The sequence below is a fragment of the Camelus dromedarius genome, chromosome 14, assembly GCF_036321535.1.
Source record: "Camelus dromedarius isolate mCamDro1 chromosome 14, mCamDro1.pat, whole genome shotgun sequence".
NCBI lineage: Eukaryota > Metazoa > Chordata > Mammalia > Artiodactyla > Camelidae > Camelus > Camelus dromedarius.
This window is the reverse complement of record NC_087449.1, coordinates 48,866,042-48,994,451: the sequence shown is the minus strand read 5'-3', so window position 1 is coordinate 48,994,451 and position 128,410 is coordinate 48,866,042. Positions and strand designations below refer to the sequence as shown.

The following is a 128,410-nucleotide window of genomic DNA, read 5'->3' as shown; positions in this document are numbered from 1 at the left end:
AATGGGAGGCCCCTGGAAGGTTTTGGGCAGAGGAAACAAAATTTGTCCCTTCCCCCTGCTTCCCTCCTCCTTGGAATGCTTCTTAGAGACTATGTCTTCCTCATTTTTACATTGTCAGGGCCTGGCATGAGTTGGCATCAGATAATGTTTACTGAATAAATGACCAAGTCAAGCTCTCCTGGCTCAAGCCTTGACTGAGTGGCTCTGATTGGGTCATTTGGGCTGCTAAGGAATCTCTGGGCAGCTCAGGATGAGAGTCCTCTGGGCTACACTAAGACATTTGCATGCTCTAGTGTTCCCCATACATAATTCATAATAGCAACCCATGAAGCATAATACTTACATGTTTGCTAAAATGAAAACATCTTCTTTTGGGGTTTTTCAATTTCAAAACTCTGGCTAAGTTCATTGAAGCAGTATTTCTTCCTATTTATGTGTGTGTTCATGGGTTGCTGCCACCTTGCAGGTGCCCCAAGCTGGACTGTCTGCCTATTGGGTCACCCAGTGCTAGATAGCATGCCTGGCCAACTGTCCCCTTGGTGATGTGGTCTTAGCTCTTGAGCTCAGGATTGCAAGAAACACCAAGGTTGCTACAGTGGCCCAGGCCTAGCTGAGGACGAGCAGCCCCATATTAGCATGTGGGCAGCTTCTCAAGGCTGTACCTGGTGTGACAGCTGCTCAGTGCTGGTAATATTCCCGTGGGTCACCAAGGCTTGTCCCTACCCATCCCTGACCTTCTGGAAACTATAAAAAGTGATCAAGGCCCTGAGAGATTCTCAGAAGGAGAATCTAAGGCTCAGAGAGGTTATTTAACTTGCCCAAGGTCGCTCAGCAAGGTGAGGACGGAGTTGTGGTTTGAGCACAAGGCTGGCCTCTAAAGCAAACGTCACTCCCTTCCTGAGGGTGGGTGGGCTGGGCTGGGATGGTGAAGAACGCCAAGGAGCATAGCCTACCTGCCCATATCTGGATCCACAGAGCTGACAAGAACAAACGGTGGAGCTTGAGGTGAGCCCTGCCTTCCCTACCACCTCTTTCACTGCCCAGCTAGGCTCTAGGCCTCTAAGTTCAATGCTCCCCCAAGCCCTTCTCTGGGGCCTAGACATGGACCCTCATCTCAAAAGTCCCCATGTGGATTCCAGCACATGGGCACAGTGCTGGGCAACTGGAAAGGGTCCTAGAAGCTTGAGCCAGCACAGCCATGGGCCTCTGGGTCTCAGGACTTGCCCTTACTTTTCTCCCACAGTGGCTACTTCAGTTTCTGTCCTTCCTTCCATTGCTCAACCCGCAACCACACCTGCAGGCCAGTTTGAACCCTGCAGGGAATTAGACTCAGTCCCTGCCTGGGAGGAATAGGGATCTCCCTTCCTGTTTTCCTAGCAGAAGACAGGGCTCAGGAAACTCAGACGAAGTAGATCAGTGATTCTTAGGGGGAATGGGAAGCTCTGTGGCTCAGGGCAAGGCCTCTACATGCAGGCTAGTTTTCTCCAGCTGACCCCAGGCTGAGCTCTGCCTCTGCTGGGTTCCTGTACTGCCCCACCCCCGACTCCACCATGGGTGGGAAGTGACAAATGAGCTTGAGGAAGTGGAGTGGGGGGGTCGACGATCGATGGCATTAACATGTTGCCCAAATTAAATATTGACTTTCTCAGTTGACTCTAGGGATGCCTGGATTGATGGCTGAGGCTGTGCTGTGCCACCGCAGGGGATGGGGACATACCAGCCTGGAGCAGGCCCAGTGGGGAGCACAGGCTTGTGGGGAGAGCTCACTCATGCTCCTGCCTGGTCAAAAGGAACAGGGACAGGGGCTGCAGAAAGCCCAGGACACCAGGTCTGTTTCTTTGTCTTGCACCTGGGAGCTCCCCATGGAGTCCAGATTTCCCTTCTCCCAGAAGATCTTGGAGGGAAGGTTTTGTTGAATGCCCACCCCAACCTCCCCCACCCCCTTTCAGGAACCGTGGCTGGCCTGCAGCCCAACAAATGAATAGAATCAATCTTTGTGATGATATCCATTACCAGGTCTCAGGACCCTGCCTCCCAGGATGGTAGGGCTGGTTATTTTTGGTCTGTCATTATGTAGGATCTTGGGGAAGGGGAAAGGACAGCCTCTCCATTCTTGGAAACATTCCATCATCCTCTCCAGCTAATTCACCTTCAGAGCCAATAGTGGGCCCTGAGCTTTCTCTCCCTCTTTTCATAGCTCTACTTCAAGAACTGTCTATCCTGTCTGAATTTCCTCACCTCCCAGTCACTCTACCACCTGCTCCAATACGGCTTCTGGCCATGCCAGGGACTCTAGCCCAGCCCTTCTCCTGACTTCTAGTCCTATATATCTAACCCCCTGCTTCCTACTTGAAATTCCCTCTTGACTATCTCCAAGGTATTGCAAGGTTAACACGCTCAAGGTGAAAGTTATGATTGTCCCCCTCCAAAGCTGGTCCTCTTCATGGCCTTTGGATTCAATGGCATAGTCATCCATTCAGGTGCAGAAGATGGAAGCCCAAAAGTCATCCTTGGCTCCTTCCCTTACCATCCATACCAGGGGCTGACAATTCCACTGCTGCATACATGTAGATTCCATGCCCCTTACATAGCAACCCCCTAATTAAAGTTTCCTTTGTATGGGTGGTCTCCTCACTGATCTCTCTGCATCCCTCACTCTTCAATAACCACTCCCATCCACCCAGAGCAATCCTGCTAAATCTGATCATACCACCCCCTGCCCAACACCCTTCTTGGCTCCCCACTAGTCTGAAATGCCAAAACCCTTATTGGAACCTCTCCTGCCCTGGATACTTAGCACATGTTTTGAGGGCCTGAAAGGGTAGGAGTGTTCTTGGAAGAGTGCAGGGAGGAATAATGGGGGGTAATGGGGACTGGCCCTAAAAAGCCTCAACTGTGGGACCCCATGAGCTGCCAGGGTGGGCAAGAGGAAACCTCAAGAGAAATCAGAGAGACAGAAGTTGGCAGCATCCTGCACTCAGGTTCTCCCTCAGGCCACCTGGGCCACCTAATTTCCTTTTAATTGGTGTCTAATAGAAGTGAATTAAACCCAGTTGAGTTTTAATGTGTCTGTTCAAGTGCCAGTCCTAACCTGCCTCCCTCCTCCCAGGTCTGGGGCTGCAGGTGGGAGGCAGGAAGACAGGCTGTGGGGCTGGTTGTAGGGGTGAGGGGAGGGGGGCACACCCTTCCCCCAGCCCTGCTGAGGTAGCCCTGATACCAATCCACAGGTCTCCTCAGGACCTTCTCCTGTTTCCCCAACACCCCTCCCCTGCCCACCTGTGTCCCCTGAATACCTGGATTCCAGGAACATTGACTTAGGACCTACTTGGTGCTGGCACTGTGCCAGGAACATTCCTTACATCACCTCCTTGAACCCTCACTATGTCCCAGCGAGGCAGGCAGTACTCGTACCTCCTTTTCACAGAGGTCACTGAATTGACTTGTCAAAGGTCACCACATTTGTTCTGTCTAGAGCTGTGCTGTCCAATATGATAGCCACTAGCTATACGCGGTTACCTCAGAATGTGGCCATACTGAATTGAGATGTGCTGTACATGTAAAACATGCTAGATTTCAGAGACTTAGTATGGAAAAAGAATGTAAACTATCCGGCTGGTAATTTCCATATTGATTATATGTTGAAATTGATAATATTTTTGATGTGGTGGGTTAAATATATTATTCAAATGAATTTCACCTTTTTTTTTACTTTTAAAAAATAGCTACTAGAAAAATTTAAATTACATAGGTAATTATAATTGCATTATATTTTGTTGGACATTCCCCAGGGTCTAGTCTTATGAAAGTAGGGATGGTCTTATGAAAGTCAGATGATCACCCATGATCTTACCACAGCCCAGAAAGCAAGGAAAGGCTGCAGGTCTACTTGGGTGAGCTTCTCAGGCTGACCCCTTATCTCTTGGGAGGGTGACGGGTCCCTTTCAGCACCTGGGACAGCATCCAGGGCTGGCTTCCCACTTGGGGTCTAAGACAGCACCAAGGGCCAGGAAAGTGTAACTGGGGAAAGGGGTGGATACCACCTACAAAATTCTCCCCAGGAATAATCTCAAGTCACGTTCTGGATACCCCAGGAGGAAGGCTGGGTAAGAATTATAGTTATCCCCATTTTGCAGATGAGGAAACCAACATTCGGAGGGATTTGTGCATTCCATCTGTTCACCCAGTAAAGTCACTGATGCCTGCTCCACATGGAAACCTCGGCTGAATACACAAACCCAAATAGATGATAGCCATTCTGTGTGAGTAGTGTGAGAGTGAAAGTGTGTACCAGGGCTGCGGGAGCCCAGAGAGTGCTGACTACTGAGGCAGGGCGTTCAGAGGCAGCTTCACAGAGGGGGCCACTGGGTCTGGATCAGAAGGGGAATTTGCCAGCATGAGCAGATGGAAATTCCAGGCAGGAGGAATGCCATGTGCAAACGCACGGAGGTGAGAGATATGGGCCAGGAGAGGTAGGCAAGGGCCACATCACCAAGGGCCTTGCATTCTAGGCTAATTCTAGGGTCCTTGGAAGCCTTCTGAGCAGGGAGGGCAGTGGCCTGGACAGATCTGCATTTGGAAAGATCACACCTGGGCTAGGAGGCAGAGAAAATAAGTAGGACAATGAGATAAGAAATTCAAGTCCAGGAAAGACATGACAGGTTGTTAGATATTAGCCCACATGAAAGGGCTATCAGGCCTACAGATAAGGAAGCCCACATCAGACAGGGCCCAGTGACCTGTCTGAGGAGACACGGCAGGTCAGTGCCTAGGGGAGTGGGGACTGAGGGCAGAGAGGAGGATAGCCCTCCACCCAGGAAAACTCTGCCCCGACCATGGAAGTGGTGAATCTCAGAGCCCCCGGGAGCCTCTGCTGCAGCTGCGGTTGCTGCTGGAGCAGAATCAACAAGGTGAATACTAAACCTCCTCCTCAAACCAGATGCAAAGCAAGAAACTACAAGAGGGGAGGAAAATGTACAATCATGGCTCAGCCCAAAAGATCCCTGTGATGGCCATGGAGCCCAGGGCCAGGAAGGAGGGAGGCAGGAACACAAGAAAAGCACTCAGAAGGCTTTAGGTGGTGCCTCAGAAAAAGGCCTGGCCCAGGATGTGGGGTGGGGTCGGCTGGCACTAGGTCAGGGATGGGGGCTTTGTTTGTGTGAGCCTATTGGCCTTCTGGGAACAGGCCCCCCTCTTTTCGAGACCTACTCCCCCCCTTCCCCTGAGGTTCTCAAGGGGGCTGCCAATCACAGCACCCCACCCCCTGGGGCCAATAAGACCCCTTCCTTGGGGATTTTCTGATTGCAGTTCAAGAGAAAGTTTCTTTCCCTCTGGGGGCAGAGTTGAGTGATAGGAGCTGGGAGAAGGAAGCCTGGGGGGCTCAGTGGAGTGAGGAAGCTTTCCTAAAAGAATGGAGCTGACACAGAAGCTAGAAGGGATGGGAGATCTGGCCGCATCCTGACCCTGGCTCTCATCACTCAAGGCCAGCCACCCACCCACTGCCCACTGCCCACCGCATCCTTGCTGCAGCTTGCAACTCCTAAGTGAACAAAGTTTCCTTCTGCCTGAGCTGGCAGGTACTGGGATTCTGCCACCTCACGCCACAAGTTCCAATATAGCCACTTCCAAGCCATGGGAGTTTGGGAAAGTCATGTCCCTTTCTGAGCCTTGATTTCCACATCTGTAAAATGGGAAAGTCACAATACCTACCTCAAGGATTCAAGTGAGGTGGTGCATGAGTGAGCACTTCATACCCATAAGTGCTGGGGCTGCCCAAAGGGAGGGAAGCCCAGGCAATTAGCGATCACCTGCGGTTGGGGCTGGGGGGTCTGCTCCCTCCCCTGACTAGGCCCACAGCTGGCAGGACTCAGAGAAGACTGAGGGAGCCTGTACCACCACAGCCACCACTCCTCCAGCCCCTCCAGGAGGCCATTAGCTGTGATACCACCCTCCTCACCCCAGCAGCCAGTCCCTCTTCCTTCTTTCCCATCTGGGCTCCTAACAGCACCTAACCCCTCCCTCTGACATGTTGGCCACCCCTAGAGACAATCAGCTCTCTGAGAGCCTGCATCTGGGTCTCAGAGTACCTGGGGGCGAGGTGCCCTGAGGTGCCCAAGCTGCTAAATGACCAAGCCGAGAGCAGCACCTGTGGCCTCTGCTCCTGTGGCTGCCTGACCACAGAAGGGCCACAGCAAGATGTTTCCACACTGATCCTACACACTCTCTTCCCGGATTTCCAGGAACTGAGCAGGGTCCACTTATCCTGGCATGTAAAGGCTATGCCCTAGCAATCGCCCTCTGGCACCAAACCAGCCTGGCCCCTCCACCTCACACCTACCCTGAGCCCTGGAACCTGGGACTCCCCCGCCACCCAGCTCCTGCTGCTCCCTTGCAGCCAGGATGGTCAGATCCCCAGAGGCTGAGCTTAAGACTCCAGTCCTACCAGGGGGCTACTGATGAAGGTGAAGTCCCAGTCCTGCCTCTGACTGTGGCCTGGAGCAAGTCACTTCCCATCTCTGGCCTCATTTTCTCATCCACAAAATAGGCCACCTTTCCAGCAAGGTTTTTGTGAGGGGTCTGGGGCTGAGTGTGAGGAGCTCCTAGCACAGAGCACAGCAAGAGACAGAGTGCCACAGACAATAGCTAACACTTAAAGAGCTTCCTCTGTGCAGGCACACCATGGGCGCTTTACATGAGTTAATTTGTTTCATCCTCCCAACAGCCCTATGAGGTAGGTCTATTACCATCCCCATTTCACAGATGGAGAAACTGAAGTCACTAAGCTCTGCCTGAGCTCCAGCACAGACAGTCTAGCCTTTAGGTCCCAGTGAAAGGCAGCCACTGGGGAAGGCCAGCTTCAAGGGGCCCCACCCCACATTCCCAATCTGCTTACCCCAGGCCCCAATAGGGGAAGGGATGGTCCAGGGTCACCAAGTGAGTCAAGAGCAAAGATGAGGTCAGAGCCCAGGCTGCCCTCTCCCAGTCAGGGTCAGCCTGACCCCCTCCCAATTTGACGAGACCAAGAGACAGGAACCAAGGAGACAGAGGAACAAAGTCAGGGTCCCAGGGCTAAGCCTTCCCCTGGGGGAAGCAAACAGCTCAGCAGCAAAATCCACAGAGTGAAGTTTATTCCCAACAAAGTTCCCCTCCCCCCTCCCCAGCCCGGGACAGGGACAGACAGGCTGGGGGCAAAGATGGGGCTCCAGGGGCTGAGGGGCCTCTGAGAAACAGGGAAGGGCCCTGGCCCCCTGGCCTCGCCGTGTGTGTCTGGCCACCCCCAGCCTGGCTGAGTCCACTGTGCCTCCCTGCCCAGCCCTCGGGAGAGGGGAGGGGGCGCTGGCTCCTGGGTAGTTCCAAAGTGGAGTGTGAAAATAGAGAGATATATATATTTATACGCAGTGGGCAGTCCGGCGTGGCACTCACACCTCTGTCTGGAAGTCGCCATCCGGCGGTTCTGTGGGCTCCCAGGCTGCTGCCCGATGTAGGGCCAGCCGTTCTCGAGGCTTAGGGGGCAGCGAGCCCAGCGTCATAGACTTGAAGGTGCTCCAGCTCTGATGTCGCCGCTGCTGGGACAAGCCTGGACGCTCCCCTGGGCTGGGCTTCTCCTGTGGGGGAGAGCGGGAAAGGCCCGTGGAGATGGGCCAAAACCCTCTCACCCATTGTACAGAAGAACAAACTGAAGAGGCCCAGGGAAGGCCAGTGATGCCCAAAGTTACTGAGAAATCAGGTGCCAAAGTGAGGTTCAAATCCAGATCTACCTGGCTCCCGGGTTGGGTTCCTGACCCCTGTGCTCAGAGTGGCCCCCAGAGACCGTGTCTCCTTTCTGCCCACCCTCCTCAAGATCCTGGTGGAGCCCCCACCAATACCCCATCATCTCCTGAAAACCCAAGACTGTTGCTTATGCCATAGGCAGGCCCTTGGTGAGGCAGGCTGAGGTTGCCCAGGCTGGAGAGGAGGGCAGGGATGGAGGGAGCACCTTGCAGCCCACCTCACCCCCGACCCGGCCCGAGGGACTTACGCTGGACACGCTCCGTTCAGCCGCCCCACCCGAGGACACACTCCACCGCTTCTCCCTCTGCAACGGGGGCCACGGGTCAGGGTCTGACCCCAGGGGCCACTGCACCAGGTTGGGCCCTGAGCTTCGGGCAGGAGCAATTACAAGAGGGGCCCTCACCTTGGCCGTGGACTGGCTATGGTAGCGGTCGAAAGTGTGGAATTTCTGGTTGAGCTCGTGGTAGAGTTCTGAGTGCCGTTTTCGGGTATGCATCACCTTCTGGGAGCCACAGGGCGTCAGCATGGGGCACTCAGCATCCTGGGTCCCCACACCCCCGCCTGCTGCTGGCCCTTCTGAGCCAAGGCCTGACTCTCTCTTCACCCCAGAGCTACAGGCTGGGCTTGGGCAGTGAGGGGGATGTCATGGGGTTAGGCTCTGCACTGAGGCTTGGGCTAATTTTAGAAGGGGACTCTCCAGGGACAGACAGTTCCCCCCACCCACCCCACACACACAATCCAACACACACGTACACTGTAGCCCTTACCTCAAAGTCCAGATCTGAATACCGTAACTTCTTTCGCTGGGAAGGAGCAACAAGGAGGCAGTGAAGGAGAAGAAAGCTTTTTACCATGTGCAGGTGCTTTAGAGACAGGAAATCTCTGGCACCCCAGGGTCTGTCCACTGCACCTTCCCCCAGTCCAGGCCCAGGAGTTAGGAATCCTTAAAGGGCAGCCCATGAAGTTGAGGAAACAGGTTAAGGCTGGGAGACAAGGTGCTGAGGCACTCCCTGCCACAGGTCTGTAGCTCGGGCCCCAGGCCCACGCTCCCTGCTGCCCCTGCAGTGCACACGGCCTGAGGCAGACACCCACTGAGGGGCACATGTGTAGACGAGCAACTGCACATGGGTCAGAAGTCACAGTGCAGACTTCCAACATGACAGGGACACAGATCCCCAAACGGAATCACAGAGCAGACCCTCTTTCCTCTGCGCCCTGGATTCCACCCCTCTGTCCTGCCCTATCTTGCTCCATCCTCTCTGCCACCAACAGGCTGCTCCTCTCTCCCCAGAAACCTCCACTTGTCCTGCAAGTACAGGACTCAGGGTTACAGAAACCTTCCTTTGACCCCACCTTGTCCCTTTTCCTGCCAAACTGGGCCCTGACTCCCTAGCCTCCCTCCCACATATCCCTCTCCTGCCTCTCAGGGGCTCAAGACCAACTTCAAGGCCCAGATGGGGACCTATGTAGCCTCTGGTGCTGCTCAAGAAGGAGGCCTTAAAGTCTTAGTATGTCAGTGTGGGAGCATTCATGGGACCAAGGCCAACTTTCCCAGGCTACCCAGGGGGAAGCTGAGGTCTAGGGAGGAGAAGGGATTTGGCCCAAGGTTCTCAAGGATGCTGCTAAAACCACCATCTAGATCACCCAAGGCATGCTCACCACCACTGGCATCCGTGACACCCCTCTCCCGGTCATCGCACCTCCCCACCTGCTCTTTCTCCGCCACCCACCTGGCTACTCCAACTCAAGGCCCTCTGTGCTCTGCCCTGGGCCCTCCCCTGCGCTTCACCATGAACGTACACGTGTCCTCCTTGTTGCCATGTACCACTTTCTGGAGGCAGCAGGACACCACTCCCTGCCCTGATGCCGACAGGAACTATATACACGGCTGTGTCCAACTTAATCAACTCGAAATTCCCCCTCCCAAACCCACTCCTCCGCTCCTGCCCCACTGCAGTTGCCCACACCAGAATTCTAGACGTCATCCTTGACCCCTCAAGATGCTGCCACGTTTACTGCGACCTCCCACACAAGGAGCCCAGCACTAACCCCTCCCCAGTGATCCAAACACAGGCAGGTGTCCACAGAACAAAACCTGCCATGACGCTAGGCACTCCCCTCCCCAATGCCCCTGTCGAGCTTTCTTTGTTATGCCTTCCTGTTTTTGCCATCTGCAGCAGGAGCAGGCACCAAATGTTCAAGAAACATTTTGGGAGAAAAACTAAACTTGCAAACCTAGCTGCTAACTTAGTTTTCTCTGGGTTGAGGATGGGGAGCAGGTTTTTGAGGCCGAACATAAGCAGCCAATGGTGTCTGAGCTGTGGCTCCTGCCCCTTTGCTCATCCACAGCCTCCTCATCCCTCCAAAGAAAGTTCTAGAACATTCTAAAGTTCTACAGTGGCCACTACCACCTGCTTGTTGCCAGTAATTCCCTTGCAGGGAGCAGGCCTGAAGAGGCCAGAGAGAAGGTGGGGCAGCCACAGAAAACACACAGGCAGGGACAGAGCGGCTTACACTTCTCAGGAAGAGAGGGGCAATTACCACAGGCCTACGGGCAGTGCCTGAGGCTGCTTTCAGGGATGGTAACACCAGCAATCCCTAATTATCTAGCACTTTCTACCTGCTCCACACAGAGAAAATGTTCCATTTCAATTAGACCTTGCAGCAACTCTATCAAGAGGCTGCTATGTTATCCCCACTTTACAAATGAGGAAACGGGGGCTCAGAGACGAAGATGAAGAGGGATCACCTGGGTCTCGGGGTAGAGTACACTCCAGATCTCATTGCTGATCAGCAGCACCCAGATCCGAACTCAGGTCTGGGAGACTCAAAGGCCCAGGCACTAAGCCCCTACGACGTGGCCTCCCCAACAGTACAGCACCTGGCCAGGAAGCCACAGGCCCCTTAAAGGAGGGCCCATCTTAACCAGTCACCCCAGAGCAGGCACTAAAGCAAATGTGAGTGCTTCGAGAAGTGCACCCTCAGCATGTGAAGTCCAAGCCCGTGTGAAGAGCTCAGAGAAACCAGGGTTCCGCTGGAACTGCCTTGAGCACAAACCGAGGCGAAACACAACGTGAATACACTCCCTGGGACATAGAGGTCGTTGCCGGCTGTCCCTTCCCAGCTGCTGCCTGCGACTCATACACAGTCACAGGCACAGGGGGGCAGGCCTCCCACCCCAACCCCGTGCCCTACAGCCCCTCACCTCCAGGGAGCCCAGCTTCATGGTGGAGCCGGGCACAGTGCGGGGCATGGTCCGGCTGCGCTCCCCTGGCTCGGGCACTTGGCGGGCGCTGGGCGTTGGCGGTGGCGGTTGAAAGGTCATCCCGTAGGGGTTCTGTAGAGACCCGTAGGCAGGACCCAGCCCCATGCTCGAGTGGTCCACAGACAGGAAGCTGGGGTAGGCTTCAGTGTGGGCCAGTGCCTTGGCGGCCCGCCGGGGGGTGCCCTCGGGCCGGGCCCGCGGGGGATCTTCGCCTCCTCCGCCCCCACCGCCGGGCTGCAGGCTCAGAGTCCTCCGGGGCAGCACCATGTAGTCCCCCTCAGAGCCGGGCTCGGTTGGCCGCAGCCATGTGAGGTCCAGCTGCCGCAGGCCGCCCTCCCCACACATGTACACGGGGTTGGCCTCCTGAGGGGGTGGCGGTTCCCCAAGCCCCGGTGAGGCTGCCATGGGCACCAGAATGTTCCCAGGCAGTGGTGAGAAGCTGAGGCTGCCCTCAGGACCCATGAGGCAGGACTTGGGCTCCTCGTCCTCGTCCAGGGACAGGCGGGACAGTGTGCCCGTGATGGTGGACGGGTTGCAAGTGTTGACCTCCTTGAATAGCACTGGGGGCAGGAGTGGAGGGAGGTAAGTCCTGGGGAGGAGTCGTCCCCAGATGCCCTTGCCCAGGCTGGCAGGTACCAAGCCCCTGAGCCTGGGCAGTAGGGGAACTGAGTCCTGGAGTGATGGCTGCATGGCTAACACAGGCGTTAAGAAGATGACTAACCCAGAGGCCCACAGCCAGGCAGGAACTAGGATGAAGCCAAGGCCCAGCTCCCACAGTGCCCAGGGGCAGGTCCTGACCTCTGACCCTATGGCCCCAAGGCTGTCAAAAGGGCCCGGCTCCTCCCCACTCCCTGGGCAGCTCCTCCCCAGGAGACAGAACTTGAAGAAGACTCTGGACAGAATCAGGGAAATGACAGAATAATATGACAGCCGCTTTGTGCCAGGCACTGTGCTAGGCACTTGATGCCTCCTAATTCATTAAGGGTCCCACCCACCATGGGAGGAGGACAGATTTCCCTCCTTTACAGCTGTCTTAACTGAGGCTCAAGGTGTATGCTGTTTGCCCAAAGTCACACAGTGAGTGATGTTCACAGCCTTGAATCCAACTCAGGGCTCCCTGGTTCTAAAGCTGGACCCCACAGCCAGATCCCTGTCAGGGCCTCAGGGGGTGGGGCTGGGGGTTCTCCCTTCTTGCCCAGCTCTGGGGCCCATCTCCACTCTGCCCTGGCACACTCACCTGTCTGACAAGCCAGATCCACATCCTTTTCAAAGTCTGACTATAGGCAGAGAGGGAGAGAACAGATGGGCGGAGAGAACAGATGGGCAGAGAGAAGATCCATGTATCAGGGTGGGGGACCTGGACCCCACCCTACCCACCCAGAGGTTCTGCCCCTGGCACACTGCCCAACAGAGCAGAGGAGCCCCAGACATGGTCTCCTCCAGCCCTACCTGACTGGAGGGAAAATGAGTTGGGGAAGGACTTGCTCAAGGTCATCCAGCTATCAGTGGCTTAGCTGGAACCAAACCTAGTCTCTGTCTCCTCCCTGCCATGGATGAGGAAGGTAAGGGGCTGTGGGCAGGGGGCCAGGGGTGGCACTCAGAACCCACTTGTGCCTTACCCAGGCCTCCTCACTCACCAGGATCTGGAGCTGCCCGTTCTTACATGAGTCGGGGGAGTCTTCACTCTCATCGGCCCGGCACACACCCATCTGGCACTTCACCACGTCCTGGACCTGGGGGGGGGTCTTTCTGCCTCAAGGCCCCTGGCACGGTTGGCAGTGCCTCCCATCCCCGGCACCCAGGCAGGTGTGGAAGGAAAACACATCCAGCTTAGGGGATGGGGGAAGGGGCCCCAGGAGGTTGAGGACAAGGCCAAGCTGGCGGCTTGGTTGGAGCCTCAATCCTCCCTGTCTTTACCATGGGGAGAAGCAAGAGGCTGGAGTGGTCAGGGGTGCATGGGGTAGGAGAGGCCCAGCCCACCTCTCGGCGTAAGAAGCAGTGCACAGCCGTGATGACAAAGCCCTGTGCGGAGTTGAAGACAGCGAAGAGGGCCTGGAAGAGGACCGAACGGCGGTCCGTCATGGCCAGGACAGCAGACATCCAGGTGAGTGCCAGCAGGGGTAGCACCACACAGGAGCTCCAGAGCGAGGCCCTGGGGACGGCAGTGGAGGATCTATCAGCAGAGGGTCCATCAGGGTGACACTCCAATGCACAAGCTGGGCTGAGCCAGGGCCTGCACTCAGCCTGGGGCCCTTAAGTTACCCTACTACAGGCAGGGCCCCCAACTACATGACCTTGGTATCACCCCGGAAGCAGAAAAACAGAACAAAGACAGAGCAAGCGGAGACCCTGGGGGGACCAGGAGAGGTGGGAGGGAAAGACACTGACAGTGGAACTGAGCCATTGGCAGCGGCAGCATCAGGGGACAGAGATGGAGAAGGTGGAAAGAAATAGTGCGAGAGAAGAAGAGGGAGACAGATGCAGATGCTGTGAGTTTCAGCCCCAGTGTGCACAGAATCGCAGGTCTGGACCGCATCCCTAGAGACTCTAGGAGGGGAGGAGAGGAAGAGGGACACAGAAAGACAACAGACATGGTGAGAGAGGAGATGAGACAGGCAGAGACACATGGGAAGATTAAACAGGCAGAGCGCAGAGAGAACGGAGGACATCACAACACATATCTTTGGGGAGAAGATGGGGCCTGGGGTGGCTGAGGCTCCTCCCCCTCAGTTCCCCAAGGAGGAGGTGCCAGGCTCCCAGGGGCTGCTCAGAGCCTTGGGCAGAAAGATCAGAGCTGAGGCTAGGGGTCAAAGCCACGGTCAGGGCCAAACCCACACATCCCCTGCCTCCATGGCAAGGGAGGGCAGAGAAAAAAAAGCAGAGGGGCCCTGGCATCCGGGCACCAGTGCCAGCCTAGTAACAAGCTACAAGGCACAGTTGGGCAGTCTTGCCCTACTGGGCCAGGTGCCACACCCAGCCTGCTCTGTCTCATGAACAGGCCCAGTGGGAGAGCCAGGCAGGGGTGGGAACAGCTCCGGACAAGGCAGAGAGATGGGCAGGTGGCCAAGACTTGCCCCAGGAAGAGTGGTTCGGGGATGTTCAGCCGGGCAGGAGGCGGGCACACTGGTCTCCACTGCCCCCGGGGGCAGAGCCAAGACTAAAAAGTGGGCCTAATCACAGTCATGAGAGCTCCCATTGATTAACCACCAATTCTCTGCCAGGCACGACACGGAATACTTTACATACATTAGTCACACTGTGACCAAAACAACACCAATAAACAGGCATAGGGATTATTATCCCAATTTACAGATGAGGACACTGGAGGGTGCCCAGCTGGGCAGACAGAGACAGAGCTGGGATGCAAATCCAACTTGGCTGCCTCCGAAGCCCAAGGTTTTAACTGCCAGTTCTGAGAGAGTGGGTAAGAGAGGCAGACGGCAGCCCAAGCGAGAGGGAGCTTTCTACCACGTGGAGCTTCCCAAAGATGGCGCTAGCCACTTTCAGAGGCAGTGAGCTCCCTAACCCTGGAGGTGTGCAAACACGAAGCTTGACCCCTCATTGGTCAGGGAGGCTCAGATGGACTTCCAGCCCTGCGTGGGAGGTTGGGCCTGAACCCCTTGTGGATTCCTTCATTCACTCTACTTTTGTGCGGCTGGGATTTTCAGAGTCTCAGCTGCCAGGGGACGCCTCTGTGAAATAATTCCCTACCTCCAAGTTTCTCTGTCCTCCAACTGATTGTGAGATTCAATGCCTCTGAAATTCTAAGTCTCAGATTCTATGACAGATGATAAGACTCTATTATTCACTCATTCTAACATTCTTAGCTTCTGATTGTCTTATTCTAAGATTCTATCATTCTAATTCTAAGGTTCCATGGGCTCAAAAATTCTAAGGGCCGAAGCTTCTATAAGCCTCTGAAGGTTGGGGGTGTAAAAAGGAGTGTGTGGCTGTGCCTGGATAAATGTAAGCAGGGGGCGGGGGGTGGGGAGCAAGGGGTGGGCACAGGAATCTAGCATTTCCCAAGAGGCACAGACATTCACTCCCTGAGGCCCCTCTGCCACCATGTGTCAAGCCCTTGAGAGTATGTGGCAGTTGCCGGGCAAGGCAAGCTTTCCAGGGCACTGGACTGATTCCCTCCTCCCCCCACCATGGGCACTGCCCCCCATTCTTTTGCCCCCGCCCACCCCCCTTCCCCCCGGGGGCACAATGGGGGCACAACTAACATGGCGTTCCTGGCCGAGGCTGAGCTGAGCAGGGGGCTGGGGACCGCTCCGCACGCTGAGCAGGGGAGGAGCAGGCTGGCCCAGGGGCACCGCTCCGACCTCGGGGGCGGCACAGACATGGGAGAAGGGGGGAAACACATGGGAAGTGGGAAAAGATGGGGCAGTGTGAGCCCCAAATGGGGTGGGAGGGGGAGGGCAGATGAGAGAGAGAGAGGTGGGTTAGGGTGGGCGAGGGGCTACAGCTGAGCACGCCAGGTGCCCACCTTGCCTGCACCCTTGATGCACAAGGTCAGGGAGCCCCGGTCACATCATCAAGCCCTGAGTCTCCAAGAGTGGCCGTGGCCCTCCCTCCCTACATCGTTTCCCGTGAGGCCAAGTCACAGGGACCCCCCCCTCCCCTTACCCGGCCCTCTGCTTCTTGGACTTGTCTGAGATGCCATCACGAGCCATGAGCTTATTGAAGACGATGATTCCGATAAGCATGTTGACCTGGGGGCCCAGTGAAGTGGGAAGGAAAGACAGGATCACCAGGTGCCCTCCTGGCAGGGAAGGCTCCAGGTAGAGGAGGTAGACTGCCTGGGGCCATGCCCATCCCAGGACACCAAAGGGGCACATACCAGGACAATGACAGCCGCAGGGCCCACAAAGGCATAAAGCAGGCCACCCTCCAGAGAGAGCCAGCAGCTGGGGTGGGGGGAAAGAAGGGGCATCAGACACCCAGTGTCTCGCTCCCACCCTCAAACACCATCCCTCAATGCTCCCTGAGCTGCCAAGGCACATCACTCACGGGTCCGGGAACCAGACAAGGTGAGAGTGAGCCCCTGGCTCCCGCTAAGCCTTGGCCTCCCCTCTAACAGAGGCCCTGGGGCTACCATGGGCCTTGAACAGGGCCAATCCCTGAGCTTACCAGGCCTGGATTCTCCAATCCCAACACATCCTTTTACAGTCAGGGAAACTGAGGCTCAGAGACCCAGGACAATTTGCCCAAAGTCCCACGGCAGGCATGGGACAGGATTGCAGCCTGAGAGCCCTAGCAGGTCCATGAATCCCCGCTGCCCAACCCGGGAGGCCCACGTACTAGCTGGATGTACCGTATCCTTTGGTGCGGGTAAAGCCGACGGACACGGCCACCACCAGGGCAGGCAGACCTGGGGGAGCGGGGAGCCAGAGTAAGATGGCCGCCTGTCCTCAAGGTCCTTCATCCTCCCAGACCCCCAGCCCAGCTGAGCCCTGAGCCCAGAGCTCAGGGCCAGGGCCAAAGCTGAACCTCTCTTGCTGCCCCTGTCCCCAAGGCCCAGTGACAGGGTCCAGCATGGGCCCTGCTCACCCCAGCCCAGGCAGAGGAAGCGCTTGCGGACGAGGCGGGTGCGCATCCGTCCAATGACAGCCAGGTAGGACTGCCAGGCCTCGGTGAGCACCCAGCAAAAGGAAGAGAGGAAGAAGAAGTGCAGAAAGGCGGCCGTCATGGTGCACACACCCTGCAGGGAGAGGGAAAGGCAAGGGGGTGGCCCTGAGCAGCTGCCAAAGTGGGAGGCGTCGGGCTTCCCACGCCTGCTGCCGGGCGCTGCCACGGCCGCCCACCCGAGCTCCGCCCCCCACAGAGCCCTGCCAGGCACCCCCGTCTTCCTGCACCCACACACAGCACGACACAGGCCCGGTGACACGCACACGGCACTCGGCATCCGGAAGGCGGGCGGGCAGACAGCCCACGCACAGACGGGGCTGGCAGGGAGGGGGACAAATAGGAGCACCTGCCACGTCATGGCCGGGCAGGCCCCATGCCTGGCTCCAGCAGGGCTGGCGCTGTACAGAGAAAGCCAAGGGGGCATGAGGGATGGCCAGCACAGACCAGAAGCAGGCAGGTGGCACAAGAGGCTTCACCTGGGCTCCCATGTGCCTGCCAGCACCACCGACACATGCGCACACGGGTGTTCGGCTCACGTACACGTTCATAGATGTACACAGACATCCGTCTCTGGTGTCCACACCACCCCCGACTCCAACTTCCTCATGTATGCTCCCACACACACCCTCACCCAGCACACGTCTTGAGTGTCTACACACATCTGGCACTTAAGTTCATACACTCGAACACACACACCATTACCTGCAAACACTCTACCTTGATCCCCTACACCTGTTTTCACACCCCAGCACCCCTGTGAGCCTGCACCTGCCTTGCTTAGCACCCGCGACTGGCCCACGAGAATCAGGATGTTGGATGCCAGGATGGACAGGCAAAAGTTCAGTAAGATGATAGAGCGTTCAGATTTTATGAACCTGGGAGGGCATGGGGGCAGAGACAGAGGAGCTAGCTGCCCTGCCCAACCTGGGGTGGTAGGCCACCTCCCGCCCCACCCTGCCCTGCCCCGCCCCGCATCCCCCCTACCTCCAGAAGGCAGCATAGATGGCGAGGAGGGTGAGCAGCGCCATGCAGGACACAGCACAGCCAATCACAAGGGGGACCGAGGGGGAACCCGCCAGCTCCAGGGTCTAGGGTCAAGGAGCAGACAGTCAGATGGGTCAGTGGGACAGGGTAGCTGCAGGGGGGCCCTGGCCCTCCCCACTTCCTGCCTGGGACAGACTGGCACCTGCCCCGTGTCATACCCATGCACAGTAGGGGACTCCCCATTGCATTCACACGTGCACGGAGCAGATCTAGTCACATATGTGGATGCATATTTATGCTGTTACCCGCTCTTCCAGACACACACACGTGTGTACATGCATGCAATCACCCACCACCATACACCCCTGGGCGTGTGTCATCTCTGTGAGCATCCCAGGGCCACATCCTTGTGCAATCTCACCAGTACACCTACTTAAACACCATGTGGGATCACTCAGGTCCCCGCCAACACCATCCCAGATGACTGCTGGCAACTTAGGAGCATCCTCTCTCGCCCAGTCCAGGCCCTTTCCTCCCACTCACCAGGTCCTTGGGTGGCTGGGCCAGCACAGCAAAGGTGGACAGGTGCTGGCACTGGCAGCGGGTGTGGGCTGCCTGGGTCTCCAGGGTCTGGCAGCTCTCGGTGTCCCAGTCCCCTGAGCTGGCGTCTCTTGGGTGGGGGAGAGGTGGAGTGAGCCTCAGCCCAGCTTTGCAGCCCCAGTCCCAGCCCCAGTACTGGCCACTGCTCAAGGACAGGTGAAACTCAGGGCAGGGCCACATCCAAGAGGCAGGCAGTGGGACTCCAGGATTTGCCCTTGATCCCTTTGGGGAAGGATGGTACCAAGGAACCCCCGCCACTGGCCTTCCAGGCAGGACATCCCCTCCTGAGGGAGGAGTCCCAGGGCTGCACCCTTCCCCACAGAGAGCCCCTACCCAACTCACGCTCTGGAGTAGTCCCAGCTGGCACAGTGGGGATCCGTGGTGCCCTGGGAAGCAGAAGACATGAGTGCAGGGTGGGGTGGGGAGCTGACCACCCCCGACCACCACCCATCCTGCCATGGTAGCCTCACACAGGTCAGAGGTTCAGCCTGCTCTCAGGAAAAACCACCTCCCCATCAGACAGGCCTTTGGCTGCCCTTGCTGGGTCCACCCAGGGTCCCTGCCTGGGCCCCCACTCACGTTGATGATGTACGAGAGCTCCACTGTGATGAGGGGTTCAGCTGGTGGCTGGGTGGGGGGCCGCACAGTCACTGTCATCACCCTGGATGTAACGGCCAATGGGGGCCTGGGGGACAGGTGCTGAGGTCAGTTCCTGCCAGCAGGTACCCAGACCCAGTCGGGAACCCTGAAGGTGCTTTGGATCAGGGGCAGGAGACTACAAGGGGGCCAAGGCCAGGGGAAGGCTGAGTTCAGTGGGGCCGAGGACTTTGGGTGAGGTCTGGAGCTCAGTCCAATACCCCCTGGACCCCCTCTAAAGCCTCTAGGAGCTGCATGGATATCTCAGAGAAGCACCTGTGTCCAGAGCCCGGCAAGGGGTCCCCAAGGCTGCAGGAGGCTATAGAGGGATCGCTCCATGGCCAACACAGGCTCAGCCCTCCTTCTCTCACCTGGACCCTCAACAGCCCCATCTGCCCCTCCCAGGTGCTTACCTGGGGGGCGGCAGGATGAGGCCGAGGGTGCGGTAGAGCACAGCACCAATTACAAAGTAGGAGGAGGACTCATCAGGGTCCACCGGGAGGAGGCGCTGGTGGGAGTGGCCTGGGCCAGGGGGCACGGTTCCTGGGCCTCTTCCCCTGCTAGGGCTGCCTGCTGCCCCAGATGAGGCTGGCTTCCCTGGGGAGGAAAGGCTGAGCACTTCCTTGGGGAGGAAGAGGCGGTCCTCTGAGTGCCGCACCCAGTCCTTCATGCCCCGGCGGCCCCGCATGGGGAATGTGATGTCGCTGGACACAGCCGAGATGGGCTCTCGCTGAATGCTGATCACTGCAACGGAGAGACAGATATGGAGGGGAAGGTCACCGGGGAAGAGACAGATGTGGGGGAGACAGACAGCAGGAAGGCAGATGCAGACACCAAGGATAGTGCAAACACAGAGGTAGGGGGGACACATATACACAGAAACAACACAGAAATGGAGGACAGGAAGAAACATGGAGAGAGGAGTACAAATAGGGAGTTAAATGATGGAAAGGCAGGGCCCAGAGAAACAGAGAGAAAAAGGCAGAACTCCCAGAAACCACCCCTCCCCGATGGCAGACTAGGTTCGGCCATATCCAGCATCCCCTCCCCTGCCTGTCTCCCTGTACCCAGGTTGTCTGTAACAATCAGAGAGCTCTGGAAGGCCTTGAGAGCATCGCCCACCAGGTGAATGAAGTCCTCCACGACCCGGAGCAGGTGCACAGAGCCAGGAGACACCTGGAGACAGAAAGGGTGTAAGAGTCCAAGGTAGGGGTGGGTCATGGGAGAAGAAGCCTGGAAACCCAGCCCCTCACCTGCTGAGCATCATCCCACTTGTCCTTGTTCTCTGCGTCCACCATGAAGCTCACCACCTGGAAGAAGCGCTGAGGAGAGAGCAGTGGGTGTCAGGGAGTCCCAGCCTCAGGGATAGTAGCTTCCCTGCCACAGCCACACTTGCCGCCCCCAGCAGACTCTGCCATAGGGGCCCGGCCTCCCTCTTCAGTCTAGGGCTTCTGAACCCTCAGCCCTCCTTCCTCTTTGTGGGGCAGAGTGGTACCTGCACGTCATCAGCCGAGGGCACATAGGTGGCCCTCTTGAAGGTGTCGGTGACATTCCTCAGAATGTCCACGGAGAAAAGCAGGTCCCCACTGTAGTAGGTGCGCCGGGCCAGCAGCTCCTGCAGACTGCGCACCACTTGTGACATGCCCTCGCCTGCCAGCATGCGCTGCCCCTTGGCCAGGTGCTCCCGAAGCTGCAGGGGACAGATGGGCCCCTGTCACTGGAGTGTCAAGAACTGTGACCAGCCCCTGGCCCATCCCACTCCAGTCCACCCACTGCTTGAATCCAGGGGGAAAGGTCAAATAGAGATGCTCTGTGGGGAGACAGAGTCTAAGAAAGAGACACATAAAGAGAGAGAATCCCCAAAGATACTTCAAAAAAGACTGAAATAGAAATAGAGAAGGATGGAGCTCAGATGTACATATAAAAGATGCTAACCACAGTTCAGGGACAAGGCACCTCCCTAATCCAGAGGTGTCCTTGCACTCTGGAGTGTAACTCTCTCTCTTTCTCTCTCTCTCAAATACAAGCCCCAAGCACACAACAAATACCAATTACAGTCAGACAAGTACATACAGGCCACATTCGCTAACAACATTCTTACCCCATGGCAGGCCCTGGACTGGGCACTGGGGACACAAAAACAATTTCAACTTTGTCCCTGCCTTCAAGGAGCTCCCAGTCTAACAGGACACATTTTGATGAGCACTCATAACACCTAATGACTGAGAAGCTGAGGGGGCTGTAGGAACACAAAGGTAGGCACCAGGGATAAGGGAAGACACTTGAGAGTCAGGCATTGAGGGATAAGTAGAAGTTTACCAGACAAGGAGAGGCACAGCCAGCCGGAAGTGGGCACAGCATATGTATGCCAAGGTACGTAGGCATGAGCAGAATCAACTCCCTCCACCCCCACCAAAGTCTAGGACAGATCCTGCATCGCCCCAGCCCAGCAGGGCGCACTCACTGACAGATACAAGTAGCGGTACTCGTGGGAGATGCAGCGGGCAAAGCTGGGCAGCCCCCAGTAGGCCACGCCCTGGGCACTGAGGAGACAGCGGCGGCTGGCAGACCCTGCCAGGGGACAGGACAGAGGATTGAGTGTGGGGGCCGAGCTCTCACCCACTTCACTCCACACTTCAGGATGGAGGCTCAAAGAGGCTGGGGACTCAGGTGGCAAGAACAGCAGCGGTGGGGGCCTGTGGGGAGGGCCACCCAGCCCTCACCTGAGGCATTGGGGGGGCACTTGTTGTAGATGATCTCGCCAGCAGCTGCCTTCTTCCACGTCATCAGCATCACGTACTCGTCCCTGCACATCTCGTGGAAGGCTGTGGGTACAGCGGAGGGGCTCAGCCAGGCCCACACGCTTGTCCCCCAAGCCCCAGAGTCTGGCGGGCAGTACCTGGACACCTCTTCTCACTGCAGGGCTTCACCTCCTCTCCGGTGCCCTCACAGGGGTAGCCCTGAGCGCCTGTGGCCTGGCACATGCGGAAGCGGCGCTGCCAGCCTGTGTCACACGTCTTGGAGCACAGGCTCCACGCGTTCCACGGGCCCCACTTGCCATCTGTGGCTACAGAGAGTGGAGAGGGGACGTGAGTGGCCCCAGGCACCTCCCCCCACCCAGGGCTAGGGCTGCCACCTGCCACCCCTGCGCCACGCACTCACCAGGGCACTCAAGGTTGCCGCACTCTCGGGTGTCAGTGAGGGCCCCCGTACATGTGGCCCAGGCTGGGCCCGCCACACTGCACTTCCGACTGCGTTGCTGGGTCCCATTGGCACAGGACGTGGAGCACGGGCCCCAGGGACCCCATTCTAGCCACTGGCCTTCCACTGCATGGGGAGACACAAGCAGGGTTGGCCGTTGAGCAAGGGGTGTGGGGACAGGTAGGGGCAGAGCACCGCAGGGAGATGATAGAGCCTCCTAGGTATTCAGACTTTGAATGGGGCCAGGCCTACTGGAGAGGGGTGGATGAAGGGGGGCTGGGTGAGCTGGTGGTGGCTGGGCCTGGGCCTGCCTGCCTGACACCAGCTCCAGGAACGCAGGACCCCTCTCCAGACAACACCAAGGCTCACGCTCTCTTTTGGCTAGGTGCAATGGGCCCCAGGCTATCTTCTGATCTTTGTCCACACTTAAGCCCAGCTTTGTGTCCCCTCACAGCCCAGCTGGCCATGAGCACCAAAGTGCTATGAACAGCAACAGTGGCTCAGGGCTCAGGGGAAGGGGCACTGGCAAGCAGCTCCCTTCTGATGGGGTCACAGGGTGCCAACTCCAAGTAAGGGCTGGGCCACATCACCTCCCACGCTGGCAGGTAGACTTTGCCAGTCTCCCCATGCTTGGTCAAAGTTTATGGCCCCACCCCCAGGGGCAGGGCACTGGACCTGACTTCCTCCCCTCTCCCGACCCCCACCCGACTGAGCAGCGCCCGCCTGGAAGCCCACGGGTGCTACTGACCCGGGCAGGCGGCCATACTGCAGAGCTTAGTCTGCAGCTCGGGACCCTCGCAGGCCTTTCCGCCGTGCTGGGGGGGCACGCAGGTCCGCATCCGGCTCCGGGACCCCCGCCCGCAGCTGCGGGAGCACAGGCTCCAGGACCCCCACTCCTCCCACACGCCGTGCACTGCAAGGAAGCACGTGGGCGGTGGTTGGGCTGCACCTTAGCCCCGCCCACTGCCATCCGCCCACCAATCAGGAGCTCCGGCAGCTCTGCCACCACTCCTCATTGGCTCTGCCCTGGGCCTCAGGACTCCGCCCTTTGGGCCAGAGGTTAAAGACACAGACTTCTAGTCCCAACTCACACTGGGTGCCACCTGTGGACACCAGAAGGGGAGACTAGAATCAACCCAGGAGGGGAGCCAGGGTTCCTCCTCTCCTGGGGACACAGGAAAGCCCGGGAAAGGACTCAAATCTACCCCACCTCACCCCCCAACTCCTCCCTGTCCCCAGACCTAGAGCAAGAATCCAACATGGCAGGCCTGGGGCAACAGAATGCCCCTCCCGACCCCAAGCGCATGGACATACAAATAGACATGGACCTCTACATAGACACTGACACAAAGAGCTCACATTCTAGAACATAGCTTTGCCCCAGCCCTTTGCAAGCTCCTGGCACACACCCAGTTGCCAAGACCCCTTCCCAGGTAGCCCTACTCTAAGTTCCCAGCCAGGAGCTGGTCTGGCCTAGGCACTACTTCACTCCCTTGCAAGGAGCAGGACCCGCTGAAGCTGCCGCACCCTCCTGGCGAATAGGCTGTCCCCGCAGGCACATGCGCATTCTCAACAACTCCATGCCAAACTGAGGAAGGCTTCAGGGTCTAGGGGAGGCTCCCTGAGGAGTGGGATGGGGAATCAGATGAAGGAGGGGATGGTCAGGAAAAGTTTCATTTTTTTTAAGTGACATCTACCTTAGATTTTTCAAGGACAGGCTGAACTTTAATAGCCAAGGTGGAGGCAGGGCAGGGATAGGATGAGAATAAGCAAGTGCAGGGAGGTGGGAGGTGCAAGAGGGGCTGGTGTAGCCAGAGCACAGGGAACATGGAGGGCGGTGAGGGTAAAAAGACGAGCCTTGATTACCACAACGTAGGCATCAGGGGAGTGATATGTCCAGAACCAAGCCAGCTAGCGCGGGCCCTGGTCTGATTCATCTGTGTCCCCAGTGCCCTGTGTGGGGCTAGGCACAGTCAAGTTTGCTGAATGAAAGGAGGAGGCAACCAACCATCTGTGGAAGATGAACTTGCCCGAGTCCCAGGCAGGACCTGACCCTGCAGGCAGACCAGACGGGGAGGACGGGCATACCTGGGCAGGTGGCCGAATTGTTGCAGGGCCGGGTCTCCCGCAGGGGCCCGCTGCACAGGGTCCCATAGGGGGAGGACACGCAGGAGCGGGTCCGCACCTGCAGGCCCTGCCCACACGTCAAGGAACACACGCTCCACGGGGACCACTCCTCAGCTGCCGGGTCGCCTACAAGAGAGGGACAGCGTCGGCGGCAGGGGGCATCTCCCAAGCCCTCAGTCTCATGGACATCCTCCTACCCTGACCCCAAGTGACAAGCTCTTCAGGAGGCAACCCCGCCCTGCCCACAGGCCTCACGTGGCAGAGAGACACGAATGAGCTCCAGGACGTAGACACAGACGGGCACACGCCAAGCACACATGCCACCAGACATCACATAGTCGGGCCCCCGCCACAGAGGAAGAGGCGGGCCCGAGTTACCTGTCTGCGCCATGTATAGCCCAGGCTCATCTGCAGACCTCGGCCACTGGGTTTTCACCTTCGGTTCCTCTTCCGGCTCCTCACCTGGAACATGGAGGTGGTGGCAGGGGCTCAGCAGAGGCCAGCTCTGTCCTACCAGTGTGGCGCAGAGAGGGCAGCCTTGCTCGCCCTCAGCCTGTGGGTCTGGAACAAACTGCAGGACATGCTGAGAGAGCATCATGTCCTGCCCCCTGCCCTACCACCACCATTTTACAGATAAGGAAACTGAGGCTCAGAAGGCCACACACAGGGCTCACCCTCGGCCTCACGACAATCTTTTCCTCTTGCCTCAGCCAGACTGGGGGAGACTGGAGAGGAATGGCAACTCCTATTAATGAGTTCTGGAAGGCTTCTGTGCCAAGTGGTGTCCACACCTATCACCTCTAACCCTCCCCTGGGAAATAAGAGACCATTCCCCTCCATTTAAAGATGAGAAAACTGAAAACCAGAGAGGTGAAGTGACTTGTCCAAGATCACACAGCTTGGTTAGCCTGAAGTCCAGGCTCTTTTCCCTCACAGGGATGACTCCTAGGACTGACAAACAGCCAAGCTGGGCAGCAGTGGCCACCCCGAAAGCCTGCCTCTGGGACACGATTCATGCCAAGTCAGGGGCTGGGCCTGGGATATGGATTCCGGATTCTGCTTCCCAAGCAGCACTGGACTATGACCTGGAGGCACAGGTCAAAACTCCACTGAGACACAAGGGCCTAGGGCAGGTGCTCACATCCAGCAGACTCTACTCCCCATGGCCCTGTGGCCGGATCTGCTGCTGCTGCCTTGGCCCCTGCCTCACCGGGCTCTTGGCCGCCCTGATTATGATGTCTGGTCTAAGCCTTGGAAGCACCACCAGCCCTGGAGGAGGGGCTGGGAGCTCCCATTCTCCTCCTGCTCAGACATGAGCTCATCTGGGCCCTCTCCCCCAGGCTGGGTAGTGGCGATGGAGGCAGACATCAGTCCAGAGGAGAAACTCCCAGCCCAGGTAGAGGCTGCTGGGCAGGTGGGACCAGAACAGCATTTTGGGACAGGGCTCAGCCCATGCTGCTTTCAGACTAGAAGGTACTCCTCTCCCCGACCCCTAGGCTCTCTCCCATTTCTGAAAGCCAGGCCAGCACTGAACAGGAACTCTGTGTTTGAAGGAATCCAGCCTATCCTCTTCCTGGCCCCTGCCGCCCAGTCTAGGCTCTGCGTCTGAGAGAAAGCTCTTCTTGACTAGGATGAAGAGTGACCACTCTGAGCAAACCTGCTGTCCAGGGGGGCCCTGAGCTGCCCTTCAGCCCAGCTTCTGTCTCATCCATTCCTGAGGCCTCCCTCCACTTCAGCCACCAGTCCCAGGACCTGATCTTCATCATACTCAAAACTTCTCCACCATCTCTGAAACCTAGGCTCCCTCCCCCCAACCCCAGACAGCTTCAGTGTCAGGCAACCCTGGTCCCAACTGGGGTGTGGACAGCTGTGTGACCTTGGGCCAGTGTCTTTGCCTCTCTGATCCTGTTTTCTGACCTCTGTAGACCAATACTCAGAAAACCCGATACCCTGAGGGCTGACTTGAGGATTCCCTGACTAGAAGCCATGAAGCCCTCAGTGCCCTGCTTGGATGTGGGGATGCTCAGAAGGCAGTAACTATCTGGCTTCTTTTCACTATCTCCCCTCCCCTCACCACCTGCACCCCTTCTGCACCCTCACATGCCATCACCCTTCAGTCCCCTGGGCCCCCTCCCTTTGAACAGCATGTGCCATCCCCCTTCCCCTTGGCCTCACTTTGGGCCCTACCTGTATCAGGACCACAGAGTTGCTGGTGCCACACCTGGCAGCTCCTGAACCCCCTCAACCCAGCCCTTCTACCACACCCGCTCAGCCAGTCCCCAGCCCCAGAGCCCTATGACAAACCGCCTTCTCCACGTCCACACCCAGGCTGCTGAAGAAATCTACAGCTGTGCCCACTGGCACCACCATAGATTCAGGGCCGCACATCCGTTGGGTGCATGGGGCCAGATCTTGCCTTCTCCCCTCAAGCCCATCTCTGCCTACTCCCTCTCTGTGAGGAGCTCCTTTACAGAGAAAGCGGAGGCCATGGCATGGGAGCCCCCCAACTTCTCGCCCCACCTCCCCTACCCCACACTTTCCTGTAGCCCTTCTCCTCAGAAGGGCCAGCCCCTCAGCCTGGTCCTGCATCTGAGCCCTCCTGCCTTCTCAGGAGACCTCCATCCATCATCCTTTCTCCCCTCAGTGCTTTGTCAGCATTCTCCTCTCCTCAGGCAGCCTGTGAACAAATCTGGGCCTCTTCTGGTCTGGAGGGGCACTCTCCCTTGACCCTCCTGCCTTCTCTGGCTACTGCCCTCAGCTTCTCTTCACCAACCCTCAGTGGTCCACAGCTGGCACTCCCATTTCTTACCTGCCACTCACGTCCCAGCTCAAATGGTCACTTCGCCTGGTAATCCACTGCAGTCTGGCTTCTGACCACATCTTTCTGCTGAAACTGCTCTTGACAGAGTCATCAGTGCCCTCCTTGTTGCTAAATCCTAGGGACACTTTGCAGGCCTCGTCCTGCTTGACCCCTCAGCAGCACTAGGCCCTGCGGACTCTCCGGCCTTGAAACCCTCCCCTCCCTGGCTCTCTTGGTTTCCTCCTACCTCTCTGGCTCCTCTGTCCCCCGCCTCCTTGACTGTCTATCCTCCTGCTGCTTCCCCGATCTGGTATCCACACTTTATCCTGTTTTCACAGTATAACACCCTCTCCCTTAGGCTTCACTAATCCCCCCTGAATGGCTGCTCCCAAGTCATTGTCCCCAGGCCCATGCCCCATGCTTTACTCTTCTGTATAGCTTCCTGCCTCCTGAACAGGTCCCCTGACGGAAGCCCTCAAACTCAGCATGTCCAAAATAGGGTCATCATCTCTCAAATCGTCTTGTTCCCCACCTTCTTTGCCTGGAAAACTCCTAGTTAACCTTCAAACCCCACTTCAAATGACCTCTTGTATATAAGTCTTCCTTATCCCTCACTCCCCTAGCAGAGTTGGCTACCCGTTCTGGTATGTACCCTCTAACCACAGATGAGTCCATCTTCTGAGTGTCTGAACTTCCCCTCACCCAAGAGCCCTTTTTGAAGGAAAGCTGTGTGTGAACCATTTCCCTGACCATGGTGGACACAGGCACAGAATCTGGCTGGGAGAAACATCAATAAACACCAATGATCACACTGCTCCTAGCTTCCCCCTACCCCTTGGGGGTCACTAGAGTATCAGCTCTGCCCTGCAGCCCTCCACCTAGACCATCCCCAAGTCTGACACCAATTTATTAAACATGCTGGAGATGCCATTGGACTTGTTGCATATCTAGCCAGGAGTCTTCTCATCCAGCTTCTTTTTGGCATCTTGGCCATTACTACTGTCTGTGGCACCCCACACTCCATCCCCCAGCCTGGCATTCAGTAACCCCATCAAACACGGCCGTGGGAGAGACCAGCCTGACTTGCTAGTCGTGGACCCACATTGCTTCCTGTGATACCCACGCCCTCTACTTTTGCTGGCCAGCCCCACAATATCACCAGAGGTGGTGTCAGTGGTTTCTAGAATCCACCCCATGTCCCAGGTCCAGCTCTCGAGTCCTCTTCTAGCCTCCTGGGCTGGGCCAGAGAGGGGAAGGGACAAGCCCAAGGCCACGTAGCTGGGGCCTGCACTGACTACCCTCCCTTCCTCCCAACCCTGCCTCCCTCAGAGGAGAGACCAGCAATGTATTTGCCCACCGGTGAAAGACAGTTCTCCCTGGGGGGACGACGACACCTGAGACCAGAGACGTCACCTACTGAGACAAACAATTACTCAGCATACACCACGTGCAGGCCCCAGGCAGCTCTGGGCCCAGAGCAGCGGGACTGTGAGAGGAAGCTAGGCCAAGAGGACAAGGAAGGGTCCAGGAAGGGGTGTAAGCACCCCCAGGTCCCAAGCGTCCTGCCCAGTGAGCACCGTAAGCTGACTGGATGAGGGGTTCTGATGCTCACAGTCCTACAAGCCACCAGCCTTCCCACCTGGCTGCTGCCTGGGACCCGCTTCCCCACTCAGCCCTGGATGATCTCTTAATTGTTCTGTTTTGTTTTGTTTTGAAGAAGGTAACATTTCATACACAAATCCCACATGCCAGTCACTGCGTGCTCCACATTGCCTCATTTAATCCCCCCTAGGATGGGCTCTCCCATTTCACTAATGAGGTACAGGTTCCAAGGGCTTATCCTGGAGAAAGGCCAATGTAGGATTCGAACCCTGGCCTGCCTGATTCCGAAGACTGTGCTCTTTCCACTGAACTGTGCCACTTCTGACAAAATGCAGCTCAACTGCGACCTCCTCACAGATGCCTTTCCTATTTCCCACGGGATCTCAAGTTACTCCCTTGCCCACCAAAGCCCCCCAATACTTGCCTCTATTATCCTGTTTTCTCACCACTCTCCCATTGTTCCTTTGCACATCTACTCCCCCCTCTTCCCCAGGTAAGACTGATTCTCTGCAGCCTCCAAAGTGATCCCCTGGGGCCCAGCTCCAGCCACATACGCTCTGCTGAGGAAACTTCAGTGGCTCCCCACTGCTACAGCCACAGCGTAAACCTCTGAGCCTGGCATGCCCTAGCCCCTGCTGACCTGTTCAGTCCTGGTTCCCTCTCCCAACCAGGCAGCCAAGCACACTGGGAGGCCACGTGGGCCAATGGGAAGGACACAGATCTGAGAGCCAGACAGATGTTGTTTTGATTTCCAAGTCTGTACAGTCTTGCTGTGTGTCCTTGGGCAAGTCGCCTCACCTCTCTGAGTTTCAAAATGTCCAACTGAAAATAGAGATGACGCTTCCTACCACAGGTTCATCATGAGAATAAAAGATGAGAGATATGGTCCACCTGGAGCATAATAAGTTCTCAATGAAAAGGGGCTGCCACCCCTGTCATTATCCACTGAACATGCAAATGCTTTCTTCCCGCCACTCATCTGCTAATGGTGTCCCCTCCTCCTGGAATGCCCTTCCTCAGCCTCAATCTGCCTGCCAAAATCTTCTAGACGTCAAGTGCCACCCCCTCCAGGAAGCCTCCCTAGGCTGACTGCACAGAGGTTTGGGTGTGTGGGTTCCTTCTCCTGCTGCAGCTGTGAGTCTCCTGGGCTCATCCCTCTCCTGGGTCCTGAGGGAGGGTCTCAGTCTCCCTTGACCTTCTAGCACAGATGGCCCCACTCTGAGCAGCCAGACACAAGATGGGCATTTAGCAAACATGGGCCAAATATCCCTGAGGGTTCCTCCACCCCAACCACACAGGGCCTCTAGTCTCACCCCTGGCACTGGGTGGGCACAGGCGCTCCGCCAACTGAGCAGAACTGCACACACCTGCTATGCCATGCTCTGCAGAACCTGCCCCCTAAACTCTACACAGTCCAGCCCCCTCAGCCTCCTTTGTCGTGAATGTGTTAAAAATAACCACGATAATCATCACTTCCACGGAGAGAGAGCAGTGCAATTTACAAAGCAGTCCTCCCTTCCTTGGTCCCTCTGCGTCCTCCCTAATGCGGGCCCCAGAGCCCCAAGCATCAAACGATCCCCTTGAAACACTTCTGTCATGTCCCTCCTTGGCTCTCACCCTCAGTAGTGCGTTAGGATCCCAGTGGGACAGGGGCAGAGGAAGGTGGCTCTTGTAAATTCCAGGCTCTACCTCTGCAGTCCAAATCAACTAGGTACCCCCAGCTAGGATGCCAGTCCCCCTCTGATGACTTCCTCCCAGAGCTACTGGCCTATCTGCCCAGCCTCCCAACAGAGCTAGCTGGGTCCCTGCCACCTCCAACATGTGGCCAGGAGCTCCTAGAGAGCAGGGACCACATCTGACTCATCCTGCCTCCCCCACGATGCCAACTTCTCGCTGTCTGAAAGCCCTTGGCCAACAGGGTGAGGTCCCAGCGTTTGGGGGCAGCAGTCAGAGCCTCGGGCCCATCTCCCACCTCTGGGGCTACTTTCTAGTAGACGTCAGTCTGCTACAGCTCCCTGCACCCAGCATGTTCACACTCTATGCCCCAGCACAGGCTGTTTCCTCTACCTAGAAAGCCCTTCCCCTTGCACCAGGAAATGATCTGGGGAGGCTCACAAACGTGCCATGAAACAACACTAGGCCGTGGTCTGAGGAAGTGATCCCCTTTCCAGGTCTCTCTTTAATAGAGTGACTATTTGCCAGTCTGCCTGTGATAGTGCAGTTTGCGCCTGCCACCTTGATGTAATTATAATCTCGAAAATGTTCTGGTTCAGATGATAAAGTATATGGCCACCTTCCTTTTAATCCTTCCAAATGCATGAGAAAGAAGGTTTCTGTGCAGTCTGAGACTTTAACATACCCCCATCACGTGCTAACTTCTCTTTCTAACAGGAGAGATGAGCTTCTAGCTAGAATTTAATAATATCACTGTTTTCAGTGTGGTTGTTTTTCTGGTTATCGTCTATTTCAGACAAGTGAAACTCTTTTTCCATTGACGATATGAAATTTCTTTTTAATACGTACAATTTAAAAAGCAATTTGCTTTAAAGAAAAGATTCACAGGCTAGTGAATTCCTATTTACTCCTCAAAACCCAACTCAGAATCACCTTCTTTGTGGTTTAATCCCTCACTCTTCCTCCTCCCTTGACATCTGGCTTATGCACATCATACCTATCACATGAAATTATGACAACACACAACTATTTATTAGGGATTTACCACGTGCCAGGTACAGTGCCAAGCACTTACCCACCTTCTTTTGCTTAATCCTCATCATTACTCTGCAGAAGAGCTCTGCTATCCCCCTTTTATAGGTGATGAAATTGGGGGGAGCAAACTTGCCCATGGTCACATAGCTAGTCAGTGGTGGTGTCAGGGATTGAACCCAGGGCTGGACTTCAGCCTGTGGCCTTGACCACCACTGTACACTAGTGGTCACTCTCTCCGACCAGACAGCAGAAGGTGTGTCTGATTCACCTCAGATCTCATTCACTCGGAGCCGGTCCAAGGCCTGGCACCAGCTCCACTCTGATAAAGACATGAAGACATGTGTGATGGATGGGATGGGACTCGATCCCCACTCAGATGTCTGGGGGAGTCTGTGCCCCACTCACTCTCCATCCTGTGATGGAGCACACAGATTTCTGGCAGCATAGATATGGGCTGGAAGGATCTTCCAGGAAATGTACCACATGAGCTAGGTCTCCCCACGACCCCACTCAGAGAGGCCTTGCCTCCCCAATGTCTGAGTCCCATACAGGCAGATAGGGCTCTGCTTCCTGCCCCAGACCAAGCTGGCCAGAGGAAGCTGGCAGGGCCTGGGCAAGGAAGAGAAAGCCAATCTAGGACTGGGTTGAGCAGGTGAGAGGCAGCTTCCTAAAGGAGACAGGACTTGAGCTATGCTTGGAAGGATGGGGCAAAGGATAAACTGGGGTGAAGGGCATTCCAGGTGAGGGAAACAGCCCAAGCAAAGGCAGGGAAGCCAGAAAGCAGGGGGTTCCGGGGCCAGTGATGAGCCCGGGTTGAGAGAGTAAGAGAGAATCAGAGAGAAAGCAGGTAGCAGCTGGGTCAGGGGTGGGGCTGAAATGCCAGGCCCAGGAGTCTGGGCCACAGTGGAGAGTCACTGGGGGCTGAATCAGGGGAGTGACACCCAGAGAGATCAGGAGGAACCACTGGGCCAGCGCCTTGTCCAAGTCATGCAGCCGCAGTGGCAGAGGAGGGATCTGAACCCACTCTTGCCTCCCAGGCCTGACACTCAGGGGACCCCAGACTCAACTGGTGGTCAGGCCTCCCAAATGTAGCCTAGATGACAGGGAGGGTGGCTAAGCAGCAACCAGCCAAGGGTGGGACAGTGCCCCTGAGGAGGACGCAGGGAGTGTGGCAAAGGGGGAAGGAGGCTGTAAGAGTGAAAGACTTTCTCCCAGGTGTCACCCCACACAGCCACATCTCAGGACCAGAGGGTCGGTGGGCAGGAACTGCAGGTTGGCAACCAGCCCCCAGGAGCGGGGCTCTGCAGCTGATCCCACTTCCACAACTACCCCCCTACCCCGGCCTCAGCCAGCCTCCGTGCCCGTCCTCCATCGAGCTCTTTCCTGCCTGCCTTCCCTTTCTTCCTCTCCCCCCACTTAACAGATTGCAGCAGCAAGATGGCACAAATTTATGGCTCAACTCACCAAAAATAACAAGAGATCTATCAAAAGCAGTTTGTGTGAAATTAACAGGGGCCTGTACCCTCTTGTCAAACACACTCAGCTCTGAGGCGGGCCAGGGCACTCTGCTCCCAGCCTCACCACTCTGCCCCCAGCCTCACCACTCTGCCAGTACCAACCCAGCTCCACCCTGCCTGGCCTTGCCATTGGTCCTACCCAGGATGTCCCAGAGGTGAGCCTGACTCCGCTGTCCCAGTGCCTGGCAGAGGGGCTGGGACAAGGGCCTCACTCTTCCTGTTCACCACCATCCCACCAATCTTGTTCTCAATCTGGCAGCTCCATGTGCCAGCCAGTTCTCCTGCAGCTGGTACATGTGTCCAACTGGCCCAGTGGGGAGGAGGTAGAGGGAAGCATGGAGGTGAGGCCCAGGGTTTGGCCAAGGTGGTGCTGCCACCAGGCAAAGTGTTCAGGCCCTGATGATGCCACTGGCCCTCAGATGCCACGCGCTGCGTGGAACAAACTGAGTTGTGTGCCTGTCAACTCTTGCCCCTGAGAGGCTGGGCAGAGGGAAGAAGTGGCAAAGAGGAAAAGCCTCTTGCCTGCCACAGGAGAGGAAGGGCTGTGCCAGCCCAGTTCTGGGCACCAGTGCACCCTGTGAGCCCACTTGTGATGCCACATCACCCCACAATGCCCCACAAGAGCCCTCCCTGCAGGCAACCCCATGGAGCAGCCAGGAAACATGCCAAGCAGGACAAGGGGCATGAGCTGGGAGCCCAGGGCTTCCTGCTCAGAGAAGATACCAGGCCCCATGGCCAGGGACAACCGGCATCCAATGTCCACCCACCCTCAGTCCCAGAGGCCCCTGCAGAGGCTCTGATGACAGTGGGACGATGGTGCCCTTCCTGTCACCAGCCCCCTCTGACCCCTAAAGACACCCCGGCTCCCAACCAACTCCTGCTTCCGGCTTCAGCCAAGCCCAGCTGGCTGCTCCTGGCTCTGTGCTCCACATGGCAGCCTGCCCAGATGGTGCCCGCCCAGGAGGGCAGAGCCTTGCTCCATCCACTGCAGACCACTGGGCCGATGGACTGCAGGGAAAGCCAGACAAAAGAACCAGCCCTCTGCCGAGCACAATGGGGAAGGCCCCCACAGAGTGACAGGCAGTTGTGGCCAGGCAGGAAGAACCATAAACCACCTGATATACGCCTGGCACTCTCCACCGATGTTCGACAAAGAAGCAAAATTCAATTTCTTCCTGCAGGCACTAAATCCCAGGCCAGCCTCCAGGGCCCGTACCCTGCCCACGGCCTGGCTGTCACTCGGACAGCTTCATCGACCGCTGTTAGAGGCCAAGCTGGCCTAGAGGAGAAGCCAGAGCAAGGCCACTGGGCAGTTGCCATGGGTGGGCAAGATGCCAGATGTCTCATGGGGGAGACCAAGAAGCTCTTCCCCCAAAGCATTGGGAGAAGCCACTGGCATGATAAACACCCCTTCTAATTAAATCAGGGGTGTCTTCCCATTTTACAGATGAAAAAACTGATATATTAAAAAAAAGGATCTACTCAAGGTAACAAAGGCAGCTCCCAACTCCCAAGAGGCATGGGAACAGATCATATGCCTCCAATACCCCAGCAGCCCTCACACAATATCCCCTGTAAACACTCTGTCAGACCCAGATGCCCCTTCTGACTTCCATTCCCGTGTGACAACCTCATGATGGTAGGCCAGCACCTAGTATCCCAAATGGAGAAACTGAAGCCCAGAGAGGGGCAGGAACTCCCTGTTAGTACCAGAGCTAGAAACCAGATCCCAGATCTGCCTCCCTACCACCCCTATGTCCTAGGCCCACTGGCCAGTCCCTGGCCCAGCCCTATTCAGCAGGCATGTAGGACCCAGTTGAGGGCGTTGGAGTCTTGAAGCTGCAGGAAGGAGGGTCGGCAGAAGGTGGCCATGGCTGAGGGAGCTGGGGTGGGAGCAGGAGCAGGCAGGACTCAAGGGCTCGGAGAGCTTTCGCCCAGTCAGCAGGAAGCTCTAGCAGCTGGCAGCCTTGGTCCCAGAAGAAGACGTGGGTCCAGAGTGGGGACACAGGGGACACTGGGAGCTGAGCCAGGCCAGCCCTCTAAAGCAGCCTTGAAGCTCAGGCCTCTTCACCCAGGCACATTCTTCTGCGCCTCCCTCTGCCCTGACCCTGGGGCCATAGCCAAAAATCACTGACCCGTGTGGGCAGAAGACATCCCTGCTCCCTGCCTCCTCCAGCCTCCAGGCAAACTTGTCAATTGCAGTGCCAGGGCCTGCCACAGTCATTCCCAGCTTTGGGCCTTTGTAAATACTGCTCCCTCTGCCTGGATTGCCCTCACCACTCCTTTGGTTTGGTTCACTTCCACTTGTCCTTCTGATCTCTGCTCCTGTATTACTTCCTTCCCTGACTGTCCAGTTAGGGGTCCCCTCCCTGGCTTTACCATGCTGCATTGTCTGATCTATGCCCCTATTCATCCACTCAAGACTGCAAACCCTTCACAAGAGTGAGATCTAACCCCAATCCACTTTGGCGACCCCAACACCTGGACCAGGCTGGACCCAGAGGAGACATGGGTGGACAACTACCTGAACGCCCCAGGACCCGCCAAGATGGGCACCATCAGCCCTCTGGACACACCTACCAGTCCCAGGCCCTGCTCATACTCACCATATCTCATCTCTGTTGTGAACAGGTCATTGCTGCTCCCCGAGTGCAAATCGGCCTCAGCAGGTGGGGCTGGGCCCCCAGGCACCAGTGCATTGGACAGGGTGTGGGCAGCAGGAGGACCTGGAGGCGTGGTGGTAGCAGGGCCAGCCCCCGCCTCCCCAGGGCAGCTGCAGCCTGGCTGGGCGAAGCCACAGGCCCTGCCAGCAGCACGGCCGCACTCCTCGCTCCAACGGCAGAGCACGCCGCAGGTGAACTGGCTAGAGTTGTTGTTGTTGATGAGCAAGACCTCAACAAAGCGGAAGGCCAGGGCAGCGGGCGCCAGCAGGCGTGGGGCCTCCGAGGGCTCGGCTGACAGGCACAGCTGCACGAAGTTCTTGTCGAAGTGCAGGAAGGTAAAGGGACCCGAGCCGCCGCACAGCTCCAACCCCGCTGCCTCCTCCTCTTCCTCCGGCCGCCCCAGCTCTGACTCTGCCTGGGTCACTGCTTCTTCGGGGCTGGGCCGGAGGCAGGTAAAGTTGACCAGGTAGTGGTCCAGGGGCAGCAAGCGGGGGGCAAAGTGGGCGCACACCTGCTCCTGGCGGTTGAAGCGCAGATAGAGGGAGTACTTGGTCGGGTCTGGGTTCTCCAGGGTCCAGGAGCAGCCCGAGGCGATGGTAGGAAAGAGGTCCTGCAGTGAGAAGGCCCCGTAGAGCACGCCCGAGGCCAGGGCGGAGCAGGCGCTGGGGGCAGGGTCGAAGGCGGCGGCCAGGTGCAGGGACAGAATCACAGATAGTAAGAGGGGACAGGCTGGGGTCATCCTATGTCCCTTGCCCTGTGGAGAGAGACAGTGGTCAGTGGCCCCAAGCACAGCCAACATGGGCTCTGAATCTCCTGTGGCTAGCCGCAGGTCACGGGCCCGTGGTTAAGACCGCGATAAGTCACCCAGGTCCACCAGTGTGATCTTAGACAAGGGACTTGACCTCCCTGAGCCTCAATTTCCTTTCTTGTTAAATGAAGGCACTCAGGAGAGTGTCTGGAATCTTGTAAGCTCTTAAAAGACACATCAGTTGTGATTATTATTCTGTGGTTCCTCTGTCAGTCCCATCAACTGCAAACATCTCGGCCTGACGTTCAGATCCAGCCCCATCCCCACCACCCAACTTGTATTCTCCAGAGCTGTTGCTCTCAGTCGCCATGTGTCGTGATCAGCTGCAAGGCATGTCACACATAACCCAGCAGTAATTGTCAAAGCAGCGATGTTTGACGATGATTTGCTTTTTTATAAATCAGAGCAATTCAAGTTATTCCCGGAACAATGTCATTCTCACTCACTTGCTTAACTGAGTGGGAGAGAAAGGGGAGGAGTTACCGCCTGCGTGTGCCAGGGACTGCGCCCAACCTGAACCACGCCCACAGGAGGGCATCGTGAGTATGAACGTGATGATTATTGCTGCTGTGGTTTTCCTGGTGGAAACGAGGGGGTCAGACATCTGCAAAATGGGTGCGGCTGTTCCCCTCTAACCCTCTTCTACTCCCACCATGGGATTATCCTCCAAGGCCTGGCTCAGGGCCTGCAATGCCCCCGGGGAGGCTACCAAGCCATCTCCCTGCTCTTAGTTCCCACAGCCCCCACAGCAGGAAAGTCTGCATCACCCAATTGTGATCTCTATCCCTTGCTATCTCCCTAGGGCTAGCTCAGTCATCTCATGAGTCTTCAAGCTCCTAAGATTGGAGATCAGAGTCTATTGATTTCTACCTGCCCCCAAAGCACTGAGCTGAGCTCCCAGCAGGTGTGAATGTACGCCAGGTATGGGAGGGCAACTGGGACCCAAGCCCTATGCTGACGGACACACAAGGCAGTCAGGCCAGAGTGGACACGGAATGGGGGAGGGGGGACTGCAGGTGCCCTCCCACCCACCTGGCCAGGGCAGAGCCACTTCCCATAGCCTGCACATCCTCCACCCCAGCTGCCCAGAGAGCAGAGTTCTGCGCCTGGGCTGGTTCAGCCCCACTTCCAGCCCTGCCCCCAGGAGTGCCTGCCTCTTCCATGTCCAAAGCATCACTCACAGCACTGGACGGGTCCCTAGAGCCTCGTTGTTCCATATTAAAGAAGAAAAGATGAGGCTCCAAGAGGGGAAGCAAGCTGCCCAAGATCACCCCAGAGAAACCAAGCTAGGACTGGAGTCCAGGACCTGAGGCCCCAGCCCGCTTTCTCCATCTTCCACCCATAGCCTTCTGCACTGTCCCCTTCCTTGCTACTCAGGCTTCAGACCAGATGGACAAGCTATTAGCTCTGGGAACTGAATCACAAACAGAGGATAATTCTCAGGTGTGGTGAGATTGTCCCAAGACACAGCTCCCCTGAAGCCAGGGACCCAGGGGACAGGTTTCCCATGGCTGTTCAGGAATCTAAATAGTGGCTGGAGGTCGGGGGACAGGAAATGAGAACCCCAGAACTCCAATCCCGTTGTAGCATCCAGGGAGTTCCTCACTGTCCCAGATCCCACATGCTGCCACTCTGAGCCAGGCCTAACCCCAATTACAGATGCGCACTTGCCCCTTCTGGGCCACAGTGGGGTGCGAGGGTAGGCTCAAGGCAGGCCCACTTTCTGGGGAGAAGCCACCCCACCCCATCCTCCAAAGACCCGCCTGGAATTTATTCAGCAGAAACCGGGATGGGGTGTCTCCACTGCCCACCCTCCCAGAGCTGAAAAAGGGACCAGACCCCTGGCCTGCCCCACCCCACATCCTCCCTGTCCCAAACCATTCAGCCTGCCCAACCTGGTGTGGCACCAGCGAAGCCAGCCACTGATGATGAGTGACATCCAATCCCCCCGCTGCCCCCAGTTATTTTTAAGCAGGCTGAAAAATTCAGGCCATGGCTGTAGCTCAGCGGAGGGGAGGTGGGGGCTCATTAAAAGTGGCCTCACCTCCCTCACTTAAGAGCAGGCAGGGACTCTCCAAGCACAAACACACCAACACGTGTGGGCTTGGATATTCCTGGGCCCTGCACACATGCATACAGAAGCATGGATGCACAGATGCGTGTGTAGCCAGGTGTCCTGCATGTGAAGAGATACACATGCACACAGACATGCACAGAGATCGGTGTAAACCACAGGTGAGTAAATTCAATGCACACAGAGTGCACATACTCATGTGTACAAGGCTGTCAAGTGCCAGACACTCGTACACACGCGCACAAGTGCAAACGTACTCTCTAGTGTGAGCACACACTGGTGTTTGGTTCTTTGAAGCTCAGCATATGACAGCCAAGTATCAGGCAGGATCTCACCCATTGCTCCTTCCTCTGTATTCCTGAAACTGAGGGCTCAGGCTCCCAGCCCCACCTCCTGAGTTTCCACTGCTCCCTACTCTATCGCTCCAACCCATCAAGACGCATTAGGTCCACATCCTTCAGAGCCACAACCTGACTTATTCAGGACTGAGCCACCTCTAAATTCTATCCAAGTCCCCTCTTCCATTCAGTCTCCTTCAGACATCCCCTTCACACCAATTCTGGTATTTCACCTTGGGTATGTGTGAACCTCATTGTTCTTCCTGTGACATAAGATGTTTTAGGGACTCCCTTTTAGATCACTATCCATCCACAAAATAAGGCAAAGAGCCCAATTCCAGGTGGTCAGAGAGCACCTCCTTGGGAAGGGACCTGGAAGGATCCCTGCTTCACAGGAAGTTCAAGTGGTTACTAGCAGTGAGTAGCCTCCATGAGCCTCAGTTTCCCCCTCTGTGGAGAGGTGACACAATCCCTGCCCTCAGGATTACAAATACCTTCCCATTCAGCCTCCTGGTGAGCTCCCAGCACAGGGCCTGGCACAGGGAGAGCCCTCACACCATCCTCTCCCCCTTCTTCTCAGAACTTCACAGTCTCTCCTCTTTCCTGCTGCGGTGGAGGGTGCTGCCTCTGAAGGCTCTTTGGGTTAAACCTCAGGGTAGCTTTGCTACCTGCAAGCCCAGGAAGACCACAAACCCCTCCAGGCACAGAGCTGGACAGGAGGGGTATGGAGCTCAGCTCTGAGGAAGAACCTCAGTCAGGAGGTTGATGCGGAGGATAATCAGAAGGCCGCCTCCCTCAGGACCTCTCTGGGATGAGACAGGTGACAAGCTGCTTGGAGTAATCTCAGGGTCTCAGGGATCCCCTCCTCCAGCCATGCGCTCCCTTCACCGCATGCCCCCTGCCCCTGGCAAATCTGAGAATCCCACCCTCTGCCCAAGCACACTGGGGACCACTTCATCCCAGACCCCACAGGCCTGGGGTTCCTTTCTGCACCAACGAGGGAATCCGAGGCTTTCTAGCAGCTGGAAAGGCCAAGACAAGACTGGGATGGGAGGGAGCATGGGTCGTCAAGCGGTGGGGAGGGGCACTTCAGGGCAAGAGCTGGGTCTCCGGGGACCGCAGAGAATGACCCCATCCTCCTGGCAGGCTGGAAGCAGGGGCACTGGGCGGCCTAGAGCCAGGAGCCTGGCATTCAGACTGGGGAGGGGCCGCGGCTGGGGGAGGGGGCGCGGCGGTGAGCACATCCGTCGCGTTTATCCACCTGGCAGCTCCAATTCGCCCACCCGTCACTCACCCTCTGCCTCCTGGGCTCTCGCTGTGCGGTCAAGCCCAGGCCAATGCACGGCCAGGGACCCCCCACGCGGGGCCTCCGGGTCCCCTGCCCTAGCACCAGCCGTGGGGGCAGGGTCCTCAAGGATCCCCCTCTGCTGGAGCTCTGGCACCCAAGAGGGCGCACACCCTCCATCCGGCCTCTGGAGCTGGTGGGCTGGCCCGAGGGGTGGGGGCCACCCTCCCACCACAAGGAGCAGGACGAGGGGCGGCCCCCAGCCCCCGGGGGCGGTGCCGCGCGGGTGGCGGGGGGAGGGGGCGGTGACTCAGCCGCCCTCCGCCCGCCTCCCCGGAACTTTGCAGCAGCTGGAGCCGCCGTTGCTACAGGAACCGAAAGCTTTTGTTCCCCAATGTCAGGGCTGCCCCGGCTGGCAGGAGGCTGGGAGGCTGGGAGGCTACTATTCCCGAGTGGGGCCCAGGCCCAGCGACACCGCCCAGAGGACTCCCAGCTTGGCAGAAAGTCACAGATTCAGGCCCCCCTCTCCTCCTTGTCCTCCAAAGCGAGGTTTCTTCAAACTCTTGGGGCCCTCTGGTCAGATCACCCCCTAATTCTGACTTGGAGCACTAATTGCCCTAGAAAGTTCCTGATGGCATCTCTCCTGTGAGGAGGTAGAGGCTCCCTTGTGCCCCATGTGATCCTCTGTGACTGAGTTTCCATGTAGGCCCCCCTAAAAGGGAGTCTACCTTTGGGGACTTGACTTGGGTTCCTCCACCTCCCTAGCCTCTACACTTGAACCAGGACCTCAGAGGCCTTGGCCTTTCACCGATGATCCTCTGGCCAGAGCTGATCCCAGAGGAGTCTAGTGGGGTGTTGAGACCCATATGGGCCTGTCTATCTTATAGCTTTATTATCCTGGAGGTTGGAGTGATGTCACTAAAACCCATTCTGCACTTCTACCCTGGGATTAGGAGTGGAGTGGAAAGGGGCCTGACGTTGGCCTTGAGAAACAGCCCAACACACCTATCACTGTTAAGCATTACTAGGTGCCAGACACTATACAATCTAGTATCATTTCTCCCAGAAGTGATGTAAGGCTATTACCACTGACCCATTTTATAGAGGGCCAACTAAGGCTCAAAAAGGTTCTGTAGCTTGCCCAGGTCACAGAGCTTTTGAACCCAGGTCATCCAACCAAAAGCCGAGTCCCTAGCTACTTACTCAGCTCCATGACCTGGGGGTTGGGAGGGAGGGAAGATGACAAGAGACAAGCTGGGAACTCACTTTGGGTTATACAAATGCCTATCACACACACATCCCAGTCTGGACCTATCCCTTCCTGAAGAGTGATGGGGGGAGGAGGGGAGGAGAAGGAAAAGAGAAGGCAGAAAAGGGAAGAAGAGGGGGAATTCTCTCTGCCAATCTTAGTCCAGGGAAGATCCTCCCTTATGCCCCCACACCACCACCAGGGCATCCCCTGCACAAAGTCCACACTGACCCTCCCCCATGTGGCTCAGGGGATGATCCCTAGGTTCCTGCTCTGTCCCAGGGCCAGGTGGACTCCCTCACTGCCTACTCCAAGCCCAAGCCAGACAGAGCCCACCTTTGCCCCCAGCCTCCACCTAGTGTGTACTGCCCTGGCGGAGACAAATAGAGGCTCCCTGGGGACACCCACCGAAGCCCAAACAAGCCCAGATAGACCATCTCAAATCCAGGGGTCAGTCCTGCTGGTCTGTGCCCGATAGCTCAAAGGGCTCCTGAATTGCTGCTGGGTTAAACTCTCCATCCCACCCCACATCCCATCCCCAGAGCATATGGCCAGACAACCAGGAACTGTTCTGGCACTGTTAGCACGAGAGGGCACCCGGCCTCGCCCACCAACCTCCTCTCCCCAGGGACTTCCCAGCGCCAGTCCCGCAGCCACCGCTGCTGCTCCGGGTGCGCTGCGGAAACCTGGAGCTGCCCGCCGGAGGAAAAGGGGCGGCGGGTCCAGGGCTGCGGGCAGGGGGCGCCAGAGGACACCCAGGGGCCCGGCCAGCAGCTGGTGAGGCGGGCAAGCGGGCAGCATCTCTCGGCCCGGGAGCCCCTCCCCCCGCAGGCACCAGACCCTTCGCCCGCTCTGCACCCGCCGTGGCGCGGAGGACTTCCCTCGGACGGAGCTGACTGCGGGAGTGGCCGCCAACTCCACCACCTACAACCCGCCCCCCCCCAAAAAAATGCTTGCCCCCGGAGCTGCGGGAGGGTGCGTTTGGTGCCCGGCTCCATGCCCCGGGGGTGGGAGGAGAAGGATGGGGGATGGATAGAGAGACTCCGACCAAAGATGGACAAGGGAACCAAGGATGCGGGGCCCGTAGAGATCTCTGATGGAGAGGAAGGGGCTCGGAGCAGACATGGGGGACACGGCCCCAAGTCCAGGCAGAGGGGGAGGGGACTTGCAGCAGAGATTGGCGAGGGATAGCGGGACACCGGGCAGATATGGGGGAGGGGGCAATCAGGACAGAAGTAAGAGGGGAAGCATGGTCGGGGAACCGGCGCAGGGTAAAGGCAGTAACTATGGGCAGACATGGATGGGGACAGAAAGGACTCCGTGCAGAAATGAAGTGGAGGGGAGGAGCAGGGTCCGGCATCCAGACGAGGATGGGGGAGGATTCAAGGGAGAGACACAGTCGAGCTGCAGGTTGGAGAGAGGGGCTCTAATCAAGAATGGGGGCGCACCCCGGGATCCAGGCTTAGATGGGGAGAGACTCGAGACAGCGATGGAGGTAGGTCTGGGTCAGGACCGGGGGAGGGCGAGGGGCTTTGGCAGAGATGGGGAAGGGGAAGGGAGGCAGAAAAAGGACTCACAAGAGATGAGGGGGACCTTGGCCCCAGGCTTGTAAGTTCCCAAAGAGATAGGAGTGGGTAGATACCGAACGAACTCAGTTCGGGCGGGGGAGAATTCAGCAGAGGTAGGCGAGGGGAGCGCCCCCAGTCTGGACTGGTGCGGAAACTCGGGACCGCGCCGGGGTCTGGGGCCAAGCACTCACCTGGGCGCCGTCAGCAGCAGGAGCGGGGGCCGGCGCTGGCGGAGGCGGCCACGGGGCGCAAGTTTGCCATCCCTAAGGCGGGGGCTTGGCCGGGCGCGGGGCAGCTCGCTGCAGCCGCGCGGAGGGCCGAAGCTCCCGCTCCGGGAAGCGGCGGGTGCAGAAAAGGCTCCGCGGAGCAGCGCGGGGCGGGCGGGCGCCGGGCCGGGCGCGGGCTCCTGCCGCCGCCTCTTCGCCACGCCGCCCCCCACCCCCCGCTCCCTGCTCCCCCGCCCCGAGCACCGCCCGCGCCGCGCGCCGCCTCCTATTCGCGGGCGGCGGCCGCAGCCCCGGGCTCTAAAAGCCGACGCCGCATCCTCCTCTGTCTCCAAATGCCGCCGCCGCCGCCGAACCGGGTTCCTCCGGCCGCTCCGGCCGCTGCCCGCAGCGCGCGCCGGGCCGAGTGACGGCCGAGGGGGGACGCGGCGCCTGCGCGGGCCGGGCCCGGGAGGGGGCGCGCGCCGGGCCGGGCGCGAGGAGCCGCGGGAGAAGGGGCGGGGGGCGGGGGCGATGCGCGCCGCCTCCTGTTAAAGGGGGAGCAGCGCCAGCCGAGCCAAGCACACCCTCCCCCTCCCCGCCCTGGGCCCCAGGCGCCGGCGCGGGAGAAGCCCCGGGTAAGCCCCCGCCCCGCCTTCGGCTTCCTGGACCGCAGGATGAAGCGATCCGCGGCACCCCTCCAGCGATACCCCAGGCTGAAGGCATCTCGCTCAGCCAGGGTCTCCCCGGCCCTGAGGGCTGAAGCATTTGCCCCCTCCCCCATGTGCACTGCAAATTGCATATCCCCGTGCATGCAGGTGCCACTCGTGTGCGCTGAACTTTGCATATGCTTATGCATACAGGTGCCCTATGTGTGCACTGCATTGTTGCCTGGCTCTGTGCATGCAACTGCTACACACATGAACAGTGCGATAACATGTGCTCAGGTCCTGAATGCATGTTGCTTGTTCCTGTGGGTAGGAATGCTATATGTGTGCAAGCTTACAAGTGCCACATATGTGCTGAATGCTGTGCGTCACTTGTATGTGGGAGCCACAAATGTACACTGCAGTGTGGTATGTTTGGTGCATACTCTCGTGTAAACTCAGCAACGTTGCATATCCCTAGGCACGAGGATGCTACACGTGTGCAGTGTGTTACATGTTTTCCTGAGTGCCTGTCTAGTCCCACAAGTGCCTTTCCCTGTGCCAGGGGCGCCCCCATGTTGCATCTGTTTGTGTAGAAGCGGCAGAGAGGTAGAGACCCGCCCTCTCCCCATCCGGCGGTGCGCCCAGGGACGGTTGGGTGGGGCCAGAGCCCACATGGTAAAGGCGGTATTCAGGGCGATGCCCATCGTTCAGGGCCCTGGTCGGGAGGCTTGTGGCCTGGGCATGTTGCCACCAGGAAGGTGGGCAGTCCAGGGACGCACCACTTCTGCCAAAGACAAGTGGGTTAATCAGACGGCTATGGTCCGAGGAGGAGCCAGCAGGGGGCAGCTTTGCAGTGAGGGTGGGATGGTTTCAGGAACTCTACTTTTTGAAGGTTTTTCTGACCAGGAGGGAGCCAAATCTGGGGAGCAAAGCCCCCAGTCCAACCAATCCCACTCCCATCTCTCCACTGAAGCCCCTTGAGTTGTGTCTCCCTGGAGACAGGGCAGGATAAGACGCAAGGCTCCCCAGGGGCAGTACCAGAAAAAAAGCCCCCTGTTCCTCCCTTCTATCTTTCCCCTCTCCAGCAGTCTCAGTGACATTTGTCGTGAGTGATTGTGGGAGATTATCGACTTTAATGGAAGGAGGTAATAAGGGGTGATGAAGGAATCTCACCCGTCACCTTAAGGGAATTTATGAGACTATGAGGCAGGGAGGAGGGCTGGCACCTTTCCTTTCCCAGCTGGAGCCCAAGGAGGCCTATGCCTTGGGCCTAGCACTGTTAGGCACTCTTGAATTCTTACTGGGCACCCTCAAGCACACCCCTGCCAGGGCTCAGCCACTGCTGTGAAAGCCAAGTCAGGTGGGCCTTACCATCTGCATGGTGTATTGAGAGCCACCCCAAGGGCAGTGCGAGATCCCAGGCCTCCTTCCTTAGGCATTGTGAGGGGCAGTGGGATTGCTGGGATTGAGGTCTTAAGGAGATGGGCAAAGGTGGGGAGAGAGGTCAGGACATGAGTGGTCGGGACATGGGATACCCACAAGGATGGAAAGACAGGCCCTCAGAAGCCTCCAGGACCCTGTCCTCCACGGTCCAGCCCCTTCCACTCCTTACAGGGAGCCTGCCTTCCTCTCTATGAATATTCATAACATCAACATACTAGAGACCCAGCATCCAAAGAAAGGTCTCTTGCAGATGTGATACAGCTGGATCCCTGAGGTCCTCCCCCTCCCTGCAGGATCCAGCTGGGTGCAGGGTAATGGGAGGGCTGGCTCCGGTTAGACAGCAAGGTTTTGTCTGTTTTCTCTGTTCCCTGATAGCCCCCAGACTTCTTTCTTTCAGCCACAAAAATGTGTGCCCTAGAAAAGACAGGTGGTCAGACAGAGTAAGGGACTGACAGAGATGGTACCCCATACCTGGGAGCTCCCTGGGGCAGGGTGGGGAGATCAGCAAGGCAGGAGGGGCTGTGGGAGCTGGGTGGAGAGAGCAGGCCTTCCCAGGGGTTGTGCAGAAGCAGGCTATATATTAGGGCGAACCTCTGGAAGGCTCTCCCCGAGGTGCCTCCCTGCACCAGGGTTTCCCCACCTCCTTTCCCAGGAGCCCCTGCCCTTCCAGACTCACTCTGCTGATAATGCCGCCCAGGAGGGCTTGGAGTAATTACAAATCGTTTCCATATTCAAATCCAGCTGGTTGAAGAGAAATTACTTCTCTGACAGCCCAGGCGGGGGTGGGAAGAACAAGTCTTAGCCCCAGGAGAGGCCTCCAGGGAGCCTGGGGCAAAACCTGGGCAAGGCAAGGGGCACCAGCCAGAACTTAAGTGCAGAGGGTTTGTGCAGAGTAAAGAAACATCTCCTGCCGGCCTCCACCCCACAGACTGGACAAGGACAATGACTCCAGCCCTTGAGTCCCCTCGGGGCCCCTTCTGGGACCGCTGATGAGATGGAAGGGACCAATCCTACCATGATGTCAGGCTCTCTAACCGCTCTCATACTGCCAAGCTAGGGGACCTCAAGAAAGTCCCTTCAGCTTTCTGAACCTCTGTTTCCTTATCTGTGAAATGGTATAAATGATCTCACCTAGGCCCCAGTAGGATAACAGAGATTAGCAAGAGCTATGCCCCTGAGAAGGGCCTTTTACAAATAGTTATTTTATTACCAATTAATTCATGTTTTTGTCAACAGTAAGCACCAACAGTGGCCCAGTCGGAAGGCAGCACAGCCCTTAGAGGGGCAGCACAGGAGAAGCTAGTGGGTTGAGGAGGGGAGCAGCCCCAGCCTTACCCGCTTGGCCTCAGCCCTGCCTCCCGCTGGGCCAGCCACCGCTATGCTTCATTGCCCTTTAAACAGATGAGAAAATGTTCTTCTTCCCTTCCCAATGATTTATTTGGCCCAGAGCCTGGACAGGTTTCTTTCCAGCCAGTGGGACCTAGGAGCACCCTTCCCTCAGCCCCTGCCCTTTAGCCACCCAGCCAGGCACCTACAGCAACCCATAGCTCTGGATACCAAGTCTCCTTCCAGCCCCCCACTCCTACCTCAGACACATATCAGAAGTTCATAACATTTCCCCAAAGATACTCAAATCCATGTGACAATCTTCCACCAGGGTCTGCCCTAGAGCTCATACGACAAATGCCTCAGTGCTCTGGATGTCACTGATCCTGGTGGGATATCCTGAAAAGATGGACTGGCCGGCCTGCTCTGCCTGCAGGAAGGCCTGCATGTCTAGCTTCCATCCTTCCTGCTGCAGATGCCAAATGTGTAAGGAGCCTGTGGCCACCCAGGCTGGGTGTTTGTCATTTTCTTGGTGCAATGGATTAGGGGGAAAAGGGAGGATTAATGGCTCCCTTGCTAAATCTTCCCAGAAGGTCAATGCCTGGTTTGTGTACAGCCCTCGGGGCAGTGCCTGCATTCTCTGGCCCCTGGGACAGAGGATAGAGAAGAACTTTAGGGTTCTTCTGAGAAGGGCCTTTTACAAATAATTATTTTATTACTAATTAATTAGTATTTTTGTCAACAGTAACGTGGGTGATCTTCATACACGTCATACTGGAGGGTGTCCACAGAGCCTGGCACCAACAAGGTGCCTTCACTCACTTCTTCAGCAAACATCTATTGAGTGTTTACTATGTTCTAGGCACTGCGATCCAGGCCATGAGAAAGTCCCAAGGCTTCTACTTCCCAAAATATCCCAAATCTATTCACTTTTCACATCCCTACTGCCAATACCAGGGTCCAAGGCAGCAACATCTGGCACCTGGACTCTCCCTTATTTAATCTCCAGGCTCTCACTGCTACTTCCCCATCCCAATCCATTCTTCTGGAGCCCACTGAGCTATCTTTTTAACATGTAAATCAGAGCACCCTTTCTTCAGGCCTCCAATGGCTTCCCACTGCACTTAGCACCATGACCTTCCAGGCCCTGCAGGACCTGGCCCTTACCAGCCTCTCCAGAGCCAGCTCCACTACCCCACCCCACCCCCACACTATGCTCATCTCTTTGCTATTCTTGGAAAACTCCAAACTCATCTTCCCGCAGCACTTCCAGTGGCTGACTCCTTCTCATCCGGAAAATCTCAGTTCCAATATCACCTCTTCTAGGAGGCCTCCCCTGATGACACTTCTAAAGCAGCCCTACCCCAACCAACCCCCTGCTCCAGTCGCTGCATCCCATGGCCTTGTTGTGTTTTCTTCCTAGCACTCATTACCCTGAAACAGGTTGTCTATTTCCATGTACGTTAATTGTTTCCCCTACTGGACTATGAGTTCTGTAAATGCAGGGACTTTGTCTATCCATTCACCATTGGATCCCCTGGCACGAAGCACGATGTACACAGTAGGTATTCAATAACTGTTTGTTGAGTGAAATGAATGGTGACAGGACAAGCACAGACCCTGCCCTCACAGAGCTTCCAGTCTGTGATCCTCAATCAATGTCTGTCCAATAAAACAGTGTTCTAGGTTTCCCATGTGATGAACCAGGAAGAGTTCAGGCCCTGGGATCACACAGATCTGGACTTCTGCCTCTGTTCCTCCCTGGTTGTGTGACCTTGGACAAGTCATTTATGTTCTCCAAACCTCAGTTTTCTCTTCTGTAAAATGGAAATGGTCCCAACCTAGCAGAGCTGATGTGAGTCACATGAGGTGATAAAGACGAAGTGCCTCACACAATGCCAGACACAGAGAGCTGTCGTCTGCATGAATGTGAGCCCCTTTCAGACATACCAGGGGCTGTGGGCTGTTCCAGGTCCTGGGGACAGGGAGATGACTCAGAATGGGGCCTTGACCTTGAGGCCTTCCCAGTGTCCCCTCCCCCACCCCATACCAGCTGGGTTCTAATCTGCTGAGATTACTGAAGTGAAGGAGGCAGCCAGAGCCAAGGTGTGCCTGGGACAGTGTGCGTGTATGTTCCCTTCAGAGAAACTGGTTCCGGATCCACTTCTCTTATTTGGAAGCACCTCTTCCTTTTCTGCCATCCTGGTCTGTGTAAACACACATGCACATACACAGATGCATATCTACACACTTACACAGTCACTGGCCCACAGACATATGTACACTTGCCTGGGGTACACAGGCATATAATGAACCACACATACCCAACCCCAGAACATAACACCCTCCATTTTTCTGGTGCAGCAGGGACCTGTCTGGCTCATCTATCAGTCCTGTTGCCTCTTGCTCTAGGCTGAGGTCAGACACAATCCCTCCGGGTTGACAGGGGGCAGCCCAAGCACTCCTCCTGGAAAATTCTCCCTGAGGTCTAATCCCACACTCCCCTGTGCCCTGCTGTGGGCCTTAAGGGCAAGGTGCCCCAGCAACTACTTCAGACACCCAGAAATGACAGCACCATACCCCGTATCCATACATGCAGGCTGGTGGACAGGCAGGGGTGGAGATGCCTGAGAAGAGTGGACCCCAGCTTCCTGCCCCAGGGTGGGGGTGGGCGAGAATCCCTCAGGGGCATTGGCAGGCATGGGGCATACTGGTAGTTGGAGGGTCATTGAGTTCCCACCATCTGAGATGCTCCAGGTTTTCTCGCCATCCCCGAGGGGAGCTCTGTGGCACCTGAATCCTGCTGTACTGGGCTTGTGCCAAGCTGGACACACAAGCAGGGCAAGCAGGGGGTCCAGAAGGACCAGCCCATCCCATGGAACCCCTCTGTGGGCCTAACACTGCAGTGGCTATTTTTAACTTATTGTCACAATTAGCCCCTAGAACAACCCGTCAAATGGGTATGGTTACCCCAATTTCATAGATGAGGACACTGTGGCTTAGAGAGAGGCAGGGATCAACCCTGGGCCTCCCCTCAGTCCCTAAGGCCCTGCCTTCATCCTGCTTCGTCCTTGTCCTCCTTGCATCTCCCTAGAGGACAGACCAAGCACCAACTACGGAAGATAATTTATTTCAGGATTAGAATTGATCTTCCAGAGAAGCCCAACTCCCTCAGGGTGAGAGATCTGAGGGGGTCCAACTCCCAGGGCCTGGTCCCTGAAAGGAGAGGCTGAAGCTGGACACGTAGATCTGGGGGAGGCCACCAGAGTCACAGAGGATGTTGGGAAGGACATGGCAGAGGACCGCTGACACCTACACACTTCCCTGGCAGGCATGACTGCAGTCCCCACTGATGCCACCATGCACAGACACACCCCAGGAGAACACCCCTTTTGCTGGAACATACACCACCTTGGGCTGGCAGTAAAGCAATCACTGCCGGGTGAGGGGCTGGGCCTGTCTCAGGGCCAACCCCGGCAGCTCTGACCTCTGGGGGTCTCAGGCTTGCAGGCAAGGCCTGTGGCTGGGGTAGGGGATGGTGGGGAGGAAGAGGAGGAGGGAGAAGGCTCCTGAGTTGCTATTGGAGGGAAGAGGCCCTGGGGTGCATAGCTGAGCCAGTGTTCTGCATGTCAGAGTGGGAGTGAGTGGGGCTGAGCTCCGGTACACGTGTGGGTGGTTGTGTGCGTCACTGCGTGGGGAGAAGAGTCTGTGTGTGTATACGGTGTGACTGTGTGCAGATTTTGTGTGTGTCTGCCTAGGCCTTGTGCGTCAGAGGCATTGGCCTGGCTCTGGGGATCTCTGCTGTGTGTGTATATGTGTTCACGTGTATTTGTATGCAGGGTGCGTAGCGTTTTGGTGCACTGATTTTTCTGTGTGGGTATACGTACGGTATCGAATGCACACGGGTGTGTGACACTGGGGTTTGTGTATCTACTCAGTGTCTGGATGAAGGTGGGGAACATTGATAGGGCAGTGTTTGGAGTTGGAGTTTGTGTGTGACCAGGGTATGTGGTGTTTCTTTGTGTTCAGAGTGTGTTTGAGCCTGTGTATGTGTGTGTATAGGGGAAAGTGTTTTCAGGCCTATGTGTGTCTGTGCCTTAGGGTGGCATGTGAGTCAGGGTGTGTGAAATTTGCAGGCCTGTGTGTGTCCATGTAGTGGTGTTTGTCCCAAGTCTGTGCCAGCCTGTGGTGTGTGTTTCTGTGTGTGCTTGAGGCTGTTGGCAGGCCTTCAATTCCCCAGGGGGCCTGTGTGTGTGTGTGATACTATTTGGTGTGTGTCTGTGGGCGGTTGTGGGCCTAGGTGTTATATATAGTGTCTAGATGAGGGATGTGGATTAGTGTGTTGTGTGTGTCTACAGATCTGTACTCCTGACATAGTGATTCTTATCTTTGGAGATTTTTTGAACTCCTTCTTTCCAGGAAGCCCCCAGGGACACACACACTCCCAGGCTGAAATCCTGGTGTGCTCCCACTCCCAACCAACTTGGTCACCTCTGCACCTGCCTTTTGGAGGAAGGGGCCCTTCTGAGGGAACCCAGAAACTGCCGGCTACCGGGTCAAGGTCACCTAGCTAAAGAAGCAGGGGCTCCTTCTCCTCCGGTGCCCCGCACCCCTCTGCTCACTCCCGCCGAGGCTGCCATGTGCCCCGCGCCCCGCCCAGGTCTCCCCTGAAATGAATCTTAATTTCCGCTCCGGGATGGGCGGCGGTAACGAGTCCAGAGCCAGCGGCTGCGGCGGCGGAGGCTGGGGTGCCGGATCGCATGGTCCCAGAGCAGCGTGAAGCAGCGCGGATTTGAATTTCAAAGGCAGCTGGGACCCAAGTGCGTCTGCGTTGTGTGGTTGAGTGTGCGGTGCTGGTGTGCCCGCTAACGCTCGCCTGCGTGGGTGGCGTGTGTTTGGGTGGACGTGCTTTGTGACTGGGCCTCTGTGGGGCCCAGGCGAGCCCGGCATGGGCTGCGAGCGAGTGGCGGGGAGCCCCAGTGTCGGGGTCTCCATCATTGCGTGAGCGTACACTAAAGCGTGTCGCGTGTCTGTGCGCGCTGTGGGCAAGGGCTGTCCTCTGCGAGTGTGTGTTTCCAGGACCAGTCCGCCAAAGCGTGTCTGTGTGTGTCCGTGTTCCCGGTCCTGCGTGTGTCTGTGAATGTGCCAGTGTGTCTGGGTGCTCGCTGGCTGTGTCACTGAGGGTGTGTCAGTGTGTGTGCGCACACATGTGGACGAGCGTTTGCCCCGTGAGCCTGGGTGGGGAGGTGGTGTTTGTAGGAAGGTGTCTGTTGGTGTGTGCCGCGTCCAGACCCTTCGAGAGGCTGCGATCGTGTCTGTGCGTTTGTGCGCTTGAGTGTCTGTGTCATTGTGTCTCCGCCGGTGTTGGCGCCCGTGAATGTCAGTGTGTCTGTGCGAGGGTGCAGGAGTGGCTGTCCGTGAGAGCGCCCTGTGTGTCCTCCGCGCCGCCGCTGGGCTTCTCTGGGCGTGCGCAGGAGGCTGAGGGAAGGGCCCTCTGCTCACAGAGACCCCGGGTCGCCGCCAGCCCCAGTCAAGCCCCGCCCCTCTGCTCCCCGGGCCCGCCGGCCCGGCTCGCTGACCCACGGGCACTCAATGGGCTCTTGGAGGCAATGGCCGGGGAGGATGAGCGGTTAGCCCGAAGGGCGTTTCACGCTTGCGCTCTTCTGAGGGCGTGGGGGCAGCTCATCTGTCTTGGGCAATGGACCTGCACGGCTATGAGATCTTCACCGACCTGTGGCACTGGAGACTCAAGCTAGAGCGCAGGAAGGACCGCCGGACTGTCACCGCCTGGGTCCCGAGGCGGTGCATGCTCCTAACAGGCACATGCGCACATGAGCCCTAACTCAGGCAAATCTGGGTACATTCCCAAGCAGGCCTAACACAGACAGCAGTGTGCAACAGGCCTCTGACACGAGGCTCAGAGGGCAGGCCTGCTGGTGCAAACCCAGAGACAGGCAAGTCTGTGTGTACATTTCACTCACTTGAACAACCTCAACCCTCCCTGGGTTTTAGACCCTGTGGGGTGAAGAGGGCTGATGCTCAGGAGTCCTAGAGAAGAAGGGCTGCCTGAATCACTCCATGTTCCCGTCACTCTGTCGGGCCCTACGTTGGGCCCTGATGGTGAGGGTTCACCCTGCATCCTATCTTCCAGAAGCCGCAGGGAAGAAGGGCTGTAAAGACCCTAAATCTAGTTACTCCTGGTCATTCCCATAATGTGTGGTTCCATAGCCAGAGGCAGGCAAGAGCCAGAGGCTGCCTCCTCATGGGGACCCTCCAGGGGCCTGACTGGGCACAGGGAGGTGATGTCAAGATGCCCAAAGGACAAAAAAGGAGAACTAGAGATGAGATGATGGTTTCAGGTTCTCCTTCCCTGACAGATGGGGGGCATTTTGAGGAGGCTGACTCCTCTCAGTAAGGCTCAGCAAGGCGCCTGGCACCAAGCTCCAAAAACACTATTGACCAAGTGAGGAAAAGAAATAAATGAATCAGAGGAAGCAGAGGACCACCTAAGGGCGGAGGGAGCCTTATAAATAAGCAAAAATAGTATATCCAGGCCCTGTGCATGGCTTTGTGCCTGTGTGTGCAGGCATGCACATGGTTATGTTTGGGGGAGGATGTGTGAAGCTGGAGGTTTGACTGGAAATACATCACTGAGGGCCTTGTAAGCTAAACTAGAAGTAGGATTTATTCTGAAAGCAACAGAGATCTAAGGAGGATGTTGGACAGGAAAGAATCATAGTCAAGTCTGTTTAAGGAAAGACAGCAGGGCAACTGGAAAGTGGATTTGAGGAGTAAGGACTGGAGAAGGTGACTGGTTAGAGGTTAGAGGCTCATTCCATCATTCATTCATTCAATAAATATTTATTGAGAGCTTACCTGGCACTGAGGCTGGCACTGAGCGGGTTAAATGGATACAATCTAGAACCTCAAGGAACTTCTAGAACCTGACCACATACTGTTGTGCTTATGTGGAGTTTCTCTTCTCCTGGGGGAGTGGGGGCAGACACAAAAGCATAAATACATGGAATGTGAGTGTTGGTAAGTACAAAGAAGGAAAATAGTATCGGGTGAGGGGATAAGAGAGATAGAGGAAAATGGGGGTGACCTGCGGTAAGGAAGTCAGGGAAGGAGCTTTGGGAAGGTGACAACTGAGCTGAGACCTGAAGGATGTGACGTATATTTGGAGGAAGAGCTGTCCAAATACGGGGAATTGCAAGTGCAAAGGCCCCGAGGGGGAGCATGCCATTTACTCAGGTGGGGAAAGATTGTGAGAAGTCGATGATTTCTATTTTGGACACGCTGCATCAAGGTGCCTTCAGGACATCCGGGGACAGTGACCAGGAAACAGGAGAGATTTGGGTAAAGATAGGGATTAGAGAAAATGGAACCTTGGGAGCTGATACAGTAAAAGAGATTAAGGACAGACTGCAGGGAGGAGAATGGGGAGCAACCTGAGGTGTGAGAGTCAATTTTGGGGAGACTGGTTGCCAGGGATGGACAGTGGGGGATAGGGGGCCATGACTAAAATGGCATCCCCACAATGTCCTGGTACTAGCCTCCCCTCCTCCCAACCCTGCCTGGTACTCCTCAATTTACCAAACTACCCTGCTACCTGGGAGAGAGCCAAAGAAACAGGCTAGATTGTTGATAGGAGCCCCTTTCAACATGAACTTCTACGGTCCCCTGGGGTCCCTCTGCTCTCTCCTGGCCATGAGAGTCAACCTGTCCACTTTTAGTGCTTCCTTCTTCTCTCTGGATGCTGAATCCTCAAGCAACTCTGCCGCCCTCTTAGGTTTATCAGTCCTGGGGAGTAGGGGAGCCCAGACTGAGAGTCTGGTGGGTCACAGACTTCCTAGGTGGCCTCTCAGCCTCAGTTTCCCCTTGCGTTGGGATTTGGATTGACCCTCCAGCCCTAACACGATTAGAATCTCTGCGGCTCTTCCATCACATTTCAGATGGTTTCAGTGGTGTGCTGGTAACTGTTCAACTGGCTCTGGGTAGGGAGTAGGGAGGCGTAACCATGATTTGCAGCATTTGCCAATTTCCGTGGTGTAAATCCTCCCATGATGGCCAATTTCAATGACCAACATGAAGTCAACTGGTTGGCAAAATTCCTAAACATTTAACAATGGGCTCTCATAAGCTGGCATGAACTGGTTTCAGCATCTTTGCCAGACCATCTTTTCCAGAGAGATGGAGATTCTGCAGTCTCTACCTTTCCTTGTCTCAGTCCTAATGTCAGTCCAGGGCCTCCTCTCTCAGACACATTTCCCCAGCCTCCTAGACCCTCCCTGCTCCAGTGGCCCCCCACTGCCTCTGGCTCCCTAGGCTCCCCAATAAGGGGTCCAACTAATTACATTAGGATTTCATGCCAATTAGCAAACAATTACACGGGCAAATTGGTGCCTAATTTGGAGCAATAACGACAACTCCATTGGCCGACAAGAGGTAGCTGCAGACAAGACTGCTCACCCAGCCTGGCCCCGTCAGAATGCCCCGCAGAGTGGGAGCCAGCTCTCTACCCTGAACTGAGCCAAAGCCTACAGTTCTCCTTTAAGGATCTTTGAGTTGCTGTTTATGCCGATGACATGGTCTGCCCAGGTCTTTGCTAAGTGAAGGGTATAGAGGAAGGGAGGGAAGATGGGTTATGGGGACAGAGGGGAACAGAGGCAGACAGGACCTCCTTCAATGAGGAGGTGGGGAGGATTTGGGGAGGCAGGGAAGGGGGAAGAGTTAGGAAGGGGACAGTAATGAACATGAACAAAGACTTAGATGCTGGAATGGGTCATGTGAGCTCATGGCTAATGGAGAAACCAGCTGGGTCAGAGCACTGGGTGGTGGGGGAGATGAGGCCGCAGAGCTAGGTAGGGCCAGGCCAGGAATGCCACTCCAGGGAATTGAAACATTCTCCTGGGGCCTCGGGAGCCACTGGAAGCTCAGGTTGGGAGGAGGAGACTGTGCTGAGACTCCCTTGGGTATCTGACCTTGGACCACCAGCAACCACCCATCTCACCTACAGCTGCTAGGGGGTCCCATCTGATGTCCCCTCTTAACATCTCTGGAACCCACTGCCCTCCAGGACCACGGACACTGTAGCAGTAGCTGCCAGTCCTATCCCTCATCCCCTGTCCATATTTTCTCTAAGTGATCACCCAAAGGAATAAATCCCACCATATTCCTCCTTTACTTAAACCCTCAATGGCTCCCCAGTGCTCTCAGGATAAAGTTCAGATTCCCTACCTCAGCGTTCACTGCCTTTTACCATCTGACCCCTGCAGACCTCCCAGATTTCCCTCTCTTCCTGCCTCCACATCCACCTTGCATCCCAGGATCTAGACCTGATTTCCTGATCATGCCAGGCTCTCTCTTACCCTCTTACCTCCCAGCCATTGACCATGCTGTTCACTTTGCCTGGATTGCCCTTCCAACACCCCTTTCTTGCTACCAAATGCATCTTTCCAGGCCCCCTCCTCTACCTCCCAGATTCCTCCAGGAAGCACCAATTCTCTCCTCTGGGCCCCCTCTGTAACCTCATCCTCCTTCTGTGACACTGTAAACTCTGTTTCAGAGCTGTTGATTTCAGCATCTGCCTGTCCCACTGGACTTGGAGCTGCTCATGAGCAGATCCTGGAGCTGATTTAAAGAAGGCAAATAAAGAAGACAAAGGGATGGGATAAAAACATGTTTCCCTGAGGCTGGTGGGAAAACTGAGGCAGGGACCCAGAGAGATATTCATGAATCTGGTGATGCTTCACTTAGAAAGGAAAGCTGAGTCAGCTTTCAGCCCTCCCGTCTGCTACAGCCAAGCGCTGTCCCCATCCCTCCAGGTTTTTTTCCTGAACACCCTTACAAAGCCTGGAGTACCTCACTTCAACCCACTCTTACACAGGTGTTTTCACCTCTGCTTTCAACAAATGAGATAAAAAAATCCCTTACTAAGCCAAGGATACCCACCCCCCCAAAATAAAGGCAGCTCTCAGGAGGGCAATGGCACAGCAAGCTGAACTGCAGTGTGAAGGACTATGGGCAGACTCAAGGAGGAACCTCCTTACCATCAAGGCTCAGCCCCTAAAGTGATCCCTAAAGGGATGACAAAGGGAAAATGTCTGTGTTTGGGGAGGGGGGATGTTGGCCTATCTAAGGGAGACCCAACAGAGGTTAGCAATGAAACACAAACCTTCCGAGAAGCAAGGGGATGACCTGGCTGTCTTCCCTGAGAGCTTGGCTCTCACTTGGGGGGTTGCCACTCCATCTCAAGGCCCATCACTCACGTTAATTACTGAGAAAAAGCCGATTTCTCCTCATTTCCAGACTCCAAGTGACAGTATCATTAGGCTGGTAATGTTCAGAGAAATTGTGCATGTCTGTCTTGGAACATGTCCTGCGCCAGAATGGGTGAGGGTTCCCCGAGCCAGGGCTTGTGTCTAAGATACTCCTTGTGGCAGAGGGCCAATCTCAGGAAGAGATGCTGGGCCACCAGGGCAGAGGTGCTCTCCCTCTCTGGTGATGGTGATTAAACCACACCAGGCAATGATATAGGTAACAGCCCACAATGCACAAACCCTGCCGGATGTGAACAGAACCAGCAATTCCCCTCTCAGACTTACACAAGAACACAAACCAGGGGGTCTCAGCTGGACTTGAACTCAGGCCTGACTGCTGCCGCGGCCCTTCCCAGTCTTGCCCAGACTGTTTGGTCTGAGCTCCCTGCCCACCTCTGGATCAAGAGGCATCTGGGTACCATCTTGTCTCTGAGAAGGAAGTTAGCTGTACCTGCACATTCCTTCCTCCCTTGGCAAAGCCAACTCCCTGAACGTGAACATGAGCAGAACTCAAATACTATCCACTGCTCACAGGCCTTTGTATGCCTCTTCATATACTTCATCATGTTTAATACTCACACAAACCCACTTAATGTATGCGGAAACTGAGGCCCAGGAAGGCGAAGTAAGTTGTCCAAGTTCAATCCTCTGATCTAAGCTTGACTCCAGGTCTGTCCAATGTCAAAGCTTAGGCTGAAGACACTGTCTTCAATTCAATCCATCCAGTACTCTGGGAACACCTCCTCTGTCCCTGCTCCTGCTACAGAGAATTGGACCCAAACAGCCTCTGCCCTAGGAGCTGAGGTTGGTAAGGGAGAGGCAGGATGTAAAAATATAATTATAGCTCTGTGTGATCTGTGCATGACACAAAAGAGGAGATACAATAGGTTTATCCTCACCAGTAATCAAAGACATGCAAATTAAAACAATACAATGCAGTTTTACCTAATGAAATTAATACAGCTTTTTTTTTTTTTTTAAAGACAGCACCATTGTTGATGAGAACTGAAATCCAGGGCACTCTCAGACTGCACTGATGGAAGGACAGAGTCCATCGGGCTGTGGTGTCAAGAGCTTTTAAAACAGACAGACCCCTTGGTCCTGTTAATCTACTTTTAGGAACTCAATCCAAGAAATAACCAAAGACATTGAAAAAGAACCACACATAAGGATGCTTATTACCATTATTTATAACTGTGAAAAATCACAACCAACATAAATGTCAAGCAATAGAAGGTTGGTTAAATAAATTATGATATATCCATATATAAGAGTATTATGCAACCATTAAAAGTCATGTTCTTGAAGAATTTTTAATAACCTGGGAAAAAGCTCACTATATAATGATAAGTAAAACAAAGCAGGAGAAGAAACTACACATATAGGATATTCTTAATTTTATAAAGAAAATAATTCATTTAAAGAAAATCTGCAAGGAAATAAACAGAGTTAATCTGAGAGGATTATGGGTGATTTTTTATTTCAATAATACTTTTCTGTTTCTTCTAAATCTTCTACAAAATGTGAGAGGAGGGGACATCATTAGAAATATGTACAGAATGTGTGAGCACTGGGGGGCAGCTCAGGATGTCATGAAAACAGAAAGGCTCCTTAACCCAGCCTGGGGGCAGTCAGGGAAGGCTTCCTGCTGGAGGTGATGCCTGTGCTGAGTCTCAGGATGAGTAAGTTTTATCCAAAGGAGGGAGGATTGGTTCTAGGCTGGGAAACATGATGTGCAAAGGCACAGAGGCAAGAGGGATCCTGACCTCTTCTGGAAACTCTTAGTAGCTTGTGTAGCTCAGTGAAGGGGCAATAGATAAACCCAGTCAGTGAGCACAGACTAGACTGGGGAAGGCCTACAAGACCAGGTTGAGGAGCTGGCGCTTTGCCCTGAGAATAAAGTGGATGGTCTGAAGCAGGGGATGTAACATAACAAAATCTGAGTTGTGTTTTAGAAAGATCTTCATTGTGGCCACAGAGTCTACAGAGGGGATGGAGCATGGGAGATAGGGTGAGGTAAGGTGTAGCACCTGGGAACTCAAGAGAGCCATTCAGAGTCTGTTGCATCATCTGAGTGAGAGAGAGGGTTGGCCTGAGCTAGGTGGTGGTGGCGAAGAGGAAGAGAGGAGGGGCAAGCTGGAGCAGTGATTATGAGGAGATTTGACAGGACTTGGAGATTAATTGGAGAGGAGAGGCAGGGCGGGGGAGGGGAGGCTCTGCCTCTGACAGTGACTTGTAGCACACACATACACATGCATGTACTCAGAGATTTAGGAGTGGATTTCTCCCCCATTTCCCCCCAAGGGGCAGATTTGAAGCTTATTTGATATTTGTCTGCAGACCTTAGAAGAAGCTGACCGTGGTATGGTCACCACTCCCCACCTCTGGCTCACGCTGGGAGCCCCTGTGCCTGTGTGCTCCCGGCCTGCTGCACCCCCTCCGGAAAGTGGGGGTGGTCAGGGTTAAGGAGAAGCCCATGGGGAGGAGGCAGGGGGCCATGGGCAGGGGCAGGCACCGAAAGGCCAAGGCCAGGACTTCCCTCAGGACCCAGTTACACACCGCTGCACACAGGGGCCTGGATCCCTGGAGAGAGAGCACAGTTGCCTGCAGGGATACTGAGAGAGATGCACGGAGACACAGCCTGACGTAGGCTGTCAGACACGGGTCCTGTCGCACACACAGCCACACACCCACAGTCAGACAGCCTCCAACAGAGTCAGCCCTAGATGGGTCTCACGCTCAGGCTATTGTGCTCAGCTGCAGCCCCCACGGGCCTCCCGGCTATTCCATCCCCAGCCCCACACCCCCTCCTCCCTCCCCAGGAGGATGGGACAGAGGGGCCAGCATAGGGGACTGGCAAAAACACCAGCAGCCAAACGGGGCAGCCGGGAGGGAGGGCCTCTGAGAAGGCGTTGCCAAGGCAACAGGCTCCTGCAGAACCAACCAGGGGCTTAGATTCTCGACTCTTATTTTTAGAAGTTGGGTCTGGGCTGGTTGGACCTGCTGGCAGGCCAGGGTCCCCTCAGGCACTGCCACCAGCCTTGGTCCTGCCCCTGGGGGGATTTAGGTGGGCACTGCTCAGGCCAAGACCTCCACATGCTCCCAGCCTCCTTTGCCAGGGAGATGCCCTGGACAGGATCTTCTCCCTTCTGTCTTCACACAGACCCATGTCCTTCCACCAGCACTCTCCTTTAACCTCCAGGCCCCAGGAATGGGCACACAGCCCACCCTCGTACTGCAGCCTGTTGATGTCTGTGGCTTGATTTATGGTCAGTCGGGGGATGGAGGAGGTAGGCCAGATGTGTGTGGTGGCACCTGTGAGGCTTGTGTCTGACCTAGTGCATATGCGTGTACATCTTAGGGGCGACTCTCACCTTCAACTCTGTGTGCCCGTGTGTATGTGTGTGTGTGAATTCTCTCTTCTCCAGGTCAACCAGAGTTCTTCCTCTCTCCCAGCCCTACTCACCACCCCGCCCCTAACTGCCACCCCTGCCTGGATCTTCTAGAAGTGGGGAGAGGGCAGAGCTCTCAGCTGGAAACATGATGGAGGGCCTGGGCCTTGGTGTCCCCTCTTGTCCAGACCCTCCTTGTGTCTGAGCATATAGCCCCCTAAGAGAGGCATTAGAGTGGTAACGGGAGTGACCAGACAGACCCAGGTGGACAGAAACCGGAGGCGGGGAGCTTGGGGAAGCTCGAGTGAGCTGACTTTATGGTGACTCCTCCAGCTGCTGGGGATTTCTCTGTTAATCTGGAACTGCTCCGTTTGCATCTCATTTGCCTATATTTGCATAACAAGGGCCTGGCTGGCACCAGAGATTGAAATTCCTAGCTTGGGTAATTATGGGAAAAAGCCTCTGGAGACCTGGCAGGAATCCTGGGGCCAGGGAAACAGAGGCAGGGAGCTGGATGTGTTGATGTTTCCAGTCCCCATTCAATCCCAGGAGCCTCCACTCCTTCCCTAATCCCTGCTGCAGGAGGGGCAGGGGTGTCAATGGAAATTGGGTGGGAGGAGCCATACCATTGAGAATTAAGTCATCCTTGAGAGCTCTGCAGCCAGATGGAGCAGGGCACAGAGGATTCTCAGGGTAGGAAGGACCTGAATTTGGTTGGGGCAGAGCTGGGGTTGGAAGTAGGGGATGGGGAAGTAGAACTCAGCAACATCAGCCCCTCCTGTGAGTCACCTGTCCCCCTGGGCCCCCTCAGTCTGTTAAAAGCTGACTCAAGCTGGAAAGCCTGGGATCATATCCTGGATCTGCCACTTACTAGCCCCAATACTCTCAGACCTAGACAACAGAAGCCCTTACCCTGGGCCCCTCACTTTAGATGACCCCCCTGTGGCCCTCTTCTGCACGGGGTGAAGAACTGGAAGGTCCACAGGCCCACAGGGTTGTAACCCACCTTGAACTGTAGCCCCCTTCTAGACCAGACCCCAACCCAGGACCCCAGAATTCTCTCCCCAGACAGCCCTAAGCCAGTTGCCAGGGCCTGGTAGCCTCTTTCCATCGCCTTTCTCCTCAAGCCTGACAGCTGGAAGAAGCGAGGCTATTTGCCAGGAGTGAAGCAGGCAGGGACCGGAGTGTCAGGGTGTCAACAGACATGCACACAAGGCCCCTCCTGCTGCTGCGGGGAGCCCAGGGATGGAGGAGGAGGGGAACTGGTGGAGCGCTAGAGACCTTTTGTATTCTCACCCTAGGCTCTTTAGACACTTGGGGTGGCTCTGACAAGCTGTTTGACCTTGGGAAATTACTTAACCTCCCTGTGCCCCCCAGGTCAGGTTAATAATAGTAACTGCCTCATAGAGTTGTTCTGAGGATGAACTGAGTTAATTCATGTAACGCGCTTAGAAAGATGCCTGGCACAGAGTAGGAGCCTGTAAGTGTTCGCTATTGTTATCTATTACCCTGGGACTTGGCTTTTTTCCCTCCAGCTGCAGAAGCAGCACCTTTTCTTTCACTTTGAGAGACTGAAGAAGTAGGAGATGGGAATCCCTCTTCCTTTCCCCGCTCTCCTCCCTCAGAGCCCAGATCCCCCCTTTTCTTCCTCCCCAGCTACTGCACCCCTAGGATACCAGGAGGGCAGCCAGGTCATCAGACTGAGAGTAATGATCTGTTTAATGTCCTTACTGGTTGAATAAATGAATGAGTGAATGAACAAATAAACAAATGACAAAGATTGAATGAATAAAAGTCAAACAGAAGGCTGCGTTTACTGACAGAAGGAAAGCCTGACAGGCAGATATTTTGGCTTTGGGGGCCCTCAGATCTGTTTCCTGTCTGCTTTCACTAGACGATGGGAGGCAGAGAAGGGGCTGAGGGGCCTGGCCAGGTTCTCTGTAAGGTCAGTCCTCTCTCTAGTGAGTAGTTCACACCCGGGCCTGGAGAGGGGGTGTCTGGCAGTGGGTGCTAAGGTGGGGTGCCAGACACTGCCTGTATCCAGGTGTTCTGTGTCCTGTGGAAGTCTGAGGGTGTGTGGGTGGCTCAGAAGCTTCTCCCTGCTCAAAAATGAGAGGCCCTGGGGAAGGGCACATCCAGGTCTCGGTGGGGGGGGTGTTGGTGAGCTTCATTACCCCCTTATTTACACCCGTGCCCCCCTCTGGCAGAGCCAGGCCTCAGTGCACCCGCCTGTCAGCTGGCAGGTTAGCGGTGATGAAGAACTCTCCTGAGGCCTGGCGGCCTCTGCCATCTGGTCAGGCTAGTGATGGGGGAAGTAGGGGGACCTGTGGCAGGACGCCCCTTTGGGCCCTCGGGCTTGGCACTAAGCTCATCTCAGAGAGTGATGGGTGTGCGGGCCTGTGGGAGTGCAGGTGTGTGTGGGCATCACTGCGTGTGTGATTTTCTGTGTGCACGGGGACTGTGCACGGGCAGCTAGGTCTGGGGGCAACAGTTGAGTAGGATTTTATGTGTTTATATTCACGACTCTCTATGTTTGTGTCTGCATGACTGTATCCTGGTGGTCTGGGGTTTCTGTGTGTGATGGTGTTATGTCCCAGACTGTGGACTGAGTGCATGAGTCTTGGTTCTGGAGGTTTTCCATGGTGGGGGCAGGAGTGGGAAGGGCTCAGGCCCTGGAGTTGTGGCCCTGAGAGGAAGATGTCCATTCTCAGGGAACTCCTGGCTTGCTTTTCAATCAGAAGGCATTAACCTCTGAGTCCATTCCTTTAGAAACTGTTCTCATTTCTCTCCCTCTACCTGAGTGAGGCCCAATGGTGCTGAGTCCCACTAGAGGGGCTGGAGCCCTGCAAGGGAAACCAAGCCCCCCACAAAGAGTCCTAGAGGATGCTTGATTGTCCTTGAGACCCGGCACCTGGAGGTGGGCCCTGGGATCATCAGAACTCACAGGCTTTCTGGGAAGCATCCCATAGAGAATTCCCGCAGAACCTGCTCCAACACAGAGATAGGACACACATACAGCCTCTCTGAGGTACAGTCACACAGTTACCCAGACAAGGGCACTGGCAGTGCATCGCATGTGAAATCAGAAACCCTCGTGTGTAGTCACAGATCTGCTGGACACAGGCACATACACCCATGCACACATCATGACATGCAAACACACACAGGCACACATGTATAGACACTTGTGTGCTTACACACAGGAATGGGCCCATACATTGCTAAAATACACTCCTGCAAGGACACAAACGCTTAGAGTTACATGCACGCAGACATGCTTATGGACATGTTCACAAGCATGTTCTATTCCTTCCCGCCTTCACTTCAGTGCTCCCAGTCCAAGACCCTTCTGCAGCTCTCACCCACTATGGATGACCCTTTGCAAGGTCGGCATCAAAGTAGGGCAGATGCCAGATGCATCCAGGACCCTGGGTATGGAGCTATGTGTCTACATATGGATATGGGAGTGTCACTGTGTATCTGCTAGTCTGTGTGGCTCTAGCTCTGTGTAAAACAGAGAAGTGTCTCTTTGTGGCACTGCATGTATTTTCCTGTGTACATCTGTGTGTACTTCTGGCAAGACCAATGTGTAGCCCTGTGTACCCATTGGTGTGAAAGTGAGTGTGGGTGACAGTAAGGCATTTGTGCATCTGTGTGACTGTGTTGGTGGACTGTCTCTCCAAGCACATCTGTATATGTATGTCTATGTGCCTGTTTGCATATATGTGCATTTCTCATGTGTATGTGGCCCTGTGGTCAGGAATCCACAGGCTAGCTGGGCTGACTCCCCTCTCGGCAGAGGCTGCAGCCTGGGGTGGGGCCCAGTGAGACTGGACTGAATCCCTCAGCCATTGACAGTCGTATTTACAGAGCTCCGAGTAGGACGTAATTGCTTCTATTAATCTTTCTCCGGTTGTTAATTGCTCACTTATCGGGTTGTGTATTATGCCGACTGTTGCTCTTAATTCGCCTCCATAGCTGCAGGTGTTTGCTGCCTTATTAACTGTTAATCGGCGCAGCTAGGGATGGAGACTTAATTGGCCCCTAGAGTGGGACACAAGCAGGCCAGCCGGGCACTGCCAGGCTCTCAGCTTGTCCCTAGAACCCTCACCTGTGAAGCACAGGTGGCTACTAGGGAAGGATTTGGCCCACTGCCATCCTCCAGCAGACAGCAGTCCTGCATACAGTGACAGAGTGACAACTGCAAGGTGTGGCCCCCACGTAATTCTACCTCCTCCAGAAAGCCAACGAACCAACCAGAATCCAGCTTTTATAGACCCTCTTCATCACCAACAGCCTTCCTCTACCCAGGATAGGAGCCAATCTCGTTTATCTTAATTATCTGAACCTAATCGAGAACTAAGAGACCAACACAGAGTGGAAAGTGATTCTCCTTCTTTAACACCTGCTCTGCCTCCCCTCTGGCCCTAACAGTCAAGGCTGTTAAGGTTACAGAGACACTGGGAGAATGCAGGGCAAGAAAGAGCTTCTGCCAGAGCAGGAAGGTAAAGTTAGACCCAGAAAGGACCTCCCAGCAGATGGAGGTCTGCTGCTCCATCCCAGCCATGTCAAGGGGCCCTTCTCAGCCTTTGCTGTCACAGCTCTAACAGGAACTCACTTCCTCCGTGGCACTGCTATGTTGCTGCAGTAGTGAGAAGGTTCTCCATACTGAGCTGACTTCTGCCTCCCCCACCCCAAGTCATAGCAGAGGAGTCCCAGTTGTCCACAATGGGGATATCGAGGACCAGAAAGAGCAAAGGAGTGGCCCCAGGGTTCCCCAGTCCTCTCTGACAACAGCTCCGATATGCGGCTCTTCAAGTAAAGTTTCTGCCCTCAGTCCCCTGCTGGGCTGACCTCCATCCCAGACATCTCAGTCCTGGAGGGTACTTTCTTGGTCACCACCTCCTTAGCTCTGGTTCTTAAGCTTCTCAACCTTAGCTGCCACTGCTGTAGCCACCTCAGAACTTCTGAGACAGCAGTGCAAGGTTTCTGGAAACAGTTGACTCCATAGAGAGACAAGAATGTAAGGGTGCACATAGTGGTGGTGAAGGGAGGGAGGGTCCATGTTTCATCACCCTGGCCTCCAGCCTCCAAGAAGGACAAACAGGCAAACCACTAGTCCTCATCCTCTGCCTCGAATCCAGTCTGCCCTGACATCTGGAAGTTCTTCCTGGTGTTTCATTGTCCTGTCCTGAGCAGCAAAGGAAGCCAATTTGCTTTGGTCGGAGTCTGAGAGGAGCTGGGCTCCATGGAGGGAGGGAGTGGGCTACCATTGAGTGCCTATTGTATGCCAGAAGCAGCAAGAAGTGAATGTAAAAGTGGCATCTCATTGAACCCTCACATAACCTGATGAGTTAGGGATTAGTATCTCTATTCACAGAGAAGGAAACTGAACCATAGAGAGGGCAACTAAACTTGCCCAAAGCCACACAGACAGAAAAGGGCAGAACTGGGATTCCAACCAGGGCTGGCATTGCCTGGTGGAACTGGTTGGGTGTCTTTGGTCAGGGGTACCTGGACAGATTAATGTAAATTGCGCTGTAAGGTGACTGGGGGTCTGGGAACCAATGGTCACTATTATAGTTCACCCACCTACCCCAAATCTAGGAACCTTAATAAGCAAAACACTCACGCATGCGCGGCCCACGTGCCCATCAGGCAGGATGAGAGAGAAGCAAACGCAACTGTCCAGGGATAGTTGCCAAACAGTTCCGGCCCCGCCTCTATGTTAATGACATGCAGATACATGTAAATTTGCACACGCAACAGCTCAAATCTTTGGGAGCAATGGGGTGGCATAGGAGCGGTTGCTATGGAAACCCAAAAGCGACCGCCCCTCTCCTAACCTCACCAGCAAGCCCATAGACACGTGCACAAAGACCCAGGTTTCCTCGCTCCAGAGCACAGAGGATCACGGAGTCGCGGAGGGTGTGACCGGAAGGACCCTCAGAGACAGCATCCTGCCCGAGGGAAGCTGAGGCCCAGAGAAAATCGCGGGGAGAGCAGAGTAGCCGGGTGCCTTCCATTAAAACCGAGGGAAGCTAGGTGGCCTTTCGGGTCCTTGGCGACTCCTACTCGGGCCTGGCAACGTGAGCCCCGCCCAGCGTTGCTTAGCAACGTCCCCGAACCCTAGTAACCTCGGTCACGCCCCCGGCAACAGTTCAACTAATCCGCTCTCCTGGCCTCTGCCAAAAGAAATCCAAGGGGCTTGTGGACTAGGGCCAAAAGGTGGATGGAGGTCATGTCCAGCTCCCAGGCTCGAAGCCGACTGAGGATTTCGAGGTTCACCTATCCAAGCCCACCCCCCGGCCGAGGTGCTAGAGGGCCACCTTATCACCCCCATTTACAGAGAGTAAAACTGACGCTCCGAAAGGAAGTCCCGGCCCATAGTACAGAGCTTCTTCCTTGAGTGCTCGGTAAGGCAGCAAACGCTCTCCTATCTCCCTAGGAGGGAGCCTTGGGCCTGGAGTTAGGGGGCGCACCGCCGTCCCCCCTACTGCCCTGTGTTAAGAAAATGACCCCAGTTGCTGCCGACTCAGAATTGAGCCGTAGGTTGCATGATAATTTGAGTAATTTGCATATAGCTCTGAGCCTTCACAATCCCCTTGGAGCAGGAATGTTCCGGAAGGAGCCCCGCCCCCTCTCCGGTTCACCTGTTCTGTCCCTTCTCCCTGTCCCATCCCCGGCACCCCACCCCCGCACCCGCTTCCAATCCCTACGGCTAAATTCCCACACTTCGTCCCGCCCCTAGTTTGGCCTCTGGTCCTGCCGGCCCCGACCTCCATCCCAAGGCTGAGGGCCCCCTCTGCTGTCGGCCGCGGGTAGGGCAGTAGCAGAGATCATGGGGCAGAGACGGGGAACTCCAAACAACTCTTGTCCCAAACTTCCCAGCCCTGGGAGAGGCTGGTACACCGGTAGACTTTGAGAAGGGGTAGGAAGGGGTATACCCCTTCAGGCCGGGGCGGCGGTTGGGGGTGAAGTTCGGGACGTGCCAGAAGTTCTCTCCTCCAATCCAGGCCCTGCTTCTGGGCCCTGGGTTAGGCAGCCAGGAGGTAGGTAGTTCCCCCGGCAGTGCCTAGACTCAGCTCTCCGGAGGCACACATACAGATGCCTTACAACTGTAGCTGCTGTTAGGAGCTCACTCCAGGCCCCAGGCAAGGCAGCCCCATTCTGTCCAAACACCAGCCTCCAACCCCACCCTGAATATCCACCCAACCCAGGCCAAGACCCTTGGCTTTCTCTGGTATCAGTCCATGGGCGCTCACAAGAGGAACAGAGAGGAGTCATCCTATATGGACCTCCCAACTTTCTCAGCAGCCCCACACACGGACATGCAATCAGACACACACACATGCTAACAGGCACACACACACACATAGAGACTCCCATATACACATAGAGACGCCCAGATACACACAGACACAGAGACATGTAGGGATTATGATGGTAATCTCTGACTATCCAGAGTGAAAATTTTTGGTCACTGAAAAATATAAAAACCACTGCAATCTGCTCCCCTTAACAATCTCTAAGAGTCTGCTCCTTCAAAAGCCTCATTTCTCTTCCCCTCTACCCCTCCTCAAAAAGCCACATTTCTCTCTCTCCCCAGCCTAGTGCTGCCTTCTTCCACTCACTTCAAAATACTTACAAAATACTTCCAGACCCCAGCATGGCAACAGCTGTGCCCTCAGGCACAATGATGGTTCAGGACCTCAGACAAGCATCTGGCAAGGCTGCCCCTCCATGCCCAGCACTTTAGCTCTGCTATATCTGTGCACAGAAACTCACAGACACACTGGTTACCTCTACCCCTACCTGGCCAGGCCCAGGGTCCCTCCTGTCCAACCAGCAGATACAGTCTCAACTTTGCCAAATTCTTTATTAAACTGAAAATCAACACCAAACAAACCGCAGAACAGGAAACTCAAACAACTGACTCTCTCCTTCCTCTGCCCCTGTGGCTCTCCCTGGAACAGCTTAGGGTTCAGCACTGCTGAGGGAATTAAAGCCCCTCTGCTGGTGGGCAATGAAGGTCAGGTCTCTCCAACTGGGGGTTCCAAAGAGGAGTCAGGGGCTGGGCCAGGGGGCTCTGGAGCTGCCGGGGCTGGCAAAGGAGGCCAAGGGTCCCAGGGACTGCATGCAGGAGGTGGGACAGAGGGTTGGGGAAGTTGCTCCTGGCCCAGGGACCTCAGTGAGGCTTGGAGCTGATGGCTCATGGCTACCAGGGATTCAAGATGCTGCAGGAGGGCTTGCTGGGGACAGGAGGCCCTGTGGAGGTGCTGACCATGGCTGCCCAGTGCTGCTGAATAGGGATGCCAGGACTGCCACCACCCTGGTTTGGGGGGCCACTGCCCTTGCCCAGGACCCTGCCAGGACTCAGACTCTCCCCACAGTCTCCCTCTGCCTCTGGGGGGCCTCTGCCAAGCACAAGTTCCCCTTGGAGCCAGGCTGCCTTTGTCCCGGCTCTGCTTCAGGGGATCCCTTGGGGGAGGGGAGCCTTTCAGGGCCACATCTGGCCCCGAGTCTTCTGGCTGGGAGCATCTCATCTCCACTTTTCTGTTGAAGGAGACCATTTTGTGAACCTTCCCCCACAAAGGGCTGGACTCTACTGTGGCTGGAAGCCCTGCCTTGGGGAGCAGCACGGCCAGCAACAGGCTTGAGTGAGTGGCTTCCAGGCCTGGAGGAAGAGAGAGGAAGAGAGGGGAAGAGACCAATGACCTGGGAGGAGAGAATGCCTAGCCCCCAGAAGTTGCATTCTGGCTGGGGCAAGAGGTCTGGAGGTTAGGCCCCAGGAAGAGCTTTCCAGCAGTGAGATGGTGCCCATGAGATGCTGGGGAAAGTAAGTGGGAGGGAGAGCCTGACTCCAAAGATTTGCTCTCACAATGTGGGAAAGGGTTCAACTGGCTGAGGGCGGGCATGGATGGTTTGACCTTGACTGTATGCTTCAGAGTCTACTACTTTGTCCCCAGGACATGCAGCCCAGAAAGGTCAAGTTCTCTGCTTAGGAACAGGTACAGTCCACCCCTTGACCCCCAACTCCACCCCCTACCCATGCTTTCCTGGAGCCACGCCCCAGAGGCTATCCATGCACAAAAGTCAGCTTGGCCCAGGATAGCTGTGGTGAAAACATCCCTCTTTCCTCTTTTATTTAGATCTTGCTTTCAGCCAGTTGTTTGTGGGTCCTGCCTCTGTCCTGCTGTGCTTGGGTCAAATGTGGCTATTTCGTGAGTTTCTCTCCAGGGTGCCTGATTGGAGAGGCTGTATGTGTGGTGGTCAGGCACCCAGCTTCTGCTATTGACTGGCTCTGTGACTCTAGACAAGTCACTTGCTTTCTCCCTACCACCGTTTCCTCATTTACGAAATGAAGAAATGAATACTATCATTCTGATGGGGTTGTTTTGAGGACTATATCAATTAATATCAATAAAGCTTTCAGAGCACTGTCTAGCAAGTAGTAAGCAATATCCAAATGTGGGCTATTCTTGTTTGTGTTGTCATGTTTGCCTGTCTCAGCTCCCTTCTGAGATGTGCCCATCTCCAAGGAGATGGGTGACTGTGTCACCAAGTGAGGGGAGGCAGTGTCTGGGACGGGCATGGGGCACTCACCTGGGCCTCCAAGAGGTCGCAGCCTTGTGGGCAGGGGCTGGAAGGCAGGCAGGGGCAGCAGGACCACCCCAACCTGTTCCACAGCTGCCAGGCCATGGCGCTGCTTGTTGTTGAGGTAGGAGTAGAGCAGGTGGAAGTTCTGGGTGTCCCGGGCACCGTGTGGGCACAGTCTGACCGCACAGGCATCCTGCAATTGCAGGAAGGAGAGCAGGTTTAGGAACAGTCACTCTTTGCTCCTGTGAACACCCCTGGTCTCATCTGAACCTCTGAGAACCCTGTGAGGAAGAGCGTCCCCATTTTCCAGAGGTGGAAACAGAAGGCCTGGCCCAGGGTCACCCTGTGAGTCTGTAGTCACAGTGGAATTTGGACCTGGATATTTTAAACCAGACCTCTGCTCCAGAGCTGGAGCAGAAGAGAGCTGAGGGGTAGGGGAGGGGTTACCTTGGCCCGGGCTGGGCAGATGCTGGCCAGAAAGTCCCAGACAGCGTTGGGGGGGATGCAGACTGCAGAGCGGATCACTGGGGGCAGGGCCTGGGGGCAGGCAGGATGGCCAGTCAGCCTCCCAGCTTCCCACCTGCCCAGGGCTGACTCGGTACCAGCTACCCAGAAGCCACAGCCTGTGGCCAAGAGGATGGGCAGGAAGTATACCAGGAAGCCCTAACTGCCCCTGGAGACCTACAGCCCGTCCTGGCCAATCCTCTACAACTTTAAGCCCCTCACTCCCTCCTCTAAACCCTGCCCACCCTCACCCAATGCTTCAGCTGATCATTCACTCAACAATGATTCCTAAAACCCTCCTCTGGGTCAAGAGGCACCAGACCCCTTCTCCTGGTTCCTTCTTGCTTTATGCCTTGGGCTACAGGGAGTCCTTTGCCCATGTGTCTCTGCAGGAGTGGGGCTGGCATCTCATTTGCCCCTGTGCCTAGCACAGGGCCAGGAACAGAGAGGGTGCCAATGACTTGTTTCAGAATGAGTGAGTGAGTGGATGAATGAATGAATGAATGAATGAACAGATAAGGGTGCAAGTAGTTGACTAGGCTGGCCAGTGTGCAAGGGAATCCCTTGACAAGCACGGCAGGAACACCTGGATGAGCTGACAGCTGTGTCCCGAGACCAGCTGGGCCTTGACCCGGAACTGCTTGATGGAGAACATGTCCAGAGACCCTTCCCAGGGCAAATGGCTGGGCAGGGCCTCTGTAGGCCCAGCAGGCATCTGGGGCCTAGAAGAAGGGATAGAAAGACAGGGCTAGGCACAACTCAAGTCATCAGGGCCTCCCCTAGCAGCTCCCTAGTTTTCAGAGAAGGTCCTGTATCCCCAGAGTGGCCTTAGGATGGCCTTACTCAGTGGAGACCAGCAGGCAAGGATGATTAGTTCCATTGCACAGACGGGGAAACTGAGGCCCATACAAGTGGTAAGATTTGCCCTAGGCCATATGGAAAAGCCCAGGCTGTGTCTGCTGCCCCAGCAAGTGGCTTCCCCTACCCACCCTGCTGGGCTGCCCACCTTCCTGGCCCCTGCCCCACACCTGTCCTGGGGCTCCGTGGGAGGCTTCTCCCTGGTCTGGGGCATCTCTGGAGAGGACATAGGGCCTAGGATTGGGACTCTCTGGAAGGCATTGTCCCCCATCCTCCCAGTGGCTTTGAAGGAGCCTGGCATCTTACACGAGGGCTTCCAGTCTGCAAAGAGCAGAGGCAGAAGCTGACATGGAGTGGGTAGCAGCTAGGCTGAAGCCAGCCCAGGGCATTAGAAATAGGGTTGAAACTGGGTTCTTTTAGAGATGACCTGGGACACAGGTACCCCTACCCTGCCACCTTCTCCCCAGTCCAGGAATCCCTGTGGCCCCTGAGCCCCCACATTCAGCCTTGGTCTGCCCACCACCCCTGCACCCCTCCAATGTCTCTCTCCCACCCATGCAGACGTGGCAGCTGGGGTCTAGGAAGTGGTGCTGCTCTGTGGTGTCCTTGTGCTGCTCCGCGGTGTCCTTCGCCATGGCAGGCAGGGCCAGTGCGCTGCGGTCGGTAGACACCATGGGTCCCTGAGGCACAGGAGGAGAGAGGGGTGGGCTGGGAAGGTGGCTGCAGAAGTCAGCAGCCCTCCATGAGTAGGGAGCCTCGTGGATGTAGTTTTACTTTTCTAAATAATATATTCTTTTATTACAAAAGTACCGTGAACTTGTTACAGAAAATTTGGAAAATACAGCCAATTTGAAAAAATTTTTTTAAATCACCCCTGTCCCACCACTTAGAACAACTATGGATTTTCTGGGTATTCAGTATATAGTCATTTTTCTATACATTTTGCCTGTGAACCACAGCAGAACCGTAGCACCTGCCACGTGACATCGTCCCTGTAGACACTGCACTGATGAGCGGACTAGAGTGTATGCATCACCTCTGTTTCTAAACAGTCGGGTCATTGCCCGGCTTTCACTATTACTAACAGTACTGAGGACATCCTTGTGCCGACAGTATTTCCTCAAACTTTCAATTACCTCCTTAGGACGGAGTTCTCAGAAGCAGATGACAGAAATGGGGAGAATGAACATTTTCAAGACTCCTGATGCCCATTGCCAAATCTCCCTTTTCCCTCATAATAGAAACAGCTCTAAACACAAACAGACATTGCTTGAGGAAGATCTGAAACGATTTTGAAAACTCTACTCTTGCCCTTAAAACCACCTCAAGAGTAGAGCCAAAGAACAGGTTTTGGAGTCGGACAGGGACAGCCTGGGTTCCAGTCTCCCCTACGGCCAAGTGGCCTTGAGCAAATGGCTTCAGCTTCCTCACCCAGGAAACTGACATCACCTACCTCCCAGGGCACTGTGAGGTCTGAATGAGGCATTGTTTGTGAAAGAGGCACGTAGTAGGTGTTCAACAGGAGTAAAGATTGCTATTCTGAGTTATTTCCCCTCCCCTACTCTGCACCTCACCCCCTTTCCTCTCTCTCTGGCTCCTCCTTCTACATTTACATTCGGTTTATTCTGGGAAAACAGATGGGCGTGGGTTGGGGAGGGGCCACACCCCCTCAGGGCTCCTCTCTGCACAGCCAGCAGTTCTGGTTGTTGGCCTGGATACTGGTTGGGGAGGAGCAGGGATTTCCATCGGTCATATCACTGCATTTCCCCAGCGAACATAGATCAAGGGACCTGCCCCACACTCCCCCACCCTGGACACAGCTGATTAGACCATGGTGAACATCTGACCCACGGAGCACCCAACCAAAGCCAGAGCAGCCCTCTTCTGAGAGTGACTGAAGTGAGCCACTGGGGTGCTCTGATTGGCTGCAGGAGGCTGAGCAGATGGGTTCATGATTCAAGGGCTGCTGAGCCACCTTTTCAGACCATGTGGAAGATGGAGGAGCCAAGGGAGAGGAAGGAGCAGGATGGACAAGAGGATGGGGCAGATCCCCTGAGGCAAGAGGAGACTCTACCCAGACTTCCCTGGACTCCAGGTGGTTCCCTGTCGGTAGCATCCCTAAGTCCTTCTGCGGAATAGAGCAAGTCTCTGCTCCTTACATCCAAAAAGTCACTGGCTCAAACAGTGCGGCCCTCCTGCTTCCCAACCTGGGATCTGGTTGGAATGTCTGAGCTTGAAGGTAACTGCGGAGACAGGACTCACTACCACTCACGTGAGGTGCCTTGGGGTTAGGCCAAAAGGAAGCAGACCAGCACTGAGAAGGCGCTGTCACCCCCATGCTCTCCCAGACCCAGCATGGTAATCATCATTACCCTGCTTTACAGTGAAGACCCTGGGCCTCAGTGTAGTCAGGGACTTGTCCAAGGCCACATGGCTGGTGAGGTGAGGAGTGGGAGCCTTGGGCACAGACCCTGCCTGGCACCAGGTCAGGCTCCCACTTACCACCAGATCCTCCAGGGTCAGCATCTGGTCCATGTCCCGCAAGATCTCGACTTCCCCCTTGTGGGTCAGTTTGGAGGCCGGGAGGCTGCACGGCTCCTTCTGTAGCTGCTCAATTATCTCCAGGCCCTGAGGGGCAGAGCAGCCCCAGCTCAGCTGGGGTCAGGGGTCTCTGACCACCAAGAGCCCAAGTGCTCCCTTTTCTCCCTTGAGACCCCTCTGCTGTGACTCTTCTTCCATGCCAGCCCTGTCCCCTCCTCCACACTGCTGCTTCTGCCAGTCCCTCTGCCCTCAGCTCTACCTCTCCATATTCCACTCATTCACCCTCCAATTCCAGCCCTGCCTCCTCCAGGAAGTCTTCTTGAACTTCACCTTCTCCCACAAGTCAAATCTGCCTCCTGACTATACCCCACCCTCTGTCCCGGGAAGAATGGTGGAGTCCAGAGAGCGCAGGCTCTGAAGGACCAGCTGCCATTCACAAAGGCCCACGAGGTAGTACGGCCTTGGGCAAGCTTCTCACTGCTCTAAACCGCAGTTGTTCTGATCTCTAGAAATGAAATTAAGAGCATCATATTAAACAGCATATGTAGAGTGTTTAGCCCGGAGCCTGGCTCATAGTAAATGCTACTTGTGATTCTTATCGGTGATCAATGTCATCCTATCTGAAATGTTTCCTGAAAGTCTGCCTCTTTCTGACAACCCCTGGAGGACAGAGGCCCTGTCCTCCTTGCAGGGCTGGCTTCATGGGCCTGGGCTCCATGCAGTAGCCAGGGCCCTGGGTGTAGAAGGGCCCCATGTTTAATGCTGCTGTCATCTTGAAATTCTTAATTATTGAACAAAGTGCCCATATCTTCATTCTGCACTGTCCCCACCAAGACAACCATTATGCAAGCATCTCCCAAAGCTGGCTCAGTGCCCACACCTTCACTGCCCCTGAGCAGTCCCCAGGGAAGGAGAGCCCCACAGACACAGGGTCTATGGGGGTGTAGCTGTGAAGTGTGGGTGCTATGGGGTCTCTCACCCAGCCTAGAGCATCAGGAAGACTTCCAGCCTTTTCCAGGGCTTCTGAAGCTCGGATGGGAGCAGGGGAACCCCACAGGGTCTACCTCCCATGGATGCTGGGTGACAATCCTGGAGTCCAGACTCTGGACCATCAACTCCAGTCCCCCCACCCCCCAGCCCAGCTCCATAGAAAAGCAAGTAGAAGATGACATCTCCCAGGGATGTAACCCCTCTTCCAGATGCTTCACCCCCAACCCCCTTCATTTCTGCTTTTTTTTTTTTTTTTTTTTGGTGGAGAGTCTCTCTGACTCTCCCTGGCTGCCTGATCTTCCCGTTTCCTCATTTCTGTTTCTCTCTGTCCTGTTCTCCCTGCCTCATGGTCTTCCTCCTCTCTCTACTTTGTCTCTCCAGCTCCATCCTCAGCCTTCCCCCTCCCAAAACCCCTCCCACATGTCCTGACTTGAACCAATAGCTCACCCTCTTCTCCTCCTGGTCCCGCCATCGGGCCAGCTCTTGGGGGGCCAGCTGGACTGAGTTCATCCGCACCAGGTCGTGAGGGGTGACATCTCCGTGAGCCACTTTGAAAAACAGGTCCTGCAGGGACAGGGGCTGCACCATGCCGCTTGGAGAGACCCCCACCCCGACCCCATGCCAGGGCTTCGCACCTCTGAGGGAGGCCTGGCCCAGCCCAAAGCCCTGCTCACCCAGTTCCTGGGGTCTCGGAGGTTGAACAGGAGGCTGCGGTACTTGGTCTTGTAGCGGCTATTGGTGGCTTGTGTCAGGTCGTAGAGGGCTGCTTCAATGCCAGCAGCGATGCCCTCCACCGCCTCCTCACTCAGCACCAGGTCTGGGAGCTCCCTAAGGCTGCGGGGGACAAGGGCAGTGCCAGAGCACTGAGCCCATGGGGTTATCCTGGCACTCAGCCCGAGAAGGAGACCTGGGTGAGAGCAGGGTCTGGGCCAACTCCAGTTTCCCTTCTGAACATTTTCCTACATGAAGCCATTTATCCTCATTCCAACTCTGTGAGGGAGGAGGAGGATCATTCCCCATTTACAGATGGGGTGACTGAGGCTCAGAGAAGATAAGGGGCTTGCCTGAAGCCATGCAATTAGTGGATAAGCAAGATCTGATTGCTCAGCCCATGCTCCATCCCTAGCCAGTGAAGTGGGGTGTGGATGGAGGAAAGGAAGCCTGGAGGGAGGGGAAGGCATTGATCAGGACAGGGGACAGAGCCCTGGCCCTGGATGTAACCTTGAATCTGCCATTGACTTTCTGTGTGGCCTCTGCAAAATCCTGCCCTCTCTGGGCCTTGGTCTCAACATTAGTAAATGAGAGCTCTGGGCTCAGAGCTCTGAGATAGTCCCAGCACAGAGTCTCATTGTATCTGAAAGTATTTGCTGTGGGTGAGGACCATGAGGGCCTGAACAGGCACTGAGAGCTGTCATGGCTTAAGTGGAAAGCTCGACCTTAAAGCCAGAGAGACCCCAGTTCAAATTCAGTTCTCCATTGGCTCCTTATGCTGACAAATGACCTCACAACTACAAAATGGGGTTAGCTGTACGCACAAAAGCCCTTAGAACACAGCCCTGGGAGTTGTGAGGGTACCCCTTCCGGATGTCAAGGATGTCAGGGAAGTCAGAGCAAGGCCTTACCGACTCCACAGCACCTCTTGCATAGCGCGGACCACAGTGCCCCGTACCTCAATATCCAGGGGCAGCTTCTCCTGTTGGGGCTGAAGTTGAGCTGTGGAGAAAGAGAGTCACAGGCTCCCAGTGGATGCTCAGGGGCAAGTGGAAGGGGAGACTCAATGCTGACGGGTTGGGTAGCCAAGGGAGGGGTCCCAACCTCAGGAACCTACCAGGACCTAGGGTGTCTAGGACGTCTGTCTGGGAGCCGAGCCCAGGCAGCCAGCAGCCTCTACCCCTTTGGGAAAGGACTACGGGCTGATTAAAGGGGGAGGGCGTAGGAGAGGAGTCCTAACAGGAGCTGGGCATGGCCGCTTACCTGAGTCCTCTCCCTCATCTTGTTTACCACGCTCCTCCTCTTTAGCCTCCACTAGGCCGCACTGTGGCTGGGGTGGGGGAGTGGAGTAGGGGTAAGGAACTGAGGCCTTGTCTTTGGGTGCAGCCTCCTGGCCCCAGGGGGCCACTGCTTCTCCAGTTGCCTCCCCACTCCCCCATTCTCCCTGACCTGTGCTCCATCGAGGGAGCCGTGTGGCCAGGGCAGAAGCACTCACCCCAGGACACTCAGCATCGGCCTCCTGAAAGGGGACCCCATCCTGCAACAGAACAAGGATGTGGAAAAGAAGGTGGTGTCCCTGGGGGGCAGAGAATGACTCCCGGGATAGTGGAAGGGATCAGAGAGGCCACCAGAGTCCCATGCTGTCCCCCTTGAGGGAGGCCACTAGAGGACCTTGGGATGGTAGGACTTGCTCATTGGCCAGGAACAAAGGTCAGCGACTGCTCTCTCCCCAGATACGAGGGGCCTGGCCCCCTTCCTCCCTTGCCCTGGCAAGCTCCTGAACTCAGCAGTGCAGAAGGAGCACACAGCCCTCAGCAGACATCTAACCCTGCCTCTGGCTATTACACTGTGTGACCTTGAGCAAGTTATAGCTTCTCTCTGGCTGCAGCACCATCTCTATGAATCAGGTGTGCAAGTGCCGCTTTCAGCAGGATTAAGTGACATGTCAGTGTAAATAACCTGTTCTGTACCTGGCACCCCTCAAGGCCCTGGGCCATTGGCGTTTCCTTCTTTCTGGGCCTCTGGGCAGGTGAGGCTGAGCTGACCTCCATCATGTCCTCCAGAACCTCCAGCTTTGGAGGCAGCGGCCCCCTAGCCTGGCCACGGCTGATGGCCCCCAGGAGACGGATCACCGCGCCAGAACCAACCTGCTGGGGGAGAAGAGCCCTTCAGAGCCCTCGCCTCACCTGTACTTGTTTACTGTCGCTCTGTCCCACTGGACTGTAAGCTGCGTGAGGACAGGAACCATGTATGTCTTGGCCTACACTGTGTTCCCAGTGCCTACAAAAGGCCTAGAAAACAGCAGGGTTCAATAAATGTTTGTAGGCTGCCTGGCCTCTGTCCCAAGATAGGAGCCTGTATTCACTCCCATCCTCTCTGTTTCCCCTCTCACTCCCAGCCACGTTCAGAGTCAACTGGACCCTGTACTGAGACCCTTCTCACCCTTTTCACTAGAGATGCTGCTTATCAAGGGGACAGATTCTGAGTCCACTTTCCATTCTTCAAAGCCCTGTCATGCCCCTTTTTGGGGGTCACCGGCTTGCTCTTTGCACTTCCCCTGAAGCAGGCACATGGTGAACATGTCCATCACCCCTCTATTGCCTTTTGGAGGAAGCCCTTCAACATCATTTCAAGGTGCAGAGAAGTTTGGGGTCTTCTAATGATCTACAGAATCTATTCTATTCCTCTTTTTGCTTTGGCTGCTAGGAAGCTTAGCATTAACTTTGAACCCAGCAGCTATACCTTTCCAGGATTACAAGGCAAGGGGTTGCTGTAACAAGATTTCCCCTTCTCCTTCCCCTTTTCTTGCTTCCTTTAGGCTTTTATCCCAATTTAAGTATGTTTTTATTCTTTTAACTTAAAACAAACCATGGGGAATTGTTTTGAAAGCAAATGGGTCTGAACACTAATCCTTGAATGAATTATCATGAATGGTCAGGTTCCAAGGTTTGGGGGAAACTGGAAGTCTGAGATTCAGCATCATAGGGAATGGGGAACACTAGGAAGCTCTGGACTAGGGTAGGCCATGAGGGGCTGGGATTGCCTTTACTGGGGAGGACCCCTCCCACCCCACCAGACCTCAGGAGAAGGAGGAAGAGGAATAATAAAAGCAAAAACCTACATAACACACATGCTTCACCCCATGGGGCATTTTCACTGCCTCCTTGGAAAGAAAGAAGACACAGAGATTAGAAATCAGAGGACCAGTGACCCCACTGCAGGGAATTCACAAGAAGACACCCACACTAAGGTGAAAGATGTATATTTAGTGTTCGCTGGGTTGGCATTTATAACAACAAGAAAAAAACTGGATATAATCCAATGTCCATCAAAAGGGGAATGGGTAATAATTGGTGATACATCATACTATGGATTTTAATTGGCCATTAAAAGAAATGAGTCATAATAAAAAACTAATATTCATTGGGGGCTTATAAAGCAGCTGGCCCTGGAGGAAGTCATAGCTGATCTTATCAAGGTCTCAGAAAATACCATGAAGTATGTACAATTTCTATCCCCATTTTCCAGATGCAGACACTGAGGCTCAGAGAGGCTCTGAAAAGTCCTGTAGCTAAGTGACAGAGCTAGGATTAGAACCTAGTTCTGCCTGACTCCAGGGCCCAGGCACTTAAATGCTGGGCTATATGGAAAGCACTGACAGATATGGAAAGATTCATGGAAAGATGTCAAGGCATATTATTTGGGGAAAAAGAAAAAAATAGGTTATGGAACAGTATCTGTTGCATAAGCCCATTTATGTAAATATATATTTATAGATGCATAATACAGGTTATCTCTTGGGAATGAAATTCCAGGGGGATTTTCGCTTCTACTTGTAGACACTTGGCTATTTATGTTATTCAAAGTGAGCATGTGTTTCTTTTACAATCAGAAACATATTTTTTAAATTAAAAAACGAGTTCAGAACAATATGTGTCGTGTGCTACCATTTGCGTTAAAAATGGAGAGAAGGAATTTTTAATTTGTATTTGCTTGAATCTGCATAAAACATCTCTGGAAGTATCTACAAAAACCTTATAATAACAGAGGCTGCCAGCAGGAAAGGGACTAAGAGCTGGGAAGGAGACTTTTTGGTTTTTGTTTTTTTTTTTCTTTTTTAAACCATGGGAATGAAACAGCCTTTCAAAAAAGTAAATTGAGAAACGGGGGAATACAGAACACAGGGGACATCTGGGAAGGAAAACAGGAAAGATATTAAGAATAGTCCTTCACAGTTTAAAACTTTTTGGCTGGCCCCCGTTCTCAGGGGTCCATATACTAGCATATGAGACTCTAAAATATCAGACAGCAGAATCAGATCAGCAAAGACTTTAGATACTGGACTTATCAGACTGGAGTACGACATATGTATGTATAATATGTTTAAAGAAATAAAAGGAGATGTCATACATACAAGTGAAGGGCAAAAAATATATATAGAAAGACCAACCAGATTTGGTTGGGAACCAAACACAACTTCTAGAAATGAAAAATAGTATAATAATAACTATTAAAAGTAAAAGTCCTCTTCAGCAAGTGATGTTGGGAAAACTGGATAGCAGCATGTAAATCAATGAAGTTAGAACACTCCTTCACTCCACACAAAAATAAACTCAAAATGGCTTAAAGACTTAAATATAAGACAAGACACAATAAATCTCCTAGAAGAAAACATAGGCAAAACATTCTCTGACATAAATCTTAGCAGCGTTCTCCCAGGGCAGGCAATGGAAATAAGAGCAAAAATAAACAAATGGGACCTAATTAAATTTATAAGCTTTTGCACAGCAAAGGAAACCATAAGCAAAACAAATGACAGCCTACGGAACGGGAGAAAATATTTGCAAATGATGCAACTGACAAAGGCTTAATTTCCAGAATATAGAAACAGCTCATACAACTCAATAACAAAAAAGCCAACCCAATCCAAAAATGGGCAGAAGACCTAAACAAGCATTTCTCCAATGAAGACATATGAATGGCCAATAGAATATGAAAAAATGCTCAGTATCACTAATTAGCAGAGAAATGCAAATCAAAACTACAATGAGGTATCACCTCACACCAGTCAGAATGGCCATCATTCAAAAGTCCATGCAATAAATGCTGGAAAGGGTGTGGAGAAAGGGAACCCTCCTACACTGTTGGTGGGAGTGTAGTTTGGTGCAGCCGTTATGGAAAACAGTATGGAGAGTCCTCAAAAAACTAAAAATAGACTTACCATATGACCCAGCAATCCCACTTCTGGGTATATATCCAGAGGGAACTCTAAAGTAAAAAGATATGTGCACCCCAATGTCCATAGTAGCACTATTTACAATAACCAAGACATTGAACTAACCTAAATGTCCATCAACAGATAACTGAATAAAGAAGTTGTGGTATATTTATACAATGGAATACTACTCTGCCATAAAAAAGAATAAACTAATGCCATTTGCAGCAACATGGATGGACCTAGAGATCATCATTCTAAGTGAAGTAAGCCAGAAAGAGAAAGAAAAATACCATGATATCACTCATATGCGGAATCTGAAAAAATAAAAAAAGGACACTATGAACTCATCTACAAAACAGAAACAAACTTGCAGACTTAGTAAACAATCTTATGGTTACCAGGGAAAGGGGGTGGGAGGGGATAAATTCAGGAGTTTGAGATTTACAAATGTTAGCCACTATATATAAAAATAGATTTTTTTTAAAGTTTCTTTTGTATAGCACAGGGAACTATGTTCAATATCTTATAATAACCTTTAACAGAAAAAATACAAAAATGAATATACGTATATATATATGCATGACTGGGACATTGTGCTGTACACCAGAGACTCACACATTGTAATTGACTGTACTTCAATTTAAAAAAAATTTTTGAAGTCAATATATAGGTTTAATAGCATATTACATACAGCTGAAATAAGTTAGTGAACAAGAAGATAGATTTAAAGACATTATCCAAAATATTCACAGCACATACTCTGTTGAAACACCATCAAAGAGACACAAAGGATAGATAGAATGAAAAGGACTAATTTCACTTTGGAACTAAAGTTCCAGAAGGAGAGAGGAGAAAGAATTGAGCAGAGGGAGTATTTGAAGATAGATGGCTAAGAATTTTCATGAATTGATAACAGATAATTGAGATTCAAAAATCTCAGTGAATTTTCAAAAGTTAAGAAAAAGTAAATCCACACCTAGACAAATCATAGTGAAACTGGTCTACACCAATGATAAAGAGATCCTAAAAGCATCAAGAGGGAAAAAAAAAGCTAACATTTTAATAGCACTGAAAAGATGCTACCAGTGTTCTGAATGTCTTCCATGTTAGTTCACTTAAACTTCATCAAACTCTATGAGCTAGGTACTGGTACTATATTATTGCTCCCATTTTACAGAAGGGGAAATTGAGGCATACAGAGGCACAGAGAGGTTAATCAGCTTGCCCACTGTCATACAGTTGGTAAACCAAAGATCTAAGATTTAAATCAAGGCAGTCTGATTCCAGAGGCCACACCGTTAACTACTAACCCTATAATGCTGCTCATCAAAAGACATTTTATCTACAAAGGAATGGCAGTTAGACTAACAGCTAACTTGTCAATAGTAATATGGAAGGCAAAACATAGCAGAATGATATTTTCAATATGCATAAAGAAAATATCAATTGTGGAACAAGAAAAAATATTTTTTGAGAATAAAGGTAAAGATATTGAGAAACCAAGAAAGTTATTATTTTTCTTGATAATCTAATTTTTCTCAATAAACAAGATGTTAAAGGATGAACTTGAGGCAGAAGGAAGGAGAAATGATCCCAGATAGAAAAGCTGAGATGCAAAAAGGAATTCTGAGCAAAGAAAATGATAAATTTATGTTGTTAAATCTAAATAAACTGATTATATGAAACTATAATATTTGTATAATTTGTGGAATTAAAAAAATAACTTAGGACCAACTTACAAGATAACAACAGCCCATAGATTGGGGAGGTGCATACATGAAATCAAAGCATTCTGAGATCCTCATATCATTTCAGAGAAAGATAAAAATAGTAACTACCTTTATACTTATGAAAGGTTAGGTATTTGTGTTAACATTGCTAAAACAGCCACCAAAAGAATATTAACAGGGCACAGAAAATTTCCAAACTATTAGAGAGATAAAAAAGGAAGCAGAAAAACTAATCGATCTAAAAGAAGGTAAGAAAAAGGTGAAAAGTATAGAAAATGCAAGATATATGCAAAGCACAAAATAAGACAGTAGGAATGGATTCAAATAAATCAGTGACTACAACAAGTGTAAATGGACTAATACTTCAGACGAATATAAAAATTATCAGACTTTTTAAAAAAAGAAAATCCAATTACAAGATATTTATAAAACTTATTTCTAAAACACAACAATGCAAAATGGTTAAGAGGAAAACATAGAGTAATATGTGAATGAGCAAATGCTAACCAAAATAAGGCTTTGTATCTCTACTAATATCAGATAAAACAGACTGTAAGGCAAAAAATAGAGGCAAAGACCTCATTACATAATGATTAGCATTTTCACCAGGAAGCTATAATAGCTCTAAATGTATAAGCATCTAATAACATAATCTCAAAAAACATCAAGGAAAAATTGACTAAGCTATGAGGATAAAGACAAATCCACCAGTAACAAGAAATTTTAATGTATTTCTCTAACTACTGCTAAATCTAGCTGACAAAATAATCAGCAAGGATAAAAAAGATTCAATGAAAACAATGAAGAAGCTTAATCTGTGTGCATGTATATAGAACACTGTTCTTATCAACTAGAACATATGTATTATTTTCAAGGACACATGTAACATACATGAAAATTAAGCACAGCCTGAGCCATAAAGCAAATCTCAATAAATTTCAAATGACTAGTATTTTTTAGACCAACACCCCCCAATTAAATATAAATGTGAGCCATATGTGTACTTTTAAGTTTTCTAGATGCCACATTAAAAAAAAGGAAAAAGAAACAAGTGAAATTCATTTCATATTTTATTTAACTCAACATATCCAAAATATTATCATTTCAACATGTAATCAATATAAAATTATTAATGAAATTTTAACTTTTTTTTGTACTGAGTCCTTGAAATCCAGGGTGTGTTTTACACCTGTAAGTACATCTCAGTTTGGATTGGCCAAGTTTCAAGTGCTCACTAGACACAAGAGGCTAGTGGCTACTGTATCAGACAACTTAGATAAAGATGACTTTCTCAGAACACAATATGATTAAGTTAAAAAGCAATAATAAAAAGAAAGAGAGAAAGAAAAGAAAGAAACCCCTATGAATGGAAATTAAGAAATACACTTTTGAAAATGAATATATGTGTATATATATGCAAGACTGGGACATTATGCTGTACGCCAGAAGTTGACACATTGTAACTGACTATACTTCAATTAAAAGGGAAAAAGAAGAAATACACTTCTAAATGACACATAGGCCAAAGAAAAATTGTAATAAAAATTATGAAATACTGAGAATTGAATGATAAGACTATATATTAGAGTGTGTGGATACAGCTAATACGATAATTAGAGGCTTCTTTATAATTTTAAATTACTTTATTAGAAAGGAAAAAGACATAAAATTAATGAAATAAGCATCATTCTTAAGATATTATAAAATTAGAGACTAAATGGAAAGAAAGATGACCCTGAAAACAAACATACAATGGAGAGGATCAACAAAACCAAAAATTGGTTCTTTGAAAAGACTGAAAACACCAGACAGTTCTCTGGCAACATTAGGGAAAAAGGTAAGGTACAACTAGACAACATTTGGAATGAGTAATCATGAGTGCACAGATATTAAAAAGATTAAAGGCTACTGTGAAATACTTTATGCCAACATGCCAATAAATTTGAAAACTCAGATTAAGTAGATACATTTCTAGAAAAATATAGCTTAGCAAAATTGAGTCAAGAAAAAAATATTTTGAACTGAATAAACCTACAATCATAGAATAAACTGAGTAGAGAAGGAAACATCTTCCCTAAAGAAAACACCAGTCCAAACATTTTTTTCATCAGTATTCTACCAAAATGTTCAAAGAACAAATAATTCCAATCTTATACAAATTATTGCAGAAAACAGAAGAGAAGACACTCTGCAATTCTAAGAGGCTGCAAAACCTGACCACTTATTTGCTGTGTGACCACTTATTTGCTGTGTGACCCTGAATTCCAGTTTTCTTAATCAGCAAAACAAAGTTACTAACATTGACTTTTAATACTATTGTGAGGATTAAATATGAGATGATGACGTCTGTGAAGCTCCTGGTATACAGTAAGCACTTAAAAGAGCTATTCTTAGGCTGTTCAACTGCTGGAGACACATTCCTCCCTCACACACTTCCTGATGCTTTGCAGCTGCAGACAAAGTACCCAAGCCTGGGAGCCTAGGTGGGGCCGGAGGAGTTGTGTGCCTCCCAAGCTGTGATGGGCGGAGCAGGGGCACTGGCAGAGCTGCCCTCCCATGTCCCCTGCTATCCCATCCACAGAGTGACTCCAGACCTCACTGATCACTCACTGTGGGACTCAGGACAGAGAAGAAAATGGTGTTTCAACCCACCTCCCCACCTCCCTCCAAGAGTCTCCAACTCACACCAAAAGAATACAACACAACCAACCTCTCAGCTTCCCAGCCATTTTGGGGCCCAGCTGATAGAGGCGGCAACTAAGATTCAGAGAAGAGAGATCTCTCTAAAGTCACTCCATTCTAAGAAGCAGAGCCTGACCTTGAACCCGTCTATCTGCCCTTGACATGGGCCAAGCTGCCTCCAGGAGAAGGTGCCAGGGCCCTGAAAGGGGCTCCAGTCCAGCCAGGCACTATGCCCACGCTTGCCACGCCTGCCCACGCCCCACTCAGCCCTGTCCTCAACCACCTGCCCGTCCCTGTCACAGCCCAGCCTCAATTCTTCTCCTGCAGCTGGCACCAGTTGCCATGGCAACGGGTTGTTTGGGAAGTTGTGGGATGACAGGCGGAGCCACAGAGTCAAGGATAGGGCCAGGAGGAGAGAGCAGCCGTGAGCTGCTTGCAGTGCAGGCAGGCAGGCAGGCACCTGGCTCCACCACCCCTGCCCCCAAACACTGCAGACCCAGGAATCCCAATTCTGGGCATCTGGCCCAAATACATAATCTGAAATGGGGAGAAGCCAGATGCACAGGGATGTTCACCCTGGCAGTACTTAGAGCAGGACAAAATTGTATGTCAATAACAGATAACATTTTTGAGTATTTTTCTTATACCAGGCACTGTGCTAAATGTCAAACACACGTTCATGTCATCTCATCTACTCCTCACCACCACCCTTTGGGTAAGTTCTTTTAACACCCCGATTTTGCAGATGAGGAAAATACACTCCAAAAGGTGAAGCTACTTGCACAGGTCATTCTGATAGTGGCAAAGCCAGAATGAACACAAGCTGTTGGCCTCTGGGCTTTGTGCTCTTTTTTATTTTTATTTTTTATATGTTTTTTCTTTTTTGGGGGAGTAGGTAATTAGGTTTGTTTGTTTGTTTTAATGGAGGTACTGGGGATTGCTTGGTCCTGCGTGCTAGGCATGCACTCTACCACTGAGCTATACCCTCCCCCTGGGCTTCGTGCTCTTAACTACACAATAGTATTTGGAAATGAGAAAAGGAAGTCCTGGCTTATCCTCTGGTCCTGTTAGTGCCGGCAGACAGCTATGATGCAGGGTCCAGAGAACACACAGATTCAGCAAAACAGTATGTACCAACTTGGAAAGATCTTCAAATAATTTAGCACTTGAAAAATAAACAAAGTAAAAGTCCCAGAACAATGAAGCATAGTATGAGCCTACTTATATATAAAAAATTGTGATCAATATATAGACGTTCATATATGTATAGAAGTTCATAAAAAGGAGACTAGAAGGATGTTAACCATTAACAGTGGTTATTTCCACACAAAGGGCAACTTGGCCAGGAGACATTAAAAGGGATTTCTGCATTCCGTGTTAACAAATTCATTGTAAAACAGTTTTTTTAATACCTAAAAAGTCAAGTTATAAATTTTGACACACGTGATCCAATTTCTAGGCAAAGAAAAGATATCCATGCATAGGAAAAAGATGGAAGAAAGGACATACACCAAAATGTCAATAGGAGATAGCTCTAAATGCTGACATTATGAGGGTTTTTGTTTCTTCCTTATTTTCTATGATAAACACTTACTAGTTTTTTAACTAAAAATTAATGTTTCTGAGTGATGTTTGCAAAGACAATGTAACAGCATTTCTAATGTAATTATAGTATCAAATAGTGGTAAATCACACAAGCAGCTCATTGGTTCCTATCCCAGTTCTACTAATTTGCTATCTGGTCTTGAACTAGTCATTTCACCTGTCTGAGCCTCCGTGTCCCCATCATTAAAATGGGTATATAGCAATAGCATAGACCTTGTAGCGTGTTAGGAAGGTGGGAAATAAAGTGCTCAGCACAGTACCCACCATGTGGTAAGGAAGCCTGGTGCCGTTACTGCTGTGATGCTAATGAGGAATGTGTACAAGTGGGTAAGCTCTCCAAACAGACTGCCTGGGTTTGCATCCTGGCTCTGTCATTTACCAGCTGTGGGACCTTGGGCCTGTAACCTTACCTCTCTGGGCTTCATGCAAAGAATAAATCAAAAGCACCTAGCATATAATAAATATTCAATAAATGTCATAAAAAAATTCAACTACGTGAGAAATATACATCAAAAACAGGTAATGCCATATTCTCCCTTGGTGTATAAACATGTCAGCTATGATTATTAATCAAATGACAGTTATTAGCAGTAAAGGAACAATGGAAAGGGAAGCAGTGAATGCAGGGAACATGGCCAGGAACTGACTCCCTTGCTGTATGAGCTTGGAGAAGTTTGTTAACTTCCCTGAGCCTCAGTTTCCCCATCTGGAAATATAGGACTAATGCCTATCTCACAGGGCCATGGTGACACCTGAGGAAAAGCAAATTTAACATGAATGAACCTTACCTTGTGCCTTATGCTGTGCTAGGCATGTTATTTTACACCATCATCACATTTAATGCTCAAAACAACACCATTAAATTGGAATTAGTGTTCCAATTTTACCGACAAGGAAACAGGGAGGTTATAAAATATTCCAGAGTAACTCAGCTAGGAAGTGGGCAGAAATAAAATTTGAACCCAGGACTCCCTGACTCCAAAAGATAATGATGCCTTTTCTATCCCAACTGTTTAGACTCAGCTTACCAGTCTGTGGCAGCCTCCTGGGCTGGGGTCCTCTGGCTGGTCCTGGTTGGAGTTGTCTGAGCCTCTGTCAGCGCTCTCGTCCTGGTCATAGGGCACTGGGCCCCTTCTCAACTTTTTAGCACGCCTGCAACTTCTCTGCCCCATGGATGGGCCTGAGCTGGCCTTGCCGGCTGCAGGCTCCTGGGAGCTGGTGGGGTTGTCAGTGGAAGCAGCAAGTTCCTGCTCTGGCCTCGCCCCCGACCCTGGCTGAGCCTTGACCTCCAGCTCTTCCTGGTTGTGCGAGGTGGCAGGGCCATGATCATCGCCAGCTCCCACAATGTGTTTGGCTTCTTGACACTCTGTAGAAGCCTTTCCAGACACTCCCAGGCACAGTGCAGGGCTCAGTGGAGGATCCCGGGCAGGTGGCCGAAGGGACTCTCCTTCACTGGGCAGTGGGGACCCGACAGGGTCACAGGGGCTGCCTGGCTGGGCCCCAGCCCCTGCAGTAGGCAAATATTCAAACTTCTTAGTCCCTGAGGCACATCCCACCCAAACTTCACCTGGATCTCCAGGCCCAGACCCAGTGTCCTTGGAAGAGAGAGGATTGCAAGGGCCTCCCACAGACTCCATGTCAGCACCTTGTGGGGGACCTCCCACAGACTGGGGCTTGTCCCCACCAGGGCTCTGATCAAGCCACAAGATGCCACCAGCCCGCTCCCCACCCTCTGAGTGGGCCTCACACTTCCTGCTTTTCTTTCCTGCCCCCACAGAAATGCTACAAAGATTCCTGGGCCAACCTCCAGCTAAGATGTCGTGCAGAGAAATCTGGAGCCTCTTGGGGGCCTGAGCCCTCCCCTGGGCAGGCACTGTGGGCATCAGGTTGTGGAGCCTGGGGCCAAGCACCCAGTCCTGGCTCTGTCTCACAGCTTGCAGCCCCGGGACCACCAGGTGGTCCTGGGCCTCCAGGCTGGTTCCACAAGCACCCACAGCCTGGGAGCTGGCACCTCCATGGGCCTCTTCCCTGAAGACCTTCTTCCTGCTGCCAGCCCAGACTGGCACCCCAGAGCTCTCTCCTGGCAGGTTTAGTACTAGGCCTGACATGGAGTTGGTTTCTTCCACATCCTCCCGGAAAAGCCCACAGCTGTGGAGTGGACTGAAAACAGGATCTTCTGTGCTGGAGCCCTCTGCAGCCGCCTCCTGAGACATGTCTGTCCACCTACTGGGGCCCAAAGCAGAAGGCAGGCCCTGTGAGGAGACAGAGACTTCACCATGGAGGGCCTGACTCGGCAGCCCAGTCAGGACACCAGGCCAGTGGGAACCTGGGAGGCAGCTTCCCCCACAGGTGGCACCTCCAGGGAGACAGCCCACAGTAACTTCTGATGTAAGCACCCCAGCAGGACCTGGGGCCCCAGGTGAGGGACGGGAGGCCTGCCTCCAAACAGGGTTGAGCTAGAGCCACCTTTAAGGCCCTCCCCTCTCAGATGTTTGCTTAAATGGGCTATAGAAACAACAATGATCATTTATTAATTACTTACTCATGTGCATTATTTCACTGCATGCTGGCAGCCACAGGTGAAGAAACTGAGATTCAGAGAGGTAAAGTGACTCGCTCAAGGATGCGCGCGGACGGCAAGTGGAAGAACCGGGGTTCTCTCCCCCACAAAAAGCCCAGCTCTAAACCACTCGGCACAGAGCAGGCACTGAATGGGGTTCATTTCCCATCACCTCGCCCGTACCCCTGATACTGGTCCAGGTTTGCCAGACACTCCACTCAGGCTCCCAGGCCTCACCAAGCAATCCCCCACCGGTCCAGACGCTCTCACCTTGGGTCCCTGGGTTCCACCCTCAGCTATAAAGGGGCTGGGACCACGTGATGCGGAGAGCCCTGGGCGAGAGACGGGGGCGGACTCTATTGACGCGCAAACGGCGATACCCGAAGCGTGCTGGCTTCCCTGCTCCGGCAGAGGGCGCCCTCTCCCTCCCGAGGGCTTCCCGGAGGAGGTGCCAATTCCTGGGTGCCTGGCGACGAAGGGTCTTGAATTCCTGCCTGCGAATTAAACATGATCCTTGGGAGATGGGGAGTTACAGAAAGTGCCTGAACTTTTCGGGGAATGTCAGAATCAGATCTAGATTTTTGCTGAATCATTTATTTTAATTATTTCTCAAATATAATTCCTGTAGATAAAAATGCACACCCAAGCCCAACATAAAGGTTAGAAATAAAAGCTAAAAGCATCACCTCACTCCCCAGTTCTTAGGAGCAACATTCTTTCTTCTTTCGTCTTTTTTCTCTTTCTTTCTTCTCTCACCATGTTGTCATTGTTTTAATTTTTATTAATATAACTGAATAATATACTTATGCTTCTATTTATTGTTAACAGTAACTGTTGACTCCCTGCTGTGTGATTTCATTAACCATCCTTCCCGCATTCTCCCAGTTTTTGTTTTTTACATTTATGTCTTTTGTTTTTCTATTGGTTGCTAATACAGCTCCCTGAGTACGGGGGATTTGGTTCCCCAAACCCCCACACACCAAAATTCCCCAATGCTCAAGTCCCTTGTGTAAATTGGCATAGTATTTGGATTTAATCTGTGCACACCCTCTGGAATACTTTAAATCATCTCTAGATTATTTATAATACCTCATACAATGTAAATGCTATGTAAATATTGTGTGTGTGTGTGTGTGTGTGTGCTCAGCAAATTCAAATTTTGCTTTTGGAGACTTTCTTGAAATTAAAAATACTGTATTTTCCATCTGAGGTTGGTTGAACCCAGATTCAGACCCAGCACATACGGAGGGTCCACTGTATCAGTTTGCATCTTAGTCTTAAGTATCTTTCTTCTTTAGATTATATCTCTCGACTCTCTTCTGTATGAAATGAATGATTTCCCTTGATATCTCCTTCCCACTTCCGCCTTCCTGCACCAACTCAACTTTAACTTTTGCTTTGTTAAGATTTGTAGTGTGTACACTCTATCCTGCAAATATAATTCAGTTTGCCTGTATGTTTTTCTTAACATTGAAAGCCAATGACATTTATAACATTATAACTATGTGAATACTTTCACTGCAGAACCAGGGATTTGATAGACCTCACTGAGAGGGAGAAGGAATTTCCCAACACTATACACTCAGTTAGAATGAATAAATAAATATATATGTGTACGTTTATGTATATGTGTGTGTATATATATATAAACATGGATGTATCTCAAAGACAAAATGTTGAATTTTAAAAGCAAGAAAATGTTAATGAGGGAAACTGAGTGCCGGGTATGTGGAAACTGTACTAATCTTCCATTCTTTCTCTAATACTAAAACTCTTCTAAAAACTAGTTTACTTAAAAAAAAAGAAAGAAAAAAATGGAAGCTGTACTGTGCTCCATATCACAGGAAAGCTATCAGGACCACAAATGGGGTAAGAGTTGAGACTGGAAGTCACCAATAACCACAATCAGTGTTCTAAAGAAATAACTTTTTTGAAGTGAGAAGACCTCCCACTATGGGATGTCCTCCCACTATAGATGGCAGAGATTTGGACCAGGGCCCCTAAGAACAAGTGAACTGTTATTATGATCCATTTAGATAGTGGAAATCTCCCACCACTGGGCAAAGAAAGAGGGAATGAAGGTACTATGGTGACCATGTGACACAGAGGATAAAAGGACAATGGTAACTAATACAAATAGTGCTACCTCAAGCCAAGGACTGGTCTAAATCCTTAACCTGTATTAATTCTATATTTAGCCTCCTTTAATTTACTTTATAAATCTTTCCACCAGGTCTTTGAGGTAAGTACTGTTATTATCCCTACTTTACAGTTGAGGAAATAGGCACAGAGAGATTAAGTAACTTGCCCAAGGTTAGTAAATTGGCGTAGGAACCCAGGCATTCTCACTCACTCCTGATATTCTAAAATGTCTCATTGTCATAAAAAATAATCAGGTTTTGCCCAGGTTTTAGCCCAATTCCCCTTATCGAATAGTTTGCTGATTCCTTCATTGATTTGTGACAGCATCTCTGATGTATACTTGGTCTTCACTAATGCATGGGTTTATTTCTGGATTCTCTGTTCTGTTCCATTGATCAGTTTGCCCTGACCAACATGCCATTGTTTCAATTCTATGATTTTGTGATAAATCTTGATATCTTAGGGGCAAGCCCCACCCCCAACTTGGTTCCTGTTTTTCATGATTGTCTTAGCTATCTGTATACCTTTATTCTTCCATACGAATCGTAGAACCATTTTTTCAAGTTCCCTGAAGAGTTCTGTTGGGATTTATACTAAAGTTTCATTTAATTTACAGATTAGAGTTATAACTGAATATTTAAAACACTGAGTCTTCTAATCTATAAATGTGATATATATCTCTCTATTCTTTCAGGTTTTCAATTAATTTTTGTGATTTTTCTCCATCAAAATAGCATACATTTTATTTATTTATTTGTTTTTTTGTTTGTTTTTATTGAAGTATGGTCAATTATGATGTATCAATTTCTGATGACAGCACATTAAATAAATTATTCTATATTTCACAATTTTTGTTGTTTTTTTATATTAACTTTCCACTTTCATTGGTTATAGTACCGAAGAAAAGTAAGGCAATCATATTTCATTGACTGTGTATCCAGAAATTTTGCTGAACTCTCTTATTAATTGTAATAATTTTTCTATTGATTCTTTTTTAAGTGTATGTAACTCTATGATCATATGGTCTGAAAATAATAACAATTTCATCTTGTATTACATCAGAGTTATATTTCCCTTTTTATTTACATCTTTCTGGTAGTTGCATTATTTCTTATATATCATAATTCTTTTTCATATCTTATTCCATAGTTTAGAATTTCTAGTGCAAGATAAGAAAAAGAATCTTTTCCCCCTCTCTCAGGTGCTTCTTGCAGGGGCACATGGGAGCCACACAACATCACAGGCGATGTTAATCTTTATCACATGGTAAGATAACATTTTTCAGACTTCTCCACTGCAGAGTTACTGTTTTAAGAGTTTTAAGATGGAGAGAGGTAATATTTTGAAAGAATATTTAATAATGTGGAGAGAGTGTCATAATGTGATATTAAGCATAGGCAAAAAATGGAAGTAAATGCATCAAAATGTTAACAGTGGTTCTTTCTAAGTTGTTTCTTTTCCTCTCTTTTGCTTTTCTGAATTTTTTTTACTGTTCCACAACAAATATGTATGACTTGAAAACTTCTTAAGTTTAAAGAAACTATATATAATATCACCTCCATTTTATAAACAACACATGCAGACATATTTAATTCATAAAAAAGTTATAAGACTTTCATTAAAGGTTGATAGTTGAGGTTAGCACTGGGTAGTAATTTTTATTTCTTCATTTTAATTTTATGTATTTTTCCATTTTTTTTTCAATAATCTTGTTGTACTTTTTTATTGGACCTCAAATACATTGAATCAGGTTTATTTTAATCACTGGGTATATAGGACACATTCTCATCACTGATCTATTCAAAGCCTCCCTTAAATTGTTTACGAATGTATGTATGTATTTGTTTCTTTTAATAATATAAAATGATCCATGGAATCACTGCCCAATATGAAAAATAAAACACTGATAAGAACTTGCATCCACTAGTCTGGTCTTCCCCAAAGTGAATTTGAATCCTGTGTTCACTGCTTTCTTGCTTTCCTTTTTAAGTAGTTTTATCACATTTATATCTATTTCCCAGAAGTATATCTTTTGTCTAGTATTCAATTTTTATAAAAAAGATACCATGTTGAGTGCGATATTTGGGGATATATGTTTATCACTCAAAATTAGATTGCTAAATTCCACCTACACTGTTGCATTTAACCATATTGCATTCATTTTGACTGTTGTATAATACTTCATTGTATGTTATTCCAGAATGGCTGTGTCTGTTCTCTTGCCACTGATTTTGTGCTAACAGGAACATTCTTGTTTCTCCTGATGTGCATGATAAGAGTATCTCTTGACCATGGAGCTAGGAGTGGAATTGCTAGGTCATAGTTGTCTTAGTTGGGTCCCCTAAAGCAGAGCCTGAAACAAAAGGGATGCTGATAGTTTATTTGAGGAGTAGCACCAGGAAGCAGGAATGAGGTAACAGAGAGAGTGAAACAGGGAAAAAGGAAAACATAACATAAGAGAGCAATACTGAGGTCACTGTGAGGGGCTGGTTCGCAGAATTGTGAGCCTGAAGGATGGACAGCAGGGGCATTTATCTGCAGACTCCTGAGCCCCAAGGGTCAAGGGCTGCCCCTGGGATGTTAACTTCCCTACATTTCCAGGCTGTGCTTGTGGATGGACTGCATCCCCCAACCCCTGGTCACCCAGCAGAGAAAACCCCGGACAGAAAACAGAAACACATGCATCTTGTGCCAGGGTGGGACCTGTCAGCACCAGTGAGTCCTGAGCTGGGTGGCAGGGAGGGGGGCTGCAGCTGTGGCTTAAAGATGGGCTAAGAGGGTGTGACGCTGGCACCAGAGGTGGCTACGGGATAGACTAGGTGAGTGTAAGACTATTGCACACTGATGCCATCTGTGCTCCCAAGTGGTGCCAACTTTCTCTCCCATCAGCCATGTGCGAGAAACCCAGTGATGCCACATCCTAACAACTGCTATTTTCTAGCTCCTTAATGACCACTTTCTGATTTTTAGTAGCCTGCCTCTCTCTCTCCTTTTTCTGCCTTTCCCGCAATAAGTATGTGGTATTTGGGGCATATATTTCTTTTACATTTTGATGGGAAAACAAATCTTTTGTTTTTTTTCAATGAGTAATTTATCTGTTGAGAGTGTCAATTGCTGCAGAAGGGCCTGGAAATATAAAGACTAAGAAAGAACCCATCGCGAGGCCTGGAGGTGTTGGGGACTCTGGCAGGAGTGGCTGAGGCAAGGGGTGGGGGAGGGGGAGGCTGAGCTGACCAATCCTCAGAGGGCTAAGAGTCAGGACAACAGAAGGAAACAAGCAGGAGGTTTGATAGCAAAAGGGAGGAGAGGATGGCATGCAGCTCTGTGTCCCGAGGCTTGATCCCATCTGAGGATGGACACCAATGGCTTACAGTCACCCCCAGAGCTCTGCTGAGGCTGCCAGGTGCTGCTGTCCTTGAGACCCCAGCCCGTGGGACCTCTTCTGGATACTTCTGCTCCTCTAACTCAAGGTCATCTCTGCAGCCACTAAGCACTGAGAACTCTGTAGCTGGGGATGCCGGTCAAGTTTACTGGGCACTGCTGGGGCATCTGGCAGAGCCCTCCCGAGACACCGCTGGATGTGGCTGTCCCTCTAAGTCCTCAACTGCAGCCAAAGGGACTGGATTTCTTGTGCTTCTGAGCTTCTAGCAGCTGAGGCGATGGCCAGGTGCTCCAGGGCTCCTGATCCCCATCCTGCAGGGTCTTGGACAGACATGGCCAGCAGTAAACCAGGGCAGTGGCCACTGAAGGTAGATACACCTGTGTTTATACAAAGCTGCTCAAGGCTGCTGATGGACACACACTGAATCGGTATGACTATGTATCACTGTTGATGTTGACCTTGAGCACCTGGCTGAGGTCGTGTTCGTCAGGTTTCTCCACTGAAAAGGTGCCCCCACCCCACTGTACTCTCAGGATGGACGTCACTCTGCAGCCCAGACTTCAGCGGTGAGGAGTTCTGCACCACCTCCTTTAGGGCGGAATATCTACATAAATTATGGAATCCCGCAAGGGAGATTTGTCTCTTCTTAATGATTTGTTTATATCATTTATTCAGTCATTTATTTATATCAGTGAGGACGCATGGATATTTATTGTATACCTTGGGTTGTAATCCAGTGCTACTTAATTTATTTCGTTGCTCCAGCTCTTCCAGCTTTGGCCCCTGGGAACGCTTTCAATCAGTTCCCGTGTCCCTTTGACATTTTGACATATGCCTATTTGTGTGTGTGTGTCGGAGGCGGTTATATTTGCTATCTCCTTGGAGACTTTTGATGTCAGATATCAGATGCAACTGAGACTCAGACTGACCCCCCTGCCCACCCCCTCGCTCACCTCAGCCGCTTGCTCCTGGGTTTCCACACCCCATGCCCTGGCTGCCCCTCTGGCCGTGGGGGACCTCAGAGCTGCTGGACACACTGAACTTTGGACCCTGCCCTTTCCTCCCTCCCCAGCTACTGTCCTGCAGAAACAATGCCCTTTCCCCTGGCTGTGTCTGTCTGCCAGTTCCAGCTGCAGAAAAGCTTTGTAACCATAGGGACGTAACTGCTGTCCTCAGTGTGTACGAATAAACTTATTTAAAGGACGAAAAAAAGTAAAACTTCTGCCTCTCTATTGTCTTTGAAACCTGCCTTATCTTATCCATTCCTAGGCTTCACTAAATGTCCTTTTGCCTGAAACTGTTTTTATCACCCACCCTCCCAGCTGGTCAGAGTAGCATGCAAGTCTTTGGAATCAACCAAATGCGGATTCCAATCCTAGTGGCCCTGGACAGTCACTTGACCTCTCAAAGCCTCAGTTTTCTCATCTTAAAAAAAGAGACAAAGATAGCCTCCAAATAGCTGCCACTGAAAGAGCACCACTGTGTGTATGAGGTGATAACTTTAAAAATGCACCTAATATGCCTAACACACATAGTAGGTGCTCAATTAACAGAAGCTAGTATCACTGTTAGTAGTTAGAATGGCCCTGTGTCTCCCTCTCCCCAGTCTGCCCCGCAAATCCATCCTCCACTCTAAAGCTCAGACATGACAATGACACTCTTCCACTCACAATCCTTCCAGAATCCAGAATCCAGAACCCCCCTGGGATTCGAGATCTTATAGATCTTGCCCTGCTTTATGCCCTGAACTCATCTTCCTCTCAACCCAAATCCCACCAGACTACTTACTGTTCCCCAAACAGATCTTGTACTTCACACCACCTTGACTTTGCCTGTGCTATTCACTCTGCCCACAGTACTCTTCCAGGCTTTCTCTGCCTGGAGACTCCCAGGTTGGCATTTCTGTTCTCAGTGACAAAAACCAAGCAACAGACCAGGTGGCGCTTGTGGCTCCTTCCTCCCTTACAGCACCTCCTTCGCACTGTGATTATTTGCTGTCACATCTGCCCCACCCTCCACCCTTCATGGACCAGGCTGCCCAATGATCAGGGTCCTGTTTTATCAGACTGGGTGGTAAGGAGGGAAGGGCATGGATTGAGTCCCGCAAACCTGGATCTGCATTTGGACCCTGGCTCTGCAGCTTATCAGCCCTGTGGCCTCAAGCGAATTCTCTAACCTCTTTGAGCCTCATTTTCCTTACTCATAAAATGATGATGATAATGGTAGTCATTTCATAAAAATGTTGTAAGGATTTCAGTAGATAATCCATGTGAAGCTCTTTGCATAATGCCCAGCACACAGAAAATGCTGAATACATGGTCCCTTTCTCTCTTCTTAGTAATATCAGGCAGCCAGGAGTTGCCTGCTTGGCCCAGCTCTGTTTATTGATGGATTCAAGGCTAAAAATAGAACTGCAGCCTTGGGGAGTAGGTACTTTCAGAGCCAGGAATTGATGCCCTTGGTATAGTGGATGGAGAAGGAGCCTGCTTCCCTCCAGGGCCTGCTCAGAGAAATACAAATCTCGGTGCCTCTGGCCTTTCTTTGTATTTCCAGGGCAGGCACATGGAGCCCTGGCGGCCAAGCTTTCCCAGCAGAGAGCCCTGCATTCTGACAAACTGGCTTCTAACTCCAGCCCTGCCATTCACTGCCTCTGTGACCTTGGGATGGCAGCTTTCCCTCTCTGAGGATCATGATTACTCCTAGCCTGGGAAACTGACAATGGTAATAACATTGTTTGTCATAACAAACAGCTTACATGCACAGAGACCTTGAGGCTGATGACCAGCTCTAGGACTCTGGGTAATGAGGTCCCCTCTCTGAGCCTCTGTTTCCGTATCTCTGAAATAGGCACAGTAGCTCTGACCTTACCAGGCTGTCGTGAGGGGCCCTGGACAGCAGTCCCTGATGGCAGTAGTACCTGATGGGAACCTGAGTTATTTAATGGTGCATCTCCCTGCCTGAGAGTGCAAGGAGCCAAGACAGAAATTTATTTGAGCTGTTTGTAGCTATTGATTCACCAGCCGTATAAAATGCAAAGAAATGCGTCCAACAGAAAAACACCTCTTGTCTATTGTGGCTAACAGGCTGGCTGTGCCAGCGGATAGACCACATCTGTGCAATCGGCTTCCCCTGCTGTCAGTTCAGTGCTCCGGGTGAGTTGTCTTGTCTCCCAGAACAAGATGCTGATTGAACTAAAGCAGATCCAGAATTGTGGGCAGGAACCCTCATTTTCCCTTCAGTGGTGGTCTTAACAATGAAGTCAAGGGCCTACATCTGGCTTCCAGGGGCACTGAGCCTGCCTCCTTCCCAAAGATACAGACATACAGGGCTTGGCTGACCCACAACTTCCAGGCCATACACTTGGATTACTTCTTCCCTTCTCTTCCTGAAACAGGTCAGGTCAGGCTGCAGTCCCTCACTTAGTTTTCTGACTACAAGATGGATACAGAACTGCGTGACAATGACATTAACAAAAGTACACAATCCCATCACCTTGCAGTCCTCAAGGCAAGAGGATAGTACAACAGTCCCTGCAAAACATCAAGACCCTGGGGCCAGGGCATCACATGCGAAGGTTTACTTGCCAGCCACCCACAATCTGCACACCCAAGAAAAGGAGAAAATCTCATTCTTCTGCGTGAAAGAAAGAAGACTGGACCGTCATCTGAGGTGACTGCAAGCCCTGTAGGACTGGTCCCACTAGCGGGGCACTGATCCAGCAGCAGCTGAGATGAGAGTTCGAACTCTAGATTCTCACTCTCCTGGGTTTGGATCTCAGCTCTACCACTGGGGAGCCCTGGGCCAGTCTCTTAACCTCTCAGCTCCTTGGTTTCCTTGGTGTGTATATTGATTTGTTTGTCTGCACATTCACAGTACTCTTGCTATCTGACAATGGAGTCTACTCTGGCCAATTTAAGTAGAAAGAGAATTTACTTAGGAATGTTAGGCTCACTGGATGGTGGGAAACTGGACTCTAGATGCAGCTTTCAGGAACATCTCCAAGAAGCACACTGCAGAACTGGACTGCTGGGGGAGTTGCTGCTGCTGTCACAGACCCCAGAACTGATCGTCCTTGGCCACCACCCAGGCCAGCAAAAGATGTGCCCTATAGGCAGCTGTTCCCACACACAGCCCACCTCCCAGCTGGTATCTCAGAGGGGTAAGTGTGATTGGAGGAAAGTAGGTCACACACCTGCACCCTGCAAGGGAGGCTGGCTTCTGCTTTGGGAAGGCAGAACTTAAGATACAAGGGATAATCAAAAAGTAGAAAGATTTTTTGAACTGTTAGAGAGTGATGAATGACAAACATTTTTTCTTGTCTGTGAACTCCATGAGGCAGGTATCTGGAATGACTTGTTCACCTCTGTATCCCCAGCACCTAACATGGAGCCTGTGATGAATAAACAGATAAATAAAATGTGGGTAATGAAGAACCACCTGCACTTTGAGACTACTGGCGTCTCTCAAGGAGCCACAGCTTCATGCCTTTGGAAAAGTTGCTCCTTCTTAGTGGAATGCCTGTTCCTCCACAGCCCCTTGCCTGATGGTGAAGTTGTCTTCATCTTTCATTTCTCAGTTTTGACTCACCTCTTCCTGGAGGCCTTCCTTGATGTACAGCTCCATCCTTACCACTGCCATTGTCACCACCATCACCACCCTGGGGATGCCCTGGGCAGCTGGTTTAGCAAGGTGATTAAGAAAGCAAACTCTACAGCCTAACTGGCTGATTTCAAATACTGGCTTCGGCTCTTACCAGCTGTCGGAGATTATATTAGTCTTGTAATCATTCTGAGGATCATTCTCCTTGTCTGTAAAATGGGGGAAATAATAGTATTTATGTCACAGAGTTGTTGTGAGGGTTAAATGAGATAGTGTATGCAAATTCTTAGAGCGGGGCTTGGCACAGAGAGACAGCTCAATCCACCGCTGGTGCTGGTACAATCCTTACCGTTCTAGCACCTACCGGGGCATCACTGAGGTTGTTTTCATGTCTGTATCCCCAACTTAACTGAGACCTTCTGGAAATCAGGAACTGAAGCGTCTTTTACTCACCCGCCCCATACCTCCCCATGCGCCTGTCTGACACACAGTGTTTGATGGATAAATAATTAGCTCAGTCAAAGAAATTACAAACACAAAGACTGACAGATAAAACACTTAGAGTCTGTCTATTAGGAAAACAACTACATTATGTAAAGATTTCATACCCAGAAATAAAAAAGATCTAAGTTGCTAAGAGAAATCCAGACAAAGGTCATAAGCAGACAGTTCAGGTGAGGAAATAGAAATAGTAAATAAACATAGAAGAATATTCAATCTTCAGTAGGAGAAATAAAAATGATACCAATGAAAGCAACAATAACACTGAATACAGAATTGGATACGGAATTATTTATAACACTGAAAAATGTCCAATAGCAGAAGAATGGTTACATAAATAATGATACATTGATTCAATGGCGCAGTGTTCCACCATTAAATAATCATGAAAATGTGGAAACAAGTGCTTATGATATGGTAAGTTTACAAGCAGACTGCAAAATTAAATTTAAAGCATGATCAAAAGTGCAAAATGTTCATCTGGACTTGATGAAAGCTTGGCAGAAGCTTTCTGAAATTTCAAGAAAATGAAAACTATTGCCTTGATAAAAAAAGAGAAACTTTACTGAGTACCCACCATACTCCAGACACTATGCCAAGGGCTTCCACATACATGATCTCACTTAATTCCCCAGCTGTCCCTAAATCCTCATAAGGTAGGCATTGTTCCCTTTTATAGGTTAGGAACTAAGGCAAGAGAAGGGCAACAGCCTGCCTGAGGCAGCAGATCCAGGAATTGGCAAAGAGGAATGCCAAGCCTGGTGTGCTGGACTGCAAGCCCAGGCCTCTTTCCAGCACATCAGATGTGTAAGATGGATGGGGTCCAGTGGCTTTTCTTTCTTTTTAAACATTGCCTTTAGTGCTGTTTAAATGTCATTTGTGCAATCAAAACACAATTAAAAGAACAACCGAAGCTGTCTCAAGAAAGCAGCTTAGCCCTGGTCCCTCTAGAGAGCTCCACGGACCAGTGCCCCACCCTGCCAATGGCCGATACCATGGTTCTGCCCAAACAATATCAAGAAACAACCTGGCTGCATCTTCCCTCTCTCATCATTGGATTAAAAACCCCTGGGAATTAGAAAGAGAAGAACAAACCAAACCTAAAGTCAGCAGAAGGAAGGAAATAATAAAGATCAGAGAGGAAATAAATAAAATAGAGATTAAAAAATAGAAAAAAATCAATAAAACCAAGAGCTGGTTTTATGAAAGAGTAAATAAAATTGACAAATTTCTGGCCAGGCTCACCAAGAAGAAAAGAGAGAGGATCCAAATAAAATAAAAAATGAAAGAGGAGAAATAACAACAAATACTACAGGTATACCAAAAAAAAAAAAAAAACCATTAGAGAATACTATGAACAATTATATGCCAACAAATTTGACAACCTAGAAGAAATGGACACGTTTTTAGAAACACACAGTCCATCAAAACTGAGTCGAGGAGAAATAGATCATTTGAACAGACCAATCATTAGAAGTAAAATAAAATCTGTAATTAAAAAAAAAAAAAAAAAAAACAAAAAACCTCCCTACAAACAAAAATCCAGGACTGGATAGCGTCACTGGGGAATTCTACTAAACATACCAAGAAGAACTTACACCAATTCTTCTCAAACTGTTCCAAAAGATTGAAGAGGAGGGACTACTCCCCAAGTCATTCTATGAAGCCACCATCATCACCTTGATACCAAAACCAGACAAAGATACTAACAAAAAAGAAAATTGCAGGCCAATATCTTTGATGAATATAGATGCAAAAACTCTCAACAAAATATTAGCAAACAGAATCCAACAACACATAAAAAAGATCACACACTATGATCAAGTTGGATTTATCCCAGGGTCACAAGGATAGTTCCACATAGGCAGATCAATAATGTGATACACCACATCAACAAAAGAAAGGACAAAATCCACATGATCATCTCAATAGATGCAAAAAAAGCATTTGATAAAATTCAACATCCATTAATGATACAAACTCTTACCAAAGTGGGTATAGAGAGAAGATATCTCAACATAATAAAAATTATTTATGACAAACCCACAGCCAACATAATACTCAATGGTGAAAGTCGAAAGCCTTCCCACTAAAATCTGGAACAAAGATGTCCACTCTCACCACTTCTATTCAACATAGTATTGGAAGGCCTAGCCACAGCAATCAGACAAGAAAAGGAAATAAAAGGGATCCAAGCTGGAAGGAAAGAGGTAAAATTGTCACTATATGCAGATGACATGATACTGTATATAGAAAAACCTAAGGACCCCACACAAAAATTATTAGAACTGAAAACAAATTTGGTAAGGTAGCAGGATACAAGATTAACATACAGAAATCTGTTGCATTTCTTTACATTAACAATGAAATATTGGGGGGGATGAAAAAAAATCCCTTTTAAAATCACATCAAAAAATAAATAAATAAAATATTTAGGAATAAACCTGACCAAGAAGGTGAAAGACTTACATGCTGAGAAATCTAAAACATTGATAAAGGAAATTGGACATACAGGTTGCAAATGGTGTGACTGACAAAGGCTTAATTTCCAGAATATACAAACAGCTCATATAATTCAATAACAACAACAACAAAAACCCCAAACAACCCAGTCAAAAAATAGGCAGAAGACCTAAACAGATATTTCTCTAAAGAAGACATACAAATAGCCAATAGGCACATGAAAAGATGTTCAACATAGATAATTATTAGAGAAATGCAAAACAAAACCACAATGAGGTATCACCTCACGCTGGTCAAAATGGCCATCACTAAAAAGTCCACAAATGACAAATGCTAGAGAGGCTGTGGAGCAAAGGGAACTCTCCTACACTGTTGGTGGGAATGCAATTTGGTGCAGCCACTATGGAAAACAGTATGAAGATTCCTTTAAAAACTAAAAATAGACTTACCATATGATCCATCAATCCCACTCCTGGCATATATCCAGAGAAAACTCTAATTCGAAAAGATACATGCACCCCAACGTTCACAGCAGCACTATTTACAATAGCCAAGACATGGAAGCAACCTATATGTCCATCCATAGAGGACTGGAAAAAGAAGCTGTGATATATTTATACAATGGAATACTACTCAGCCATAAAAAACAATAAAATAATGTCATTTGCAGCAACATGGATGGACCTGGAGATCATCATACTAAGTGAAGGAAGCCAGAAAGAGAAAGAAAAATACCATATGATTATCACTTACATGTGGAATCTAAAAAAAAAAAAGAAGAAGAAAGACATAAATGAACTTATTTACAAAACAGAAAGAGACTCACAGACATAGAAAACAAACTTATAGTTACCAAGGGGAAAGGAGGGGAATAAATTAGGAGTTTGGTATTAGCAGATACAAACTACTATATATAAAAAAGGTAAACAATAACATCCTACTGTATAGCACAGGGAACTATATTCAGTACCTTGTAATAACCCTATAATGAAAAAGAATATATGTATATATGTATGTGAATCACTATGCTGTACACCAGAAACTAACACAACATTGTAAATCAACTATACTTCAATAAAAATAAATAAATAAATAAAACTGGGGAGGCACCTGGCATTTCGTCACTAAGATCCCCCTTCCATCCCAGAGTACCCAGGAACTCTGGGTACCCCTGCAAGGGGGATCCTGGTACTACTGTCAGGATTTCAAAAGACCAAATGGAAACTGCTTTTACCCTGAACAAAGCCTCATGGGCTGCTGAAGCGCCCAGTGTCTCTCTTTGGATGGAATCAGAACATGGGGAGAAGGATCACAATGTGTCCTGACCCTGCACCAGGAGGAAAGGTGCAGAGCCCTAGAGTATTTGACAGAGGTGTGGAACCTCAGCTGGGGAGTCAGGGATATCTCCTGGGGGAGGTAACTTTTTCAACTGAGATCTGGAAGATGCATAGGAGTCAGCCAGGAAAAGAGCAGAAAGAAGGGGGAGAAGCATGAGTAAAAGTCTCAAGGCAGGAGAGATCTTGGGCTTTCAAGGAAATGAAATGAAAGAGATCACAGTAGACAGAGTGGTGGGCATTGAAAATGAAGCCAGAGAGTTCAACAAAGGCCAGCCCTACAGAGCTCATGGACACAATGGGCAACCACTGAAGAGGAGAGAAGGGAAGGTATTCTTGATATGGTTAGAATGCCTGGTTTGAAAATAATAAAGTTAGTTCTTTCCCACCTCTCTTCTCAAAAGCAACAAAGAGGGGGAAAATGAAAAGGCCATCTTTGAGGAAACCAGGAGAAAACTGAAATGGAATCACAATTAAGTGGAAAAGCAGATAAAAGCAGGAAAGCACACAAAGGAGTTCAGAAGGAAGTAAAGAATTCCTATCTCAGAGTGAGATGGTGAGGGGCAGCCCCATGAAGGAAATGGCATGCATGGGGTGGGTAGAGGCCAGAATCAGGAGATTCCCTGGACCTTTTTGGGTTTTGTGTAGTAGAGGAGTTGAGGCTGAATCAAGAATCACACACAGACAAATGAGATTGAGGGGAGGAGAGGGACACTGAACTATGGAAAGCCCTATCAACATTAGCAATGAGGTAAAGGCTCAAAGAAGTCATATACACCCCAGAGTCATAAGAATAACTCCTGCTATCCTGAAACAGCTCTGCCCACCCCTGACATGAACCTCTTGCAAATATCTGGTCCATGGAAAATTTGTATCACTCAAATATTAGCAATCAACAACGGACCATCTCAGGTTTGGTACACAGATACAAGAAACAACAATAAGAGGACAAGAACAAGCAAAGAAATTAAACAAAGAACCAAATAAACAAAAACCAAAGAACGTTCACCAGAATCAAAACAAAACAAAAAGCCTCAATCAAGCATTTATTTCTACAAAATAAGAGTACAGAGAAGAAATACAAGAGCCCATGGACACAATAAATAACTAGATGACAAAAGGAAATGAAACAAGCTGTTAGGGTTCAGGGAAATCACAATATCAGAGAAGTGAAAGTCGCAAAAAAGTGAACAGACTCTGCTGAAACTTAATAAGGGACAGAGGGGATAGAAATAAAAACAAGTAAGAAAAACAAAGTGAAAGCCTTTTTTTTTTAAATTTAACTGATGACAGAAAAATGACAAAGAGAAACCATATGCATGTAACAGAAGAAGTAAACCAAAATAATGGCATCAAACAATGATTACAAGACAGAATTCAAGAAAATGTCTTAGAAAAAAAGGAGACCTTGAAAAGTTAATGAGACCCAGGAAAACTGACTGGTATATGATCAGTACCAGATATATTCTAATAAAGTGGCGAGATTCCCAAGTTAAGAAAGAATCCTTTGGAGGGAGGAGGGTGTAACTTAGTGGTAGAGCAATTGTTTAGCATGCATGAGGTCCTGAGTTCAATCTCCAGTATATCCAGTAAAAAAAAAAAGAATGAACTTAATTACCTCCCCAACAAAAAAAAATTTTAAAAAGAAAATTTGCAAAGGTTAACCACTATCTATAAAAATAGATTTAAAAATTTCTTCTGTATAACACAGGGAATTATATTCAATATCTTGTAATAACCTTTAATAAAAAAGAATATGAAAACGAGTATATGTATGTATATGCATGACTGAGACATTGTGCTGTATACCAGAAATTGACACACTGTAACTGACTGTACTTCAATTTAAAAAAAATCCTTTGGGCAACTCCACAAAAGGGAACAAGTCACTTGCAAGGCGGGGACACCAGGTGCTTCGTGGCCACATCCAGCATTAGAATTCAATAGAGCAACACCTACCACATCAGCAAGGAGAGAACGTGTGACTCAAGAATTTTATTTTCAGCCAAACTGTTGATCAAATATAAAGGCAGAAGACAACATTTTTTGAACATGTGTGGGAGTTTGGAGGCTGACAACAGCACCATCTAGATTTGTTGGAAGAATGGGACTTTTGTGTGTGTGTGTGTGTGTGTGTGTGTGTGTGTGTGTGTGTGTGACTTAGAGACTTAGTCAGTGTTCATTTATGTGTTTATTCAACAGGCACTTAAAGACCGTGGTATGTGTTGGGCTGTGTGTCCCAGACTATAGATGAGTCTTATGCCAAGTGCTAGAGAGAGTGGGAGGGAAGCATCCTTGGGGAGGTAAGCTGGGCTTTGAAAGATGAGCGGGAGTTCTTGAAAGGAAGGGTATCCCAGGCAGAAAGAAGAGCATTGTGCAAAGACAGGCAAGCATAAAGGCATAGAACAAACATTCTAAAATGCAATTCAAGATATCATCAAGGGTGTGTTCTAAAAGGTACCCTTTAGAATAAGATGAGTGGGGGACCCTGAAGACTTAGGATTGGGAAAGGGGAAGAGGACTTGAATGCTGGGTTGCTTTTTGTTGTTGTTGTTGTTAAGACTTAAACTTTATCCCATAGGCAATGTGGAGTCCTGGAATGTTTGCAGAATGAAAATCACTGTTTAGTTGCAAGATGAAAAAGATCAGAGGTTCTGCGAGGATTCAGATTTCACCATTCCCACAGTTTCTTAAGCTAGCATTCATACTGGATGGTGCACATTCTAACCATTCCTTTTAAAGTCAGGAATGAGGCAACGTTGCCCACTATTACTGCTTTTGTTCTGTGTTGTGTTAAAAGTTCCGGCCAGCACAGAAAGAAGAAAAAGAAATTAAAAAAAAAAAAACTTAAGGATTCCTGTGACCATCTAAATATTGTTCATTGCTGGCGTCATGGAGTGTGCTAGTATATTTCCTTGCTTCTGCATCTTTATGTTTTTCCTGGAGTTTTTAATTATCTTTCCTTTGTTCTCATACTAGTTGCCTTTATTATTGAGGGCAGCATTTTCCCAATAACTCGGTAAGGTCAGCATTCCTATCCCCAATTTACAGATGGAGGAAGGGCTATGAGGGGTTGACAGTCCACAGCCGATACACTGTGGAGCTGGGGTTCTTATCTGTCTTGGTGGGATGACTATCAACTCCTAGGCTGGCTGTACTCAGAGACGCAATACACGTTGAGGGGATGGTGGTGTAGTGAGGGAATGACTCAGTTATATGAACTTCACAAAGTTCACAAAGAGGAGGATGGTTGCAGGAAATCCAAAGGGCACTTAATTAATGAAGATTCTATAAAAAGGTAGATGGAGGGCCAGCCACTTGAGCCAATATTCAAGTCCCCAAAGAGGCCAAGCAACCTCTCTCCAGCCTCAGGCTTTTTGCACATGCTGTCCCGTTGCCTAGAATACTCTTCTCTGCTCTTCCTGTATCTGGTTCCTCCTCATCCTTCAGGTCATCCCTTCATTCCCCTCCTCAGAGAGATTTCCCCTGTAACTCTCCATTTCTACTTCCCTGCATTGCTCAGGGGTTTGTTACCAAGCCAGGCTCCCTATTCCCCAAGGAAGGAGGCTTCTTGGAGGCTCCCTAGGCTTCATGCAAATAAGCCCTGGGCAGGGCATCATCAGGTCATCAGATTGGCCCATTCCTGTAGAGGTCCCAGCCTGGGTGTTGGTAGACGCCATCCCCAACCCCTGCAGAAATACAGGAAATAAAGCACTTGGGGAATTCCATGTGATTCAGCTCCTAGAAGCAGAGGACTTCTTTTTGAGCACAAATGAGAGCCCCCCCAGGGGGTCCCTCATCTCCTTCTCTCTAAACCCCATATCTAACCATCTGCTTGTTCAATAAATTTCTTGAGCACCTCCCATGTGCTGGGTGCTGGGCTAAGCACTAGCTGTCCACACAGGGCAGGTCACTCACTGCACGTGGGCACCCAGTACAGGGAAAGGTGGAGGCCAAGATGTAGCCCACAGACTAGTCACCAAGCTGGGGGCTCACAGAGCTGTGTCTGCTCCAAAAGCTGCCTTTTTCGAATTCCTTTGAAAGCACTGTATGGACTAGCAGCAGCCCTGCAACTTGATGAATTAAACCCATGTGGACCGTGCCCGTGTGGAGTTACAGTCCAGTGGGAGACGGACAGATAATTAAACAATGAAATATAGAAGCAGGATTCACCTTTATTTTGCTGCTGAGGACACTGGGTTTCTGAGAAGCTCAGCAGCTGGCCCAAAGCCACACCACACAGACAGAGTCTGGGTGCAAACGGGTCTCCTGGCTCCAAAACCCCAGTCTGCTCTGCAGAATGAAAGAGCCATTCTAGTTACATTAGCACTCATGTTAAGCATGAGTCCCAACCTTCAGCATCTCAGTTTCTCCCTCTTCCTGACCCTTTGATGGTAAACTCGGGTTTCTCTGGTCCTGAAGGTCGTCCCCTCCTTGCCCTGGCTCCCTCTTCAGTTCAATTCGCTCAAATCTGCCTGCTGCCAATTGCCAGGGCTTTTGGTGAAATGACTCCTGCAGTTTTTACTTCCTGTCTCATGTGTTTTTGGACCCAGTCATTCATCCCAGAGGCTGGGCTGGGGACAGACCTGAGTGACATCCCTGTGCTATACTCACAATTCCATTCACAGTGGCAACTAAAGCCATCATATATCTAGGAATAAGCTGATGTGAACAAAATGATAAAACTTTACTGAAGGACATAAAAGGAGATCTGAATAAATGGAGAGACACACCATGTTCCTGGATGGATAGACTCAGTATTGTAAAGATGTCACTGCTCCCCTAAGTAATCTATAAATTTAATGTAATTTCAATCAAAATATCAAAGGTATTTTTTATGGAATTTGACAAGCTGATTCTCAAGTTAAACTGGAAGAAAAAATGCAGAGAAATATACAAGAATAGAAAAATATTTTAGAATTTTTTATTGTGGTAAAATACACATAACATAAAATTTATCATCTTAATCATTTTTAAGTGTACAGTTCAGTGGCATTATGTGCATTCATACTGTTGTGCAACCATCACCACCATCCATCTCTAGAACTTTTTCATCATCCCAAACTAAAGCTCTGTACATATCAAACAATAACTCCCCATCTCTCCCTTTCCCCACAAGAAAAAAATTTGATGAGGAAGATATAGCTCAAGTGGTAGAGTGCATGCTTAGTGTGCACAAGGTTCTGGGTTCAACCCCCAGTACCTCCTATAAAAATAAAGAAAAAAATAAACGTAATTACCTCCCCCCTCAAAAAACAAACAAACAAAATTTAATGAATAAAACTAAGGGGGAGCTACCAATCCAGAAATAAAAAATATTTATAAAACAAGAGAAATTCTATTATCCATCTATCTAATGATCATAAGAGTAGCATTTCAAAACCACAAGGAAAATATAGAATATTTAATCAATGGCATTAGGACACATGACTCTCCAATTTGAAGAATATAAAATGTGAACTCAACCTCACACCAGACACACTTACAAAGTAACTTTGATTTAAAGAACTCAATGTTTAAAATACAAAACCTCATAAATCATTAGAAGAAAAGTAGGAAAGGTGGATAGATGTGAATACATAGAAACATTTCACTTTTGAATGACAGAAGACTGTAGGAGCAAAGATGAAAGACAAGTATCAGACTGGAAACAGACTCGCCATAGTCATGCAGGAAGCACAACATCTCGAAATAATAATTTTGCTTTTATTTTTTCCACTTCCTCACGTCAATCAGAGGTTCCACTTTACCTCCAGGAGAATTAGTGCTTTTATAGCAGGAATACAAAGGGAGGGCAACAGCCAACGTTCAGATGTCATTGTTTTTTAACTTCCCAGATAGTCTGCTGAAGCTCACATCAGAAACCACACCTTTGAAAAGCAGAGCCTTTGATTTGCAAGAGGATGCTTTTGCTGAGAGCAGAAAATGCTCTTGAAAATCAAAAGGGAAGGTCCTGAACGCAGCTCGAGAGAGAGTTTATGTCTTAACTATAGATTGAATAATGAACAGAGAGGATCCAGACCACGTGCCAGCTAGGGAAGTCAATGGGGTCACTGGGGTAGGAGAGGGAAGAGGAGCGGGAAGAGGCATGACCTTGTAAGAGGTCAGGGAGGCCTGGGATGAGGGAAGTGGACTTGTGGGACCACAGGGAAGGGAAGGGAATCAGTGCCCATTGACTACTAAGCCCTCTCCATCACAACTACCAGGGGGCTTTCTGGGTACTGGACTGTGACCAGCAGACCCTTAAGTGGGCACCAGAGGCCACCTTGGCTGAAGAGTCACATTAGCTATTTGGCTCTTCACTGATCAGCCTGGGCCTTAGTTGACAGTTGTCTGAAGTGCTCAGTGGGAGTGATGCCCACCCATGTGGGCATGGAGCCCCATCCACACTTATCCCAATTAATGCATCCCCTTTTCAAATGGCTCATCAGTCTCCCAAACCAGGGGGTAGGATCTTCTACCACAACAGGAAAGGTAGTAGTAAGGAAGTGAAGACCCCCCCTACAACCTGCACACGGTTAGAACTAAACAACAGTAGAATCTACCCCAACTAAATAGATCCACACTATGAAAAAAAATCTACAAATCAATAAAAACAGATCAATAACCCAATAGAAAAACAGGCAGAGAGAATACAAAAAATAAGATTCACAGAAGAAATACAAACATCTAATAAGTATATGAAAAGATGTTCCATGTCAGTTCTCATTAGAAAAATGCAAATTAGAACAACAAGAGCATGCATTTTGTTTAGCAAATTGGCAAAAATTAAAAAGGCAGATAAGGAGGCAGAGAGCACAGTCATATGCCCTTGATGGAAGTAGTCATTGCTGAAGCCTTGGTGATTCCACAGAAGTTTTTAATGTGTATACTTTTAAAATCAGCAATTCCATTTTCAACCAAAACATCCCACCAAGGGATGGTTGGGAACATCATGGGTAGAGGTCTGTCCAAAACGTGTGTGGTAGAGTTGTTCTGCAGCATTGTTGTCAGAGTGAAAAATTGGGTAACAGATTGGGAGTGTAGTTGGTGGATGTTGCTGTTTGGGTAGGGTGGTCACCGCAGGCTTGGCTGAGAAAGTGATGCTTGAGTAAACCCTTAAAAGCAGTGAGAAGTGATCCATGCAAACTCTTGGGACAAGACATTCCAGGTGGTGGAACTAACCAGTGTGAAGACATGGAGCCAGAACACCCCTAGCACGTCCAGAAAAGCAAGGATGCCATTGTGGCTGGAGTAGAGTGATGGGGCCCAGAAGCAGGGCCGGGTGGGAAGTGGGGTGAGTAGACAGATCGTGTAGCCTCATAGGCCGTCGTAAAGGTGCTTTGGTTTTTGCTGTGACATTGGAAACTACTGGAGGGATTTATCATTAAGATAAAAAAGCAGCATATTAAATTAAAGTATTGGATGATATGTTTAAAAACTCATTTTTAAAAGACTAAAAGGAAATAACAAAATTGGCCACAGCTACTGAGTTAAAGTGAAGGGATTATTCATTTTTTCCTCTATCCAACTTTTAACGTCTCTGTATAGTATGTTTGTTATTAAAATTTTTATAACAGTTTTGTTTTTTTTTTTTTTTGCACTGGCTCCTGATGGGAAGTCAAGAAAGTACCCTGAAGGAGGAGGGACACACAGAGCAATGGAGAGTTCGAAGGGGAGATGCAAGGCCATGACAGAAGCAGAAACAGGGCCCATGGTAGGGAACAAATGCTGAAGTGGGAGAGAAAGGAAGAGACAGAGGCAGATGGAGAGCTGGGGATGAGTGAGGCCAAGACAGCCAGAGACATGAGAAGTGGTGACCAGAATAGGAGCAAGGTCCTAACAGGGCTCAAGGCAGAGACCAAGTGCCTGCCTGGACCTGTGGAGGGGCCCAGCCCCACTATAACCCCACCAGGCCCTCAGTGCCCCATCAGCTGAGCAGCAGCCCATCCTCCGGCCCATCCCAGCATCTCAGGAGGAGCTCTCCATGTCTGCTGGGATGGTCTTAAGCAGGGAAGTGACATGACTGAACTTGAGCGTTCACAGAGCCCATGTTTGTGAGGAGGAAATGGGCTGCTCCCAGCACCAGCCCTAAGAAGCACCTGGTACTTCTGAGACCGAGGCAGGGGCTACAAAATGCTTTCACATCACACACACACACACACACACACCACACCAGATACCACACACCATGGAGAGCCATCAGCCTGCATGGAGAAATTCTGGTACCTGGTGAGAGCTGGGGTGTCTGCTGGAGGTACCCGGTAGGGCATTAGCAGCACCTGGCAGCAGGAATTTGTTTTTGAGCCCATTGGAGAATCTGCCAAGATGCTTACAGAGGATGGTGGTGCCCCTTCCCACATATCCTTGGCCCAGTGACTCCTGGCAGCTGGGGAGCCAGTTTCAAGCACTCCTCCCCACCCCTACTTCAAATGTGCCCTGTGGCTTCCCTGGGCTTTTCTGCCTCAGGACTTTCTCTTTAGCTGGGAAGGCCACTCCAGGGGGCACAGTGTGGAAATGTTGGAATCTGATGCCCTTGGGGCAACCCTCTACGTAGCTGGCGTTTGGGTGAGGGGCGGGGGTGTACTGGAGTCCTGGATAAACGCCTCAGCTTTCTGGCCTTAAGAGGCACAATTCCGAGGCCTGCTACTCATGCTTCCTCAGAGGGGCCCCAGCCGCACTGGGCCCCGTTGCCCACAGTGATGACCAGCTCGGAGAACATCATGTTGCAGAAACCATTTGTCCTGTAGAAAGTCCTCCATTCTGGATTTGTCTGCCTGCTCCTGCGGGGTATCACTCACCTTGTTCTTCCATCCCCTGTATTTCCTGTCACTAGAAGGCAACTCTGCCAGCCAGGTACCAGAGCAGATGGTGTTGGCTCCTGGCCAGATCCTCTTGGCCAATCCTGGAAGCCACTTGCAAGCGCACTGTACTAATGCCCTTCTGAGTTTTGTAACCTGAGAGTGTTCTCTGGTCCTGAGAGGAGCTGGGGTATTAATACCCCAGGAGCAGCCTTTGACCAGAGTAGGGTGGGAACTGGTGGCTCAACATTCCAGCTCCCTTGCCTCTCAAGGGGGTTTCTGGCATGTCCCGCACAGTCTTTCAGAAAGTCCCCAGCTGTCTGAGTGGTGTCCCACTCTGGGTTTCCTCCTTCCCTGCCTCACTTTCCCACTCCCTTAAAGGTACTTCCTGTGACCATCTCCAAAATGAACCACTTGCACCCAAATCCTTTTCCTAAGGTCTGCTTTTGGTGGGGAGGGGAATCCAAGCAAAGGCAGATACTTCATAGGTGGGGCTGTGCACATCATGTGACATCACATCAGGATACACACAGAGTGGTGCTAAGATTGATCAGTGGGCTCAAATGGGGACAACCTAACCCCTCCGTTATAAAATTCCTCGTCAACTTTTCATATAATAATTTTATCCATTGGTGATTATTGCCTGAACCCATTATTTTATTAGGGGTTGTAAAAAAAAAAAGATGATTTTCTAATCCTATCAATCCTTCCACATTTATTAGTTAGAATTTTTTATAAGGAACTTTCTCTCATAAATCAGGGCTTTTAGGTTGAGATGAAATAGTAGAAGAATGACAGGATAAAGTCCTAATTCTCTTTTTCATTGCTAATCCTCAGGAAGAGGAATTATGCCCTAGTTACCTCCAATGGTATTTAATGATATTTGGTTGATCTGAGGCTTTCTCTCTCTTTCTCCCTGAGCATCAATATGGACAAATGAGTCTGTATATATTCAGTGTTTCACAGTGAATATTCATTATCAGTCATTATTCTGCTGTTTGAAGGGTCCCATCTTTAACACAGTGGGTGTCCCTTCTTTATGGCTCCTATATGTCCTTTAGATGTGATCTCATCACTCTTTGACAATGTCCTTGCTTTCCTTCCAGGCTCACATTGTCTATTTCCTGCCCCAGAACTGGAATTAACCAATCCTCCGAGAAGCCGTGGTTCTTGGCAGCTGGAGAACACAATTTGGGCACTAGATGCTGCTCAGTAATAGTAGGCTATTATTGCTTCCAAATTTTTCAGTGGGCAGAACTGGGAAATACATACTTTTGAACAGAAAAATTAAAAGATTATGAATTTCTGCTAATATTTCCAATTTAAATGCAACGGTTCAGGGTTTTTGCTTAACTTGTTGATCTTATTCTCATGTATCTTTTCACATACACTGAAGATTTTGGATTCTGGTTTCGGGTTTTTTTACATTTTTTTAATTGAGTTATAGTCATTTAACAATGTTGTGTCAAATTCCAGTGTAGAGCATGATTTTTCAGTTATACATGAACATACATATATTCATTGTCACATTTTCTTTTCGCTGTGAGCTACCACAAGTTCTTGTACATATTTCCCTGTGCTATATAGTATAATCTTGTTTATCCAGGATTCTGGTATTGATATCATTACTTATTTGCATTATCCTGTGATTTATATAAAATAGTTACAAAAATAATGCCAATATTTTTACTAACAATAAGACTTCCAAATGAAGATTTGAGATTTCCTTGCAGCTCTTTTTGTTCTTAGAAAAGATTTCTTTAAGGATGTAGTGGATACGTTGTGTGGTAAAACCACTTGAAATGATCATTTTTACTGAGTGGTTGTATCACCACCTTGATATACATGTAAGGTCCTTCCTTCATTTCAGATGGCTTTCAAATTTTAGAGGTTGCTTTTTTTCTCCTCTCTTTTTGATTTAATGTTATTTTTGAGTATGCGAACTTTTTATCTGATTCCAAAGACAAAACCACATAATATGTGTGTAGAAAACTTCCCTTCCATTGCTGTCCCTCCCACTCTGTTCTTTCCCACACAAGGCATCATTTTCATTTTTATTTTTTTGGTTTATTCTTCCAGTGTTTCTTTTTGCAAATATAAACAGTTTGTATACATGTTTATACCCCTCTCTGCCCCATTGTTACACAGAAGATGGCAACACTAGATATGCGGTCCTACACCTCCTGTTTTTCACCTAACAGTACAGCTGGAGATCACTCCATTGCAGTGAACTTCCACGTTTGTTTTTACAGCTGAAGAGGATGCCACGGTGTGAATGGACCCCAGCTGATTCACCAGTCTCCTAATGATGGGCATTTGGATTGTTTCCAACCTTTTGTTATCTCAAATAATGCCACAATGAATAACCTTGTGCCTAAATCATTTTAGCCTTTTTTCCAGTGTATATTTAGGTTAGCATCCTGGAAGCAGGATTGCTGGGCCAAAGGGTAAATGCATAAACAATCATGTATTTTTTTAGGTATTTCCAACTTCCCCTCCCAAAGAGATGTACTGTTTCATATTCTCCTTAATAACCACTTTTCAGTCATTCATTCAAAAAATGCATATTGAAACACTGAGCAAGATAAACATGGTCCCTGCGCCAAGAAGCTTACAGTCTGGTAAGGAAAAGAGAGTGAACAGGTGATCACACAAATAATCATTCATGATGTGTATTAAGAAGGAAAAGTATCAATTCTGTAAGAGTTTACAACAAGAAGCCCTCACCTGATTTGCAGGGTCAGGAAGATTTCCCTGAGGAATAATGTCTAAGCTGAAATCTGATGAACAAGTAAGAATTATCCAGGAGTTAAATGGGTTGGTTGGTTTCTTGCTTGCTTTTTAACTGAAGTGCAATTGATTTAACATGTTGTATTAGTTATTGGTTTATAGCATGGATGGACTTGGAGGGCATTACGCTAAGTGAAATAAGTCAGACAGAGAAAGACAAATACTGTAAGATTACCACTGACATGTGGAATCTAAAAAAATACAACAAACAAGTAAATACAACAGAAAAGAAACAGACTCACAGATGTAGAGAAGGAACTAGTGGTTACCAGTGGGGAGAGGGAAGGGGGAGGGGCAAGATGGAGGTGGAGGATTAAGAGGCACAAACTATCAGCTATCAAATAAGCTACAAGGATGGGCTGTACAACATGGGGAATATAGCCAATATTTTATAATAACTATAAATGGAGTATAACCTTAAAAAATCATGAATTACTATTTGTATACCTGTAACATATGACCTTGTACACCAACAATACTTCAATTTTTAAAAATATGATATTATAAAGTAAATACATTTTAAAAAAGAATTATCCAGGAAAAGTGGGTGGAGGAGAATACTTGGGTAAACAGGAAATAAAACCAGAAACTATAATTAAGGAAAAGAGAAACCCTTTATAGCAAACATGATGGGGTACAGTGATCTGTATTCAGAAGAAAATTTATAACTTCAAATTATTTTACTGTTAAAAACATGCTGAAAACAAATGAACTAAATATGCAACTTAAGATCTAGAGAAATAACAAAATAAAGCAGAAGGAAATTTTTGAAAATAAGAAATTAATGAAGTAGAAAAGAAAGAAATAAAAAGCAGTTAAAAAGATAAATTAAAATTGGGTAAATTAAATCTTTGAAAATACTATTTAAAAATACAAAAACCACTAACAAGCCTAATTAAGTTTATACATATGGAGAGAGAAAGAGAGAGAGAGAAGATATGACTATGGATATAGAAGTAGCTAAAGAAATTTAAAGATAACATCATGGCAACAAGCATGGCAAGCCCACAGGAAGATGGCAATCTATCAAAACATAAATTATCAAAATCGTCTCAAGTAGAGGCAGAAAAGCTGAACACACCAAAATTCAAAGAAAAGATTTAAAAGGCTATTGAAGAACTACAATTAAAACACATCGTAGGCCTCCCTCCCTCACTTTGTTTCCCTCTCCCTCTTTTTACTTTTATTTGTACGTTGGCTCCATGCTCTCATGTCACACAGCCTCTGTGAGATCAGAGGGAGACCAGCTGGCATCCTCGCTGTGACCTCACTGACAGCCTACACTTCATTACCTTGCGAAACATAAAAAAGAGTACCTCCTGCCTTGTTGATGATAACAGTAGTAATAACAACAACAACAACAATAATAATAACAGCAATAACAAAAACTCCTGGCTGATGGGCCAGCTTGAGTCACAGGGTCAGTCAGTCATAGGAGTGGGCTTGGCTGAGTCATACTTCTCCACTCCGTGGCTTGGTGGTTGGGGCGCCAGGATTGCTGACTGCACCCAGACCACATGGAGTTGGGAGGGGTTACCCAAACAAGTATAAACCAGTGGAGGACCACAGTCTACCATAGGGACTCCAGCACCTTCAGACAATGAAAAGAGGAAAGGATAATGAATTGAAGAATGGCATGTTGAATGGTGACCTTGAGTCAGACAAAGCCATATAATATAGCTAAAATTTAACTTCACCACTTATTGGCTGGGTGACCTGGGACAAATTCCTTATCTTCTCTGTGCCTCAGCTTCCTCATCTGTAACATGTAAATGACAATTGTACTTCTCTAATGGAATCGTTCATGTAGAAAGTATTTACTCAGTGCTACCAAATGCCAGGCATCATTCCAAGCATTTAGGAGGCATTGGGGAGCAAGACAAACAACCTGGCCGCTAGCAGGGCAAACAGTAAGCACAATAAGCAAGTAAATTATATGTCTTTCTGGAGATGATAGATGTGCGGGAACAAACAGCGGAGCAGGGTAAGAGGCAGAGAGGGCTGCGGGAGGCAGGTTGCCGTATTAATAAGGTGGCTGGCATTGGCTTTATTGAAACAGTGAAATTTGAGCGAGGACCTGAAGGAGATGAAGGAGTGAGTGGAAGCAGGTATCTGGGTAAAGTGCTTTCCAGGCCCAGGAAAAAGCTGGTGTGAAGGCCATATGGAGGCGGGAGCTTGCTTGGGATGTTGGAGAAACAACAGGAGGTCAGTATGGCTGGAGCTCAGTAGGGGAAAAGGAGTAGGACAAGGAACCGGCTCATGCAGGGCCCTGGAGGCCACTGCAAGGACTTGAGATTTTACTCTGAATGAAATGGGGAGCCACTGAAGGTTCTGAGCAGAGGAGTGACATTATCTGGCTTACATTTTTAAAGGCTCCCTCTAGTACGAAGTTGAGGACAGAATGCCAGTGGACAAGTAGAAAAAGGGAGACCAGTTAGGAAGCTACTGCAGCACTCCAAGTGAGAGATGATGGTTCAGATGAGGATGATACCAATGGAAGTTGTAAGGAATGGCCAAATTCTGGGTATATTTTGATGGCAGGACCAATGGAATTTCCCAGTTGGAATATGGAGTGTGAGAGAAAGAGAGGCATCCACAGTTTTTGGTCTGAGCAACTGGAAAGATGCTCATCAACTATAGTTGGGGGAGTTCTAGGTGGAATGGGCTTTGGAAATGGGGGAAAGATCAGGAATTCAGTTTTGAACATGTTCAGTTTGATATGCCTATTAGACATCCAAGTACAGATGGAGAGTAGGTGGTTGGAAACATGAGTATGGAGTTGAAAAGAGAGTGGACGATATGATTCAGACATGTAACTAAATGTATTAAAGACCCTGGGCCTGGATGAGAGCACCAAGGGAATGAGAGTACACAGGGAAGAGAAGAGCTTCAGGGTCCAAGACTGGGACATCCAACATGAGTGAAGAGGACAGACGAAGAACCACAAAGGGGCTAGAGTCACAGTGACCAGTGAAGTAGGAGGAAAACCCAGAGGGAATGAGGGCCTGGCAGTGGTGTCTCCGGGAGGAAAGAGTGATCAGCTGTGTCAAAAACTGCTGTTGGGTCAGGCAGGATGAACAACAGCGATTCAGGTGGCATGCTGGGAGAGAGGGACTCCTTGGAGGGAGTTCACAAGAGGTGGGGGAGAGGGATGGAGAGCAAGGACAGCAAGGCTGCAAAGGTGAGTTTTTAAAAATGGGCTGAGAGCTGGCAGGGAAAATAGAGGTTAAATAAAAAAAAAAAACCAATGTTTACTTTGTCTTACTTTATAAGAAGGGAGAAATCACAATATGTTTGTTTGCTGATAGGAATAATCCAGTGAATCGTTGTGAGACAAGTCCCTGGCGGAGAATGAACTGGGGAGGAGGTGTTGGGAGGTTGGAAAGAATGTTATGAAACAGTCACTTTAAAGCACATGAAAGTGAAGGGTTCATTGGCATATGGTGTGATTGCCAGGCAGCCTTCAGGGCCGACTTGAAGTCTGCGGTCAAGAATTGTGAGAATTAAGTGAGCTAATGCATAATATATGAAAAGCACTTAAAACAGTGTCTGGCACATAGAAAATGCTATATAAGTGTTAGCTATTATTATTTAAAATTAACTGTAGAAAGGTCTAAGAGAACTAGAACCAGAGCATTAATAATGTTGTGATAAGAAGACATCTACTCATATTTGGTATTTTATGTGTTTGTAATGTTTAAGAGAATTTGGTCTATTAGCATGACAATTAACTGTGTAACTCAAACAAGTAATGGAGTAATTGATTAAGGCTTATGATTGTCAGTAGAAATCTGAGTAAAGGAATGCCCAATATTAGAACATCTAAGTGCGTTTTAGGCTCACCATATTTATTAGTTTAATTTTCTAGATTGATAATAATTCTTTTGCACTTAGGAAGGTTTTGTTTGTTAAGTGAGAAAATTGAAATACTTAAAAAGAAATCAAATATATTTAAATGTATCAGTGCAGTTCTACAAGGGCGAAGGTGTTTAATTAACTGAGCTTGTAAATGGAACCAAACATTATTCACAGTCTCCTTAGAAATTATTCTCAAAATACATTAGGCTTATAAATAGAATAATAAGATTTGTGAGCTGAACACAAAAGCCTGAGGAAGAACCAAGGTTTGTGAATTTGTAATTTTAATAAGCTGACTCCATTTTTAAAACCAAAAATAAACCTTCTTAATAGTATTCTCTGCAGACAAAAATCACCCTCAAGGACAACAAAGATTAGCATCCACAAATCCCAGGGACAGCTGCTTCTTGTGGGAGAAGCAATCAGAACCCAGAACAAAATACCTTGCTGTGGAGGGTCGTGTAGGGGGCTGGGCACCATGAGTGGGCATAAGGTAGAGGAAGAAAGGAATGGGGGTGGGAAGATTGGAAGGGAAGAGAGAAGATGGTCACCCAGCTGAGCATCTTGGAAGAGAGTTCAGAGTGAAGGGCTGAGTCTCCAAGTTAACTGGGAGGTGTGAGTGAGACAAGCCAAGAGGACAGGGAGGCCACTTGAGATATGAGATTTCCTCACTGAACCTCTTTTACATTATTCACGACATGTCAGTAAAAATGGGAATTGCTTTTACTTTGGTGGCTGAACAGTCTTTCTTCTATGCAATCCCAGATCGCAATGGAGCTACATGTGAAGCCCTGGTTCAGGAGAATCTGAGATGTCCAGGCAGAAAGCTGACTCTTGAAACTGTCCCTGCAGCTCTGTCCTGGCAAGAGATGCTGAATTTGGAAGGCATGTGGGTGCTGGAGAGGGGGTGCTGCTGTGGTCAAAGATATTTTCTCAGGCTTCTCCTCAGCTTCTTGAAAGGAGTCATCCTCAGGACCATTCTTCTCTCTTGGCCTGAATCCCGCTTCACCAAATAGCCTTCCAGATTTGGTTTTGTTTCATTCTGTCTTTCAACACCTGTCTGTTTAGTGTTTATTATGTGCCAGGCATTGTCCTCAGTTCTATACACGATTATCTTGTTAAATTCTCTTAACTCAGAGGTGGGGGTGGGAGGAAGATGCCCACGGTTGCCTGGCTAGGTCGCCTAGCCCTGAAGCCCAAATTTTTATCCACCATGCTACATTGTCTTTCACTGGTAAGGTTTGCCTCCCAGAGACCTTAACACCAGGCTTAATGATGGCCGGTCTGAACCTCAGCCTCCTCAAGCACCACATGGAAATAATGCAGCCTATATATCAGACAGTTTTGTCAATTAATAGGGACAACTGCACCAGGCCAGAGAGAAAAAAGGAAATATTCCTGGTTTTCTTTACAAAGATCCTGTGCTCTAAACCCAAGGACACTGCAGAAAATGAAAAAAACAGACCAACTTCACTTACTCATATTGATGCAAAACTCCCAAATAAAACTGTGGCAGAATGAGAAATGTAATATTTCTTGTGCAACTGAGTTTATAGACTTGAGCTTATACTCTTTTTAACATATTAGCAAAGAGGCCTTAATAGTGTATTAAGAGAAAAATATGCAGTGATCACATGGTATCTATTATAAGAATGTTAAGATAGTTCAATATTAAGAAGTCTATTAATATAATTTATTCCAGAAAAGGGACTAAAATAATGATTTTTTTAAAAATACATCATGATCTTTTTTGGTTTTCTTTATAGAAATAAAAAGATAGATCAATATCAGAAACTCTATTAATATAATTTACCATATTAATAAGTAAAAAATAAAATGATATTTTATTAAAAGATAATGAAATGCATTTGATAAATTTTATATCCATAACTATTTTAAATCTTAGTAAAATAGAAATGATACTTTCAAATGATTTTTTTTAATGTCTCAAACCAGCTTTAAACATCATGCTTCACGATGAAACTCTAGAAATAGTTCCATTAGGTAAAGAAAAATCAAAAATCCCTACCACAACTTTTAATTAACATAGTTCTGAAAGTCCTAGTTGATTTGCCTAGGGAAAGGAGGAGGCAAAATAATCATTATTTAAAGTTAATATGATTATATATCTGGAAATCCCCCCAAAATCCATTAAAAATATTGAGTCCAGGAACATAGCCAATTACAAAATAACTATACAAAAATCAACAGCATTCCCATCAAACAATAAGAAGCAGTTAGAAATTACAATAAAGAAGAGTTGCATTCATAGTATCAGTAAAGACATAAAAAAAAAACTAGAAATAAACTTTCGGAAAATAACTAGAAATTAACTTTATCAGGAAAAAGGTCTGTTGAGGGGTATGGAAGAAGACTTGGAGACCTACACCTTGTCTTAAATAGAAACACTCAGTATTTAAAATCCACCTGTTTTCCTCAGATTAATGTAAAAATTCACAAATTCCAACTCAAAATCTCCAAAACTCTTATCTTTGAAGTCAACAAAGCAATTCTAAAACTAATTTGAAGAATAAATCTCTAATAATATTCAGGAAAATCTCAAAAAAAGTGAGAAAGGACTTGCTCATTCATTAAAATATTACAAAGTTTTAGAAATTAAAATAATCTGGTTCTGGCATATATGTTTTCCAGTGTACCTGGGATTTTGTTTTAATCGGGTATGGTAAGGTGATAGACGGAAACACAACTGCCTTGGAAAGAGTTTATTATTTACAGTTCCCGAGAGGAATGGGCATGCCACGCCATGCTGGGCCAGGTGAGAAAACACCAGGGTAAGGTCAGGAGGAGAAAAGAATAAGAGGAAACCTTGGGCCAGAGATTTTATTGTGGTTTTCACAGGAAGAAAGGGTAAGGCAGGGTAAGCAGCTAAAGGATTGGATGATTTGAATAATTTCAGCAGCTCTGGGCTATAGGAGTGGTCCCCTGTTATCTGGTACCTGTCCCCAAGGTGATTTAGGGCAGAGGGAATTGTTTCGTGTGTGAGATTTAGGTAGAGAAGGTGTTTGTGGCTATGGGTTTTGAATTGGTTTCTTTGCATATGAAAGGCGTGCTTATAGCCAAGTTTTTTACCATCTCTAGGAATTAGCTAGCTAGCCCTGGGAAGGGCAGTCTCTTCAGGATTAGTAAAGCCCCAAGATATCAAAGCATCCTAAAATACAGAATTTTTTTTAGAAAATAATTAATACATCACAGTAGACAAAAGACAATAAAACAGAATAGAAAGATGAGACCAAAGTACGTAAAAGAATTTGATATATGACAAAGATGATTTTCCAAATCAATGAGAAATTTCTAGATTATTCAATAAATGGTGCTGGGGACAACTTCTTAACCATTTAAGAAAAAGTTAATTTAGGGAGGGAGGGTAGCTCAATTGGTAGGGTGCATGCTTAGCATACACAAAGTCCTGGGTTCAGTCCCCAGTATCTCCTCTAAAAAATAAATAAATAAATGGGTAACCCTAATTACTTACCCCCCAAAAATAAATAAACTTCAAAAAAAAAGAAAATGTTTTAAAAAAGAAAGAAGAATTTAACTTAGAACCATATCTCACATAATAAACATGAGACGCTCACAAAAGAAACATGAGATGGCTTAAAAATCTAAATGAAATGATAATGTGCTAGAAACATGGGCAGGTGAATAATTTTTATAAACTTGGGGTCAGTGGGGAAGTTTGCCAGCTAAAATACAGGCTAAAGATGCCCCAGGTAATATTTGGGACAAAATTTAAAAGTATTCCTTATTTATCTGGAATTCATATTTAACTGGGCATCCTGTATTTTTATTTGCTAAATCTAGCCCCCCTGGGGAGAGGAGACCTTTCTAAGAAAAACAACCAATCAAATGCAGTTACAATCAGATACATCACAATAAAAATAATAAGGCAATTTTACCTATCAGATATGTGAAGATTAAAAGTTGCCCAAATCCAATATTGGTGAAGGTGTGGGGAAATAGGTGTGAGCACTCTAGCCAGCACCTTTGCTCTTACTTCCTCCATAGCTCCAAACCTAGAGACCTGACACTCAGCGCGATGTTTCCCCACCCTCCATTCATTCCTCAACCCACCGTAGTCCGATTTCTGCCACCATCATGCCATTAAACTGCTCTTGCTCATCTAGAAACTAGAATAGACATGTCTTTTTTTTATTATTGAAGTATAGTCAGTTACAATGTGTCAGTTTCTGGTGTACAGCATAATGCCCCAGTCATGCATATATATACATATATTGGTTTTCATATTCTTTTTCATTAAAGGTTATTACAAGATGTTGAATATAGTTCCCTGTGCTATACAGAAGAAATTTGTTTTTTATCTATTGTGGTTAACATTTGCAAATCTCAAACTCCCAAATTTATCCCTTCCCACCCCCTTTCCCCCGGTAACCGTAAGATTGTTTACCATGTCTGTCAGTCTCGAACAAACATGTCTTAGTCTTTGTCTTATTCAATTTCTTTGACACTGTTATCCACCTTCTTCTTGAGACACTTAGCTTAGCTTGGAACCCCTTCCCTTAGCTTCCACAGCCCCTATACCCTCGGATTTCCAGTTATTTTTCCCACCACTCCTTCCCAGTCTTCTCTGTTCATCTCTTCAGTATTGGCACATCTCCAGTTTTCTCTAGTAGGTCCTCCTCCTGGACGTTCTCCATGAACAGAACAAGGACTCTCCCACTCACATCTGTCTTCAGAGCTCCAGACCAACAAACCCAACTGCTTACTAGCCTTTGATGTTCCACAGGGCACTTCAAACTCAAATGACCAAAAGGAAAAACATCCTCTTCACCCCCAATCTTCCCCATCTTAGAAAATGCCACCAACATCTAACCAACTGTTGAAACCAGAAATCTGGATGTCATTCTTAAGTGCCTGTCTCCTTTGCTTCCACATCTAGACCATCACCAAAACCACCAAGTGTTCTGCCCTTGAAACTTCTCTCATATCCATCTACTCATTGTCATTTCCCCTGCCACCACATCACCCTAACTAACTTCAACTCCTCCATCTCCCTCCCCTCCTACGACCCAACAGAAACCACAGGTAAAGGGTAAGAACAGAAAATCTGCAAAGGGAATTCAAATGACCAACAAACATGAGAAAATGATCAACCTTGTTAGTCATTAAGGATACATTCAACTCAAAAGTTAATAAGAAAAAAAGTAAGATATAATTTTTGCCTTAAAATTCAACAAAGATAAGGAAAATGATAATACATTGTACAAATGAAGTTCTGGAGAAATGGAATATTCTCAGATTGGTATAAATTGTTTTGGAGAACAATTTTCAGTATCGGTCAAAATTCTAAATGAGCAGAAACTGTAACCCAGAAATTCCTCTTCCGGGAATTTATCCTAAGGAAATGATTGGATGTGATACGTGTGGATCACAATATTCATTAAAGCCCTGGCTGTAAGAGCTAAGACCACTGAGCACTTACTCTGGGCATTTTCTCACTTAATCCTTGCAGCAGTCAACCCTATGAGGTTGGGAGTGTTGACCTCATTATACAGATGAAAAAACTGAGTATCAAATGAAGGACTTTCCTCAGGAAGCTTGTGAGTATCAGGACTGAAACCACAAGGCTAAAAGCCCAGACTCTGCTATTTCCGCAACATAAAGGCCTTGCTTGACCTGCAGAGGGAGCAGCTCCAGGAGAAACAACTCGGTCCCTCCTGCTTGGGTGGGTCACTGGGGAGGGGTAGTGCAGTGTGTGCTAGAAGGGACAGACGTGGAATTACAAGGGCAGCTCCAGAGTCCACACAGGGGCCTGGAGGCAGTCATCAGGTGGTGGGGAGGAGGCCTGGAGCTCTAGTTTTGATGTGCGTTCATGGAAAATACGTGTTTTTACTTAACTGGCTTGGAGGATGTGATGGATATTATAGAGAAGTTTTTCAGGTAGGAATTAGTTCCGGCAGCAGGTAAGCAGCTAACAGTGGTGTAAGTGAGTCAAGGGATTTTATTTTGTCTCCAGTGTCCTTGTGGTGGCTTCTTCTATCTCCTGCTCTGCCATTCTGCTGCTCTGGCATCACAGCCACAATAAGGAAGACGGGGGAATGGATATGGAAAATACAACTTGGGTGGAGAGGGTGTAGCTCAGTGGTAGAGAGCATGTTTAGCATGCATGAGGTCCTGGGTTCAATCCCCAGTAAATCCATTAAAATAAATAAGTAAATAAATACATAAATAAATGAATTGAATTACCTCCCTCACAAAAAAGTGAAAAAGGACCCTATAAAATTGTTTTTTAATTTTTAAAAGAAGAAAAAATAATAGAAAATACAACTAGCAGAGTCTTCCATGGGCAAGAGGTGGGGGATGAGGGGGTGGTTAAGTCACCAAGCCACTTCTTGGCACCACTACTATGGAGCCTTGATTTAAATTTTAAAAAGCATAATTAAAAAAAAAAAAAAAAAGTCCACGAGCTTCCAAAGTCAGCTGGTGAGAGGAGAAGCTAAGAGAGGTTTTGGAGAAATCCTGTATCTTCAAAGCTCCACTCATTTCTATATCTACTGGATAAGCAGTCCTTAATTTCACCCTTGGTTCCCTGAGAGTATATGATATAGGCTGGGCAGGGGCACTGGCCTTCTCTGGATGGGCAGTGGTGGTGGGCAGGGTTCCCCGAGAGCCTTCACGTGGGGCCTCAGCTGGAGGAAAGCAGATACCACCTGGAGACAGTAGTTCACTAATTAGTTTCGGGAATGTTGTACTGGTAAACTGGCTCTAAAATGTTTTTTTAATTTAAAAAACCACCCTGATTTATGGCATTTGTTGATTATCCAGGGTGTAAATACTTCCAGTGTGGCCAATTTCAAGATACCACAGTCAAATAACCCGCTCCCAGATCCTGAATATTTAACAATCAGCTCTTAGGAGGCTGTACATACCAACTCTAGCATGTCACTCCTGGGGGCCCTTCCACAGGAACTCCCAGAAATAACTGGGGGGGCCCTCTGAGGAAAGACTGAGGATTAGCCATCACATGAATGGGTATATAAGTCATTATAAGTTGAGTATGAAAAGGCAAACAGGCAATTAAACCCAACTTTGTAGTAACAAGCTAATGAGGTTAGATATTTGGGTATATTTGCATTAAAATGTTTTAATATGGATTCTCATTGTAAAATGGACAACTGCACAGATCCATTTACTCAACAGGTTTTTATTGAGAACCTCCTCTTTGCCAGGGACTGTTTGAGATGCAAGAGATGAATAAAATGAAGTTATTGTCCTCATAAAGCTTACCCTCTAATACATATGAAATAAAGTCAGGCAGTTCTAAGTGTTATGAAGAAAATTAAAGCAGAGAAGAGGACAGAAAGTGAGAGGAATTTATTTTAGAAAGGGAGTTCAGGGAAGCCCTTGATGATGAGTGAATATTCAAGCAGAGACGGGAATAAAGTGAGAGAAAGAGGCAAACTTGGTCCGGGAGGAGCACTCCAGGCTGAAACAAGAGCACATGGAAGGACCCTGAGATGAAAGCAAGCTGGGCAAGAGCAAGGAACAGCAGGAGCCCAGGGTGGCTGAAGCTCAGTGAACAAGGGGGAGCACGGTGAGAAATGAAGTGCGAGAGGTAGGAAGAAATCACATCATGTACACCATGCATGGAGTTTGCCTTTTCTGCTAAATGTGATGGGAAGACATTGGAGGGTTCTGAGCAGGAAAATAACAATATCTCATTTGCTTTATAAAAGGATGTTGTGTCAACACCATGGGGGTGGTAAGAGAGGAAGCAGAGAGACCAATTAGGAAGCTATTGCTACAGTTTGGGTGAGACATGCTGGTGGCTGAAGCTAAGACAGTGGAAGTGGAGGAAGTAAGATATGATTAGATTGTAATAGCATTTACAGCACTTAACAAAGAACAAGATATGAGATGAAGTAAAAAGAAGATGAATCTCAGATAACCTCAATATTTTGGGGCTCCCTGCCCAAATCCTTGGGATTGCTAGGGAAGAGCAGGTTTGAGGAAGGAAGAACCATTAGTTCAGTGGAATGATGATGCCTTTATTTTGTCTTCATTCTCAAGGGATATTTTTGCTGGGTGTAGAATTTGGAATTGACTCTGTTTTCTTCCAACATGTTAGACATCGGGGAGAAAAACAACCATTAAGGTGACATTTTCAGAAAAACAAAACTGAAACAATTTGCCACTAGCAGATCAAATACACTGAAGATATTCTAAATATTTTATTACAGGCAGACAAAAAATGATCCCAAGTAGAAGGTCTAAATGAATATTGACTGTTTATAATAGTATTAGTAATCATAATAATATCTTGGAGTTTAAAAAATAAATATTTCAGTCAAAAGGCAAAGATTGCCAGAGTAGATAATAAAAATCCAACTACATATTGTCTATAAGAAATATGTCTAAGGCATAAATATACAAAAAAGGTTGAAAGTGGACAGGTAGAAAAAGCATGTTATGTAAATACCAAACAAAAGAAAGCTGACATGGCTAGATTAGTTACAGAATAAAATAGACTTTAAAGCCAAAAACATTTCATAATGGAGGGAAGTGGTCATTTCAAGAGGATAAAAATCCAACTTACCAGGAAGATATAACAATTTTAAATTTGTGTGAACCTAATAAATGCTTTTTAAAAGGTATAAGCAGTGGGAAGCAGGTCCTCTATTGAAGAGAAGCAGTTGCCCAAGTGGCTACTGGACAATGAACCACCCCTCAGCGGCTGCTGCTCCCAGGGGTGTGTACTCAAGGAAGCCACTGGCCTGGACCCACGGGAGCATCTTCTTTGTTTGGCAATGAAGCATAAGACTCCCAGGTTGGGTTGGCCAATCTCTAAGCCTCAGCTGGAGAGAAAGCTTGGTGGGCCCAGTGGGCTTCTCTTGGGGCTGAGCAGATAGCAGGCAAACCGGCAGGTCAAGAGCACATGACCTCAGACAGTGCTGGACCTGCTCCCTGATGCTGGTGGCCCAGACCTAAGACCTCCTGGACAGTCCCCAGGGAAGCCTTGGTGTATCCTGGTTGGCAAGTACGTGAACTTTCTTAAGGGGAAATGGGTCCATGACATTTTTGGCTCCATTTAGGTTTCAAAAGAGTTAGATGGGGAACCTTCCAGGCTCCTTGCACACAAATCCCTCCCATTCTGTGGCTTCAGGAAAACAGAACTTCAGGAGCCCTATTTCAGGAGCTGGGACACAACACACTTTAGAGGAAAGAAGATGGGCTATAGTACCAGGCGGAGCTCCGTTCAACTCCCAGTGTTTTCACTCACATGCGGGAGCATGGAGACAAGTGACTTCATCTTTATGAATCGCAAGTAGTATTTGCAAGTCTTACTTTATAAGATTCTCATGAGGATTAAATTAAATAATGCTTGTAAAGAGCTTAGCATAGAATCTGGTACCTAGGAAATAA

At 50.1% G+C, this 128,410-nt stretch overlaps 2 protein-coding genes across 13 annotated transcripts; both read right to left on the bottom strand.

Moving 5' to 3' along the window:
• Positions 1 to 7,080: 7,080 nt before the first annotated feature.
• ADGRB2 (adhesion G protein-coupled receptor B2) lies at positions 7,081 to 43,176 on the bottom strand. 12 transcript variants are annotated; one of them, XM_031464596.2, is made up of 31 exons: positions 40,017 to 40,261; positions 35,446 to 36,256; positions 24,590 to 24,673; positions 24,173 to 24,337; positions 22,833 to 22,997; positions 22,046 to 22,210; positions 21,783 to 21,950; positions 21,607 to 21,708; positions 21,348 to 21,454; positions 20,379 to 20,573; positions 20,137 to 20,205; positions 19,951 to 20,059; positions 19,297 to 19,627; positions 18,827 to 18,932; positions 18,590 to 18,633; positions 18,191 to 18,317; positions 17,648 to 17,751; positions 17,436 to 17,538; positions 16,586 to 16,736; positions 16,337 to 16,406; positions 15,876 to 15,942; positions 15,662 to 15,747; positions 15,259 to 15,357; positions 13,013 to 13,184; positions 12,670 to 12,765; positions 12,270 to 12,309; positions 10,973 to 11,592; positions 8,535 to 8,570; positions 8,171 to 8,269; positions 8,015 to 8,071; positions 7,081 to 7,601 (listed from the first exon to the last, which is right to left on the bottom strand). In XM_031464596.2, the coding sequence occupies exons 1-31, from the start codon at positions 40,185 to 40,187 to the stop codon at positions 7,416 to 7,418; spliced, it is 4,905 nt and encodes a 1,634-aa protein (XP_031320456.1). In that variant the 5' UTR covers positions 40,188 to 40,261; the 3' UTR covers positions 7,081 to 7,415. The 12 variants fall into 12 exon arrangements, with proteins under 12 accessions (XP_031320456.1, XP_031320457.1, XP_031320458.1 ...); XM_031464597.2 differs by having other exon boundaries at positions 8,171 to 8,266; XM_031464605.2 differs by lacking the exon at positions 40,017 to 40,261 and adding an exon at positions 43,016 to 43,176 and having other exon boundaries at positions 7,082 to 7,601.
• A 24,942-nt stretch (positions 43,177 to 68,118) lies between these two features.
• On the bottom strand, positions 68,119 to 88,299 carry SPOCD1 (SPOC domain containing 1). The gene is made up of 15 exons (XM_064493822.1): positions 87,628 to 88,299; positions 78,486 to 78,527; positions 77,335 to 77,514; positions 76,860 to 76,901; positions 76,628 to 76,694; positions 76,276 to 76,366; positions 75,328 to 75,487; positions 75,101 to 75,217; positions 73,625 to 73,750; positions 71,676 to 71,802; positions 71,271 to 71,443; positions 70,851 to 70,979; positions 70,208 to 70,297; positions 69,767 to 69,953; positions 68,119 to 68,837 (listed from the first exon to the last, which is right to left on the bottom strand). Exons 1-15 carry the CDS (start codon positions 88,234 to 88,236, stop codon positions 68,194 to 68,196), a joined length of 2,784 nt encoding a protein of 927 aa, XP_064349892.1. The 5' UTR covers positions 88,237 to 88,299; the 3' UTR covers positions 68,119 to 68,193.
• Between the last annotated feature and the right edge of the window lie 40,111 nt (positions 88,300 to 128,410).

Coding starts and splice junctions, on each gene's coding strand:
- ADGRB2 (XM_031464596.2), bottom strand. CDS start 40,187: ATGGAGGGTGTGCGCCCTCTTGGGTGCCAGAGCTCCAGCAGAGGGGGA. Junction 18,318..18,589: donor AGCTGGGACTACTCCAGAGC/GTGAGTTGGGTA, acceptor CCCCCACCCAAG/AGACGCCAGCTCAGGGGACT. Junction 12,766..13,012: donor ACTGCTTCTTACGCCGAGAG/GTGGGCTGGGCC, acceptor ACCCCCCCCCAG/GTCCAGGACGTGGTGAAGTG.
- SPOCD1 (XM_064493822.1), bottom strand. CDS start 88,236: ATGGAGTCTGTGGGAGGCCCTTGCAATCCTCTCTCTTCCAAGGACACT. Junction 75,488..76,275: donor CAAGAGGTGCTGTGGAGTCG/GTAAGGCCTTGC, acceptor TGTCCCCCGCAG/CCTTAGGGAGCTCCCAGACC. Junction 71,803..73,624: donor TGACCCTGGAGGATCTGGTG/GTAAGTGGGAGC, acceptor CCTGTGCCTCAG/GGACCCATGGTGTCTACCGA.